The 109,687-nt window shown below is 56.1% G+C and overlaps 9 protein-coding genes across 26 annotated transcripts; 6 read left to right on the top strand and 3 right to left on the bottom strand.

Annotated features, from left to right (window-relative positions):
• Positions 1–4,011: 4,011 nt before the first annotated feature.
• Positions 4,012–19,676, bottom strand: Tmc6 (transmembrane channel like 6). Of its 7 annotated transcripts, none has more exons than XM_047544763.1 (22): positions 19,619–19,676; positions 18,539–18,718; positions 17,774–17,863; positions 16,067–16,205; positions 15,833–15,972; positions 15,629–15,724; positions 15,129–15,287; positions 13,727–13,832; positions 13,485–13,581; positions 13,084–13,341; positions 12,799–12,989; positions 11,628–11,772; positions 10,616–10,771; positions 10,182–10,333; positions 9,916–10,095; positions 8,970–9,065; positions 8,670–8,745; positions 7,901–8,034; positions 7,532–7,708; positions 7,342–7,420; positions 5,728–5,795; positions 4,013–4,574 (listed from the first exon to the last, which is right to left on the bottom strand). In XM_047544763.1, exons 4-22 carry the CDS (start codon positions 16,120–16,122, stop codon positions 4,427–4,429), a joined length of 2,514 nt encoding a protein of 837 aa, XP_047400719.1. In that variant the 5' UTR covers positions 16,123–16,205; positions 17,774–17,863; positions 18,539–18,718; positions 19,619–19,676; the 3' UTR covers positions 4,013–4,426. The 7 variants fall into 7 exon arrangements, with proteins under 7 accessions (XP_047400721.1, XP_047400719.1, XP_047400720.1 ...); XM_047544764.1 differs by having other exon boundaries at positions 17,819–17,863; XM_047544765.1 differs by lacking the exons at positions 17,774–17,863; positions 18,539–18,718; positions 19,619–19,676 and adding an exon at positions 16,406–16,427 and having other exon boundaries at positions 4,012–4,574.
• Positions 19,677–19,756: 80 nt separating this feature from the next.
• Tmc8 (transmembrane channel like 8) lies at positions 19,757–27,637 on the top strand. Of its 5 annotated transcripts, none has more exons than XM_047544748.1 (16): positions 19,757–19,834; positions 20,269–20,576; positions 20,727–20,875; positions 21,190–21,345; positions 21,544–21,626; positions 22,037–22,173; positions 22,448–22,595; positions 22,714–22,884; positions 23,139–23,278; positions 24,714–24,837; positions 25,185–25,282; positions 25,472–25,655; positions 25,766–25,896; positions 25,975–26,133; positions 26,442–26,492; positions 26,926–27,637. In XM_047544748.1, the coding sequence occupies exons 2-16, from the start codon at positions 20,416–20,418 to the stop codon at positions 27,125–27,127; spliced, it is 2,094 nt and encodes a 697-aa protein (XP_047400704.1). In that variant the 5' UTR covers positions 19,757–19,834; positions 20,269–20,415; the 3' UTR covers positions 27,128–27,637. The 5 variants fall into 5 exon arrangements, with proteins under 5 accessions (XP_047400704.1, XP_047400702.1, XP_047400707.1 ...); XM_047544746.1 differs by having other exon boundaries at positions 26,414–26,492; positions 26,926–27,633; XM_047544747.1 differs by having other exon boundaries at positions 19,775–19,834; positions 20,346–20,576; positions 26,414–26,492; positions 26,926–27,633.
• Positions 27,638–32,686: 5,049 nt separating this feature from the next.
• Positions 32,687–40,696, top strand: C3H17orf99 (chromosome 3 C17orf99 homolog). Its single transcript, XM_047542794.1, is given in 6 exon segments — positions 32,687–32,801; positions 37,578–37,853; positions 38,104–38,229; positions 39,344–39,529; positions 39,764–39,892; positions 40,062–40,696. Coding segments are annotated over 6 exon segments (885 nt in total). The 3' UTR covers positions 40,115–40,696.
• Positions 40,697–42,033: 1,337 nt separating this feature from the next.
• Syngr2 (synaptogyrin 2) lies at positions 42,034–46,465 on the top strand. Of its 2 annotated transcripts, XM_047544759.1 has the most exons (4): positions 42,354–42,696; positions 44,330–44,567; positions 45,096–45,235; positions 45,332–46,465. In XM_047544759.1, exons 1-4 carry the CDS (start codon positions 42,598–42,600, stop codon positions 45,527–45,529), a joined length of 675 nt encoding a protein of 224 aa, XP_047400715.1. In that variant the 5' UTR covers positions 42,354–42,597; the 3' UTR covers positions 45,530–46,465. The 2 variants fall into 2 exon arrangements, with proteins under 2 accessions (XP_047400716.1, XP_047400715.1); XM_047544760.1 differs by lacking the exon at positions 45,096–45,235 and having other exon boundaries at positions 42,034–42,696.
• Positions 46,466–47,420: 955 nt separating this feature from the next.
• Tk1 (thymidine kinase 1) lies at positions 47,421–56,686 on the bottom strand. Of its 2 annotated transcripts, XM_047544757.1 has the most exons (7): positions 56,435–56,686; positions 56,322–56,353; positions 55,348–55,458; positions 52,625–52,718; positions 48,686–48,775; positions 48,304–48,423; positions 47,421–48,216 (listed from the first exon to the last, which is right to left on the bottom strand). In XM_047544757.1, the coding sequence occupies exons 1-7, from the start codon at positions 56,498–56,500 to the stop codon at positions 48,025–48,027; spliced, it is 705 nt and encodes a 234-aa protein (XP_047400713.1). In that variant the 5' UTR covers positions 56,501–56,686; the 3' UTR covers positions 47,421–48,024. The 2 variants fall into 2 exon arrangements, with proteins under 2 accessions (XP_047400713.1, XP_047400712.1); XM_047544756.1 differs by having other exon boundaries at positions 47,421–48,423.
• Positions 56,687–56,795: 109 nt separating this feature from the next.
• Afmid (arylformamidase) lies at positions 56,796–67,409 on the top strand. 4 transcript variants are annotated; one of them, XM_047544753.1, is made up of 11 exons: positions 56,796–56,915; positions 58,458–58,548; positions 63,871–63,975; positions 64,079–64,097; positions 65,271–65,356; positions 65,451–65,523; positions 65,689–65,786; positions 65,995–66,073; positions 66,156–66,297; positions 66,474–66,578; positions 67,168–67,409. In XM_047544753.1, the coding sequence occupies exons 1-11, from the start codon at positions 56,856–56,858 to the stop codon at positions 67,198–67,200; spliced, it is 891 nt and encodes a 296-aa protein (XP_047400709.1). In that variant the 5' UTR covers positions 56,796–56,855; the 3' UTR covers positions 67,201–67,409. The 4 variants fall into 4 exon arrangements, with proteins under 4 accessions (XP_047400709.1, XP_047400708.1, XP_047400710.1 ...); XM_047544752.1 differs by having other exon boundaries at positions 64,049–64,097; XM_047544754.1 differs by lacking the exon at positions 63,871–63,975 and having other exon boundaries at positions 64,049–64,097.
• A 9,445-nt stretch (positions 67,410–76,854) lies between these two features.
• Positions 76,855–86,623, top strand: Birc5 (baculoviral IAP repeat containing 5). The gene is made up of 4 exons (XM_047546575.1): positions 76,855–77,006; positions 77,174–77,283; positions 79,588–79,705; positions 86,150–86,623. Exons 1-4 carry the CDS (start codon positions 76,896–76,898, stop codon positions 86,237–86,239), a joined length of 429 nt encoding a protein of 142 aa, XP_047402531.1. The 5' UTR covers positions 76,855–76,895; the 3' UTR covers positions 86,240–86,623.
• A 6,821-nt stretch (positions 86,624–93,444) lies between these two features.
• Positions 93,445–98,356, top strand: Tmem235 (transmembrane protein 235). The gene is made up of 4 exons (XM_047547276.1): positions 93,445–93,607; positions 94,937–95,017; positions 95,644–95,781; positions 97,393–98,356. The coding sequence occupies exons 1-4, from the start codon at positions 93,445–93,447 to the stop codon at positions 97,632–97,634; spliced, it is 624 nt and encodes a 207-aa protein (XP_047403232.1). The 3' UTR covers positions 97,635–98,356.
• A 3,278-nt stretch (positions 98,357–101,634) lies between these two features.
• On the bottom strand, positions 101,635–107,832 carry LOC124981276 (low-specificity L-threonine aldolase 1-like). 3 transcript variants are annotated; one of them, XM_047547551.1, is made up of 7 exons: positions 107,506–107,832; positions 105,716–105,799; positions 105,010–105,098; positions 104,337–104,522; positions 103,464–103,601; positions 103,101–103,293; positions 101,635–102,561 (listed from the first exon to the last, which is right to left on the bottom strand). In XM_047547551.1, the coding sequence occupies exons 1-7, from the start codon at positions 107,705–107,707 to the stop codon at positions 102,278–102,280; spliced, it is 1,176 nt and encodes a 391-aa protein (XP_047403507.1). In that variant the 5' UTR covers positions 107,708–107,832; the 3' UTR covers positions 101,635–102,277. The 3 variants fall into 3 exon arrangements, with proteins under 3 accessions (XP_047403507.1, XP_047403509.1, XP_047403510.1); XM_047547554.1 differs by having other exon boundaries at positions 102,420–102,905; XM_047547553.1 differs by lacking the exon at positions 104,337–104,522.
• Between the last annotated feature and the right edge of the window lie 1,855 nt (positions 107,833–109,687).

Genomic DNA, 109,687 nt, shown 5'->3' with positions numbered 1-109,687 from the left:
ATGTGTAGCAGTTACATATTTACCAAATAATGGACTCAAAAGAAATAGATGTTTGAAGAGTGCTTTATATATTAAAAATTGCTTTATGTTTTAAAAATGATCAATGTTTTGATTGTTTTGCAAGGAAGAAAGACAATGGAATAACATACCCTCAAGTATGTTTTAAAAAAAGTATATGAACATTGTGCTCCCTGCCTGCTCGATCAGGAAACTTGTGCATTACATTTTTTTTAATTAGCTTTTTAATGGTTTTATCAAAACAAAAACAAAAAAATAGAAAAATAAGTCCTGCAAGATTGCAGATCAACAAAAGCTGGTTTTACAGAGGATCATGAACTATGCACAACCTGGGTTCAGAACTTCCCTCAAGCTTAGTAGTGCATCTAGCTAAGGACCCCTCCTCAGAGTGAGCATCGCGTTGCCAGTACATGCATCCTACATATTTGATACGCATATCAAATATATGTGCGTGTGTGCGTGTGCGTGTGCGTGCGTGTGCACTGAGACACACAGCTCCCGTGCTGCCATTTAGCCCTGAGTCGTAGAGAAAACTCCCAATGTTTTAAATTTGGGGAATGGAAGAAAGAAGATTTGGGGGTTTCGTTGGGGATATTTTTTTCCTTTTTTTTTTTTTTTTCCCCCTTTTTTTTAATCTTTTTTTTTTTTTTTTTTTTTTACCTTTTATTTTGAATTTAAGATGTCTGTAACTCTGAGATTAAAAAACAAGTTTGTGGCTCTTAATGTTTTTCCTCATAGAATGTGATTGTTGAAGAACATGCACCGAAAGTTGCTTTCAACAGTACAACGCTTTGTTGAATCTTAATAAATTGCAATTTTTTTCTTGGCTGTTCAAATTAATGTGTCTTTTGTTTTTCAAAAACAGATACTATTAACTTTCCTTTTGTATGCTGAAACTGGGAGTCATCCTGCTGTGTAGGACAAATTCTGACTATGATATCTTCAGGGTTTATATATAGTTAAACTCAGAATTTTGTTTGTTCAACATTTAATCATTCGTTTTCTGGCTTTGATATTTAATGTTTAAATCTTAATAATTGTTGGGAGACACAACAGTTTTCAAGCTCTCCACGCCAGTGGCCTGTCAGCCTGGTGCATCTGAGAAACAGTGCTCTCTGGGACGATGGCCAGCTGGGCTGGGGTCTGTGGTGTGCCCTGAGGACCACTGCTGTCATAAGGACCCAGTGTGGGCATCAGACGTTACCAGAGAAGGCCAGGCACAGTAGTGCACACCTGTAACCCCAGCCTCAGCAATTTAGCAAGGCCCTGTCTCAAAATAAAACTGCCTGGGGATGTGGGCCAGGGGTAGAGCACCCCTGGGTACAAATCCACACCAAGAAATAAACCAGATGCAGTACTGCACACCCTTGGTCCCAGCTCCTCAGCAAAGATGGCTTCAGCCCCCAAGTTCAAGGCCAGCCTGGGCAACATGGCAAGGCCCTGTCTCACAAAGAAAAAAAAAAAAATCAGAAAAGAGAGCAATGAGGGTCTTTTGTGTTTCCTAGATATTTTGTTCATGTGTTTTTATAAAATTGTCTTGGCTACCTTCTACCAAGCTTTTTGTACCCGTGTGGTGGGACTTGCGGTGCTGGGTAAAGCAGCAGCATCCTTGCCACAGAATTCCAGGTGGCAGATTGGAAATGATTTTCTTAGTCCATTCCTGGAACACTTGCAGCCTGATCTTGACACGTTAGTGCTTCTGTTTGATCAGTACCAAGTGTCTGAGCAATGCGACAAATGCCATCGTGACCCCTCAGGGACTGGTGGAATGACCCCTGGCTCCTATGCCTCAGTTCCACCTCGTGTCCAGAGGCTGGCCCCCGGGAAGGTGCTCAGCCAATGGCTCTGACCTACCTCTTCTGAAAGTTGAGAAGAAAAGCCTTGTGGGGGCTGTGAGCAGAGGAAGAACGAGGTTCAGAAACGGGACCTGCACGGTGCACTTGGCCTACACGCTAATCCACCAGGAGCTGCAACCCAGCCTATGCAGACCTGCAGCAAGGGGTCACTTTGTGCCAGTGTGCCGAGCTGCAGGGAGCGAATGCACCTGCGCTGCTTGCCCAGGAGAAGTCCAGGGTCTTGTTGCCTAGAACGGGCAGCAGGCTTCATGCAGGAGCCGGCACCTGCCCCTGGCCTGCAGGTGCCATTGGATTTTGAAGGTCTGAGGAGGGTGAGGGACAGGAGCGGAGCAGAGTGGGGCCCTGTGTGATGGCCTCAGGGCTGGACAGGGATTCCTGGTACCAAGGGAAAGAAGCCCAAGTTCTGGAGTCAAGGAAACGGGGTTTGAAGCTGTTCCTGCACCAGCGTGGAAGGATGGTGGAGGTGGGATGCTCGTCAGAGGTAGCCTGCCAGAGAAGGCTGGAGAAGAGGTGCAAAGGGAGTCCAGAACACAGGTGGAAGACAAGATCAGAGGTGCCCAGCAGCTTGCCTGTGCTTGGTGGAGAGGGGGAAAACAGGCAGCGGGCATTTCAATAAGATTCTTTGCAGGAAGAGGACCTTTGGATGGACCGAGAGAAACAAGCAATGCAGGATCAAAAGGAGAGCACACAGTTGGTTTCCAGCTTTGCACAGCAGTGCTGCTTCACTGACTTGCTGCTGACAAGCCACCCTTATGTAGAATGTCCCCGGATGGAGCAAGTGCAGCACAACTGACTGGCCGCAGGGAGCTGGTCAGGGCCCAGAGCAGGGTTAGAACCACCTGGAGATACTTAGAATCCCAGTGCTAGACACACCTAAACCAGCAGGCCCAGCTCCATCTTAAAATCTCCCCATCATTCCCTTGTGTAGCCAAGGTGGAGAAGCGGAGGCAAAGTCTTGTCCTTAGCCTGAAGTTCCCCAGCCAAGCTCCCCTCTACTGGAACAGCAGTTTGCAGTTTCAAGTCTTAACTTGATCTCATTTGATATAGTGAACTTTCTTTTCCTTCCTTTTTTAAATTTTATTTAATTCTTTCTTTTCTTCTTCTTCCTCCTCCTTTGTGATTTTTTGGTTTTTGTTTTTCCTTTTAGTAAAACCTCAAGTGCAGGGGCTGAGGAGTCGCTCCCTGGGTTTGAACCGCAACACTCCCAGAACACTCGAGTGTGCCAGGCATGGTGCTAAGCACTTGCAGGAGCTGTGTCATTTGCTACAGTGGCCCCAAGAGATGAGGTCCCAGGCAGCCCACGGCCATCCAGCTAATCCAGAGGGTCTTAAGGCCACACCGAGTACAGACAACAGAACTAGTGGGAAGTGGAGAAGGGAAGAGAACTGGCCCACCCAGTCCCCAGTGCACAGGTGGGCAGCCGGCTGAAGACACAGGACGTAGGCACAGGATTCCTTCCTCTCCAGGAAACCTGAGTTTGGTTCTTCAAATAATTGGACGAGACCCACCCACATTATCAAAGCTGACTGTTAGCCACAGCTCCAACTCCCCTTACTGCAACACCTGGATTCAAATCCGATGGAGTCACTGGTGCTATGGGCTGGTCTGATCGACAGGTGATGACAGCACTAGGTAATTCTGCAACCACCAAGCTTCTTAAGCATCTGTCGGAGAAGCTTGTCCTGGTCTCACGGAGTTGTGAGGCAGGTGAAATGGCCTCAGCCAATCCAAACTGGTGGCAGTGCTATCCAACCAGCAGTGATCCATGCATGTCCCCCCACCCAACAGGGCTGTGAGGTAGAGGAAAGCACCTCCTGGATGGGGCCCAGAGACCCCGGGTCAGTCGTACACTTTCTGGACTCTCCACCCAGTTTCACGCAGCAGCACCATGTCCAAAGATGGAGCCAGAATTGCCACCTAAGATCAGTACCAACTACTTGCAGACGTTCCTCAGCACTATTTGACTCGGTTCAGCCACAGTGCAAGCCCACAGGAGTGATGTGCGCTATATCAACTTCACACACTTGAAGCACTTCACACATCAAGCCCCGTCCACTGCAGGGCCTGGGTGTTGGTGGCTCCTCTCCCCAAGGCTCCTGTCATCCTTCCTAAATTTGCTTCCCCCACTGGTCAACTTATGACCCTGGACACAGCCTATCTACCCTGCAGATACAAGTACTCTCCCAGACACAGGGTCAGACTGCTCCAGGGCAGGAGTTCAGCCAGCAGAGGAACCTTTCATTCAGCCACAAACCCCACTGCCCCTGGGCCCAGGTTTCCATGACACCCTGCCACGCAGGCACACACGCACACATGGACACATCTTGAGCACGGTGGGTCCCAGGAACCTACCTGCACATACCTGGCCAGGCCCAGGTTCCAAGCACAGCCTCCCAAGACAAGCCCATTTTGCAAAACCCATTTAATCTAAATAAATAAGAGTCCCAGAGAAGGAAGTTCCCCCTGGGGGCCCACTCCTCGGGCTATGTCTTCAACTCAGCCTACAGAAGGGGAAAGCAGGGTCATCCACCATCCTAGTGTCCCACGGGGTCTCAGGTCCTCGTCTCTGCCTGCCAGGCTGTGGTGACAGAGTGCAACTGGGGGTGCTGGGAGAACGTGCAAGGCCTCTCGCTGTCCCACCAGGTGTCCCTTCCGTCTGCATGCAGGGCAGGGGGCATCGTGGCCTCGTTTCTACCAGCCCTGCCAGAAAGGGAAGTCGGTGAGGGCCCAAAAGGCAGCAGCTGGGCAGAGCCCGACAGCATGGTGCATGCCAGAATTTGTCCCAGGGAATTCTTGAAGTCCCTAGCAGAACTGCCCAAGGCTGAAGGAGAATGGAGGTAGGTGGGCGGTGGGCTGGAGTGGAGATGGCCACCAGGTTCGCCTTCTGTGGATTTGCCTGGTGGGAGGGGTCTGAAATGTGTGAAAGTTCCACTTTTGCTGGTCAAATGCTGTCAAATACCAATTTTGTGTAATGCAAGCAACAGGCAGTGGCCCTCTGCTGTCGAATCCTTTCTGCACAGGCTACGGCAGTGGGGGGACTCGGGGAACAGCATGCCTTTGCCTGCAGTGCGACTGGGTGATGCCAATCCCTCCTCCCCGCCGGGAAACCGAAGCCCAGAGTGCAGGAGCTGCATGAGCCCAGCCCGAGGCTAGCTGGGGCCCAGCATGCTTGTGCAGTGAGTGGCAGAGGGGGGGTTTTATTCAGAGATGCTTCCAAACAGCCATTGTCAACACTGTAGGTTCTGCTGCTGGGGAGGAGTCCTGCTGGCCACAGCCACAGACCTGCAGACATGGCCTCTGGGGCCAGCTTCTCCACTGCCCCAGCAGGTGGGCAGTGAGGGAAGTGGGAGAGCCAGGGTCTGAGTGGGTGTCTCTGTACTTGCACACGTGTGCATGCATGTGCATGTGTGTACTGGTGTCTGCAGTCACCAGGAAGATGTCAGCCACCCTCCTGTTGTGAAGGTCTTGTACACGCGGGAGTTGCATTAGTGTGTCTGCATCTGGCCGCTTCCCTTCCCTGCTCTGACCACAGGGAACAATGAAGGCTCAAGGCAGTAGGAAAGACGGAGCAGTCTGGCTGTTGGGTTTTGAAGGAACTGATGTCTGCGCTTGGCCAGCCCAGCCTTGCTGCAGGGCAGCCACAGCAGAGGCTGACTCCATGGGGCCGTGCCCCAGCTGGGCTGGCACCTGTGGCTCACAGAGGCAGAGGGCAGTGGGGCAAGGGTGTGCAGGGCTTTGGCTCCTGCGTCCTCAGCCCAGCCCTCCTGGGGTCTGCAACCCAGAAAGATGCTGGCCGTCCAGCCCCAGCCCCTCCCTCCCGGCTCAGAGGCCTCCTCCCTCCCCAGCCCTTCACCTGCTCCGCTCCTTCCTCTCGTAGACGGAGTGAAGCCTGTTGATCAAGAAGATTTTGTCTTCCCCCTCCTAGGAAGGCCAGAACAAAGGGATGAGAGACAAAGTGTCTGTCCCTGGTCCACCCCAGCCGGCACCAGGAGAGCCAATAGCTCCAGCAGCAATTTTGTCAGTAGCCCAGCAGATTAGTTCTAGGTGCCGGGCGACGTGGCTCTGCTCAAGAGCACCCTTCCTATGTCTACAAGGAGGGACCACAGGCTCCTTCCAGCACCTTTTTCCTCTAGCGAGGTGTCAACAGGAGAGGATGGAGCTGGGCAGGGTGGCCAGGCCTGTCATCCCAGTCAGTCCAGAGGCTGAGGCAGGAGGAGGCAAGTTCCAGGCCAGCCTCAGCAACTTAGCAACGTGTAGTAAAATAAGAAATAAGAAGGGCTGGGTGGTAGTACAGCCCTGGGTTCCAGGAAAGGATGTGCACCTGCCAGGCCTGGACCCAGAAAGGCCCCTGGGAGCAGCCACGCCCGCCCTGCAGCCCGGGCGGCAGACCAGGAGCAGCCAGGGTTCACTGGAGAAAGGTCTAACCCCAGAGAAGTGGAAGGGAGCTGGGAGTCTCCTCGCAGCGCCACCCTGCCTCCCCACACAGCACCCGAGGCTGTGGAAGGTGCGTGGTAGGCGGGAACCATTTCACCAAAAGCCTGCTTCTGACGCGTGTGGCCAGACAAGACCTGCTCAGCCTCTGGTGCGAGGGGCAGGGAGCTGGGTCTGTGCAGCTGTTTACCAGCCCAGGCAACGCAGGAGCCATCCCCGAGAGCTTCCCACGCCCCCGCCACCGCCTCCCCTGCTCGAGACGCCAACTGCAGACACCAGCCCCTGACCTCCATCAAGGTAGTGCTGGAGACGGCCCCAGCCCCTCCTGGCCAGGCTCCTGGAAACAGGCACCGGCAGCCCAAAGTGGCCAAGTGCACAACACAATGGCCCTGATGAGGTCAGAGCTCGGGATGGCTCCTTAAGTCCTCCTGCAGGGGCCACAATCTAGCACCCTGAAGGACACGACCCCAGAGCATTCCTGAGAAGAAGCCAGAGGCCTGTGGCTCTCAGGAAGAGGCCAGCTGGAGTGACCAGCCAGGAAAGCGCCTGACGGGACGCAGGTGCGCGAGCAGCCCCCTCCCATTCTGCCACTCATTCCCATAAAAAGCCATCAGTGCTTCATAAAAATTTGACTTGGTCTCCTGATTTTAAAAAGTCTTTTCATAAAAAAAAAAAAAAAAAAGTCTTTTAGCCTCACTGCACTTCTTTATCCAACGAGGGCACTGACCAGGGCCCACGTATGAGTCCCTGGAGAAGTCCAAAAGCCATTTCCGGTATCTCAGAAATCCTCCCCAACATTGTGCCCACAGCGGGGCCACACACTCAAACACACCGTGTCTCCCGAACTGGAGTCCCCACAGGGCCCCTGCAAACCCAAAGCCCTGGCTGTCGCCTCTACACCTTTGCTTAACCAAATGACACCTGTGAATCCATGGACACTTCTAACTTCCGAGATGCTCAGGGGAGGTGGGGAGGGCCTGGGGAGCTGGCAGGTGACCAGGGCACCCCCCAGGGGGTGGTGAGGAGGGGAACTCACATTGCGGATCTGCTCCTTGAGGAGGGAGATGACCTTCCGCTGACCCTTCACCACCTGGATGTTGAGATAGATGATGGCCCTGCGGGAGACAGGGGTCAGGCTGGCAGCGAGCGACAGGGAGGGCCTGGAGCAGGAGTCCAGGGTGGGGCTCTCTATCCCGTCAGGAGGTCCCCAGAGGCCCTGCACTCACAGCAGCAGGGCAGACGCCAGGAAGAGGAAGAAGGTGCTCTCCACCAGGTACTGGTGCAGCCAGGGCACCCAGGAGGCCCCGGGGCCCGCCCTCTCCAGGTAGCGCACCCACACCCTGCCTGCCTCATACATAGTGTCCAGGGTCCGGAAGGGGCCGCAGGTGCTGGAGGGCTTCACCCTGGAGGGAAGAGGAAACTAGGAACCCTCTGGGCAATGGCCCCTCCACCCACTCTCCTCCCAGCCTCAGATGAAGGCAACCTTCGCATGGCCCCAAATCCTAGGCGGGCCCTCCAACCAGGCACCACCACCCCAACCCAGGAATGCAGAGCGTGGCCGGACCTCCTGCCCACCCTGTCCGCTGCCTACTCACTGCCACACAGCATAGCAGAGGAAGATGGCGGCACCCAGGAAGGAGGGGAAGCAGAGCAGTGTGAGGAAGACGGTGCTCATGTGCGAGGCCAGCCAGGGCCTGCGTGGAGCTTGGCAGTTGGCCATCAGGCTGGCCTGGGGAGAAACGCTGCAGTCTGCCACAGCCACAGCACGTACTGGACCCTTCCCCAGGCCCAGGGCCTCCAAGGGAGGAAGGGGAGCAGCCTGGCGGGCGGCCGAGCACCCCAGGACAGGACCTGGACCTCACTGTGCTCACTCTACAGGACTGTGGCCGTCGTGGGCAGAAAAGGCCAACACTCGGAATCTGAGCACAGGACTGGAAAGGGCCTGAGTTCCCTCCTTGCCCTGAGGGGAGACTGAGGCACACGGGACACACTGCCTGAGGTCAAGCCGGCCAAAGGGTTGAGCCAGCAGCACCTCCACTGCCTGAAGGTTGACACTGCCCAGCCCCTCAAGGACATGAGCCCAACCCTGCAGGTAAGCAGGTGGAGGACCAGGGAGAGCTCAGACCAGAGCTCGCCGGCCAAGGACAGCACCCCAGTACAGGCAGCACACGGCCCCAGCGAGACCTCTGCCCAGTGCCCAGGATGCCCAAGGCAGGGAAAGGCCAGCCCCAGGCCATGGCCCAAACAGGATAGGGAAGGGTCTGCCCAGTCCGGGGCACCCATGGACAACCAGGGCTATGTGCCCACCCAATGCCCCAGCCAGCCAGCGGCTGCCCCCAGCGCTCCGTGCACAGCCCACACTACCTTCTTGACCAGGAAGAGGAGCAGCAGCCTGAGGACCTGCACGGCCGGCAGCAGAGGTGAGAAGAGGACCCCCAGCCTAGAGAAGGGCGCAGTCCAGGAGTCAGCACCCACACCTGGACCTGGGTAGGACTGCGGCCAGCCACCCGCACGCTCTGCTGCTGCCCAGGACCAGCCCGCTACTGCAGGGAGGCTAGGGCCAGCTTGGCCAGGAGGGCAGGTGTGGGCCCCAGGGTAAAGGGCACGGACCACGGCGCTCTGCCCTCCCTAGGAACTGGGCAGCCAAGGTGGGCGGCACCTCACCAGGTCAGAGTCTGCCCGTAAATCAGGTCCAGAACATTCCTCGCAATGTCGAACTCAGGTTTCCGCCTCCTCTTGAGCTTCCTCTCTGAGATGAGCCTGGGCAGAGGAGGGGCCTGACTAGTATGGGCATGGGACCTTCATTCCGCCAGAGATGATACCCAGGCTGCTGACACCCGGCCCTCCCCACGCAGGCGCCCAGCAGGTAGCAGGAGAGACAGCAGCCATCCTGGACCACCCAAGGACTGAAGACTGCAACTGGCCCCTCTCACCCTTTCTCTAAGCCAGTGAAGAGACACCTGACCTAAGCACACAGAAACAGCAAAAGCTGTACAGTTTTCTAACCATCTTATTTTTTATTACCAAACTCATATATTAACAAAAAAGGGAAATAAAAATCATCTGATGTGCTAGATTCCACAATAGCCCGCCAGCGACATTTGAAGATGCCCTCCTCTCTATTCTCTTTTCCCTTGAACCAGGCTGATACTAGGACACATATCTCTTAGAAACCTCATTTTCATTTCCAAAAACAGGTCCCAAACCAGAAAAAGTGGCACATGCCTGTAATCCCAGCAACCTGGGAGGCTGAGGCAGGAGGACTGCAAGTTCAAAGCCAGCCTCAGCAACTTAGTGAGGCCTTAAGCAACTTAGTGATACCCTGTCTTTAAATTAAAAGTAAAAAGGGCTGAGATGTGGCTCAGTGGTTAAGTGCCTCTAGGTTCAATCCCTGGTACCAAAAATATCAAAAAAATAAGTAAATAAATAAATAAAACTACACCCCATCTGGTGCACTTTCTGGAACTTCAATGAGCTCTTGGCGTGATGCAGACGTGCCAAGGTGGGAGGCCCCACCAATCTGAGGCCCTGCCCCGCCCTGCCCAGGTGGGGTGTCCAGGTGAGGGACACAGGGTGGGTAGAGCCAGCCCAGCCACCCAGACCCCCTCACCTCCACACCAGCTCTCCAAAGAGCGTGTCGAGCAGTGCAAAGAGGAAGTCCATCACCATGAACCGGTAGAGCTCCTGGCCCACAAAGTCCTCCCAGCACTGGTCCTGCAGGGTAGCCACCCTGCGGCCCAGCCAGTGGTAGCAAAGAATGCCTAGGATGGCCATCTTGAGGATGAGGTTCCTGCACAGAACGGGGAGCGGGCCCAGAGGCTAAGGGGCTGCCGGCAGCAGGCGCGTCCCAGAGCCCATGCCCGGCCAGCCACACACCTGCAGATGGCCACGTACACCTCCAGCCCCGGGGACTCGTGCCCCTCCAGGGCGGCCAGGCCACGGAACAGGTACGGGGCCCCCAGGTTGAGGAGGGAGACCACCAGGGGCAGGGCCAGCAACCTCACCTCCTGGCCAGCGGACACCGGGCTCTGCAAGGCACAGGGGAGGGCTGGGGTCACCGAAGGCACCCCAGCTACAGGGTCACGTCCACTCTGACGGGGGCTGAGGTGGGAAGGGGCCCCAGGGCAGAAGGCCAGGCAGCACCCCATGCCCAGTACTAGCCCACCCCAGCCTCGGCTCACACACAGGGGAAGTGGAGGGTTCCAGAACAAGGGAACAGGGAAAGAAAGGGAGACTGCAGCCAGGCCTGGGGAGGGGCCAGTGGCCACCTGGCTAAGGGACAGGCTCCCTCCCCTGGCCCTGGCCCACACCTGGATCATGACCTCTGAGAAGACGAAGACGGCCACGGAGCAGCCCAACATGGTCCCCAGACACAGCAGCCACGCCAGCCCCAGCGTGACCACCCGCCGCAGCCTCCCGCACAGGCTCCGGGGGCTCCGGTGCAGCTGCCACTCAGCCAGCAGCTCCTGTGGGGGCAGCATGACCCGTCACCCACTCCACAGCAAAAACGTGCACGCGGCACACAGGTAGGACAGAGGGACAGGTGGCTGTCGGCCCGCCGCCTCCAGGTCTCCCCACTCCTCCTCCCGGCCCCTCTCGCCTGCCCCAGTCTTGCCTCCACGAAGCCTCCTGAGTGCCAGCTGGTTGCCCTGTTCCCTGTGGACACAGGTGGCCCTTAGGCAAGGAGGACACCTGACCCCACAGGAGCTGCAAGAACCTGGTCGCAACTGAGCTCTCCAGAGCACGAAAGCCCAGAACGGCAGAGAATTTCCACAAGGCCCAGAAAAGCCCTGCGACCCCGGGCAGGGCTTGACCTCTGTGCCTTCTTTCTCTCTTGTACTCCTGACCCACAAGGGCCACTGTGGCCATTCAGTGATTAAGGGAGGGTGGCATGCAGCTAGTGCCAAGGGCCTTAGGACAGGAGGGCACAGACCCCAGGAAGGGCCTGGGAGCAGACCGGACTCTTGCTGGGGGGCTTTGGGCCTGACCCTGCTCACCCACCAGAGCCTGCGGAGCCCATGTGAGCAGTGTGGGCAGCACTGACCCTGGTGGGCTTACTGGGTCGGGGTAGGGCAGGGACCACCACAGACCACACAGGAGCCGCACCTGAGGGACATGAACCGTAAGGACATGGAGGCCTGCCCGGCACCACCACCGAACCCGCTGCACCGCCCGCCCTGGCGCCTCGAGCCGGCTCACAGACTGCTCCCTCTAGGCCGCACGGGGCCACGGGCCCAGGCGGAGCCCAGGCGGGGTCTGCAGGGAGCTGGGCAGGCTGGCGTGCGGTTCTGGGACCCCAGGACAGGGCAGGCGGCCACTCACCTTCAGCTGGGTGCGGAGGTTGTCCTGCTGGAGGCGAGAGGCCCGCTTCTCAGTCACTTTGTAGTCCCAGGAGCAGAAAACGGTGATGGCGTGGACACCCTTGGTGCTGCCCACTCGGTAGCTCTCCCCAAAAGCATGCGACATGCTGGGAATAAGCAGAGACAGGCGGGAGTGAAGGGGGCTGAGGGGCACAGAGGCGAGGAGGAGGGCAGGATGGCCTCTGGGGCCCCCCACTCTCCCCTTGCCCTGAGCAGCCTGCCCTCAGCTTCCAGCCTGGTGTGGACTGCTGGCCACTCTAGACCAGCCCTGTCTGATGCACACCCACAGGAAGATGGCCAGGGCTTCACTCACCATTAACAGCTGGCTGCTCTCCCCAAGACACCCCATGGAAAACGCTGGACTCACCTCGGTCCTTTGCACTGCCCACCCAGTGACCACAGCGCTTCCCCTGCTTCTGCTCTGCCCGCTCTCACTGAACCTCCCGAGCTCAGTGCTTCCATAACGCCTAGGCCAACACCTCCAAGGCCCTGGATGGTCCCAGCCCATTCACTGCTCTCTCTCCTAGGGACAGCAAGCTTCTCTAGGATAGCCATCGTGCTTGGGTACCTCCTGCCCAAGCGGAGCACAGTGAACACTTGTGGGGTGAATGGGTAGATGGTCGAGTAGACGAAAGTAAGGGTGAGTAGATGGATAGATGGGTGGATGGATAGGAAGATGGGTGGGTGAGTGGAAGAATGGATGAGTGGATGGATGGGTGGGTGTGTGGGTGGTAGATGAATGAATGGGTAGAGGAATGAATAGATGAAGGATGGCGGGATAGATGGGTAAATGGAGGGAGAGAAAGATGGATGGGTGGATGGATGGATGGGTAGATGGATGCGTGGGTGGGTACATAGGTGGATCAATGAATAGAGGGATGGCTGGATGAAAGAAAGGAATAGATGGATGAGTGATAAACGGAGAAGCAAAGAGATGGATAAATGGGCAAATGGATGGTGGGTGGATAGGCGAATGAATAGGTAGAGGAATGGGGGAATGGAGGGAGGAAGGATGGACGGGTGGACGGGTGGATGGATGATAGGGATAGATGGGAAGATGGGTGGATGGAAGGAAGGACCAAGGGCACATAGGTGGTGCCCAGAGCGGGGCTCATGTGGTAGAAGGCCACTACCTGTACACCAAGGTGATGCAGGTGATGAAGAAGGCTGCTCCCATAGTGAAGAGGTAGGCCAGGGGCATACTGTAGGGAAGGCTGCTGGCCCTGGGGCTGCACTGGTCGCCATGCCGTGGGGGGACACACAGCTGGTTCAGCGTGGTGTTGCTGTAGTAGCCGTAGTACATGACGGTGTGGGTGAAGCAGCCCTGTAAGGAGGCCAGGCCAGGTAAGGGACCCCCTCCCTCCCCAGCCCGCCCACGCCAGGCCTCCAGAGGCAGAGGGGGCCCCGGGGCTCCTCACCCCGCCTGTGAGGAGCTCCAGGCCTGTGAAGGCAGGGGCAGGGCCCGGCGGCTCTGGCGGGAAGGCCGCCTGCACGCCCACGAGGAAGGCCAGAGGCAGCAGCAGCAGCAGCGCATTGAAGGCCAGCAGGGTCTTGAGGAACAGGAAGTAGGAGAGCACGCTGGAGCCAAACTGGCCTCCGATTTGCTTCAGTGCGTAGCGCCAGGGCCGGACGGCATGCAGGCCTGAGAGCAGGGCCAGCCCCAGGCTATGCAGGGCCTGTGGGGACAGGGCAGGAGGGCCTGAGGGCTGGGGCCACATGGGTCCCAAGGCAAGGCCAGGATCAGGAGACCCCCATGAGGGCAGCGGCAGAGAGGAGTGGCCCCCATGCTCCCGGGGCCTCACGGCTCACAGGCTCCTACCAGGATGCAGGCATATCTGAGCCGGCTGCAGCAGGAGAAGACACCCCCGCGGTCCTGCGGGCCCCTCCGCTTCCCCCTCTGGACCTGGCTCTTCTCTCTGGGGACAGAGGCCACCGTCAGTGCCTGTACCTCAGAGGCTCCTTCCTGGGGGCCGCCCACCCAGACTTGAGACCCTCCTATCTGGCCACTCGGCCTCGTTGAGAAAGCAAGCACCAGGCCACACAAGGCTGGTGGGCACTCACCGCAGGCAGCGTTTCTCAGCCAAGTTCAAGGGCATCCCCCGAAGCACGTGGTCCCGCTGGGCCACCGACAGGCCCTGAAGCTCCTTCACCAGGAGGCTTCTCTTCTCTGTGGCAAGGGAGGCCCGGGTGACGTCCAGCATCCCTCCCTTCTGCCCCTGGCCCGGGGCCTGGACAGGTTACCACCCCAACACAAGCTCGATACCCTGCTGCCCGGTCTGACTGGCTCCTCTCCAAGGGGCAGCCACAGCCAGACCCAGGCCAGCAGTCCAGGACCATCCTCCAGTTGCCATCCTGCCCAGCCCACATCCTGCTAGCCACCATCCCTCCCCTCCTCCACCCCTGGGGCCCAGAGCCCCTCCGCCCGTCCCCATCAGGTCCCCAGCATCCTCTTGGCCCAGCGAAACCCCGCCATCCCCAGCATGTCACAGAGCGGTCACAGCAGGGCCCCGAGGCATGCTCACCAGCCCTGAGGCTGACTGCCCACACGTGCCATTTCTGAGATGGCCTGGCCAGGGTGCGGTGGAACCTCAAGAGGAAGAGTTCTAGGACCCAGGGCTGGGTTGCGGCTTGGTGGGACAGCACCTGCCTAGCGTGTGCAAGGCCCCGGGTTCCATCCCCAGCACCAGCGACAAACAAGGATGACCGAAGAGAGCCAGGACCAGCAGAGTCCATCCAAGAGACCCGAAGCCCACCATGGCGGCAGGCCAGGAGCAGCAGACAGGCCACACGGGGTCAGGCCCATCAGTCACCACAGGTGGGCTCTGAAGCAAGGACTCCGCCTCCCTGCAGCCTGGCAGCAAGCCCGGAGGTGAGTGCTACTGTAAGCCCAGTTCCAAAGACAGAAACGAGCCTTGGGATGCGGAAACGTGGCCCAGGCCCCAGTGTAGACGGAAACTGGGGCACCTGCCCTGACCCCAGAGCCACACCACCCTGCCTGCTCCATCGCCTACCAGACCCTCCCCACAGCCTCAGCTACTCAGACAAGCTAGGGGGCTCCTGCCTCAGGGCCTTTGAACCTGTCCCCTCTGCTCTAGTCACTTTCAGGAAGCTTCCCTGGACCCTCCCGGCTGGGCTGGTTCCCAGGAGCTCCCCTGGGAGACTGATCTGAGCACTGACCATCTGCTCAGCACTCTGTTTATCTGGCTCATGTCTGTCTCACTGGGCAGAAGAGGGCTGCACAAGGGCTGCGATGGTCTACTGACCACCGTCACAGGCGTGTCAAAGCTGGGCCCACTGTCAGCCGCCCTCCAGTGCTCGAGGGCATGTGGCCAGTGCTCTTCAGTGCCTGCCGGGCATGGCATGAGCCCTTCCCAACCCGAAAACCCCCCTCGCAGCTGAGGGCCCTCCCCAGCCGGACCTCCTGCCCACATCCCCCAGGCTGGCGTGAGCCTGGCTCACTCACCGTCCTCCTCGAGGGTGGCGGGGTCCAGCTCCAGGTCGTACAGGCGGAGGCTGGGTCGGGCTGAGCGCACCATGTTTCCAAGCAGGGGCCGGCTGCCCCGGCGCCGCAGCTTCACTGTGCGGTTGTAGTACTGGGAGATGATGGCCCCCCGGCTGCGGCCTAGGAAGGCAGGGGGCAAAGTGGGGCAGGACGGGGCCAGGCCCAACCCTGCCAGCCTCCAGGACGGTTCTCAGCCCCAGGCCTCCCCACCCCTCAGCTCTCCCAGGGCCCAATAAGAGACTCCTTCATCGGAGACCCGAGGCTGCACTGCTTTCCCAGCTGCCTATTTTTACCCCTCTGATGACTCTGGAAGCATTTGTAGAACCCAGCAAGGCAGCGTGGGCAGTGCGGGGCCTCGGGGCAGCAGGCGGGGTGGGCCAGGAACTACAGGGCCTGCCGCTGAGTACGCAGATGCCCAGGGCTGGAGTGGAAGCCAGCCTAAGGCAGAGGTTCTCACTCACCAATGGTGCGACTGGGCATGCTGGCCAAGATGCGGAGTGTGGCCGTGCTATGGACGGGGGCACCCCCTGGCCCCACGAGGGTCTGGTGACCACTACCTACAGAAGAAAGCAATGTCCGTGCCCAGCTGCTTTGGCCACCTCACTGCCAGGAGAGTCGTCTCCAGCTGCTGTCCACCCTGTGCCAGCACCCATGCCTGGTCTCACCTGGGGGCCCCAGGGCTCCAGCCACCAGCTGCCTCTGCTGCAGCTCCAGCTCCTCCTCGGCCGCCAGCTGGCTCTGCTCTTGGATGAGCTGGTGAAAGGAGTCATGCACCTCACTCTCCTCATAGGGGCTGGGCTCCTGGCTGCCGGGCGGGAGAGCACATGGGAGTCCAGGACTCCAGGTCCAGCTCAGAAAGGGTGGCACCATCCACCACCTCCCAGCCCCACAGCACTTACTCCTGGTCCCCTGGAGTCTCAGGGACATCGAGGACCAAGACCCGTGGCTGGGCCATGCCTGCGGTCCACACCCAGCCCGTCTACAGACTTAGGGCAGCTCAAAGCCTGGACACCACCTCCGGAGCCTCTCACTGCCCATCTGATGAGACAGGGACAAAGTAAAGCCTCAATGCCTGGCACACATCCAAATGGTCTGCTCCCTGGAGGACCAAGCTGCCCGCCCCTTCTCCTGTCCCCGACCCACAGCTGAACACATGGTCAGGAGAGACCCAAGAAACCCTCATGCCAAAATGGACTGAGGAAGAGGAAAGAAGAGAGAAAGGAAGGGCGTGGACCCACAGTTCCCATCAGTTTCCTCGATGTCGTCAGTGGTCACTAGTGCCTGGAAAATGGGGAAGGGCTGGGTGCCTGGGGACACTGCCCTTTTCAGGCCCTCTGTTCCCAGGGTGCTGCCCCAGGGACACCTTCCTCTTGGACAAAGGTCAGGGCAGCTCAAAGGCCCTCCTCATGCCTGCCCTGTAACCCCAAAGCGCTTCCTCTAGCAGGAAATCCTGCCAGGCAGCGCCTGAACCCTGTCCCGCCCCCAGCGGAAGCTGCAGCACACAGAAGGGCTCCCTGCCCCCACACCCACTGAGCCACTCTGGGTGCTCCAAGCTCCTCCTGTCCTCAGGAGACTGACTCCCTACATTCCCTCACCACAGGGTGGCCATGGGGGAGGGCGCTGGACCCAAACAGGCCCCCTTTGTGTTGGCTCTGCCGTCACCCAGCGCAACTGGAACCAGAGTGGCCTTGTGTGGGGCTGGGCCTCCAGGCCTCCTGCCGTGGGAGTGGGTGCAGAAAACCGGCCAGCCAGCTGACTCTGCAGAACTCTGCCCAGCCCTGGCCTCGGCTCCCTGCCCTCCATCCTCCCTGCCCTCACCCCCAGGGAACTCAGGAAAGTTGGTTCCTTTCACGAGGTCTTCCTGGACCAGCAAGGGCACAGTCCCTCCACAATGGTGACCACAGTGCCCAGCCTAGTGTCAGGACGCCCTGGTCTGAACAAGCCAAGCCCTGCCCGGCCTCCAGCAGGAGCACAACCAGCGGAGGCCAGCGAGAGCCTTGCAGAGGTGGCTCCCACTGGTCCCCAGTGAAAAACAGCCAAGCAGGGCTGAGGGGTCCCCCATCCAGTCTCTAGAGTTGGAATCCTTCCGTGGGCCGGCAGTCCCTCCCCAGCTCAGATCCACCAGGGGTAGGAGGTGCCGGGGGCTGCGGGCCTGGGACCCCGGGCTCCCCCGGCGCCTGGGCTTCAGCGGGCGGGACCCAGCCCTCCCCAGCCCTCCCCAGCCCGGCCAGGTCCGCGGAGTTTTCCGGCGCCCCCTTCCGGAGCCCGAGCCAGGTGGGAGCGGCGGGCGCGGTTTTCAGGAACCCGCACCCTGCGGGCGGCGACACTGCCCGGCGAGGCCGCCCCGCCTGGAGCCCGCGCGCGGCGATCGAGACAGCGGCCGGCGGAGCCGCGCCCCCGCCCTCCCGCTCCCGGGCTGCTCGCGCTGCCCGCTCCGGTGCCAGCCAGAGTCGGCCCTGGGAGGCCGCCAGGGGACTCGCCGCCAAGTGGCCTCGAGGCCGCAAGGAGCGCGGGCCCGCCGAGCTGCCCGCCGCAGGCACAGGGTGCCGCCGCCCCCCACGCCACCCGGGGCCGCGGGGACCCCGCGCCGGGACCTGGCCGCTCACCTGGGAGGCGCCGGAGGCGGGGCTCCGCGCCCGCGAGTGGCTCACCTGTCCCGCAAGGGCCGCCGGGATCCGCGCTCCGGGCTCCACCACCTGAGGGAGGGTCAGTGGGAGCGAGTGACAGAGGGTCCCGGGGGTCGACCGGTGACTGTCGCAGGCCGGGCGGGCAGACGGAGCTGCAGCGCCAGTCCCACGTGGCGGCGGGCTTCCACGGTCACGTGACCAGCTCCCTCCAGGGGTGTGCCCAGCCCCCGATGGGGCGCCGGCGCCGACTGCGCCCTCTGCCCGCCGACTTCCGACCCTTGTCGCACCCCGCCCTGAGGTCCCAGCAGGGTGAGGGCGGCCGGGTCTGCCTCTGTGCCATCTCCGGCCCAAGTCCCCAGGTTTTGTGAGACTCGGTTTCCCCGTTTCATAAGGGGACTGTCATTCCGGACCCGCCCACTTCGCAGGGTCAGGGATTGTCAAAAAAACACGACAGTGCGGGCCCCACCGGTGCGGAGCCTTTCCACGCCGTATTGGGTAACCCCTTCCTCCCGCGAGCCTCCAGCGCGACTCCGCCACACCCCAGCTACGCCCAGGGGTTATCGCCCCCTCCTGCTCTGGGCGGGGTTTCTGCTGTTTATCTAGTAAACGTTCTGGCGCTCCCTGTGTGCCAGGTGGGGAGGAGGGGGCGCAGGGGAAGACAGATGGACACTGAACCTCCCCAAGGGTCGTGCCCGTAGCTGGGCTTTCTATTATTCCCTACAAGCCAGGAAGACAGGCACTGACCTTCCCATTTCACAGATAAGGAAACCGAGGCTGAAAAAGGATCGTCTCCAGGATGCCATCAACCAGCACGTGCGCCTTGGTCCAGCCGGGAGCTCTACCGAGGAGCCTGACTTTGAGACATCCCTCCCCCAAGCTCATGAGGCAGACAGGGCAGGAAGAAGAAAGGCGGGCTGGGCCCTCCTGGAGGGGAGAAAGCATGCAGGAATGCAGGGACTTCATGCAGGCTGTGGGAACAGGTTCAGGGGATTGAACTTGGACATGAAGGGAGAGGCCGGCAGGGGCTTTGCAGCTGTCAGCATGGTTCTCAGGTGGGGGCCACCTGGAGGTGGAGGCCTGATTCCGCCCAAGCCCTGTTCTCCACCCAATTCTTTCCATGCATGACCCCAGGTGAACCCTGTGGGAGCATGTGCACTTCCTAGGGATGGCAGCGCTTGTGAGTCTTCCCCTGCTCCCCAGCCCGCTGAGCCCACCAGCAGCCAGCTTGGGGCCTGGTTCAGAGGAGGGCTCTGGAAACCAAGGGAGGTGCTCAGGGAGGCAGAAAAGCTGTGTGAGAACTGAGCAGGGATGACGCGGCTCTGAAGCAGGGGGACAAGGACAGGGCTGTGGGATCCAGGCCTGGGCATGCCAAGACAACTCCTAAATGTCTAGCCCGGGAGGGGCGTGTAGGGGCTGCTTCCTGAAGGCCGATGGGCCAGAAGCCAGGCCAGTCCCTGGGCCTGGGCATGGGGTGGTGCCAACAGCGGAGGCGGGAAGTTCAGAAATAACGGCCAAAGACCTGAAAGATCCAGAGGCACAGTACGCTATGGCCCACCACGAAGTCACTATCGCGCCCTCCGGAGTGACCTGCAGCCGGCAGATAAGGGGCGGAACCTTCACCCTGCCGCCACAGCCCTGAGGGTCGGTCCAGGCTTGCTGCAGAAGGGCGGGAAGGGCACACGCGCTGCAGTTGTCTGGGTTAGGGGGATCCGCCCCACCAGTGCGGGCCCGACGGCAGCTGAGCCCCAGTCGCCTACGGGCAGCAGAAGCCGGACCCCAGCCCGGGCTTGCCCACCACGCCGGCGCCTCCACGCGGCCTCTCACCTGCGCCCCGGGGCCCACCGCGGGCAGGAAGTGCCTGCTGGGCCTCAATAGACGGCCGAGGAAACTGCGGGGAAGGCGGGGGCGGGCAGAGGGGGAAGAGAAGCTGGGGAGAGGGGAGGGCAGGGTTCCTGTCATGTGACCGCATCCTCACTCCCTCCCAGAGTCGCCTGGAGTGGCGGCAGCAGCCGGAGGAGGGGGCGCCTCCGTGGTCCCCAGGTGAGCTGGATGCAGAGCATGGAGGATAAGGGAAATAGGGTGAAAGAACTGCGGTCAAAATGTTGGGGTCGGGTGTCATCACCGCTGCAAAGTCGGCATTTGGGTCCCTTCTCCCCTTCCCACCAGGGGCTGTAGCCTTGCCTCCTCTTCTGGGTCCTGTGAGGGGTGCCTAGCAAACCTAGGCCCGGGAGGCTGGGTCTGAAGGAAGACAGGGGACCCCAAGACCTCCAGAGCTGCTGTGCTGCAGTTTGCCGCATCCTGGGAACTGTCAGGGTGTCTTCCTGAAGCAGGAATTGGGACACGGAGAAGGGAGGGAGTGTGGTTTTGCAAAGGGTGACCTGTAAGGCTTATGGCACAAGTGACAAGGGGATGGGAGCGCAGGCGTGTGCTGGGTGCCACCTCTCATGCTCTCTGGTCTTTCACCCCATTGACAGATGGGGAGAATGAGGCCCTATACCATGTGTCCCTTTGAGAGGTGGAGCTGGACTGAATCCACATCCTGACCCGGCAGGATTCTCCCAGGCCAAGACCCTGAGGCTCACCTCTGGCTCCCAGTCTTCCTGGGAGCAGAGACCGGCGGGATGTTGCGACAGTGGTCGGGGCAGTCGGGGCAGGGCCCCAGGGAGAAGGAACCCCAGCCCGCCGGCGAGGAGCTGTGGGAACAGGAGATGGAGCAGCTCTGCGCCTCCCGGGCGCCGCTGCGGACGCTGCCCTATGCCATGGTGGACAAGCGCTTCATCCGGTGGGTGGCCCGGGAGGGTGGTGGGAGCGGGCGGACCTCCAGGTAGCCCAGGCAGAGGATGGAAAACACCAGACGGGGAAGACCCTCCTGGCCCATGGCGCCATTGCCTGGCGAGTGCCTCAGGGGCGCCCCATCGCCACCCCACCCCAGGCAGTTGCGGGAGCCCAATGGAGTGAAGACCTCGCGCTGGCAGCGGTGGCAGCGCAGGCGGCAGATCGCCGGACGGCGCCTGGGGGAGGCGGCGCAGCGGCTGGCACAGGGCTTTGGGCTCTGGGAAGGGGCTCTCTACGAGATCGGGGGTAGGACGCCACGCGGTACCCCGCATCCCACCTCCCATCTCTGCAGTCCCAATGTCCGTTTCGAAAGGGAGGGGGCACCATCCCTCCAGTCACTGCCGGAGTCCACCCACGGGCAACGGTCAGCCCCTCAGTCCCCAAGGCAGGTGCAAACCACGATGGGTGACAGCACCCTCTGGTGGCTCTCCGAGGTATGCCCGGGGAGCCCCAGGCTGTGCACCCCCATGAGTGGGCTTTCCGGCACCCCAGCCCCACGCCCTCGGATCCCAGTCGAGGCACCCGTGTCTCCCTCGCCCGCCCTGCTTGTCTCCCTGCAGGTCTCTTCGGCACCGGGATCCAGTCCTACTTCACCTTCCTCCGTTTCCTGCTGCTGCTTAACCTGCTGACCCTGGGGCTGACTGCCAGTGTGGTGCTACTGCCCCTGGCCTGGCTCCGCCCCCCAGGCCCAGGCCCCGCCCCCGCCCAGAACTTGAGTGAGTACTGGAGGGGCTCCCTGATCTTCCGGGCACACCCAGGCATGCTACCTGTGCCCAGCCTGGACTACCCCTGCCCTGTCTTTGCATGGCACACCTCAGACGCCGGCAGTGCCAGGGTTGAGGCTAGACTAAGAAGGGCAGACTGTTGCCTTGTCATGAGACTCCTGCCAGTTAGTCCCTGTCCTTCCTCAACAGCCCTGCAGTGCCCTGGCAGCCACCAACCCCACACTGGCATTCCAAAATTCCACAATCAACTCTGGAATATTTTAACTGGCAGGGTAAGTGCAGTCAGTCTGGCCATGGGCCAGGGGTCCTGAGAGGCACCTGCCCCCATCCAAGGTCTCTTGGTTTCTAAAGAGAAGTCTTACACAGGCTGGTGGGGCCCAGATGGAGTCAGAGAGACTCAGTCACATGCACAGCACAGGCAGAACAGAGTTGGGTGGGGGTTCAAGGGACAAGAGGCCCCTAGGATAAAGTCATCGAGTGGCCCCCGGTGCAGACTCCTAGGTCTGAATCCTGGCTCTGTTCCCCAGAGCTGACCTTGAGCAAGCTGCCTTACCTCCAAGCCTCTGCAAGGTTGGAATATTCTCACCTGATGGGTTATGGTGGGGTCAGGGGTTCCCACTAGGAAGGGCTGGGAACAGAGCCTCAACTGACCCTGCTCAGGTGTCTCCATGACTGTCCCCAGGCTTTCAACAACACCTATCTCTTCTATGGCGGGTACCGGGCGGGGCCTGAGAGCAGCTCTGCATACAGCATCCGCCTGGCCTATCTCCTCAGCCCACTGGCCTGCCTGCTTCTCTGTTTCTGTGGGACCCTGCAGAGGTGAGAGTAGACCCGTGCCCCTGCCCAGGCTGTCTTCCCTGACACCCCTCCTGTGGCAGGGCCTGCAAGTTGGCAGATGGGCCCCTGTCTCCTATTTATTAAAGCTCCTGGTGGTTCCTCAGCCCAAATTCATGCATCCCCAGCTGCAGATCTTAGGAGCAGGGTCCATAATATCCCCAGCTTCACTCACCCAGGCCTCCCACACTGGGCCCAGAGGTGGGCCACCACTGAGGCCAAGCAGGGAACCCCCTGCCACGGCAATCTGTGCCCCCAGGATGGTGAAGGGGCTGCCACAGAGGCCTCTCCTGGGCCAGGCCTACAGGACGCCTCTGAGCGCCAAGCTCTTCTCCTCCTGGGACTTCTGCATCCGGGTGCGGGAAGCCGCCACCATCAAGAAGCATGAGATCAGCAATGAGTTCAAGGTGTGTGCACGAGAGAGCCCGAGGGCGAAGGAGTGCGTGCCTGCGTGTAACCGTGTGAGTGTGTGTGTGAACAGATCGCGGTGGCGTGAGGGCACGTGTGTGAGTGTGTGTTTCACAGGCAGAGCTGGAAGAGGGCCGTCGCCTCCAGCTGGCACAGCAGCGGTCCCCGACCCAGAGGGCCTGCCACCTGCTCACCTTCCTGGGGATTAACATCCTCATTGGGCTCCTGGTGGTCGGAGCCATCAGTGCCATCTTCTGGGCCACCAAGTACTCGCAGGACAACAAGGAGGTACCTGGCAATTGCCTTCCTTTGATTGCAGCGGTGACCGTGGGAGGGGACAGGGATCCCGTTGTGCAAACTGGAAACTGACCTCAGAGAGGTCAAAGAAGCAATCATGACCTTGTGGTCTAGCCTGTGCGTGTCCTATTGACTGTGAGATCTGGACCCCTGCCCTCACCCACATCAGGCCTAAGGGGACCAAAGAGGATGGGCCGTGGACAGGGCCCTGCTCTGCAAGCTTCCTGACCTGCTACTCCCCACAGGAGGCCCTGTTCGTGGTGCTACAGTATCTCCCCCCTGGGGTCATCGCCCTGGTCAACTTCCTGGGTCCTCTGCTGTTTGCGTTCCTTGTCCAGCTGGAGAACTACCCACCCAGTACTGAGGTCAACCTCACCCTCATCTGGTGAGCACACCCTTGGGGGCCTGTGGGTACATGGGAGGAGTTTGCATCCTGCTGCTGTTCTGGCTCTCATTTGGCACCAGGGGTCCTGACTAGGCAGGTCCCTGTGTTAACCACTGCACCAGAGGGAAGCCAGGTGGGCTTCCTCAGCCCCAAAGGAAGCCTCCATTCTGGACCAAGCACCAGCCATTTAGAGGGGCAGGGGCTATTTTTCCAGGGGATGTTGGAACCAGCTTTGCCCACTTAAAAAAACAGCAACCCGAGCACACAGCTCCCACGTGCCCTGAGGGCTTTACACCCCTGACCTTGACAGCTCTCACTTAGCTTGGTAAGCCCCTTCCACCCTGGTCCCATCCAGGCCTGATCTCAAGAGGCCATTAGGTACAGGTTGGAATGCAAGCCCTCCTTCAGCCAGGCTCTTTCCTGTCCCAGCACTTGGTCCTGTCTCTACTCCAAACCTCCCCAAGGACTCCTCATGTTTGGGCCCCTGAGATCCCGCAGCTTCTCCTGCTTCCGCAGCTTCACTGGGCCCTGCTTTCCCTCTGCTTTCCCCAGTGTCAACTGTGGTTGGCTTTGAAACTTTATATTTTTAACTTAGAAATGTACGCATGGGGCCTGGAGATGTAGCTCAGTGGTCAAGCATTTGCCTAGCATGCGTGAGGCCCTGGTTCAATCTCCAGCATCACCCCCCAAAAAAAAAAAAAAGAAAAAGAAAAAAAGGAAAATTTACACATGGTAAAAAATTCAAAATGCTCAAAAGGATAAAGGGTTTAAAAAAAAAAAAAAAAAAAACTTCCACCCACTCCTGCCTCCCAACCTCCCTTAACTGAAGAACCACAGTTCCCAGCCCTTCTGGTCAAACGTGGATATTGCAAATGTCCACCCTTGAAAATAACATGCAGGTGATGATTTTAGGTCATCAGACCTATATAGTCCAGTGAGGCATTACGTAGTAAGTATGTGCTACGTGTGCTTAGGATATATGCGCTCAGAGCAGTGGGCTGGGATGTTAATAGGCAGCAGAGCAGCAGAAGAAAGGAAGATCTTGGGGCCAGAGTATAGCTTGGTGGCAGAGCCTGTGCTTAGTAGGTGTGAATCCCTCAGCACTGCAAAAAAAACTAAATGAAGGGAGGCCTCACCTGTACTGCGGATCCTGAAAGGTCCAGGGTTTCTGTCCTGCAGGCCTGTCCCAAGTGAATCGCTACACTGCGGGGTCAGGTGGTGAGAGCCGGATTCTGCTGTTTCCCAGACTGATTTAAAAACAGACCTCCGTCCCATGCACGGATCATCTGGGGACTCGGATTCTGGGAACACACTTTGGGAAGCAGTGCCATGGGTGAAGCAGGCTGGAAGGAAGCTGGGCTCTGGATTTAGAGGGGGCAAGGTCTCTCGCAGACTTCACTCTGGGCCCAGCCCCTGACACGGTGCCTACCCCCAGGTGCGTGGTGCTGAAACTGGCCAGCCTGGGCATGTTCTCCTTCTCCCTGGGTCAGACCATCTTGTGCATCGGCAGAAACAAAACCAGCTGTGAGGCCTACGGCTACAACGCCTGTGACTACCAGGTGGCTGCTAGTCTGGGGCCTGTCTCTCCTGCTCTTCTCAGCAGGTCCCCCTCCAAAACCAGGCAGAGCCCTGTGCCTGCCCCTGGAGTCTCCTCGTCCCGCTCCAGGTCTCACGTTTGTGAGAAGCTGTGAGCAGAGGTGCCGTGCAGCCACACACACACCGGGGGTGCTCCTGTACCACACTCTGCCTGTGCCGTGCGGCCACCTGGCTGGGGTACCCTGCTCCAGTCTGATCCCAAAGCCATGTCAGACTGGAGGAAAGGCTCCTATACCCCCTCAAAGAGTGGGTGAGGGAAGGGAGGCCGGGGCCTGTGGATGGTGACAGGCCTCCTCCCTCTGCACCCCAGTGCTGGGAGAATTCGGTGGGTGAGGAGCTGTACAATCTGAGCATCTTCAACTTCCTCCTTACCGTGGCCTTCGCCTTCCTGGTCAGCCTGCCTCGGAGGTGAACCATGCGGGGCACCCCAGGGAGATGCCCAGGGGGTAGCGAGGGCATGGCTGGGGATGGCCAGTGGACACAGCCCAGGGTCAGCCAGGCTCTTCCGTGTGGGTGAGGGTGTAATGGTCCATGACCGTGACTGCTATGGCCCACACGTCCCTCTTGCCGGGTGGGTACCTGGACACCCACTTCCAGGCTGCTGGTTGAGCGGTTCTCAGGCCGATTCTGGACTTGGCTGGACCGAGAGGAGTTCCTGGTGCCCAAGAACGTGCTGGACATTGTGGCGGGGCAGACGGCCACCTGGATGGGGCTCTTCTTTTGCCCCCTGCTGCCCCTGCTCAACAGCATCTTCCTCTTCCTCACCTTCTACATCAAGAAGGTGAGGGCGCCCCGCTGGGTGGGTGCATGGGCAGCCCAGTCCTGGGGCCAGGAGCGCCGGCTGTGGCCTCCTCCCCTCCTCACTTCCCTGCCCTCGCCGCCCGCCCGCAGTACACCCTCCTGAGGAACTCCAGAGCTTCCTCGCGGCTCCTCCGCGCCTCCAGCTCCACCTTCTTCTTCCAGCTGGTGCTGCTCCTCGGCCTGCTCCTGGCTGCGGTGCCCCTGGGCTACGTGGTCAGCAGGTGAGAAGAGGGCTGGGAAGCTGGCAGAGGCGGCTCCTCCCCGGGCCCTGACAACTGCCTCTCCACCTCTCTCTCCAGCACCCACTCCTCCTGGGACTGTGGACTCTTCGCCAACTACTCAGCCCCCTGGCAGGTGGTCCCCGAGCTGGTGGCCCTCCGGCTCCCGCTGGCTGGCCAGCGTGTCCTCCACTACCTCAGTTCCCATGCCTTCAGCTTCCCGCTCCTCATCCTGCTCAGGTGCCTCTCAGGGCGGAGGACCCTGGGAGGGTGCCCTTTCCACAGAGGTGGGATAGGACTGGACAACCCCCGGCCAGCCTCGGGGGATCCAGAAACCAGACAAGGGGAGCCAAGGGACAGGTGGCCTGGGGGTTCTCATGTACCTCCCCTGTAAAGCAGGCGGCTCTGGGTCCAGCTTCCTGTGTCACGGGGACTGTAGGACCCCTCGGGAAGGGGAAGAGAAAGGGGGTGTCTCCCCTGTGGGAGGGGTGACTGACCTTGCATCCCTGTCCTCCCCAAGCCTGGTCCTGACTGTGTGCGTGTCCCAGTCCCAGGCCAACGCGAGAGCCATCCATGGACTCCGGAAGCAGTTGGTGTGGGTGAGTGTCCGCTGGGCTGGGGAGGGGACACGGACTTCAGAGTCCTCTTTCTCTGGAGTGCGGGGCCTGAGGTCTGAGACAGGCCTGAAGTTGTCGGGGGTCTTCTCCTGGTAGAGGGCGTGACCTCGGGTGGGGGTAGAGACAGGGAAACAGAGGGGGGAACCGGTTCCACAGGAGCGGCCTCAGGCCGAGGCTGAGGCAGGACTTGAAGCTGGTCCACCAGCCGGGTTGCGAGCCGGGGCGGGCCCTGGGCGTGGTCTGGGTCGGGGCTCGGGTGGGGAGGAGCCTGGGGCCCCGTGGGGGAAGGGCCTGGGCACGGCCTAGGGGCGGGGCTTGGCGGGTAACCTGGGGTGGGTGGGGCAGAGCCTCGGGCTGGGAACTTCTGGGCGTGGCCTTCGGCCCGGCTCGCAGCCCGCCTCTTGCTCCCCGGCAGCAAGTCCAGGAGAAGTGGCACCTGGTGGAGGACCTGTCGCGGCTGCTGCCAGAGCTGGCCCCAAGCGACTCTCTCGAGCCCGAGTCCCCTCTCTCCCGAGCTTCACGCCCACGGTCCTTCTGCCCCGGTTTCCCGTGCCCAGGCTCCCCGGGCCCCAGGACTCCCCGACCGGGATCTTCTCACGTTGTTCCCACCGGGCTGAGCCCCCCGTACACCGGACCGCGCGATGGCCCGGGCCCCTCCTCCAGATTTCGCTTCCCCAGCGGCTCGGCTCTGTAGCATGGGGCCCCACCTGCCCTTCCTGGTCCCACTTCCTTCCTAGGCCCCCCTGGTGACCACGGCCCCTCCCTGGCTCGGGGGCCTCAGGCAGGACTCCCCACAGAGGGCCAGCAGAAAGAACATATGGAAATGTCTGTCTGTGTTTTTATCTTATCCCTTCAAGTTTTTATTTTCTGTTGGAGTTTTATAGTGCACGTATGCATTAGCATAGTAACAGGTGCAGGCCAGCTACAAGCACACATCAACTGTACGTGCTCAGAAACTGCTTACCCAAGTGTGTGCCGTCATAAAAGTGTGGACACCCCTCCCTGTGCTGTGCCTCCTGCATGCCACCTACTCGGCCATCCACAAGTAGGGAGCCCACAAAGGTCAGGGCCGCCGTCAACAAGGGGCAGAGATGGGATGTGAACCCAGGATCCTGGGCTCCACGGCCACACTGTACCAGCACAGGCCTGAGTCCATCCTGACCCTGACCACCAGGGCTCACTGCAGGGAGTGAGGGAGAGGGTGTTGGTCAGCCCCTCCCTTGGAGACTCCTCACTGTCCCATACTCTCAAGGGCACCTCAGGAAACAGAACCGAGCCTGTGGCTTTGCCTTCTGCAGAGCTTTGTCCTCGCAGCCCGCTCACTGAGCCAACTCGGGCATCCATGGCTGAGATGAGCCATTACACTCTGCACTCTGTAGAGACCTTGAGGAAATCAGCAAATCACGGCCCCAGCTTGCTCATCCGCGGCCTCGGGAGGAGGTCCTTCTCTGAGTGACTGGAAGGACTTATAAAGTCCTGATGGGCTGTAGCTCAAAGGGCACTCAGGACTCCTCTGTGGCCACTGCCTGAAGGAGACAAATGGGAGGAGTGGGAAGGGGACCCAAGACCCCTGGCGATGAGGAAGACAATGAGGGGACCACAGGGGTTGGGCCACTTCCCGCAGGAAGGTTCATGAAGGCGGTGACAAGCAGAGCCTTGGAAAACAGAGGTTGGCAGGAGATGGGGACAGAGAGGAGGTCTGAGCAGTGTGGCGCTGAAGCCCTGCAGGGCGGGCTGGGACGGTAGAATCCGAGGCCGAGGGACAGGCAGAAGGAAGACAGAGCCACACACCTGCAACAGGTGTCACAGGCCTCAAGTGATGTGCTGTACATGACGGGAGCCAGGGGGCTGGGAGAGGACGGGCCCACCCTGCCAGTGGCCAGAAGGGAGAGGCTCAGGATGCTGCCTTAGGAGGTGCAGGCCCTCCAGGCGGAGCCACTGCAGGGGTAGGCCTGGAGTCGCAGCGCCCTCCACCTTGGCAGTTCCCGGACTCTCCCACCAGCACGGAGGCCTCTGCCCACCTCTGCAGATCCAGGCAGCCTGCTGGGACCCTTCCAGGAACAGCGGTAGGGCCTTCTGTAGGCAGACTGGCCCTCTGCGGGCAAGTCACAGAACGCCAGTGTGCAGCGGGGAACTGGAGAGCTTTAGGGTCGCCCAACCTCCACGGAGAGGTGACCCGCGGGTGACCCTGGGTGGCACCATAGTGCCTCCTCACCAGCCCTGTTCCCCTCTGCCAGCCGCAGAGAGGCTCATCCCGTGGACAGAGGGCCGGCCCTCAGGAAATGACACCCCATCAGAAGGGTGCACGGGTGATCCCCACAGAGACCTGGGGCGGGGCAGGAAAGGGGAAGATGTCCACCTCGGCCCAGGGAACATGTCCCTGGAGTTGCCCACGGCCCTGCTCGGGCTCAGACTCCCAGACACGGAGGAGATGCGGCAACCCCTCAGGGAGGCAGGAGCTGAGCCATCCCCCAAAGCAAGCACTGATCCTTCTGTCCCCCTGAGACCCCGAAGCCAGCTGGCCTCCCCGAGAGACTCTCCCTGGTCTCCCTGAAAGCCTCACTTCCTTCCCGCCTCCCACCCGGAGCAGAAGCAAGAACAGAAATGTGGAAGGGGATTCTGCTGGAAACGGAGATAAAATGCTCTTGCCCTCTCGGGAGAAACCCAAGCGCATAGGTGCAGGGTGGGCAGGCACAGGCGCCATCCCCAGGACCGTGTGTGGCACGCCACAGGTGGCTAGGAGAAAGGACGCCACCAAGGGCCAGCACAGCCGATCTGGGGACACCTGCACCGACTCTCCCCCTCGTCCTTCCGGCTACTCCCTGGACAGCAAGGCCACCCCTCAGACCAGCCCCTGAAGCCACCGGACCCCACAGCCCTCAGCAGATCCCCCTGAGAATGGTGAGAGGGGAAGCCAGGGACAGGGCAGTAATCAGCATTCCTGGGGTCAAGTGTCCATTCTTGGACAGATCAGCTGCAACCTGGGGCAGTGTGTAGTTGCCCAGTCAGACACAGCAGGAGAACATTGGAGACAAATGGTCACCTGGCAGCAGGGGACATCATCCATGAAGAAGCAACCAAAGTGAGCATTTCCTGCCTGAGTCACTGAACCTGGTCAGAAAGCCACTGGCTGAGCAGGGAGTCGGGGTGTGAGCAGGGAGTCGGGGTGCACGCCTGTAATCCCAGGGGCCCAGGAGGCTGAGGCAAGAGGATCACAAGTTTAAGGCCAGTCTCAGCAACCTAGCGAACTCAGTGAAAACAACTCAGTGAAACCCTGTCTCTAAATAAAATACAAACAGGGCTGGGGATGTGGCCCAGTGGTTAAGCACCCCTGGGTTCAATCTCCAGATCAAAAAAGAAAGAAGAAAAGAAAACCACTGGCTGCTCTGGCGGCCCAGACCCGGGCTCAGGTGAGATGCCCAGCTGCGTGGGCAGGGAGGAGCCAGCGGCCCCTGGACCCCATCGCACCTGCTCCCTCAGCAATCTGTGTCCCTCCAACCCTGGAGGTGCGGCCCTGGTCTGGCCTTGGGGTTCTGGAAGGCCCTACCCACCCCACCTATTCCTTTAGTTAGCCTGGCTAAGCCACCAACCAGGACACACCACTCTTGGGGACGTGGCTCGGTCTCCTCTTTGTCCATGTTAGCACTGGGCCCTGGTTCCTGGGTGATGACCACACATATGACCTCATATCATGGTCCACGGGCACCAGCAAGGGCCCTGCCCCCTGAGCTCCTTCAGGGTGGTGCTTGGGCACAGCACATCACACTGGGGGGACTGGGGCCTCGTCCAGTCTGAGGTTCAACACGGGGCTAGGCATAGCATCGGTCACCTAGCACATGCCCAGTGGGTGGTCAGATACAAACCCACATGATGTGGGCGGAGATTGCCTCTCCTCCCGCTTCTCCAGAGGAGGTGCAGCCCCCCGTTTCTCCGGGGTTGCCTCGGAGGTCCCTAGAGATCACAGTAGGCCACCCAGACGCTCCAGGACAATCGCCCCCTCTCCAGCTCAGCACTCTGGAGCCTCCATCCTACTTGCCAGGTAACGACCTATCCACAGGTTCGGGGGAGGGCGTGGGCATCTCCTGCCTGCCACACCAGCCCCAGGCCCCAGCTCAGCAGTGCTGGCTGAGTTCAAGCCTGGATTGGCTCCAGGGCCCGGGCTACCACTTCCCGGGGAGAAGCTTGCGCCGCCTTTGGGCCCAGCCCTGGCAGTGGGGGCCGGGGTAGCAGCTCTCCAGGTTATCTTTTCACTGCAGATGGCCACCCAGGGAGCATCCCAGGGGCCCCAGGGTGAAGGGGGTCAAGACTAGGAAGCTCTGGCAAGCCTGAGCAGGCCTGCGCCCACAGAGGCATGGGGCTCCTCCAGCAGCTTGGCCATGCTGGGCGAGCCCCCTGGGGGTGCTGGGAAGGGGCTGCTGCCAGGGCCTCGAGGAGGTGGGCTCAGGGCGTGGGGTGCTGGGGAGCACGGAGAGGTGGGACCTCTGGAGCACAGCCACCTCTGGAGGCTGGGGATGGAGCAGAGGGAGTGGGCTTGGTCTCAGACCAGCGCCTCCTCACGTGGCCTGTCATGGCCTCGTGGCTCTGGGCCTACTCCGTGCTCACCTGCAAAATTCCGAAGCTCCCAAATGTGGAGGCCGGGAGAGCCCACGAGTGAGGACACCGGCCGAGTCCCACGGCCTTACTGCCGGGAGCCAGCCACTCCTCCGTCCTCCCCAGGAGACGGTCTGCCATCTCTGTCCTCCCTCTCCTCTCTTATGGCCTCCAGTGGCTTCCCCAAGGAGCAGGCAGAAGGTGAGTGACTCCACACGCTGGAGGTACCAGGGGACCCAGCCAAGAGCCCTGGGCCAGAGCCGGCCACCGTGGAGGAGAGGCTAGCGGTGAGGAGGGGTGTGGGAGACATGTGGACAGTCCTAGCCTCCACCTCTGCGGGACTCGGGGGATGGAAGAAAGAAGAGCAGGCTGAGCAGGCAACATGGGGGACCCAGGGCAGGGAAAACAGCTGCCACCGGTGGGGCTGGGGGCCCCAAGCAACCGTGTCCCAGTCACTGGGCCCCAGGGCCCGAAGCAGGTCCAGATCCCCAGAAGCCCCAAAGCTCTGCCAGATGCATGTGACCAAGAGAGCTGGGGATTCTGGTGGCACCTTGGCCCAGGGGGACCCTGGGGTGGGGTGAAGGGTGGAGAGAGACGCTGAAGACCTGGGTGTGTTCAGAGAGCATCTGGTGGCTCCACAGACCACCCAGGGCAGTGCAGGGCCAGGCGGAGGGGACCCATGGCTGCTCCCCGGCTCTGCCTGTCCCTCCCTGCCTTCCCGCCCTCTCTCCCTCACCCTCATCTCTGGCCCTGTGTCCATCAGGGTGGCCATGTTCCATTTCCTGGGCCAGCACCGGGCGGTGATGACGCAGGTCTCACTTGAAAGAGGCACAGGCGGAGTTACCATTTCCTCATTTCTTATAAAAACAAACACGTCGTTGGTGCCGCCGCTAAAAAAAGAGCCGGTGGCTGGGTCTCAGGAAAGTACCTGGACGGGGCAGTCTGGCCTCCCCTGTCAGGCTCAGTCCCTGACTTCTGCTCAGATTTTTGGTGACCAAGCCCTGCTAACTAAATCCCTGAGAAACCAACTGACAGATGTCATTCATTCATTCAACCAGCACTTGTTGCTGGTGGCACACACTTGAAATCCAGCTACTTGGGAGACTGAGGCAGGAGGATCGCAAGTTTGAGTCCAGCCTCAGCTGTGAGACTCTGTCTCAAAATTTAAAAAAAGAAAAGAATAGAATTCCCTTGTATTCCCAGTACCAGAAAAAAAAAAAAAAAAAAAAGAGCCCCTGTTTGGTGACAGGCACTGTTTCCAGTGGGGCCCGGGGACCCCGGATAATAAGAAGCACATTCTGCAGTGTGTTGGAATTTGAAGAGCTCCCAGGGTCCCCATGCTGTCGCCCTCCAGACTCTCATTCTGGTGTTGGCAGCATTTGCTGGGGTGGGACCGGCCCCTGAAAGGTAGGCACAGGGTCGGGTCTCAGGCCTTAGAAGCTGAGGCGCCTGGGCACTGGAGAGAAGCCCGGCAATGAGACTGACCTTGGAGGAGCGGGTGGAGACAGCTGTCTGGCGCAGGGCAGGATGCAGTATATTCAAAGACAGGAGGCCCCAGGCTGGTGCTTAGCGGGGACAGAGGGAGAATGGTCCAGAAATATCAAGAGGATGCACACCTTCAACCCAGCGTCATGAAGGCTGCGGAGGACATGCCACCACCCAAGATGGCACCTGGGCAGGAGGGATCTGGTCCCGGAGGATGTAGACAATAGGAGGCTGGCTGAGGTGCCTGGGTTCTGGACAGGGTGGGGGGAGATGGGTAACAAACAGGAACTGTAAGGTGAACAGGGAGGACGAGGTGACTGGGGCTGATACAAACATGGTGGCAAAGTCCTGGTTTCCAGGGAGGACTATCTGGCTGAAGACAGATTTAAACTAGAGTTGCTGAGCACGGTGGTAGAAGCCACCAGCGATTTGTGAGACTGAGGCAGGAGATCACAAGTTTGAGGCCAGCCTCAGCAGCTTAGAGAGGCCCTATCTCAAAATAAAAAATAAGATGGCTGGGGATGTGGCTCAGTGGTGGAGTGCCCCTGGTTCAGTCCCAGGGGCCAATTAACAGAGTTTAAATCCCCTGAGCAACAGCGAAGCTCTGAAGCCAGTGTGTGTCCTCATAATGGGGGTCTAAGACTTCCAGAACGGCTCTGGTCAGGTGTGTAAGGTGCCCTGTGGCTCTCTTAGCAGACAGCAGCTGAAATGCCTGGCGTGTTCTCCCTGGGTGCTGGAGGCCACAAGTCCCGAGTCCAGCTGCAGGCAGCCCGGCTCCTGGAGGCTCCAGGGGAAGCCCGCTCCTTGCTCTGCTGGTTGTCCATCCATGTCTCTTGTCCTCTTCTTGTTAGGCCCCGCCCCAATCCAGGGTGGATTACTGAGGATAAGTAAATCACTTAACTTGATTGCCTCTGTAAAGACCCCATTTTCAAATGCAGTCCCATTCAGAAGTCCTGAACCCAGGGGTGCTTAACCACTGAGCCACATCCTCAGCTCTTTTTAATTTGTTTTTGAGACAGGGTCTCACTAGATTGCTCAGGGCCTTGCTGAATTGCTGGCGCTGGCTTTGAACTTGTGAGCCTCCTGCCTCAGTCTCACGCGTCCTCGGGTTTACAGGCATGCACCATTGCACCCGGCTTGGAATGTGATCTTTCTGGAGGACGTAATTTCACCCTGGACAGGTGATCTTCTTGCTCAAAACCAGACCCCTGGGTCTCAGGTGTGAGGGATTGTAATCCCCTGGGAGGGGACTCAAATTTCCAAGCTTCCAATCATCCTAGAGACAAGTCTGGCTGGGAGGTGGGGTCTTCCCGAGGGCCTCCGAGCCATGCTGGAAAGCAGACTGCTTGGCTGGGCCTGGATTAGGCCCCAGGCAGCTTCCTGTCTTCTCTTTCTTTTTTCTGCAGCTAGAGATCAAACCCAAGGCCTTGTATATGCTAAGCACATGCTCTACCACTGAGCTACACCCAGACCCCCGCGTCCCTCTTTCTTTAATCTCCCTTTGGTTTAGCCTCCAGTCCCCAGAGTAACCTTGACGTCACTTTATTATATTGAAAGTGTTCCATTTCACCATTCAAATGTCCTGATATAGAAGTTGCACTTTAAACTAAATGACAGACCAGGCTTTATTGGTGGGCTCGATGATACATAAAGAGCCACAAAAAAAGAGCACACACGTTAGACTAAAACGTGAATGCCCGCCAGGCGTGGTGGCACACGCCTGTAAAACCAGCAGCTCAGGAGACTGAGGCAGCGGAATAGCAAGTTCAAAGTCACCTCAGCGACTTAGGGAGACCCTGTCTCAAAATAAATAGTAAAAAGAACTGGGGCTGTGACTCGGTAGTAAGGTCTGGGGATGTGATTCGGTAGTAAGGTGCACCTGGGTTAAATTCCTAGTACCAAAAAAAAAAAAAGTGAAAGCTGTATTTTATAAATGGTCTGCTCTGAGGGCCTATGCAAATCAAGTTCTATTCATGGCCATTGAAATGGAAATGAGGGGGGCCAGTTTTTTCTTTCCACTTTATTTTAAAGTCAAGATCATTCCCCTTCAGGAAGTGAGCCAAAACCCAAAAGCCACACTTCAGTCCTGGACCCCCGTTTCACCACATGAAGTAGGCTCTGGCCCAAGACCATCTGTGGATGGATGCTGAGAAGGTCTCTTGACCCCAGAGGCCGAAATGACAAAAATATTAGTAGAGGTCTGTAAACCAGTGCCCAGAGAGTGACTTCCGCTCCCACTACAGATTTACTTTCTTCAAATAAGATTTTGCATGAAAACCTGTTTGGAAGAAAAGAAAAACATCCCCGCCCCTCCAAAATGGGGGTTGGTTTTTAGCAGGGCATGGTGGTGCACACCTGTAATCCCAGTCCCTTGGGAGGCTGAGGCAGGAGGATTGCAAGTTCAAGGCCAGCCTCAGTAATTTAGCAAGGCCGGAGGCAATTCAGTGAGACCCTGTTTCAATATAAAATATATAAAGGGTTGGGGGTGTAACTCAGTGGTTAAGCAGCCCTGGGTTCAATGCCCAGTACCTACCCACACCCCCCAAAAACCTGAAGTTTTGACAGAGACACAGATGAGGTCATATTTGTTGGACTCTGTGCTAGAGCTCAACAGGAGGCAGCTGCTGGCTCCCACTTCCGTCTCAACCTTACGCTGGCTCTTGACATGTGGGGCTGGATCATCCTCTGTCCTGGGGCCTATCCTGTGCATTGGAGGGTGTTTAGTGGCATCCCTGGCCTCCGCCCACTAGAGGCCAGGAGCACCCCATTTGTGACAGCCCAAAACCCCTGCAGGCATGGAAGTCCCACAGAGGTGCCCTGGAGGCACAGTCGACTGGCTGGGAACAGAGTTCTGGAGGGAACTGTGCCGAAGGCCAGAAGCCTCGGGCGTCCCAGGACAGCTCTGAAGAGCACCGCCCTCTGTGTTCCTCCAGCAGTTTGGCGGTTTCCAGGCAGCCCCGCAGAGCAAGGGTGATGTGTGCAGCGTGTGATCTTTAGATTCCCATTGGGATTTCGTGGGCTTGTCTCTCTCCTCCCCACCCAAGTACTGCATCCCTATTCTTTTCTTTTCTTTCTGGGTGATGCTTGGGGACAAACCCAGGACCAGAGTGCATGCAAGGCAAGCATCCCACCACTGAGCATCCCCAGCACCTCGGCTGCTCCTGAACGTGCCCTAGGGACCTGCCCTCACTGTTCTACCCCCACAGGGGTCTACAGAATCAGCAAGGGCCATGAGCCCCGCAGGAAGACCTTGGAGTTCGTTTGCATTGAGATTGGGAGAGTCCGGGAAGCTCACCACCAGTCTGAAAGGCAGGGGCCTGCTGGGCTAGGGGGCTGGGAGGACCCGGCCAGGGCAGGGGGTACTGTGGGTAGGGTGGGGAGCATTCTGGCCTCCCGTCCGTAGGAGCCCTGTTTCCATGAGGCTGCTGCTTCCTCCCTGGCCCAGCTCCCCTCCGAGTCTGCGATCCCTGCCCTCTGATGCCCCCCGTGGGTCTGGGTCACCCTCTGCCCCCGCCTTCTGACCATCCTTCCAAACCAGATGTGGATTCTCCAGGTGCACCTGCATCCCAGGTGCCTTGGTGGGTCTAGCATGACAAGGCAAGGGCGGACAGGGACGTGAGCTCCTCAGCCCACCGTCCAGACTCAGTCCTGAACTCAGGGCTGCTCCATCGGGTCCCTGTCCACCTTGTGCCTTACTTGTCCCCGTGCCTGTGAGGATAGCCACAGCTCAGTATCCTCAAGGAGCACCTGGACTGCATCACTCAAGGTCTACATCTTTATCACGGAAGGAGATCCTAGATCCATAGCCTAGGCCACACTTCAGGTGCCACATGAGAGCAGCTGCCTTTTAATTTGAGCCACTTGGTCAACAAATGGTACACGTCTGGTCTGCACAGCCGGCCAGGAGCGCAGTGTGGCTCGCACAGCTCTGAGTCTGGAGGTTGGCTCTGACGGTGGAGCCCTGCTCACCTGCACCCTCTCCACTGGTGCCTGCCAGCTGACCTGCTCACACTGGGAGTTCTCTCTGGTACCAGGGACTGAACCCAGGGGTGCACTACCACTGAGCCACATCCCGGCCCATTTTATTTTTTTGAGACGGGGGATCGCTGAGTTGCTCAGGGCCTTGCTCAGTTGCTGAGACTGACGTTGAATTTGTGATCCTCCTGCCTCGGCCTCCAGAGCCACTGGGATGATAGGCGGGCGCCACCGCACCTGGCTTTCCTGGAGCTCTTGTTGGAGAACATTCTGGGCAGGAAGAGTCTGTACCCAGGATGTACCCAACATGTTCTTTTCTTGTTTCAAGGTGAAATTTGCATAACAAAAATTAATCATTTTAAAGTGATAATTCAGTGCCATGTAGTGAGTGTATTCAGGGTGCGGTGGTTTATCTAGTTCCAAACTAGGTTTGTCACCCCAGAAGGAAACCCCAGACCTGCCAGGCAGTGACTCCCTGCCCCCTCCCCTGGACCATACTAACTATGGGTCTGCTTTCTCTCAGTGGATCCCGTTCTGGACATTTCCGGTGGACAGACTCATAAAATTTGTGACTGACAGACCCGTCCATGTTCCCCACGTATCCTGTTTTGTTTTTTTCTTTTGTGGTGCTGGGGACGGCACCCGGGCTCATGCCTCCTAAGCACGTGCTTTTCCGCTGAGCTACGCCCCAGCCTGCGCGCTGTTTAAGACAATAATGTTCTTTTACACGGATCAACCACGTTCTGTTTACCCACTCAACTGCTGATGGACATTCGGGCTGCCTCCTCCTTCCGGCCACTGTGAACGGCGAGTCTGGACGTGTGTGCGCGCGCATCTGCCGCAGGGCTTCAGAGCCCCGGTGCACGGAGGTGGAGTCGGAGTCAGAGGGTGATGCTTTGGCTTTCTTACGGTGCTTGGTTGGTCTTGCTTTCTTCCTCTCCTCCTCAAGCTGAGTCACCTCCCCGGTTTCACCCTGGAGATCTCCACTGCCTACAAAGCCCTGGAGGTGTCCCCCAGATGCGGAGTTCTCCTTGCCATGTGCCACACCCCGGGTGCCCCAGCTTGTCACCTACTTGCTCTTGGCCAGCGGGGACATCCAGGTGGCCAAGGTGGTGGTGGAGACCCCAAAGCTGGTCTTTTTCAACGTCAACATCTCGCTCAGGTCCAGTCTAGACCTGCTCACCGACTCCTGCCAGGCGGCCTCTGCCTGGGGCACCCACGGGCCCAGCACCACACTGGAACCTGAGCCCGGGCGGGGGGCATGTGGGGTGCAGATGAGCGGGGATCTGCTGAGTGGGCAGAGGGCCAGGGCAGGAAAGTGGGGACAGGCCCCGAGGCCACCCTTAGTTCCGTGGGACCTGGCCACAGGGCAGGCTGGGGGCCTCCGGGGCAGGATCTCCAGGCAGGGCCCTGAGGGCAGGTGTGGGAGCTCTGGAGGGTGGAGGCCGCCCAGGCCGACCTCCAGCTCAAAGGAGCCACTTCTCTCAGGTGACATCAGTAGATCTTCATGGCCACCAGAGCTGCAGACCGTCTGGGTCTGCAGAGGTGGAAGCTGAGCTCCTGAGGCTTGAAGAAGTTGCCTGGGGCCAAGGACCAGGTGCCAGGGCTGGTTTCAGACCTCTCTGTCGGGCTTCCAAACCTGCCTTCCTCCAGCTTGATCCTCACTCAGGTGAGGAACCAGGACCTGTTGCCTACCTCCCTGGGGTGGGACCAGGACCCCCACCCACTCTCTGCCCCACCCCTTAAAACCAACCACCCCTTTAATCCCAGCAGCTCAGGAGGCTGAGGCAAGAGGATTGCAAGTTCAAGGCCAGCCTCAGCAACTTGGCAAGACCCTATCTCAAAATAAAAAGTAAAAAAAAAAAGAAAAAAAAGGGCTGGGGATGTGACTCAGTGGTCAAGTTCCCTGGATTCAAAAGAAAAGAGAGACGGCCAGGAGAGACAGCCTAGGACAGGGCCTAGGACAGGGACACCCAGGGCCTGGAGCCCACTAGGTGGAGGTTTGGTTCCCGCGCCACTGGCTGCAGGGTCCGTGATGAGACGCTCAACCTCTGGGCCTCAGCTGCTTCATCTGAACCCTCCCAGGGGTCTCGAGGAAGGATTCGGTGAGAACTTTCTGTAGGCAGCAAGGATGAAACCAGGCCTGGGATCATTACTAACTGTAAGGATGTTTAGAGCCTTGGGCTGAAGATTCTAGAATCCAGAGTCCTCTAAGATAGTTCTTGTCCCCAAGGACCCTCATCTTCCAGTGAACGAGACAGGACTGTGTCAAAGGACAAAATCAGCACTATTTGGTATAACAATCCTCTTTTTTTTTTTTTTTTTTTGGTACCAGGGACTGAACCTAGGGGTGCTTCACCACTGAGCCACACCCTCAGACCTTTATAGTTTTTATTTTGAGACAGGGTCTTGCCAAGTTGCTGAGGCTGGCTTTGAACTTGCAAACCTCCTGCCTCAGCCTCCCAAATTGCTGGGATTACTGGCGAGTGCCACTGAACCCAGTTGAAATTCAAATTTAACTGGGTACTTTGTATTTTCATTTGTTAAGTCTGGCAACTGAAATTCACACGACACCAGAATAAAACCAGAAGTCCAATTGTGTGCTAGACATTGCAAGTAGACTAGAAGCCCAGCTGAGTAACGGAGTGGGTACTCTGGTGGGCTCCCTGGAGGCGGCGGCTAAGCCTCCATGCTGGTTAGGCATTTTGTAAGGAGGAGACTAATTGGGGAGGGGCTTTAAAACCTCCCAGTTATCACTATGCCACCCTCTCCCACCCTGCCAGAACCGATGTCCCAGCTACACCTTGCAGGTCCTCGGGCAGCCATGACCTGCCAGGCATCCTGGGGCAGCCCACCCATCACCTGCAGCCTGGCTGGGGAGACGGGCACGTCCACATGGAGCGGACGCTGCTCAGGGCAGCCTGCCAATTTCTCCTTCCTGTCATCCCGGATGTCAGACTAGTTCCAGTGCCAGGCGTAAACAGTGCCAGTGCCCACAGCAGCACCTGTGTGCTGTGCCCCAGGTAGGAAGGCCTTCTGGTTTCCAGAGGGGAGGGTGGCACTTCTGGGTGGGGGTCAGGATCCTGCTAGACGGTCCAGGCGGAGGGGTCAGGGAGGCAGAGCAGCAAGGACCGAGGATGCGGCCGTGCGTGCCCCAGCTCCTGCCTAAGGAAGCCCAGTCTGGCCACCTCTACTGCCCACAGGTAAGCTGCCCCTGGGACCCACCTTCAGGTTGGCCGGCAGCCTCACCTCCATCGCAGCTATGGCCTCTGGGATGTTGGGCTGGAAACACACAATGGGTGTCCAATGCAGGGAGGAGGAGAGCTGCCAAGGTAAGAAAGGGCCGGGTCAGTGGGCACAACTCCATGGTAGGCGTTAGGAGCCACCGTGCCGAGGTTCTGCTGAGCCTGACGCCTGACCCCGACCAGCTCACCCAGCCACCCTGCAAGGGAGGCAGCTGACCTCTGGCTGGGGCACTTTCTTCTGTTCCTCGTGACTCAGATGATGCCTCCCGGGGACCAGGGCCAGCCAGGAGCTTCTGCCCTCCATGGTAATCACATGGGTCAGTCTCTCCAGGTGGAGACAGGAGGCAGGGGCCCGGCCTCCTGGGGTCCCCTCTCCAGGACCATCACTTCATGGACAGGTAAAGTGACGCGGCCTTTGTGCTGTCTGCCCTCAGCACTGCAGACCTCTGCATGCTCCATGGTGGGCCTTCTGCCTTCTCAACTTCTCTCCTTGGCTGCTGGGGCCTCTTCCTGGCAAGTCTATCCTTTCCAGAGGCCAGACCAAGCGGAGCCAGGCCACCTCCCCAAGTTTCAGTGTTTCCTTCTGCATGGGATACAGACTGGTTCCACTGACCACGCAAGGGCCAGCCTCACCCTCTTGGTGATTCAGCCCCCGTGTTCAGTGGGGTGAGTAAGCTGCCCGCCTCTCCTCCTGCCCAGGGTCTCGAAGCGCCAGGCACCATAAAACTCGAGAGGCCTCTGGCGGGGGCGGCTGACAGGTGTGCTCTTCCAACCTGGACCGTCAGCTCCTTTGTCACGAAGGTGGTGACCAGAGACCCCAGCCCTGCCACCATGCAGGAGGACCCATCATCAGAATGAAGAAAAGCCCTGGGTGGGAAGAATGGACACAAAGCAACGGACACGTGAGACCAGCAAGTCCAGAGACCTGAAGGACGAAACGTGGACCTGACTGCAGGCAATGCAATTGTACTGCACTGGGGCTCCTGGGAGCAGAGGCACTTTGCTGCTCTGGCCTGGACCACATCACAAAGAGGGAGGGAGGGAGGGAGGAAGGAAGGAAGGAAGGAAGGGAGAGAAGGAAGAGAAGGAGGAAGGGAGAGAGGGAGGGAGAGAGGGAGGGAGAAAGGGAGGGAGGGAGGAGGGAAGGAGGAAAGGAGGGAGGGAGGGAGGGAGGGAGGGAGGGAGGGAGGGAGGGAGGAGGGAGGGAACACAGGGTAACCAAGAAGATGGATGTGTGCATTTGCTTCCCTATAGGAAATTTTGTTTGCTTGTTTATTTTTGTGGTTCTGGGGAATGAACCCAGGGGCACTCTACAACTAAGCCACATCCCCAGCCCTTTTCATTTTTATTTCAAGACAGGGCCTTGCTAAGTTACCCAGACTGTCCTTGAACTTGAAATAGTCCTGCTTCAATCTCCGGAGCTACTGGGATTACAGGCATGTGCCTCTGCGCCCGGTTAGGAAACTTTCTGCTATCTAGGCAAATGCTATGCCACTGAGTTACATCCCCAGCCCACTTTTAACTATCGACATGGATCCCACAACAGTGTGTTAAATATAAACAATAAAATTTTTTTAAAGAAAAAGAAAAAAAGGCTGGGCATGGTGGTGCACCTTGTAATCCCAGCCACTTGGGAGGCTGAGGTACTAGGAAAAAAAAAGCGGGGAGAGGAGAAGGAAAGAGGAGGAGGAGAAGAGAGGAGAAGAAAGGAGGAGAAGGGAGGAGGAGAAAGAAAATGAAAGGCCCTTGGGGGTACTGGGGCCTTCAGCATTTAAAGGGTCCACGGGAAGAAGGATATCTGTGTGGGCCCCTGTGTCCACCTCCCAGCAGCTGGTCACCATCCATCCGAGTGTCCACCCAGGTGTGGGGAGGAGGCGGAGAGCAACTGGCGAAAAGGTTCCTCCCCCAAACCTGCTTCCCTCTGCTCTGGTGGCTCAGTCCCCTGGCGCACCTCCCATTGGCCTACGCCCTCACCCTCCTTACCTGCCACTAGCAAAGGCTGTACTTCCTCCCTGGGAGGCAGCACATGGCCTCCGGGGACACCCCTGTTCCCACGGGCCCCAGTTCCTGCGAGCGCCAGCTCTCCCTGCAACTTGTTTCAGAGGCTCTGAGCCTTTTTTGGTGTGGGTCGGAGGGCGCCGGGAAGAGGGCAGAACTGAGTTAATCCCGGTCCTCTGCCTCCCTCCCTGGGAACCTGGGCTCTGTGTGCACACCGTGTCGGGCCCTGGACGTGTGCAGCCAGCGGGCCCAGCCCAGGAAGAACGAGGAAGAGGGGGTCCTCGACCCCACCCCAGGCTGCGCTCCAGAGAGGAGGGAGGAGCGCCGGGGAGGCCCCAGGCTGGGACCGCCTTTTGTTTTTCTTCGTTTGCGGGGCTGGGCATCGAACCCACCACTGCGCACCTAGGCGCGCCGCCCTTGCGCTACGCCGCAGCCCGGGACTTGGGGGCGCCAGGCGGGGCGGGCGGGCGCTCGCGAGCCCGGGTCCCGGGAGGCGGGACCTCAGCGGCGTCCGGCGGGCTTCCTGGAGGAGGGCCCGGGAGGGCGGGCCCCTCTTCCTCGGGCACTCGGCCGCCTCTAGCGCCGCGGGCCAGCGTCACCGGCTACCAGCCCCCGGGGGCGCGCCTTGCCGGAAGACTCCGCGGCCAGGCCGGCGCGCCGCCACCTGCCGCCGCCGCTCGCCGGGGCGGCACTTTGTCCTCGGTCCCCGGCGGCCGCCGGCCACGCCCCTCGGCCGGGCGGGGCGGGGCTCCGACTGGTTCCTGGCGTTCCGCGGCAGCGGCGGCGGCGGCGACATGGAGAGCGGGGCCTACGGCGCGGCCAAGGCGGGCGGCTCCTTCGACCTGCGGCGCTTCCTGGCGCAGCCGCAGGTGGTGGCGCGCGCCCTGAGCATGGTGAGCCGCGGAGCGGGCGGGCGCCGCGCGACCCCCGCCCGAGAGCGACAGGTGGCGGCGCCCGGCGTCCCGGGCCTGCGGCGCGCGCGGGGCTGGCGTCCAGGGGCCCGCCTGCCCTCCAGGGCCCGGCCCGCCGCCCCCTCGGGACCCAGGCCCGCCGCCCCGCACCCCCTGCCCCGCCGCCCCGGCGCGGGGTGCCCGGAGGCGCCGCGGGGAGCAGGCCGGTCGCCGTGCTGGCAGTGGGAGGGTCTTGGGGCAGCTCCAGAACAGGTGGCCCGCACGCGCGACTCCCCGCCGGGAGCTCACCGGGAGGGGACTTTCTGGAGCCACGCGGGGGCAGGGAGGGGGCAGCCTGGTGCCCCGAAACAAGTTCCTCCCGACGCAGGAGCAGGCCACAAGTCTGCTGCCCTCCCCAAGATCTGGGGACTCAAGTGTGCACCCTCCCCAAGGGCCCGCCAGACCCTCCGGTTCCAGGTTAAGGAGGTCCTTACCTATGGACAACCGAAACTGGAAACTGAAGGTGGGGGTGGCCCGCTGTGCACGGTGGGGATGGGATCCTTCCGAGGTGGCCCCTTCCGCCTGACTGGGGTCTGACTGGTTTTACCCTGGGCAGTGCCCAAGGAGCAGATGCTGTGTGAGTCGCGACGGCAGTGCCAGGAGTCCTGTGGGCACTCTGCTCCCAGCACCCAGGGATCCGCCTCCTTCTCCAGCTGGGGATAGGGCTGTGACTACTAACTCCAGAGGCCTATTGAGAGTTCCCTGGGAGGACCTGCAGGGCAGGGCAGGGCTGGGCAGGGTCCTGGGGGGTTTCAGGAAGCCAGTGTCCACTGACTGGTCCACATCCTGCTGAGGTGGGTGAACATGGGCAGTGGCCTTGAAGTCAGAAGGTGAGGTGATGTGGGGCCATTCCCACTGGGCTGGGTCCCTCTGGCGGTTCCAGTTGGTGGTTCCCCACACTGCCCAATGTCTCCAGGGGCCTGAGCACAGGGCTGTGTCCCTTTCTCCCTCCTGGTCCCACATCTGGTGCAGGCAGGGCCCACTGTGAGGCGGGATACCAGAGCGCCCTGGGAGGGGAGAGACCAGGATGCTGTAAAGGACACAAGGCCTTGTAGGGAGAAAGCTGGCTGAGGGGGAGTTGTCTGGGCCAGGGAAGTTAGAGGGGTCAGGACTACTGCTGGAGGGGCGTTCAGGGAGGCGGACCCCAGGAACATTGGCATGGTTTTCCAGAGGTGGGGAGCCCTTTCACTGGGGTGTCCAGGCAGAGGTTGGCACAGTGAAGATGCAAGATGATGGGAAGCGGGGACTCCAAGTTCAGGTGCTGGACTTTGTGGCTGTCTTGTTCAGGACTCATCCTCCGTGGGGTGGGTGGACTGCCTTTCATCATCGTTTCACTGATGGAGGTGACCCTTGCAGGCCGGCAGCGGGCCAGGGCACTCTCCTCCAGGAGATCCCTGCCTGGTCCCCCTTGTTCCCTAGTCCAGGAGTCCCCCTGCAGGGCCGGGATGCTAGCCTCAGGGTCAGCTGTAGTGGGAGCGTCCCTGGTCTCTGGGTCTCAGAATGGTCCCCCCTGGATGTGTCCCCACAGGGGCTCATGGGTGCCACCCCACCCAGCGGCCTTCTCTCCTCCCCTTAGGTCTTCGCCTTGATCGTGTTCTCTTGCATCTTCGGTGAGGGCTACAGCAACACCCCCGAGTCTTCCCAGCTGTACTGTGTGTTCAATCACAACGAGGACGCCTGCCGCTACGGCTCCGCCATTGGCGTGCTAGCCTTCCTGGCCTCGGCCTTCTTCTTCGTGGTCGATATCTATTTTCCCCAGATCAGCAATGCCACTGACCGCAAATACCTGGTCATTGGCGACCTGCTCTTCTCAGGTATGTCTGTAGGAGTGAGACGCCTTGGCCCTAGGGCTCTAAGATGAAGGGACTTGGGAGGGCTGGGCACCAGGGCCTGGAACCCCAGCCACCAGAGGCTGAGGCAGGATGGCACGTTGGAGGCCCTCCTCTGCAGTTTAAGGAGATCGTGTCTCCAAATAAAAAAACCAAAGGACTGGAGGTACAGCTCAGTGGGAGAGCACCCCTGGGTCCAATCCCCAGTGCCAAGAAGAGAGACTTGGGTGGGAGAGGGCGCAGGGTCCCTAACCCCACCTGAGCAAACAGGCTTTTCCTATTTCCTGTGTACCCTGGCCTGCGAGGGAAGGCTTTCAGATGGTCTGCTGAATCCTAAGGGTGCTGGGGTTGAGGTGGGGCTCTGGCCCTGGACCTCCGTCCCCTCAGCCTCGTCTCCAGCTCTGGGCTCACACATCCTGAGGCTTTGGGAGATTCCTGCCTCAGCCGCTGCTTCCCCTTCCCAGCTCCCTGGAAAGCCCCTGCCGCTCAGCCCCTTTTCTGTCCTTTCCCTAGCTCTCTGGACTTTCCTGTGGTTTGTTGGTTTCTGCTTCCTCACCAACCAGTGGGCAGCCACCAAGATGGAAGATGTGTTGGTGGGAGCTGACTCAGCTCGGGCGGCCATCACCTTCAGCTTCTTCTCCATCTTCTCCTGGGTAGGTAGCCGGGCGGCAGGCAGGTCTTGGCCCTCGGTGAGGACTGAGTGGGAGTTAGAGGTCCCTGTCCTACCTCAACTTCGGGTCTCCCTGCAGGGCACACTGGCTTCCCTGGCCTACCAGCGCTACAAGGCCGGAGTGGACGCTTTCATCCAGAACTACGTGGACCCCACCCCAGACCCCAACACAGGCTACGCCTCCTACCCCAGCGCATCCGTGGATAACTACCAGCAGCCGCCCTTCACTCAGAGCGCGGAGACCACGGAGGGCTACCAGCCGCCTGCTGTGTACTGAGGGGGCAGGGGAGGCGCCCAGGGCCACGCCTCTGCCCTGGACTTTCCCCCAGGCCTGCCTCCTGGCGCTGCAGCCCCTCCCCTGGCTCCCACCTGCTGCAGCTGACAGCCGAGGGGGCCGGCCTCCGCAGCCTGCCTGTCCCTGGCAGAGCACACCCAAGTGCCTGTGCCCACAGGGGCTTTGCAGTCATCACCCACTTGGGCATTTTTTAGGAAAGGGTTTTTAGTTAGACGTTTTCTCATTGCCTTTTTTTTTTTTTTTTTTTTTTTTTTGCAGTGCTGGGGCTTGAACCCAGGGCCTTGCATATGCTAGGCAAGCGCTCTACCACTGAGCTACACCCCCAACCCTCCATGCTTCTGATGGCTTGCTAACCCCGCTGGAGTGGCCAGAAGCAGGACGGTGTGGCTGATGTGCCGCTTTGCCAAGGGCCCCGGCATCCCCATCCTGAAGGAGCCCAGCCCCGCCTCGGGCTGCAGTAGCCAGTTATTTGGATTTTCTGCCAAAGACAGAGGTTGGGAGCCCTCACATCCGTGTCTGGTGCTGGCTCAGGCTCCCTCCTCTTCACTCAGGTCTGCCACCCTTGTCCCTTGCCTGGCCTCAGGCTGGGCCAAGCTCACTGCTGAACCCTCTGGGGTCACCACTGTGCCACCCACCTCTGGGCTGGCTCCCTCCCTGACAGCCACAGGGGTGGGGCTGCTGCCACCCCAGGCAGGGCTGGACAGCACTTCCTTCTTGCTCCTCTCAGGGCAGCAGGGAGGGATTTTGCCTGATGATAACACCCAGCTTTATGTAAATATTCTGCAACTTTAGTTAGGGGGCATGGGGAGGGCATGGGCACCCGCACTATTCGAATGTACTCAAAAGCCTTGGGAGAAGATGCCCTTGCCCTTTGGTTGAGACTGGATTGGAGATGGAATAAATGGTTTTCTTTCAGTTTCCACCGTTTCAGCCTCGGGGAGAATCCGTGTGGCACCTGCCCTTGGGGCCTGGGCTCCTGGGCTCGCATTCTGAGTGTGGCCTGGCAGTGCCTCCTGCACGCCTAGCAACCCACCCCCATCCTCACGCTGCTCCCCAGCACCCAAAATAGCACCTGTGCTCAGCTTGTAAACAAGACAGGTTTTTCTGGACTGCCCCGCCAGAGCTGGGGGTTACCTGGGAGCTGCCCCTTGCCTTTCACCTCCTCCGCTGCTGAGTGAGGGCTGCCACGGAAGGGTGGCAGTCTGGGCCTCTGGACCCTGCTGGGACATGGCCAGGAGCAGACCCACGTCTGGCAGGAGACACACAACTCCTTCCCCTTTTGAGCCGTTACAGAAGTCAGCAGTCGGCCCTGATAGTTTCAAAATCCCAAGCTTGTGAGCTGCAGGCTTCTTGAGCACCCTCAAGGCTGGGACAGAGCAAAGCCCCCTGCCACACTGGGGACCCGTGTGTGGCCCAGACCTAGCAAGAACACCCCAGCCCCATTGGACCTGACCTCCAACGGTGCTGCCCAGAGCCCACTCTCTGGGGCAGCTGAACCATCTCCTCGGCTCCTGAACGATCAAGTGTCTGTCTCAACCAAAACCTGACCTCCTGGCCCCAGCTGGCAGCCCGGCACATCACACCCTCCAACCAAGACCCAGGCTCCTTCACCCATTTTTGTCTGGAAACCAGCCAGCCAGCCAAGCAGGCAGCGTGTGAGGACGTACTCCCTGGTCAGAGATGAGTGGCAGCCGCGGGGAGAGCCCCCTCCCTGTCATGTGGGTGCTGTCTCTACAACCCTGGGGGCCCAGGCCGGAGATGTCCCCAGTCACCGGTGCTTTTTCTCTTTTTTTTTTTTTCCTGCTGCAATGGGTAAAACGCCCAGGGCCTTGTGCAAGCTGGACAGGTGCTCTACCACTGAGCCACACCCAGCCCCAGCTCGTGGATTTTAATATTAGTTATTAATTTCATACAATAGTGAAAAAATGCATGGCCTTCTCCCTACCTTCCCTCCTCCTGTAAGAAACAAGCCCCTGGGGTCAAGCCCCAGCAGGCTCGTGCCACCCACGTGAAAGATGACGTCATCTGCAGAGCACAGGAAGGGCTTTCAGCCCAAAGTGCAGCAAGGGGTCAGGAGCACAGGCGATCCTCGGAGGGGGCCGCCGGAGTCTGTGGGGCTGCAGCTGACGTGCAGTGCAGACTTTCTAGGGAGAACAGAAACCCAGCAGTGACAGCCACCAAAGGGGAAGAAGCCGGCCAGCAGCCCATGTCACAACTGCATGCTGCTCTGCCCTCAGCTGCAACCAGACCCCAAACCACCAGACACACAGGCTCCAGCCCAGGCGGCCTTCCCAGCAGCTGGGAGGAGAACTGAGAAAGGGCCCAGGAGTCGAGGAGGGAGCCGTGACCGACACCAGGCAGGAGACGGCAAGTCCCACGCAAGTCCCACAGGCACGGGCCCTCCTGCCCACGCCCAGGCTCCTCAGGTCACGTAGCGTGCAGGCCAGCAGCGGGGTCTGCAGAGGGTCCTGGGCCCCTCAGTTGGTGGGGCTGCACTGCAGGATCTGCTGTGGGGCAAAGAGCTTCCGGACGGCAGCCGTCTCCCCTGCCACCCCCAGCGCCGGGCAGTTCTCCTTGTTGTCCAGCCCGGCAGGCTGGACAGAGGACTTCTTGAAGTAACACAGGCGACACACGGAGTGGTACTTGTCAGCTCCACCAATCACCTCAACCTGGCAGCAGGGACATGAAAGGGATGAGGAAGGGCTGGGGCTGGAGGGAGCCGCCGCCCGGCCCGCCCTGCAGCAGAGGCCGCCTACCTCCTTCTCCAGGCCCAGCCTCTTGGTGTAGGCAGCTTCCCGGAAGCACTCCATGCACACAGCGGTCAGCTTCACCACGCTCTCGGCCAGGGGCACCAGGTTCAGGATGGTGCCGAAGGCCTGCGACACCGAGGGCGGGAAGCGCTCAGTCACCTGCCAGGTGTGCTTCGCGGCGACACCTTCTACCCGGAACACTGGGTCCGGGAACGTTCGCCCTGCCCTCGCTTTCCCCAGGTGCCACCCCCTGCTGGCCCTCTGCCAACTCAGCGCCTGCAGCAGCGGATGGCACCCACTCCTGGGCAGACCATCTCTACATAGCCCCGTGCCCACTGAGGCCCCTTTCTCCTCCTGGTCCCACCCCGAGACCTGGGCCAGGATTCACCTTCCTCTGGAAAGTCCCGTCCAGCGCGGCCACGATCACTGTCTTGCCGGAGTTGGCCATGGCCTCGCAGAACTCCACAATGTCGGGGAACTGGAGGGACATGGTGAGCGAGCTGGTGCCAAGCAGGGGGCCAGTACATCCACACAGCCCCCAGCTGTGGACAACGGGCACACCCACCACTGCCCAGCAGTACCCAGGTACCAGGACCTGGCACTGGACTGCTGCACCTGGCAGGAGCATCTCCACAGGAAGGAGAGCCGCATCCTTCCCTCACCCCGCAGAAGGATCCAGCCAGACAACACCTTGCTCTTGGACTTCTGGCCTCCAGAAGCATCAGAGAATCAAGCTGCTGCCCTGCTTAAGGTCCTGAGGGTGCCCCAGGAACCGAATGCAGGTCACCCTTAAAATGGACCTTCAAGGAAGTCAGTGAGTCAGGCAGCAGGAGCCCGACAGTGCCAAGTCTCCCACCTGGGTTGTGCTTCTGCATCTCTGGGGAACCTGCAGGCAGCCATTCCTTTATTTTTGACACCAGGGACTGAACCCAGAAGGGCTTAACCACTGAGCCACATCCCCAGCCCTTCCTGTTAAGAGCTGGCTGCCCACAGCAGGGTTGGAGTGAACCCTAGCACAGATGTGCACTGGCATTCAAGGTTCAAGGGCAAAGGCCACCAAGGACGTGACAGCAGTGGTGGATGTGACAAGTGAGACAAGAACAACAAAGTCCCAATGGCAAAAGACTAAACAAAATGCCACAGACAACATCCAAGCAGGGACACAGGAGATGTGCAGATGATCAGGGGATCAGTCAGCTGTTTCACCTCCACCAAAAAAAAAAAGAGAGGAATGGGCGGAACCCTAAAGAGGCAATTCACCAGAGAAATAAACACAAACAGCCGACACACAGGGGGAAAGGTGCTGGCCCGTTAGCACTCGGCCATGAGAAACAGCCAGGTGGCCTGTGCACACCCGGAAAAGGCCCAGCAGGTCTCACCTGCCCTCGGGCCTCTGCCATCTGCTCTCCAGGTCACCCTTCAACACTTCTGATTCTTCCCAGGTTTAAGGCCCAGCTGGCCTGCAGCCCCTGGCTGCCTCTCCACCCCAATGTCTCGTCACACCTCACTCCTGAGACAACCGCAGGCAGGGCCTTCCCGGCTGCTCGGAGAGCCACGGATTCCTTCAGGCCCTCTGGCCACCCCCACAAGCATGTCCCCGCCTTAACCCTCCAAGCCGCTTGCAGGTCCTTTAGTTCCAAACAGTGGTCACCATCTGACCTATGTAAGCTCAGGCAGAGGCTCCGGCTTGTGTCCCCAGCACCTAATGCTGCTGCCCCGCAAGACAAGCTTAACTTACTGAGTGAGACTGGATGGCGCCTGGGCGAGCGGCTCACAGAACTGTCACAGCATGAGATGAACTCACTAAAAATACCCACGCCTAGAGATCAGAAGGACCTAGGTCACATGTTTCTTTTTCTGGGTGGTGAGAAAGAGAAAAGCAGCCCCCAGCAGCCAGAAGCTGGCCTGGCACTTAGAGGGCTCTGCTGGTGGCTACAGTCAGTTTTGTTTTGTTTTTGTACCGGGGATTGAACCTTGCGTGCTCTACCGCTGAGCTACACCTCAGCCCTTTTTATTCTGAGGCCTGTTGAGATGGGATCTAGCTAAATTGCCCAGCCTGACCTTGAATTAGCGACCTGTCAGGCTCAGCTTCCCCAGTTCTGGGATTATAGGCGTGACCACCAGCCTAGCTAAATGGTTGATTCTGTGAGCCAAAACTAGGCAAGGCCACTCTGACCGGGACGAATCAAGACAGGGACAAGACCCTCTCCAACCACGTCTGAGCAGACAAGACACGGCCACTATCTAAGCCAGAAAGCAGCCAACGCCCTCCTGCTGGCTACTGGGAGCAACCTATTTATACAGTGGTGGCCTCCTTCCCGCCCACCCTCACCTTGGCGGGGGGGGGTGAAGGGATCTAGAATCACCTTCTAGATCCCAGAGGGCATCTGCTCAACATCAAAGCCATCCTCCAGATCAACCCCACATTCTCCGAGCCCCTCACCGAGGGCCAGTCCCTGTCTACCCTGCAGCAGGCAAGAAAGCCAAGCTGTCAACCTGAGGGGTATTCCTGGTGGTCTTCAGCTTGAAGTCACTGACACAGCAAATGCTGAACCCTTATGTATGTGCCTAACCTTTCCTGGATTAAGCCTGTGATGTGTGTAGCAAAATAGAAATAAAACACAAAAAGTTAAAAAACAAAAAATTGCCAAGCAGCTGCTGCCTGTACTGTGAACACAGCACCCTGGCTGGGGGCTTCAGCAGACCCCCCTGCCCGCCACTGCAGGGAGGAAGGAAGGGCCTTTTTGGTTCCGTTTTACAATAGGAAGACCCTGGACTTCTGTAAAGAAAAAGGGCCCGGAGGCTGGGCAGAATGGAAATGTTTTTCTTTGCTTGTGTGTTTATTTTTGTGGTGCTGGGAATTGAACCAGGGCCCTGTGCAGGCCAGGAGTGCTCTCCCACCGAGCCACGTCTCCAGCCCGGGTGACGTTTTCACACTGGGTGTGAGAGTCACTCCAGGGCTGAAACACGGGGCTCTCGAGTGAACACCAGAGTTTCCCCAAGGCTGACTCTGGGTCCTCAGGTCCATACCCCAGCCCAGCCCAGCTCACCTTCTTGCCTGGAATCACTGTACTCAAAAGCATATCAGGGATCTAAAATGTGCCGGGCATGCCCAAGGCAGGTGGGCAGATGCCAGCTTCCAGGGGCAGAGCGGGCACTGGCAGCTCTGAGTCCATTTCACAGGGGGAGGCCCCACCTGTGTGGGTCGGGAATCTGTGACTTATCAACAAGCCAAGCTTCTCCCTGCAGGGAGCAGAGCCAGGTTGCGTCTGGTTAAGGGGCTGTGTTCAAGCTGTGGCTTCGGGTCAGCAGAGGTGATGTGACATCTAGACGCCCATGAAAACCCTCACCTGGGGTGTCCTCCTTTCCTTTGGATGGGACCCCCCAGTGACAGTGGCGAGCCTCAGGGGTGGGTTCCCATCAGTCGAGTTGGAGCCATGTAGGACCATGCAAGTGAGAAATAAGTTCCTATTGTGTGTCACACTTTTCTCAAACCACCATGTGGCATACCTTGAATAGATTCCATCTTTCCTGGACAATTAAAAAAAAAAGTCCATCCCTCCCAGTCTCTGGAATGTGGGGTGCATTTGTGGTAGCAGCGTTTACTGCCCTCTCTCATGGACTGGAGTTGAACTTAAAGCCGCCGCCGAGGGGATTAATTAAGCTAAGCCCCATTGAGAGCAGGCTTGAGTTTCATTCATCCAAGACCTGCAACAACAAAAACCCCGAAGCACAGGAAGGGAGCCCGCAAACTCCACCAGAGAACGTGCTTCTGAAGAAACGCAGTCAGCTGGAGAAGCCGAAAACAAGACTTTTTAGACAAACCAGGGAAGAACAAGAGATTGAGGGCAAAACCAAAAGAGTAAACTGCTAAGCTTCCCCTGGACACCTTGTCCTCAGAGACTGGACAGATTGCCAGCAGTGCCCACACCGTGCAGAGCAGCAAGGCCAACCGACTGGGCGTTCGCCACCCAGCTTAAACCAGGAGGTGAAGGAACACGTTCTCACCCCCCCACCAACACCTCCTGGCTGTGAGAACTGCAGAAGGACACACTTCAGCAAGGAGGAGAGGAACCCGCCAGGGACCAGCAGAAGCAACAGGGATCCACGCAAAACGCCCCACACACCAGTGTTGAGAAATCTGGTTTCTTTGTCCACTAAAGTTTTTTTTAAAGATTAAGATTTTTAAAGATTAAAAAAAAAAATCCTACGTGACTACTACAGGACAGTAAGGTGCGCTGACACTAGGTGAAGCTTGTGACCTTGTCAGTGAAGAGGAGGAGACCTCCGAGTCAGCAGGGGACAGGGGCCAGGACAAGCCACTTACAAACTGCCCCTCGTCGATGCCGATGACAGCCACGCCTAGGGCCTCCTGGGCTGTGTCCCGGAGCAGGCAGGCGGGCAGCGCGTCCATGGTGTTCCTGATGAGAGAAAGCCAGAGTGTGGGCAGGGCAGGGGAGGAGCCCCAGGACCAGAATGCGGGGAGGTACTGCCCTTGTCGGGCACCCCATCTGCAGAGCGGCCCTGCTGCCTGGCCTGGCAGAGCTCCAAGAAGTAAGTAACAGGGAGACGGCTCTGGGAGAACACAGGACCGTGTTCAGAAGGGCATCTGTCTAAACAAGTCGTTTTCCCTGGATGCTTCACCCAAGAAATCAGCAAAGTCCAAGATGAAGCGCAACGGAGCTTCAAAGCTCTTCTGTTCTCTGGTGCATCGGGGAGCAGACAAGGCCAACCTTGGTTTTTGTCCTTTGGTGGTGCTGGCATGGAATCCAGGGCCTCGTGCATGGCAGCCCGAGGGAGACTTCTCCATCAGGGATAGACACATGACACCTTTGGGGCCAAGAGAATTGCTTTCATTTCTTTTACAATCCAGACTAAGTTGGCCTGGGGATATAACTCAGATGGTAGAGTGCTTGCCTCGCATGTATAAGGCCCTGGGTTCAACCACCAGCATCACCAAAAAAAAAAAAAAAAAAAAAAAAAAATCAGAATAAGTAAGTAAATATAACCTGGCTTGGATTTTATTTGCCTGTTTTTTTGGTACCGGGGTTTGAACTCAGGGGTACCTGACCACTGAGCCATATCCCAGCCCTATTTTGTATTTTATTTACAGACAGAGTCTCACTGAGTTGCTTGGCACCTCGCTTTTGCTGAGGCTGGCCTTGAACTCGGGATTCTCCTGCCTCAGCCTCCTGAGCCTCTGGATTATAGATGTGCACCACTGTGCTGGCTTTATATCCCTGCTATACTAAAATACAATTCAAAATTTTACACAGGAGCTAGGGGTATAGCTCAGCACCAAAAAACAAAAAAATGTATTTTCTTTTAGAGGAAAGGGCCCACAAACTCAAGTGTCCAGGGCCCAGGAAAGCCAGGTGGCCTTAGGCAGCCCATGAGCACCAACTCAGGTTAGGAGGTAAGCTCCAAACCCAGCCAGCAGGGCAGGGACCCACAATTCTCTCCCTGTGATACCTCCAGAAGATTAGGCTCTTTCTAGGATAACACGGCTCCTTGCTGGCAGAGCCAAGACGCAAATAGCCCGGGGCCAGGCCTGGAGTGTGGACCTGCTGTCACCCGGCTGGGAGGATCCCACCCAGCCGTGTATGTATGAGAGGCATGTTTGGGAATGTTCCAGTGCCATTAAACACTGTGCACCCACCCTGTCCCCAGAGCCAGGCCTTTTCTGGAAAGGAATGTGGTGCCCTGTCCTCTGCCTCTCTAAATAGTTTCTATGTTTTTCTACAATGTTGTTTTCTTCTGTTCCCATTTCTGCCTAATCTTCTGAACTAGACTTCAGAGAGGGTAGTTTCCTGAAGGCTCAGCAGTTTTTAGCTTTATTTGTAAAAAATAAAGCACTTCACAACTACTACTTAGTTATTATCTTTCAATAATAACCTTCACGATCTGGGAAGAACATGCAACGATATTTTGTGCATTTTAAATTCCATCTTCCCTCCCCAAGCAGACAAGACCAGAGGGAGGACAGGCAGCAAGCCAGCTGTGGCTTCGGCCAGGGTGGTATCTCTGGAGCTTTGTCAATGCCAACAGCCTGTGAGAGAGTGACACGTGACCCCCAGCAGGGCTCTGTGATCTGACCTGTCTGGAAGGCACACATGGTAACTGCCCATCATCTCTACTGCTTTCACTGTCCTCTTGGGTGCTCATCCCAGCCTGGCAGTGGACACCATGGTTAGGGACCAGCAGGAAGAAAACATGAGGTAAATGACCTGCATCAGCCAGCCTGGCCTGGTCGGAAGGGTTGCTTGCACCCCGGCACTCACTCTAGGCCGGGCCTTCTCCACTTCAGAACCCCACACGCCCACCCCAGGCCATGCACTGGGCAGCTCTCTTCTTCAGACAGCCAAGAGCAACCCTGGGATGTAGCCCCAGGACATGTGGTTCAGCGCAGTTCTGTCACTGGGTCACGTCCAGAGGACTGGGGAAAGGGTGCCTCTGGCTCACAACACCAGCCCCGCTCTGCTGCCAAGGAACTAAATTTAACTTCTGCCCCAAGGTTGCAGGCGGAAATGTTCACAGGATTTAGGCAGATAAACATAAAACCCGGAAGCATGAAGGCCACAGGTGATAGGGAGCCCGCTAAGGACAGATGACCAAAACATAAAACAAGAATCAATGCGCATGCCAGACAAAATCTATTTTCAGCCTCCGCACAGGTGCAAACTCTAGAGCAGGGTTTCCCAATATTGTTGGGGAACCACTGGGCACAATGGTCATTTGGGGCCTGGTCTTTCTGAGTGGCAGGGACTGTCCTGGGCAACACAGAATATGTAGCAGTATTCTTGACCTCTACCCATCACAAGCTAGAAGCATCCTACCCCTCTTCAGCAGTGACAACTAAAGATGTCTCTAGATGTTGTCAAATGCCCTGGCGGGTGGTGTGGGAACCTCCACCACGGCTGAAAACCACTGGCCCCAGGCCTAGGCCACCTTGCTGGGCACCTGGAGGGAATCAGAATTACTAACAAAGCTGTCAGTGTGTTCTGTGCCTTGGGATTTTCCAGAACAGGATCAGAGGGAGCAGTGACTGACCGGTCATGAGTGGAGAAGCTGTTGCTGTAGCGAGTATCTTTGGCATACTTGATGACAAGGCACTTGTACTGGGCGATCTGGAAGCGACGCACCCGCCTCATCAGCTCAGTGCTGCAAGAGTAGGTCAGGAAAGGTCAGCGTGCAAGGCAGCTCCCCATCGCCCTCTCGTGGTGCACAGCCTGAACCCCACCACCAACCAAGAGCTGAGCGTGGGAAGAAAGGGCAGGGAGTCTACTGTTTGGTTGAGACAGACCCACATGAGGGCTACTGGACATCACTTGGGAGGCCTGGCAGTAACACCTGCAAGGGGCTGGAGGCCAGAGAGCTCTATGGGTAGGGTGGCCAGGAACAGCGCTCAGCCGGATGGTCCCGGGAAGGGCTGGAGGTGCAAAGTTCTTAGGGATACAGTGGGGACTGTGCAGAGGCCAGCTGCATTCTAGGGTCATCTCATCCCAGAGCTATTCAGAGTGAACACAGTTCTTCTGAGTTAACTTCACAAAGCCTTTTTGGGCAACTTGGAAAACGCCTGCTTCTGGATCCAAGAATTCCGACTCCGGGCTTCACCATGCGGCCAGAAGCTTGGGAATGGTCCCTTGCCTGGGGGAGCAAGGCTCCCTGGCTTCAGGTCATGCGGAGTGGGTAGTAACGAAGTTTCCTCGGCCACATAAGGAAAACAGCTACGGAGAAGGGGCGTCCAGACACTGCCTGGACACAACTGGACGCCCTTCTGAGGACGTGGCAGGGTGTGGGGGGTAGTGCTAGGCTGTAGCCAGCTGTGGCCGGCTGCAGGAAGCCTTGACCTGGAGGGCGGGCGCAGGCTTCCTCTGGGACCAGATTCCAAGGAGGACAGGAATGCGTGCGGGAAGGCGCGGGCCAGGCGGTGCAAGCCATCTTGGAGGGGACCTCCCAGAGGGGCGGCCGGCCGGGATCGCGGGGGTCCCGGAGAGAAGGTCCGCCGCCCGAAGGACCATTACCTTTTTCCTGAGAACATGGGCCCGAGAATCACCTAGGAGGGAAGGAGAAGTCACTGTGGGCCCGCTCTGCGCGGGCACCACCACCCCGACCCCCGCATCCCCGGGCCCCGCACCTGGATCTGCCCCCGGATCTTGCTGGGGGAGCCGGGCAGCACGGTGGGTAGATTGACACAGCTCATGGCGTCTCGGAGACCACCTCACCACTCCCAGCGTCCGAGATCTCCTTGCACTACACGCCCGCAGGTTCCCGCCGATTTGGCGCTCCTACCTTTAAACCCAGCGCACTGGCCAATCCGGAGCCGGCGCCGCCGCCCCGAAGCCAATCAGCGCCCGGCGGAGCCGGCGGGAGAGAGCACGCACTCGGTGTGGCAGGACTGGGACTGAGCGGGGCGGGAACCGGACTGGGAACCAGGCGGGAAGGGGCGTGGCGGGACGGGGCGGGGAACAGGGTGGGACGGGGCGGGGCCCGGTCCGAGCCACGCCCCGTCGCCGGGTGCAGACCCAGGGCGGTCGTCCTGCTGCACCAGTAGGTGCATGGACGTCCCGGGCGCGAGTCGCGCCGGCCAGGCTCCCTGGAAGAAGATGTCTGCAGAGGTAGGCGGTGGAGGGACCGGCGCGGGCCCGGAGTTCCGCCCAGAGACTGGACTGCAAGTCCAGGGAGGAGCTTTGGAAGCCTTCTGGACCACTGCTGCGGGCGCTCACCCGCCAGGTCCCCGAAGTATTTTACCTCTCGCCGTAGGCAGGTTTTGTTGGCTCAGTCTTGAGGTTAGGTGGAGGCTCCGCCAGCCTCCATAGGCCCGCAGAGATCAGGAACGGGCTTTAATCTGAGAATGCGCAAGGTGTTTGAATCTGCGTTTATGAGCCAGAGACAGAAAGATGCGGAAAAGCTGGTGTTTACTGCGGGGTTGGCGTGAGCATTAAAAAAGACCCACGCAAGCACGGTACCTGGCACTTGCTGATTATCTTCTGCTTGTAATTTCCTAACTGGTTTTCCTGCATTTTAGGCAGTGTTTCTTTTTCTGGTCATAGACACCTCTGAGACTCTGGTGGAAGTTATGGATCCTGACCTGGAATCCCCATCTCCTCTCCTCTCCTCTTCCCTCTCCTTCTCTCTGTTTCACTGCCTCTGTCTCACATGCACCACCTGCCTAACATATCTAGGTGCTCTTAGAACCTGTTGCATTATCGTAAAAAGTAGTGGTAAAGGTGATGGCAGCAGCGGGGTGGGGGGAGGGGGAGCTGGGTGGGGCCAGGAGCATCCTACAGGTGATGATCTTTATGGGTACAGGTTATTCAGCTCTGGGGACCCCTGGCCAAGAGCCTCATTTGATGGGAGGAGGGGTTGGCTGCCGATGGATTAGCAGTTTGCTTTACTTCACTTACATGCCTCCTCTCTTTGGACCTTGTAAGACAGCTAGTATGCTCCTTATACCAGAGACGTAGCTGAGGCCAGAGACTAACCTGCCCAGGGTAAAATAGCCAGAGAGTGATGAAGCTCAGATGGTGTTTGATGCCAGGCCTTTCTGTGAGGACAGTCTTCAGGCTTCCCAGGCGATGACTTTGAGCCCTTTCTCCAAAACCTGGTTCCTGGTTACCTTCAGCAAGTCTGAACATCTTGGCCCTATTTCAAGACCCTCTGACTTCGAGCCCCACTTGCCAGCCTCCCCTGCGCTCTAGTCTTCTGGCCAGGCAATGTACAAACTGACCTTTTGTTCCCTCCTCACCTCTGTCTCTTTGACTGCTGGGTGTGCAATCAGCATTGCACTGCAGTGGACACCCTGCTGCCTGGCCTCTGTGGTCTCAGCTGCTGGAGGTGTGGACCCACAGTGCCATTAACTGGCACCTTTACAGGACCTCTTCTCCGCATCAGGCTGTCAGCTGGTTAAAGGCACAGCTGTCTCCAGTGGGTCCTGACCACAGGTCCTAGGGTGGCTTCGTTGTTTGTCTGAAGCACTGAGGGGGCAGCAGTGGAGGGGTGAGCAGCGCTTGGCCAGGCTGGAGGTTGGAGGGACCTGAGGGGAGTTGAAGCATCCGAGAACCAGGGGGCTTCTTGAGGAGAGAGGAGCATGAGGAGGGGGGGGGGGGGCACACTCATTTGAGAACAAGGGTATCATGGAGCTTGTCTGTGTCCTGCAGGAGCTGGAGAATCAGTATTCGCCCAGCAGATGGGTCGTCCGACTGGGAGCAGAGGAAGCCCTGAGGACCTACAAGCAGATAGGAAGCGAGGGTACCGTGTTGTCTCTCCATGGCTGCCTTGGGAGGCCATTTGCATATGGGCAGTGGTTTGGTGTACTGGGGGGAGGGAGGGGCCGAACCCAGTCTTGAGGGGCATTTCCCAAACACCAGGCACTGGACAGGGGGCAGATGCCCAGACCCCTCACTGCAGGGTGGGTGGAGGCAGGAGGAGCCCAGGTGAGGCCCATGGCTCTGTTGAGCACGCTCAGCCATCTGTCCTAAAGGCCACATGCCATGGTTTGCATGGGAGGTGAAGTTAAAAAAGGAAAACGCCTACCCCACTGCTGGGGGTGGGGAGGTGTTTATTTATAAAAAGCAAAAATCCTTTTTCTTCTTTAAAGAAATAGGGTGTGTCAAAATGAAAAATAAAAAGGGCTGGAAATGTGGCTCAGTGACAGAACAGCCCCAGGTTCCATCCGCAGTACTGCAAAAAATAAAAATCAGTCAATAAACTTGTACACACCAAGTGCTCAGGTGGGTCCCCCGCCCTGTGCCTGCCTGCACAGTGCTGTGCCAGGGTGCTAATGTGGCGCAGCATTCACGCCAGGCCAGGGAGCAGCCCAAGAGGAAGCGGGCGAGGGGGCGTGACTGATCAGTGGGCTAAACTGGACTTTAAACCTGCCTGTTCCTGCATGTTGACTGGAAACTTTCCGGGACTCTCTGCCTTATGGAGGCAGCTGTCTGGCTCCCAGGGTGGGTGGCTTTCCAGACTGCAGTAACCAGGAGAAGAATGGGGCTTTGGGGGGTTTGCTGCACACACCCCATCCTCCTTGTCCTCAGTGTCTAGGTGTAACTATTTCCTGGGTGTGTCAGGGTCCTTCTCTGTACCCAGCTCTGTGCTGTGTGTATCTCAGTTTGCTCAGTAGATCTGGGGGTGGGGGGCTTGAGAAGACCTGTTTGCCTGCCTTGATGGCCTGCAGGGATAAGAGCTGGCCCTGCTGAGAAAGGGGGCTGGATGTCAAAAGCCAGGGCTCAGAAACTGCAGGTCTCTCCACAAGCCTTGGGGAGGGCTGCCGGGACCAGCTCTTGCTCCCCTCCCTCTTTCCAGGCCTCAGTAGGCCGGGCAGAGTTGCAGGCATGACCGACCCACTTCGCAGATGCAGAGCCGAGCCTGTGAACAGGTGGCGAGTTACAGCAGGGTAGTGCACATGCTGGGTTGAAACCTCGCTCTTTTTTTTTTTTTTTTTTTAATATTTTTTAGATGTTGATGGAGCTTTATTTTATTATTTACATGTGGTGCTGAGAATCGAACCCAGTGCCTCTCACATGCTAGGTGAGCGTTCTTCCAGTGAGCCACAACCCCGGCTCCCCTGTCTCTCTTTTTAAGAAAGCAACAAGATCTTGCTATGTTGAACTCCTGGGCCCAAGGATCCTCCTGCCTCAGTGTCCTGAGTAGCTGGGACTGCAGGTTGTGCTAATGTGGAGGGCTGTGCAATGTCAGGGATTGAATTTAGGGCCTTGCACGTGCTAGGGAAGTGACCCCTAAAATTTTTTTTAAGATTTTCAGTCTTTTTTAAAATTTTCAGTTGTGGATGGTTACAATACCTTTATTTTATTTATTTATATGAGGTGCTGAGGATTGAACCCAGTGCCTCATGCCTGCTAGGTAAGCACTCTACCACTGAGCTAGAACCCCAGGCCCCCTAATATTTTGATAGCTTATTCACCATGGATAGGGGGGCATTCCTGTTGCTAGGGATTGAACTCAGGGGCACTCTCCCACTGAGATACATCTCCAGTCCTCTTTATTTTTTATTTTGAGACAGGACCTCACTAAATTGCTAAGGCTGGAATCCTCTGGTCTCCACCTCCCCAGTTGCTGGGATTACAGCAACTGTGTGCCACTGTGCCTGACAAGGGACTTTTGATTTTTAAAAAAAGTATTTTATTAAGCCCATAATCTTAGCTATGCTGAAGGCTAAGACAGGAGGATCACAAGTTCAGGGCCAGCCTGGACAACTTAGTGAGACCCTGTCTCAAAAAAAATTTAAAAGGGTCTGAGAATGTTGCTCAGTCTCCAGAACTGCACACACACACACACACACACACACACACGTATTATATTAGAATAGTGACCTTAATTACTGAGTTTTTGGTAGTCTCCCCAAGCCCCTGCTTACATTTGGTGTCTGAGATGACTTGCTGCTGGATGAGATTGGCTGACTTACCCAAGCTGATGCAGCTGGTGATGGGGGCCACTTCCCTGACAAGCTTCCAGATCAGAGTGGGGCAGGCGGATACGGGGTGATGTCAGTCAGGAGGGTCAGCCGAGTGCCCAGCCCTCCCCTGGTTCCCAGATTCCAGTGCCCTCTGTGGGCCTCAGAGGCTGCCTCGCGGGAATCAAACTTCTGGGAGGCAGAGGGAGGATGTAAAGCATGCGATGTTGGGGAAATGGTGAAAAATAACATCCGACCCAGAAAAACCTCTCCACAAACACTGAGGAAAAGAAGAAGGTTTATTATTGAGTACGGTTTCAGCCGTGCTTCCCTAGGACGCCCCGCAGGCAATCCACCAAAGAGGCTGCAGATCCAGGATGGAGTCCCACCCTTCCGCAGCCAGGCAGGGGCACCTCACTGCTCTGCTCGAGAGCCGTGACAACACCATTTGCCGCACCCTAAATCCACCTGGAAATCAGAGTGGCCATTGTGGTGTTTGCTTGTTGCTTTTGTCCAAAGCGCGGGGAGGGAGGGGGGATTCCATATTCCATTCATGGAGGAGGGCTGGCACTTGGAGCCAGGCACCTGCAGAGGGGGCCTCCTCCTGCCCTCCCCTGGAGGCTGAGGGATAGAGGCTTCATCTTCTTTGATGATTACAGCCCCAAGAGATGGCTGCCAGGTCCTTGAGACAATAAAACCGCATGAGGCAAGACTCATATTTAACTTTCAAAAATATTTGCATACATCTCAAAGGCGTAGAGAAAAGATTTACAATAGTAGGTTTCCTAAAATAAATGCTCTAGGAAAAGAGAGGGTTAAACTCCATTTTTTGCACAGGAGAGGATTAACTTTCCTCCCTTGCTTTTCACTTGTATCTGCCCCCACAGCGATGACCTAATAACTCGCAGCGGGCGTGTTCTTGTCTAATTAGTCAGTTGCCTTCATCCCACTCCAAGGCCTGGCCTTCCTGGGGCTGGACACCCGGAGGACAGAGTCAGCTGCCCTGTGACCCGCTAAGACCCATCATGAGCAGAGAACAGGAGGCTGGCAGATGGGGGTTTAATAACTATTTCCTCACCAATGATTTTTGAATTTGTTTTACCAGGACCTTCAGTAAAAACACATTTTACATTAAACAAAAGACAGTGTGTGTATTTTGTCTAGCTGCTACAGGATAATTACTATACGGTTCCTCTTAAATGACTCTAGGTTCTAGAATAGCAGGAAGGGATTCGGAGTTAATGTTTTTTTTTTAATATTTTGTTTTAGTCAAAGGTGGACACAATACCTTTTTTTTTTTTTTTTTTTTTTAATTGTTATGTGGTGCTAAGGACTGAACCCAGGGCCTCAGGCATGCTAGGCAAATGCTGTACCACGGAGTCACAACCCCAGCCCTAGGAGTTAATGTTTAATGGGAACAGTGTCAATTTGGGGAGATTGAAAGATTCCAGAAAAGCACAATGTGAATGAACTTAATGTCCCTGAACTCTGCACTTAAAAATGATTGAAGAGGTGGGGCTGGGGGCTGGGGCATAGCTCAGTTGGTATAGTGCTTGCCTCACAAGCACAAGGCTGTGGGTTCAACCCCCAGCACTGACTGCAAAAAAAAAAAAAAAAGCTTTGAATCCTTGAAAAGAGCTGGGGCTGGGGCCGGGGCCGGGGCCGGGGCTGGGGCTGAGTGGTAGAGCGCTAAAGCATGAGGCCCTGGGTTCCATGCTCAGCACCACATACAAATAACAAATAAAAAAGGTATTGTGTCCATCTACTACCAAAACTTTTTTTAAATGATTGAAGTAATGAATTTTATGAATATTTCACAATTTAAAAATATTTACATCATTTTAACACACACGTGTAAAAAAATGTGCCCAAAACACTTTTTTTTTTTTTGTGGTTCTGGGGATTGAACCCAGGGCTGCTGTACCGCTGAGCCACAACCCCAGCCCTTTTATTTTTTATTTTTTAATTTTTTGGTACCAGGGACTGAACCCAGGGGCACTTAACCATTGAGCCACATCCCCAACCCTTTTTATTTTTTACTTTGAGACAGGGTCTTGCGAAGTTGCTTAGGCCTCGCTGAGTTGCTAACTGCTGGCTTTGAACTTGCAATCCTCCTGCCTCAGCCTCCCAAGACACTGGGATTACAGGTGTGCGCCACCACACCTGGCCCTTTTATTTTTTATTTTGAGACAGGGTCTTGCTATGTTGCCCAGGCTGGCCTCTAATTTACAATCCTGCCTCAGCCTCCCCAGTAGCTGAAATTACAGGCCTGTCCACCACACCTGATATGAAACACTAATTGATGCAGGATACACTATTCCAAAACTCTGAATCCAAAATGCTCCCAAACCTGAGGCTTTTTGAGCACCAACATGATGCCAGGAGGGGAGAGTTCCACACCGGACCTCATGGGAAGTGTCAGTCAAAATGTAGTCACACTAAAAATGCTCTATGAAACTACCTTCAGACTACCTGTGTAAAACGCCTATGAAACAGCAGTGAATTTCGTGTTTACACCTGGGTCTCATCATTAAGAAATCTCATTACATCCATGCAATGTTCCGGAATGAGAAATGGGCAAAACTTCTGGTCCCCACCATTCCAAATAGGAGATACTCAACCTGTATGTTCATTTTTTTCATTATCCATTTCAAGTGAGTTTGTCTTGTTTCTCTAGAGGCTTCTTTTCCCAAATATTTGGGACAGTTTGCCCCTCCTAGGGTGTGTAGCAAAGTGCAGTGCCCGAGATCAGCATGCAGGAGAGCAGAGGAAGAACACTGCCCATCAGAAACACGGGTCACGGCCAAGACTGGGGAGACCTCTTTCATGAGAGGGACTCTCAGCTGACACTCGCTTGTCAATCCAAGCTGACACAGAAATAGCTGCTGCCTGCCCAGTGACACACCTTTGTAATCCCAGCAACTTTGGAGGCCGAGGCAAAAGGATCACAAGTTCAAGGCCAGTCTGGGCAATTTAGCAAGACCTGGCTCAAAATAAAAATAAAGAAGGGGCTGGGATAGAGCCCCAGGTAGAGCACTTGCCTCGCATATGCAAGGCCCTGGGCTTGAGCCCCAGTACCACAAAACATTCTTAAAGAGAGAGAGAAGGTACTGCTGTGATCTGAACTTTACTGGCAACTCGTCTGTTTCCTGAGGCAGCCACCAGGAAAGCCCGTGACACCTGCAGGAACCAGCTGAACGTCCCCTATGGAGAGGGCGAGGGGGAGAGAGTGGACATCTACTTTCCTGACCAGGCATCTGAAAGTGAGCCAGGCGGGCTGGCGGTCCTCAGCGGGCTGCAGTGCCCGGCCCTACCCTGCGCTCTCTTGTGTTACAGCCTTGCCTTTCTTCATGTTTTTCCATGGAGGGTACTGGCAGAGTGGAAGGTGAGTCGGGGAGTTGGATAAATGGTGCAAAGGGGAGACTCGTCTCTCTCTGGTGTCCCAGGGTTGCTTCAATTAACTGCCTCCAGCTTGCAGCTTCCAGCAACGGAAACCTGTTCTCCCTCTGCTGGACGCCGATGTCAGCATTCAAGGGGCCTCTGGAGCTGGGCCCTCTGAGGTTCTAGGGAGGGGAGGAGGATCCTTCCTAGCCTCTTCCTGGTGACTCCAGGTGTCCCTTGGCTTGTGGCTGCATTGTCATGGCCTCTGCCTCAAGCTTCACTTGATTGTTGGTGTCCGTGTCTCAAATCTCCTTCTGCTTGTTCTTAGAAGGACACTGGTCATTGGATCTAAGGCCCTTCCTAATCCAGGATGATCTTGAGATTTTCAGTTGTCTGCAAAGACCCTATTTCCAAATAAGGTCATATCTGCGAGTTTCGCGGGTTAGGATTGGCACGTCTTTCTAGGAAACAGTTCAACCTCTTATGCCCAGTGAGAAGTGTGTTTGGACAGCTCTCTCATCAAGGGAAAAGCCAGGGTGACTAATTGTCCCAATCTGTGGACAGAGAGATCTCCCAGGATGTGGGGCTTTCAGTGCTCAAAAAAAAAAAAAAAAAAGGGAAGGTCCCAGGCCAACTGGGATGTTGATCACTGAGTCAAGAAGGAATCTGGGACTTGGAGGGCACTGCTTTGCCTGGCACCCTATTACAGTTCCTGCCAGGATCCACTGCCCTTTGAGCACTGATGGCATGCAAAGCTGCCTACACTTCTGACCTTCAGCTCTCAGAAGCAGCTTGCCAGTGAGGTGCAGTGGTGCACACTGTAATCCCAGCTGCTCTGGAGACTGAGGCAGAAGGAGCTCAAGTTCAAGGCCAGCCTCAGCAATTTAGCCAGAGCCTGTCTCAAAATAAAAAAGGGCTGAGGGTGCAGCTCAGCGGTAGAGCAGCCCTAGGCTGGATCCCCAGTACAAAAAAAAAAAAAAAGGCAGCAAGCTTCTAAGAGGGAACATAGGTGAGGGGACCAGGCTCAGAGGCTGAAGTCCCCAGGTTCCCTCTTCCCTCTGCCACGCAGTGCTCTGCTTGGATGGGACATCTGGCATGCATGTGATGTGTCCAGGGCACAGGGGAAGCAGTGTGGGGGATGAGTGGCCTCCAGCTGTCATCTCGTCTCTTTCTGCAGTAAAGACGAATCTGCCTTCATGGTCATCCCCCTGACAGCACAGGGAGTGGCTGTGGTGATGGTGGCATATGACATTGCCCCCAAAGGTAATAAGGGTGGTCACTGCAGGCTCCAAGGCCAGTGGGCTGTGTGGGAGGACAGCCCCTGATGGATCCTGACCCAGCCTGTGCTCCCATTCAGGCACCCTGGACCAGATGGTAGACCAGGTGACCCGCAGCGTTGTGTTTGTCCAGAAGCGGTATCCACATAATAAGTGGGTGTCACTGTTCTTGTTGGGCCACATTGGGTGGGAGGACAGTGGCTCCCGGCCCACTGGGTACAGCCGTGCTGCCGCTTTGGCCTGTGGAGTGAAGGCAAATTGGGATCCTGATGCTTTGAAGAAAGCGAATGAGACTCCGCTCTATTTGACCCACCCCAGGGGAATCTACCTGTGTGGACACTCTGCTGGGGCCCACCTAGCTGCCATGATGCTGCTGGCCAACTGGACCAAGCATGGAGTAACGCCCAACCTCAGAGGTTTCTGGGGGGACTGCAGCCTAACTGGGCAGCCTTCACCTTCCCCCATGGGGCTGAGGGTTTGGGCCAGCTGCTCAAAATCCCAGTGGCCAGGAGTGGCTTGACCTGGAGGGCTCTGTCCCCCCGGAGCAGGGTGTTCTCGGCCTCCTGTCCACCTCAACCCTGGCCTCCCCCTCCCTGGCCCCTGGCCTGAGTTCCTCCCTTGCAGGCTTCTTCCTAGTGAGTGGGGTCTACAACCTGCAGCCCATTGTGTTCACCTCACAGAATGCCCCTCTCCTCATGACCCTGTGAGTAGCTTGCCCTCCCGCTGCCCTGCCACCCTAGGGCCTGGCTGACCTCTGTCCTGACCCCTGCCCCACCCTGCGCCAGGGAAGATGCTCAGAGGAACAGCCCTCAGTGGCACCTGGAGGTGGCCCGAGCACAGCCTGTGGACCCATCCTGCCCCGTGCTGGTGGCTGTGGGTCAGCATGACTCCCCCGAATTCCACCGACAGTCCAGGGAGCTCCATCAGGTATCCCGCACCCAATCTGTGTCTGGAGTCACGTGTCACATGACCCACTCTTCATTTTGCCCAAACGGACCCCAATGCCGGGCATGTACCGACATGTGGTTCCTGAGTGCCCTGTGCCAGGTGCCCGCGCACCCCGCCCCTCCTGCAGCCTCAGACCTGCTCCCCTCCCTGCCTAGGCACTGTGCAGAGATGGCTGGAAAGCCTCATTTGAAGAGCTGCGCGACGTGGACCATTTTGAAATCATCGAGAACCTAACGCAGAAGGACGATGCACTCACCCAGGTGGGCCACACGGGTGCCTTGAGGGGGCAGGCGGGGCTGCATGGAGAAGCCACCTTGCCTGGTCTCTGGTATCCAGAGGGTTGGCACCCTGGGCCCTGATGATGGAACTCGAGTGCTGCTGGCTTCCTGTACATCACCTCCCTCTGAACCAGAGAGGGCCAGGCACCAGGGGAGGGCTGCTGTGCTAGTGAGGCTGCAGAGGGGCAGACGGGAGAAACACTGGCCTGCGTCTAGGCAGGAAAGCAAAAGCCAACTCCATAAATGTGCTTTACGACTTCAGTGCAGAGAACACACAAACAGTTAAAAGTCAAAGGACAAATTGAGAAAAATAGTTGTCACAGACATGACAGATATAAAGTAAACCTCCACCCCACGAGGGCACTTGATTAGTCTAGCTGTTTCTTTTTTTAGCCTTCTGGTGCTAGGGATGGAACCAGGCGTCTAGCATGCTAGGCAAGCATCCCCAGCTGTTAGCTGCAGATCAAACACCCACACGACCTAAGGTCCTAAGAAAGACCACCTGTGCCTTTGGTGGAATCCTGCAGTAGCCACAGCAGTCCTGAGGCTTTGTCTTCTCCTCCTGCTGTAGATCATTCTGAAAACAATCTTCCAGGAGCTCTGACCACACCCGGCCCCCACCCAACAGACCGCCTGCCCAGCCTGGTTCCTTCTCACTGCTGCTAACAAACACCTGCGCGTCCTCCAGCTACCCAGCCTGGATAAGCTCCAGGGAACGTCCCCCGGTCAGTGCCGAGATACCCGCAGCCACCTGTTGGCCAAGTCTGAACCCTCTACTTTCTGACAGGGTGTGATAAAAACAACTTACCTCTGGCTCACTGTTTTGTGCGACTTGAGACAGTCATAAGTATCAAAGTTGGGTCACCAGGGCCAGGTATGTGGCTCAGCTGTAGAGCACCTGCCCAGCATGGGTGAGACCCTGGGCCCCATCTTTAGCACCTCACAAACAACAGAAACTGGAGTCACTTGGAAGGAGCCCTAGTGCACAGGAGCCTGAAGAACCACTAAGGAATCCCTGGAAGTGCACATCCCACACAAGCCACCTGCTCAAGGACACTCACTGACATGTGCCCACCACTGGGCAACCCAGCTCCTGCAATGAGCCCTTGGCGGGTGTCCCTTTCAGAACAGCCTATGCAGACTTGTCCTTTATCACTTCTCAGTGCCCCCCTGCTCCTCTTCAGATGCACCTAGGGCCTGCCACAGCATGAATCTGGGATGGTAACCCCTGGCTGTGCCCAAATAAACTTGACAAAATAGTCTCCCTGGGCCCCATGCCAGGCCTGTCATCTCAACGACCAGAGGCCGAAGCAGGACTATCACAAGTTTGAGGCCAGCCTCAGCAATTTAGTGAGATCTAGTCTCAAAAAAAGAAATTTAAAAAGGGCTGGGGTGTAGCTCAGTGGTAGAACACCCTAGGTTTAATCCAGATACCACGCACACACACACACACACACACACACACACACACACACAAATGTTGGTCTGTCATTCATTTCAAGTTGACAGACCCACAAACTGAGAATGGCTTTACATTTTTAGATGACTGAAAAAGAAAAAATGAATATGCCATGAAATGTAAAAATCACATAAAACTGAAGTCCCAGTGTCCATAAATAAGTTTGTGTTGGGACACAACCCTGCCCATTCCTTTTCCCATTGTCTATGACAGCTTTCCAGTTGCATGGCAGTGACAAGGGACGGCCTGCCTGGCCCTGCACGTAAGTGTGGAACCCTGTACAAGAGCTTCCCAAACTGACTTTGCTTCAGGCTTCCCTTCACTCTTCCCTGACTCTGGATCTTAGCCTGGGGGCTCACACTGCGACTTTGACCCGACCATGCCATCCACAGGAAGGACAAGCGCTCTCTGCAGCCCAGGGGCCTGTGCAAGGGCCGGCTGACTCCACACGCCACTCACTGCACCCTGTCCCACTCCCTCTCTCCTCTCTGAATATATAGCAGTTCAAGAATGGCCACGGTGACGACTTGCAAAAAGAGAGAAGCTGAAAAAGGCTTGCCACAAGGGGGAAGCAGACAGTCGCGGTGGATGGCTCGACGCAGGCCTGTCTACCGCCCGGTGGTGCCAGGTGTGCCCACACAGCCATGTCCCATGTACTCAATACATCACACGAGACAGCGATGCTGTTACAAACAGGCTTTGCCTGACTCCCAGCCCCGCTGCAGGCTACTGCCAGTGTGCCGAGCACCTGTAAGGCAGGCTGGGCTGGGCGAGGAGGCTTGGTAGTGTAGGTCTGTGGAGCTTATTTTCAGCTGTGGGCATTTTCAATTTACATTGGGCTTCTTGGGATGGCGCCCACCCCAAGGCAGGCAGCATCCACAGGTAGTCCTGTGAAGATCTGCTTAGGACACGGAAAATCTCCAAGATGTGTGTTATAGCGGGATGCTCAGCAGATGACCAGCACAGCCTTGCTCATGCTGTCACACACACACCCTCCCCAGACAAATGTGTTTCTGGCAGGTGTGGCAGCACACACCTATAATCCTAAGCCACCTGGGAGGCTGAGGCAGGAGGATGGCATGTTGAGGCTGGGGATGTGGTTCCGTGGTAGAGCGCCCCGGATTTAACCCCTAGTATGGGGTTTGGGAGGTTGGGTGAGGACTTCAGTGTACTTCATCATCAGAAGCAGTACTCAAAAAGCTGTCAGCATGGAGGCAAATGAGAATATGGGTGTAACTTGAATCCATCCTACAGTTCTTTTTAACCATTTAAAATTTTGTTCTAATTAGTTTTAAAGGAAATGACTCAAACTGTAGGATCTCATTTAATGTTTGTCACAGATTCCTGCAAAATGCCTCATAGTTGGAGCTGAAATCCATGCTGTCCCCGTGCCTGGGTTAAGAACTGCTCCCTTAGGCTGAGCCTTAAGGCAGGCAAGTGACAGAAGATAAAGAAATGCACAGACACATGGATGCATGTGACATACTATACGAAAAAATCCACAGGAACAGAAAAAAGACTGGGGGATACACAAGTCAGCAGTGGCAAGCCTGCTCGCGAAGTGGTGAGCAAACTTTATTTTACAACTGGGATGGAACCAAGGGTGCTCTTCCACTGAGCCACATCCCTAGCCCTTTTAATTTTAAGACAGGGTCTTGCTAAGTTGTCCAGGCTGGCCTCAAATTTGTGGTCCTCTAGCCTCAGTCTCCCAAGTCACTGGAATTATAGACACACCCAGCTATGGTGGGCAAATTTTCTTCCTTTTATTTAACATAAATTTCCACATTTATATAAAAGTTATATTAAATAGAATGGACGGGGCATAGCTCAGTGGTAGAGCACCTGCCTAGTGTCTGTGAGGCCCTGGGTTCGACTGCCAGCACCTAAGGGAAAAAAAAAAGACTGGATCTGACTACCATGTCACTGTTACGTTTCTTTATTTTGATCAAGTTCAGAGGTGAAATGATTAGATTATGAGAGCTGTAGCCTAATCGGTTCACCCTAGTTTGAATGAACTAACTGGGTGGTAACTGGGCAGCAGGGGCGTGGCAGGGGAGGGGGTCACTAGGTCGTGCCCTGCAAGGGTGCATCTGCCCCGGGCCCCTTCGCTCTCTCTGCTTCCTGACCTGCCGTGAGCTGAGCGGCTTTCCTCTGCTGGGCCCTCCCCTGTGATGTGCTGCCTCACTGGGCCCAGAGCAGGGAGTTGGCTGGCTGTGAACTGAGGCCTCTGAAACCCGAGCCCCAAATAAACCTTCCCTCCTCCAAAGTGTTCTTGTCAGGTATTTTGGTCACAATGCAAAAGCTGACTAAAGCAATAACCCTATGGTTACATAAGAGAATGAAGTATTTAGGGGTAAAGTGTCATAATACCTTCAACTTCCTCATAAATAGTTCAGGTAAAAAACCCACTTACAAGCTGGCTGTGGTGCTGCACCCCTATAATGCCAGTAACTCTGGAGGCTGACAAAGAAGGATTGCAAGTTCAAGGCCAGCATGCACAATTTAGCAAGACCCTGTCTCAAAATTAAAACTAAAGCCAGTTGAGGGGGTGCACACTTGTAATCCCAGCAACTCAGGAGGCTGAGGAAGGAGGACTGCACGTTCAAGGCCAGCCTCAAAATTTAGTGAGGTCCTAAGCAATTTAGCAAGGCCCTGTTTCAAAATAAAAACCAGAAAGGCCTGGGGATGTGGCTCAGTGGTTAAGTACCCCTGGGTTTACTCCCTGGTACCAAAAATAAATAGATAGATAGATAGATAGGGCTGAGGGTGTAGCTCAGTGGTAGAGTGCTCCTGGATCCAATCCCCAGTACCAAAAACATAAAAACCCACATATATATATACACATACATGAATATATGTGAACGTGTATGTATAAAGAACAACAGAGCAAATGGGCAAATGTAAACAGAAGGCCTGGTGAAGGGCAGAGGAGTAGTCCTTGTACTAGTCTCGCAGCCTTCTTTCCTCTTTTTTGGTGGGAACTGAACCCAGGGAAGCTCTACCACTGAGCCACATCCCAGCACCACCACTCTCCCCTTTTTTTGAGACACAATCTCACTAAGTTATCCAGGATGGCCTTGAACTTGCAACCCTCCTGTCTCACTTCCCCAAAAGCTGGGACTGCAGGTGTGCAGCACTGTGCCCAGCTAGTCTTACAACTTTTCTTTAAAGTGGGGTTGGTGGTGCATGCCTATAATCCCAGAGATTTGGGAGACTGAGGCAGAAGGATTGCAAGTTCAGCAGCTTTGTGAGACCCTAAGCAACTTACTGAGATACTGTCTCAAAGTATAAGATAAAAAGAGCTGGGGGGCTGGGGAGATAGCTCAGTTGGTAGAGTGCCTGCCTCACAAGCACAAGGCCCTGGGTTCAATCCTCAGCACCGCAAAAAAAAAAAAAAAGCTGGGGATGGAGCTCAGTGGTCGAGCTCTCCTGGGTTTAATCCCCAGTACTTAAGTGAAGTGATACTGGAATTGGCTGGGGTGTACCTCAGTGGTAGAGTATGTCTTAGCATGTTCAAGGCCCTGTGTTCAAACTCCAGCACCAAAATAATGATAAAATGAATAAATAAACAAACAAAAAGTTCCAAAGAGGTTATTATCCTCAAAGAAGAGAAGTCAGCACCCAGTGTGGGTCTGGAGGGCTAGAAGGCAAGGCCTCTTATCTTTGGCCGGAACTAACAAGTGAGAGACACTGTCCTCTGCCCTTGCTTGGGAAATGACTCCCAGACCCCTTGTTCCAACACAGATGACACGACTGATTTCTTTTTACAGCAGTTAAAAACTAAGTCGCAGGACTTAGCACTGCTTTGAGTAGGGAAGAGGGGAGCTGGCCCTGTGGATGGGCCCCCACTCTGGCCTGGTCTTTCCCTGGTGTTCCACTCAGCTTATCAGAGCAGTGGCCCAGCTCCCATCCCGGGGCCCCAGAAGGTGGCCCTCCTGAAAATCCAGGCCTTGGCAGGCAGGTGTGTCTGCTGGGACTCAGGCTGACATGCATCTGGAGTTTCGTTGCAGAGGTGGCCCTATTACTCCAAATCTGCTGCCAAGAGCTGGTCTGGAGGTGACACCTCACCGTTTCCACTGACACACTTCCCAGAGGCATCAAGACTTCAACACAAAAACCAAACTGGAAGAAACCTTAAGGGGGGATCTTATAAATCATCTTGGAGTGGAAAAAGTCTTTTCAAGCATGACTAGAACAAACAGCAAAACAAATCAGCTCGGAATAGAAAACAAAGATCGGAAACAAAGTGATATATAGGAAAGCCAACATTTTACATTTTTATGGAATAAAACATACTACCAAGTCAAAGACAAACAACCAACAGGGACGGGGGTGGCTGTGCCAGATCAAGTGAAACCCAGTCCCTTTCCAGATAAGAAAAGTATCAGGAATCCAGCAGAAAGGAGGGTAAAGGACAGAAAGGACTGCAGAGTCCCAGAGAGAAACTAGAGAAGAGGTCATCAGCCTCCCTCCTAGAGATACAAATCAAAACAAGTAAAAGCTGTTCTGTGCTCTAGGAGGGCAAAGATCAGGATGCTGGATGCTATGCTGAGCTATCTCAGGACCTCAAAATGGTCTTGACCTTTTCATGCTGACCAAGATCACTGATCTGAGAACCCAGCCGCCAACCAAAACAACACAACCTCATCCTTCCTTCGCAGCCGTCTGCATCTCTCTCTCTCTCTCTCTTTTTTTAAAATATATTTAGTTGTTGATGGACCTTTATTTTACTTATTTATATGCGGTGCTGAGAATGGAACCCAGTGCCTCACCCATGCTAGGCAAGTGCTCCACCACTGAGCCACAACCCCAGCCCCTGCATCTCTTAATGTTTTTTCTCCAACTCTGTTTCACAAGATTGCTCATAATTTTCTTGTGCATTAAGCTAAGAGAGAAATCCAACCTATCAGTTTCTTACCTAATTCATGATTGTTACTGGCAGAAATAAAAAAAATTTCTTTGCTAATTAAAACTGCACATGGTAAATGTTTTTACTAAAACTGATTTTACTAAAACTTCAAGATTTTTTAGCTACTAAATTTTTATGTTAAAAGAGTTTTGAGTCAGGCACAGTGGCTTATACCAAGTGGGTGTAACCCCAGCAGCTCCTGAGGCTGAGGAAGGAAGATCCCGAGTTCAAAGCCAGCCTCTGCAACTTAGCAAGGCCTTAAGCAACTCAGACCCTGTCTCTAAATTAAGAAAAAAAAAAAAAAAAAAGTGTGGGGGTGGTGGTCTGGGGATGTTGCTCAGTGGTTAAGTGCCCCTGGGTTCTGGGTTCAATTCCAGTAACAAAAAAAAAAATTTGTTTTTGAGCCCAGGCAATTGGAGCTAGGTAGAAATAATGTAGAAGGCTAGAAATAGCAGAAGGTATTATTGGTCAAACTGGATATAGTCAAAAGCTGGTCTATGATTTAAATACTGGTTATAAAATCTTATGGAAAATGAGGAGTTGTTTAATGGATAGTTTCAGTGGGAAATTTTTAAATTTCTGGAGATGGACTATAGGGATGGTTGCCTAACAATATGTGCTTAACTCACTGAACTGTGCACCTTTTTTTTTTTTTTTTTTTTTTTTGGTATTGAACCCAGGGGTGCATTAACCACTGAGCCACATCCCCAGTCCTTTTTTTTTTTTGCAGTGCTGGGGATTGAACCCAGGGCCTGTGCATTCAAGGCAAGCACTCTACCAACTGAGCTACATCCCCAGCCCTCCTTTTTAATCTTTGAGACAGGGTCTTGCTGAGTTGCTGAGGCTGACCTTGAGCTTGTGAACATCCTGTCTCAGTCTCTGATGGTGGATTACAAGTACCATCCCACGCAGCAATAACAATACAGTATTTTTGAAATCTTAGGGAAAGGATATAAGCATCTGAAGTTTTCAGTAAAATGAAAATTTACATTGAAAAAAAAAAGTTGGAGGGGTCAGGGCTGTGGCTCAGTGGTAGAGCGCTTGCCTAGCATGTGCGAGGCACTGGGCTTGATCCTCAGCACCCCATAGAAATAAATAAAATAAAGGACAATTGACAACTACAACTAAAAAAAAAATTTTTTTTTTTTGGGTGCTGGAATCGAACCCAGGGCCTTGTGCTTACAAGGTAAGCACTCTACCGACTGAGCTACCTCCCCAGCCCCTAAAAAATATTTTTTAAAAAAGAAAAAAAGTTGAAAAGTTGGAACTTGTTTATGCTAAATAGAAAATGAATCACAGAAACATGATGGCTTGATGGAGATGACACCCAAAGATAATGTTTTCTTTCTTTCTTCCTTTTTTTTTTTTTGGGGGGGGTCGGTACTGGGGGTTAAACCCAGGGCCTTATGCCTGCTATACAAATGCTTGCCCACTGAGCAGCTCTTCTTTTTCCTCTGAGATGGAGTCAGGATTTTACAGCTTGAATCTGAACTTGGTCCCCAATGCAGCAATGTCCAGAGGTGGGGCTTTTGTAGAATGGGTTAGATCAATAGACCTCTGATCTCAATGATGGGCTCATAACTGAATGGACTGCTAGGTGACGGAAACTTCAGGAGGTGGAACCTCACTAGAGGAAGTAGGTCCCCAGCCCAAGAAGTGAGCTGCTTTGCTCTGCCACACCCTTCCACCATGATGTGCTGCTTGGTCACAGGCCCAGAAGCAATGGAGCCAGATGATAACAGACTGAAACCATAAGTAAAAAAACAAACAAACAAACCAAAACCCCCCCCCCCAACTTCCCTTTTGAGTTTTTCTCAGGTATTCTGCCACAACAAAAAGCTTACTAACACACAGGCTGGTCTTGATCCCCTGGGCTCAAGTGATCCTCCTTTCAGCCTCCTGAACAGCTGGGACTATAGGTGCATGCCATCATAGCTAGCTGCCAGAAAAAAATTTTTCAATGAATATGATCAATATTGGTGGAAATCAGATCCTAGGGATATCCTAGGCAGGGTCAGTACCCACAGAGACAAAACCACAGATCAAACCATGTTCCCCCCAATAACTGAGATGTTTGAGGTAGGGTAGGTTGGCGATGTACATATGCTATCCCAGGGATCTCACTAGTAGGCACATATCCTAAGGACACAGCTTCACAGGAGCATGCGCCTATTCGTTACTGTACAATTCACAATAGCAAAAACAATTGGAGCCACCCATAGGCAAGTGGTTACTAAGATCAGGGTATACATACAGAGTACCATGCAGACACGACAGAAGTGTAAGGTCTCTGTGATATACTGCCACTTGAGAAGGAAGGACGCCAAACAGGGTGTGGGGTATGGTCCCACTTGTCTGCTTTTTAAAAAAAGGTTTATAGACACACACATACATCTGGAAGGACATATAAGAAATTAATAAAAAGCTTCCCTCTGAAAAGTACAGCTAGAAGACTTTTCACTGGGTCATTTTTTGCTTTTACAATGTTGATGTGTAAACTTTGTAATACAGGAGAAAAGTGTTCATAATATGTTTGGATGGACATGATGGGTAAGTAAGGTGATGTCTAGCACAACCTCAAGACTGGTTTGATCAGAACTTGAATGTGCAGTCAACTACTTGAAAACCCAGAGAGTTCACATGGACATGCAAATTTTTTCTTGAAATTCCATAGCCCACAGGGCTGGGGCTGGGTGGTGTACACGTCGGAAGGCTGGCACTCTGCCTCTGCCACAAAGAACTCTTCACTTGTATAGTCCCACTCCTGCGGGTGTTTAAGATCCCATCAAACGCTGACAGGCCGTTACAGCCAGAACAAAGTGGGGGTCTTCAGCTTCTTTCAAACATGGTGTTGGGGAAGCAAGAAATGCAAGACCAAGTCGCCACCTGTGACACTGGCCAGAGGACTCTCAGGAAACTCAGTCAAGTCCAAACCAAAATAACTTGGGTTAGTTCTCCCAGGCCACACGGCTGTTGCCTTATCAAACTGGTTGGTAAATAGCACTGCCCTGTGCCCCTTAAAAAGCCCCCGTCCCAGCTGTCTGATCGGAGCCCTGCGCTTACCCACAATCTATGACACAGGCTTGCGCATGGGACTGACCTAGGGGAGTTGTCGCCCAACACAAGACGCCAGTGCATTTGCCTATAATGCCAACCTGGACTGTGCCCTGACGTGAGGCTGAATGCTCGCTCGGCGGGCTGCTGGGAAGTCACAGAAGGTGGCCTGGTATGAGCAGAGCCGTGGCAACGGGGGTCGGCGGGAAGCCCGGGAAGCCCGCAGCCACATCAGGGGGCTGTGCCCTGCTCGGGGCCTAGGCTCGCCGACCACTGGCGGGTGCCTGCGACCCTGGCCTTTTCTGAGCCACTCACTAACTTCTGGGGTCACCTTACGGCCCTGCCTCCGAGATGGTGCCCTGGTCTACCGGTGTCTCCACAGGGTCCTCCCCCACCACAGTCACCCGCCTGCATTTCAGGAAGGGCTCTGGAGGCAGCCTGGTCCCCACGTTTGGGAGGCACTCAGGACGCCGAGCTCGGCCGCGGACTCCTGCAGTCCGCCTCTCCCCCGGCCGAGGCCGGGCCTCCGGGTGTGCGCCCGACGGCACCGGCGGGGACCAACGGCGAGCTGGCAGGGTGGAAGGCTCAAATGGAGACGCCGGGAACCACCTGCTCCCACCGCCCGGCCTCCGCCCAACCTCAGCCCCGGCAATGCGATCCCCAGTAAGGCCGCGGGCGGGAGCCGGGGCCGGCGTTCCCAGCATGCCCCGCGCCGCCCACTCCCACAAGGCCGCGGGCGGGGATTCGGGGCCGGCGCTCCCGGCATGCCCCGCGCCGCCCACTCCCACAAGGCCGCGGGCGGGGATTCGGGGCGGGGCGTTCCCGGCATGCCCCGCGTTGCGCCGCTACCCGCGGGATTTGAATCGGCGGCAGCGTCATGGGGGCTCAGTCGTTGCCACCAGCCTGGCAGCTCTATCTCAAGGACCACCGCGCCTCAACGTTCAAGAACTGGCCCTTCCTGGAGGGCTGCGCCTGCACTCCGGAGCGAGTAAGACTCCGGGCCTCTCGGCCCCCAACCCACCCCGCCCCGTCGCGTCCCTTGCCAGGCCTGTCGGTCCCGGGGCCCCGGAACGACCCCTCCCATGGGCTGCCGGCCCTTATCTGGACCTGGGTCCGACCTCTCATCCGCTCATGAGCTGTCCTTGTCCCTTGCAGATGGCCGAGGCTGGCTTCATCCATTGCCCCACTGAAAACGAGCCCGACTTGGCCCAGTGTTTCTTCTGCTTCAAGGAGCTGGAAGGCTGGGAGCCAAGTGACAACCCCATGTAAGTCCCTCTTGACGAACCTCTGTGGGCTTCTGAGATGCCCAGTTCCGTCAGAACTGGGATCCTCACAAACTGTTCGTAAATGTAAGATTGTAGTGCAGGAGCGATGGCCTTCCCAGCCTCATTTTGACTTTAAACAGCTCTGTGAATGGGGGCGTAACCCTACACCCTAACCCTACCCGTACACCCTAACCAAATCTTGTTTGACCAAAACGTCCTTAAAGGCGAATGTTGAAGGAAGACTCATGGGTGTAGGTTGCACCGTGCCTTCCAGGTTCAACAGAATACAGGGTCTGTTTCTACCCTGTGTACTCCCAGGAATCTCCAAATGCTTTTAGTACTAGGAATTTTTTAAAAATAGTTTTATGGAGATATGATCCACATATCACAAAAAACACCCTTTTTTTAAAAAAAAATTATTAGTCCATTGTAGTTATACATAACAGTAGGGTTCCTATTGACATAATCATACATGCATGATTTGCTCCATTTTAGGTCCCAGTACTTCTGTTTTTTCTCTATCCCCCTGTTCACCTTCCCCTTCCTCTATTAGTCTTTTTAAAAAAAATTTTTTATTTGTTCTAATTAATTATACATGACAGTAGAATGCATTTATGCATTTTAATAAATCATACATAAATGGAGTATAATTTTTCATTTTTCTGATTGTACATATTGTAGGATCACATCAGTCATGCAGTCATATATGTACATGAGGTAATGATGTCTGTTTCACTCTGCTATCCTGCCTACCCCCATACCCCTTCCCCTCCTTTGCTTCCTTCTACCTAAAGTAACTATTCTTCCCTAGTGCCCCTCCATCCCTTATTGTGAATTAGCATCTGCATATCAGAAAACATCCAACCTTTGGTTTTTTGGGTTTGGTTTATTTCGCTTAGCATGATATTCTCCAGTTGCATCCATTTACCAGCAAATGCCATAATTTCATTCTTCTTTAAAACTGAGTAATATTCCATCATATATACATATATATATGTAGTATTTATATATATATGTATATATATACACACACACACACACACACACACATAAATGCCTTTTTAATTTATTCTTCAAGGCACTGTTATTTTTTAAAATTTGTGTAAATATATGTGCTGTAGATCTTTCAGGGTTGTTTGTTTGCCATGCTGGGCATCAAACCCTGGGCGTTGCGTATGCTAGGCACAGGGTTTACTGCTGAGCTCTATCCCCAGCCCTGGATAATGTCTTTCCATGTTCTTTTCTCACCTCTTCTTGTCAGAATCGATTGTTTCCACAACCTTAATTTTCTTCCCCAGAGAATTACTTGAGTTGTTTCTCTTCTTGACCAGAAGGGTGTTTCTGTTTTTTCCTAATTCACTCAATATTGTGACCAAGCATTAACAAAACGGGCTAGTGGTCACACTAGGGATCAGTGGGGAAACATTTGTGGCATTATTCTTTTTGTTTTTCTATATATTTTTTTAGTTGTTGATGGGCCTTTATTTTTATTTACTTATATGCAGCACTGAGAATTGAACCCAGTGCCTCACACATGCCAGGCGAGTGCTCTACCTCTGAGCCCCAGCCCCAGCCCTCCCGCCTTTTTTTTTTTCCTCCTCTTTTTTGCAGTGCTGGAGATTAAACCCAGGGTCTTGGGTCTTGGCCATGCTAGGCAAAGCACTCTACCAGTGAGCTGCACCCCCCCGACCCAAATAACTAACTGTAGTCCCCCATCCCTGAATAGTGTTGTTCTTGAGAGGGGATTTCTAAGTGTTATGATATTTTTACATTATGGTTATCCTTGGCTGTCCTTTTGGACTCTGGCTGTGTTCTCCTAATCCTGGGCTGGTTACATGATTTCCACTGTCTAGATATTCCCATTGCAGAGAGTTAGGGTGTGAGGAGAGGAGTGCCCCTGGGAAGCCTGGCTAATGGAGCCCTTATCCTGAACCAGTGGACTGTGTAAACATTCCTGTGAAATGAATTTACTTCCAAAAGTGCCTTGAGGATTTCAGAGGGTTTTGACATGTGATTCCTATGGACATGAACCATACAACACTTTTCCTACTAATTGTAAAGGATTTCAGATGAAATCCTCTAGCCACAGGGACATGGGGCAGACATCTATGGCAAGAGAAAAGGTGGTGAACGTGCTGTGTGGGATGCGCCTGGGACAGCACTGGGTCCTTCAGCTGTGGGCCCCGCTCCTTGCTCTTGAAGCCAAGCAGGGCACATCCTGAGGATGGCTCACGGTGATGGGACATGGTGCTGGTCGTGAACCACCGCTACTTGACTGACATGCTCATGTGTTGATTTTTCTAGAGAGGAACATAAAAAGCATTCATCTGGGTGTGCGTTCCTTTCTGTCAAGAAGCGTCTTGAAGAATTAACCCTCAGTGAATTTTTGAAACTGGACAAAGAAAGAACCAAGAACAAAATTGTATGTATTTTTTGGGAAAGAACTGAGAGCAAACCCTGTTCAGCATTTGTAGGACTAAAACAGCCAGGCCCTCAGAAGCACTGGAGGAACTGTGTTCCTCAGGAGGCACCCAAAACCCTAGGGTGTGTTGGTGGGGCAGAGGGACAGAAGCGGCTGTCCTGGAGTATGACTCTGGGGTTGTGGGGAAGGTGTTCAGTGTGCGCTCCTGAGTTGGTAGGGCCGGTGATAGTTAAGATTGTCTCCCTGCCGTGGTAACAGCCAGTGTGGGGAGTCCTTAATGTGGCTGTGTGCCCTTGTGGTAGCAGTGGTATAAACAGAGGGTTCTGGTACTTGTGGTGAATGTATAGGAGGAGGCGACAGTTCAGCTGGACTGAGGGCATTTCTGTAGCTCAGCTTTGCCACCGGTCCACTAACATGGGGACACCCTGAGTCCACAAAGAGGTGACTTCCAGGAGCCGAAGATGTAGAGAATTTGAATTGTCAGAAACCAGGATTCCTAGTTAAATCTGATTTTCAAATAAACAAGGAATTATTTTTGAGTATAAGTATATTCTACATTTGGGTTGGCATTTACTAAATATTTTTATCTGAAGCTCAAATCTAACCAGGCAGCCTGTTTTCTTATGCTGATTTTTGTTACAATAAGCGGAGCCCCCTTGTCTTATAGGGAATAAATTTGGGGGAGATTTAATATCCTTGCAGTAAAGTGCTGGGTGTGGTTTGAGAGTGTTCCTGCTGTTTCTACTGCCCAGAGACTTTGAATTTCAGCCAGCCCTGTTCCCATGCCTTGCTGCGGGACAAAGGTGAGGACCCTTCAGGGTTACTGTGCTACCTTTTCACCTTGAAAATCATCTGGTTGTGTGTGTGTGCGTTGCAGGGGATGAGTCCAAGGCTGTGCACACGCAGAGACCAGGATGAAGTAATTCTTTGACATGCTGAGGGTGGCGACAGTCCCCATGCCAGGACAGGCAGGATCCAGCAGTCGGCAGCTTGCTGCAGGAGAGCACACTGAGGCACCAGGCCTGGGGACCTGCAGGCTGGCGGGAGGTGGGTGTAAGAGGCCTTCCTGCAAAGTGACTAGGTAGTGAGTGCCAGCCTTCATGGCCACACAGTCCCTTGGCATATCGTGCTTCATAATTGCTTTTGGTTTTTTACCAACCATTTAAAAACATAAAATAATATTTTAGCTCACGATGAGTTGGCCAGGCCGACCTGCAGGCCCTGCAATGCTGACCGCCATGGGTGGAAGACCAGCTTGTGTTTAGGGGACCGCTGGGGAGAGCCCAGGTCAGGGAGCGCTGGGTAAGACAAGGGGGCTCCGCTTGTTGTAAGAAAAAAATTCTCAAGCTACTCATACTTTCCTGTGTTGGTTTATAAAACTTACAGAATAGAAATTTTGTTTTGTGTAAGCAAGTGGCACACAACTCTATTGCTGCGATGTTTTGGAACTGTGCTGTCCAATACTGTACCTATTAGCCACCTGTGGCTATTATAAAGTGCAGTTCCTCACTTGCACTCGCTACTTGTTGTTCAGTAGACTGGGGCTGTGGCTCAATGCCAGTGTGTTTGGCAAGAGCAAGACCCTGAGTTCAGTCCCCAATGCCACAAAAAAAAAAAAAAAAATAGTGGTAGAGGACTCAGCTGTTACATGGGCCCAGTGGACGGTGTGGGTAATAGAACATTATTTTTTTTTTAATTTAATCTTATTTTTATTTTATGATTTATATGTGGTGTCGAGATTAAATCCAAGACTTTGTACATGCTAGGCAAACACCCTACCACTAAGCTAAAACCCTAGTCCTCAAAATGTTTTTTTTTATTTTTTTATTTTTATTGTAAACAAATGGGATACATCTTGTTTCTCTGTACATGAAGTAGAGGCGTACCATTTGTGTGATCATACATTTACCTAGGGTAATAGTTTTTGATTCATTCTGTTATTTTTTTTCTTCCCCTGCACCCTAGAACATTTTTGTCACTGCAGAAAGTTCTGTTTGATGGGGCTGCTGTAGTGCCAATCAGTTGTGAGATTTGTTGCAAATGGTTTATAAATAGCACGAAACCCTCTGTGCCTGCACACTCTGTGGAAGGGAAGGCGGGGGCTGGGTGGGAGCTACAGTACAGGGAATGGGCGTACCTGGGTGGTCTGCTTCCTGCAGAGCCCCTGGCCTCTCCCTTTGGGTCCTGTCACTTGTGGAGGTGTACTGGCGTGAGAGCCACTGCGAAGAAAGAGGGTTGGGGCACAGTCCTGAACTTACAGCTCATCACGTGACTGCAGTTCACCACTGAAGACAGCAGGGGTTTATCAGGCCTCCTTTAAAAGAACCAGAAGGGCCTGGGGGTGCAGCTGAACCACAGAGCACTTGCCTAGCATGTGCACAGCCTTGGTCATCCCCAGCACCACACATGCACAACCAGGTGATGTGGGTACGGGGTGTGGTAATAAAACACAGGAGACAGGAGGTGCTGGGCATTTCTGAGATCCCAGACTCAGGGTGAGGTTGCTGTTCTGGGTTCCCAGGGTGCCAGCAGGTGCTCTGGAGGCAGAACCAAGCCTGCCCTGCCTGGGATGTTCCAGCAGATGTATTGGTCCATAGGGATAGACAGAGATAGACAGAGACTTTCTTCTTTGTGAGATCTTGAGTGTGTAAAAACCTGTGCTGAGGATAAAGTGAAGCACTAGAAGAATGGCACAGAGTTGTAGCCCAGAGAGGTTCTATTTTTCAATAGCAAGTTTCTTGTTTTATTTAAAAAAAAAAAAAAAAAAAGGTATAGAGTGGGCATGGAGGTGCATGCCTATAATCCCAACTACTTGGGAGGCTGGACAACTTGAAGAGACCCTGTCTCAAAAGTTTAATGAATGTTAGAAAGGCCTGTAATTCCAGGAGACTGAGGCAGGAGGATTGCTAGTTCAAAGTCAGTCTCAGCAAAAGCAAGGCACTAAGCAACTCAGTGAGACCCTGTCTCTAAATAAAATACAAGATAGGGCTGGGGATGTGTCTTAGTGGTCAAGTGCCCCTGAGCTCAATCCCCAGTACCAAAAAAATATGAATGAATGAGTGAATGAATGAATGAATGTATGAATGTATGAATGTATGTTAGAAAGGTCTGGGAATGTGGCCCGATGGTAGAACACTCTCCTACCATGTGGGAGGCCCCGGGTTCCATCCCCAGTACAGCAAAAGCATAAAATGCAGATAATGACCTCCCCCTTGTTATGGTTAAGTTGCAGCTTATACAAAAGGGCTTGATCAGATTTAGGATGGGGGGCTGAGGAGATAAGCAAATGGAACTCTGTTTTTAAGGCTCCAGTCACACTGTGTATCAGTAAAGGCTCTAGAGCTGTTTGTCGGGTGCTTTGGTTTTTCTTGTCAGTTTGTGTTGTGGTACCAGGGATTGAACCCAGGGCTTGTGTGTGCTAGGCAAGCCGCACCACTGATCTGCATTCCCAGCTCTTTTAATTTTGTTTTTATCATTTTATTTATTTATAATACTGGGAATTAAACGAGGGAGCATTCTATCTTTGAGCTACATTCTCAACCCTTTTAAATTTTTATTTTATTTATTTGTTTGTTTATTTTTTGGTACTGGCCCACAGAACCTGAGGGCACATTATTACTGGGCTACATGTCCAACTCTTTTTATTTTTTACCTTGAGACAGGGTCTCGCTGATCTGCTTAGGGCCTTGCTGAGTTGCCCAGGTTGGCCTCCAGCTTGTTAGCCTCCAGCCTCAGCCACTCGGTAGCTGGGATTACAAGTGTGTGTCACTGAGCCTAGCTCAAAATTTTTAAATTTTTCTTTTAATTAATAATTTTATACTAAGATAGCCAAAGCAATCCTGGACAGGAAAAGCGATGCAGGAGGTATCATAATACCAGGCCTTAAATCCTACTATAGAGCAATAGTAACAAAAACAGCATGGTATTGGCACCAAAATAGACAGGTAGACCAGTGGTACAGGATAGAAGACACAGAGACAAACCCACATAAGTACAGTTATCTCATACTAGACAAAGGTGCCAAAAACTTATAATGGAGAAAAGATAGTTTCTTCAACAAATGGTGCTGGGAAAACTGGAAATCCATATGCAGTAAAATGAAATTAAACCCCTATCTCTCATCCTGTACAAAACTCAGTTCAAAATGGATCAAGGATCTAGGAATTAGACCTGAGACCCTTCACCAAATAGAAGAAAAAGTAGGCCCGAATCTCCATCATTTTGGCTTAGGACCGGACTTCCTTAACAAGACCCCCCATAGCGTAAGAAATAAAAGCAAGAATCAATAAATGGGATAGATTCAAACTAAAAAGCTTTTTCTCAGCAAAGGAAACAATCAATAATGTGAAAAGAGAACTTATAGAGTAGAAGAAAATCTTTTCCACACACACTTCAGACAGAGCACTAATCTCCAAAGTTTATAAAGAACTTAAAAAACTTTATACCCAAAATACAAAGAACCCAATCAATAAATGGTCTAAGGAAGTGGGCAACACTTCACAGAAGAAGATATACAGGTGATCAACAAATATATGGAAAAGTACTCATCATCCCTAGTACTTAGAGAAATGCAAATTAAAACCACCCTAAGATTTCATCTAACTCCAATTAGAATGGTTATTATCAAGAACACAAGGAATAATAAGTGTCAGCGTGAACGTGGGGAAAAAGGTACACTCATACATTGCTGGTGGAGCTGCAAATTGGTACAGCCACTCTGGAAAACAGTATGGAGATTCCTCAGAAAGTTTGGAATGGACCCACCATTTGACCCAGCTATCCCACTCCTCGGTTTATACCCAAAGGACTTAAAATCAGCATACTATAGTGATGCAGCCACATCAATGTTCATAGCTGCTCAATTCATAATAGCTAATTGTGGAACCAACCAAGATGCCCTTCAATTGATGAATGAATTAAAAAACTGGTATATATACACAATGGAATATTACTCAGTCGTAAAGAAGAATAAATTTATGGCATTTGCTGGTAAATGGATGAAGTTGGAAAATACACTAAGTGAAATAGGCCAAGCCCAAAAAACCAAAGGCCGAATGTTTTTTCTGATAAGTGGATAATGAGGGGGGGGGGAGAAGAATGAAGGAACTTTGGGTGGTGTAGAGGAAAATGGGGTGGGAGGGGGTGAGGGACAGAAAGAGTAGAATGAAACAATGTATATTTATGACATATATTTATCATGTATATTTATGTATATTATAAATGTATGTGTGAGATTACATGAATGGTGCAAATCTACATTGTGACAACCTGGAAATGAAAAGGTGCACCCCATTTGTGTACAATGAGTCAAAACGCAGTCTGTAAGGATAAAAAAAATTAATAAAAAGATCTAAAAATAATTTCATACTAAGACATTCATGGGCAAAGTTTAATATATACAGAAAGTACATATAAAAAAGTAACTTGGGCTGGGCTGTAGCTGAGTCCTTGGGCGCTTGTCTAGCATGTGCAGGGCCCTGGTTTCCATCCCCAGCACTGGAGAAAAGAGTCACCTTTTAAGTCAGCCTCTCACCACTTTTCTTATTCGAAAACAAATTTAATCCAAAAAGGTCTTTTGTTTGTGATATAGCAGAGAAGTTAAGGAGAATGTAAGACAGGAGAGGGAAAGGGGTCCCTGAACCTGCTAGTGTGGCTGCCATTTGCCCCTAAGAGAGAGCAGTGTAGGCAGACAAAGAGGCTGGAAGCCAGATTCAAGGAGGGACTGCCAGTGAAAAGCATTCTTTCTTCGGAAAAACTGGTTTCCACAGGGTTGTTGAAGGGGCAGGGAGGCTCTGGACTCTGCCTGGAGGCATTAGGAAGCTGGGTGGAGGGCTGGGGTTGTGCTCAGTGGTAGAGCCTCACCTAGCATGTGTGAGGCCCTGGGTTCCATCCTCGGCTTCCATATAAACAAATAAATAAAAATGAAGGTTCATCCACAACTAAATATATGTATATATTTTGAAAAAAGAAGTAGTAGTTGGGTGGATGGTGCTTGAGGCCAGAGCTCTGCCCAGACTGGTGGTGACCTCGATCTGCTTCCTTTGCACAACAGATTCCGTAGCACCTAGCGCATAGGAGGATAGGAGGCAAGCGGTCAGTTCCGTGTGAAGCCCCGTGCCTGCTGGTACCGAGTTCCTAGAAGTGGCCTGAATTAGAGGCAGCGAGCTGAATCTGGACACTTGCCCCAATGGCTGGGGTTTCTCCAGCTCAGCCTCCCTGGGTCTGCCCTAGCACGGCGGGTGTCTGCAGGTGCTCGGGAGGTGCTCCCTGTGCGGCCTTCCCACAGAGTGGCTGGGAGTGTTGGTCATGTGAATGCCTCCGTTCTCCCGCCTCCCCTTTCTTCTCTGGGGGTCCTGGGATAAATCCAGGGACTTGCACTTGGCAGGCAAGTGCTTTACTGCTGAGCCCAGTCCCTGCTTCAGTGTATTTGTTTTTTATTTCTAGGCAAAGGAAACCAACAGCAAGCAGAAAGAATTCGAAGAAACTGCCAAGAAAGTCCGGCGTGCTATGGAGCAGCTGGCTACCTTGGAGTGAACCGGCCGCGGCCCCTGGCCCACAGCGACGTGCCTTTCCCACGTGCTCCCTGCGTTGCTGCCTTTCCGTGGGGCCCTCAGCAGGACCTAGGAAGGAGAACGCCAACGTTTAGCCTGAGTCTTGTTTTCTCCCCAAGCGGTGTCAGCGCCCCTCCGCCTGCACAGTGGTGCTGTGCCCCTCTCCCTCGTAGGGGCCTGGGCTCTGTGGAGCCCCGGCCTGGAGCTGAGAGCAGGGAGGGCCGTCCCTGTGACTCGGCTGACGGCGGTGAGGAGGCACCTGCCGCGGAAGGAGCGGCTGGTCTTGGTGTTTCCCCTGGGCTTCTCCCAACTCGCCTGCCTTCCAGCGTGACGCCTCCTACAGGGTGATGGAATAAATTAATTTTAAAAACGGACTGAAAAACCTTTCTCAAGGAAGCTGGCTATGTTTGTTTTTTAAGTAAGTAGCTTGTTTATATTGTTTATAATCTTACAAGGTCATAAATTCAGTGATGCTGGAGCCTCGACCCCAGCATGGACTAGGCGGAGCTTAGCCAGGAGTGACAGGAGGGTTCCGGGGACCCTCCTGTCTGGCTGGCAGCGGGCGCTCAGCCAAGCTCCTCAGCCCTTGCGCTGTGCTGCTCCCACCCTTCGATCTTTCTTTCTTTCTTTCTTTAGATACATAGTTTTTGTGTGGTGAAGGGAATTGAGACAAGACCTTCACCCTTCCTAATGTTTCACTGTGTAGTTTTTAGATTTTTATTTGAATTATTGTTTCACAGATCATAACCTGCAATTAAAAGGAAGCCCAGGAGGGTACAGTGGCTGGGATCTGTAATCCCAGCCACTCAGGAGGCTGAAGCCAGAGGACTACAAGTTCAAGGCCAGCCTGGGCAACTTAGTGAACCTCTGTCTCAAAATAAAAAGTTTTAAAAGGGGCTGGGGATGTAGCTCCGTGGCAGAACATTTGCCTAGCATGTTCAAGGCCCTGGGTCTGATTCTTAGTGTCATTAAAAAAAAAAAAAAAAAGGAAGCCCAAAGCCATCCTAAGGCCTTGGGGAGACCAGTTATGTCATTAAAGGAAAGTGAGACAGCCAGGCATGATGGGGCTCACCTATAGTCCCAGCTACTCCGGAGGCTGAGGCAGGAGGATCCCAAGTTCAAGGCCACTCTAGGCAACTTATAAGACCGTGTCTCAAAATAACTAAAAGGCTAGACTACAGCTTAGTGATAAAGTGCCCGGAGGTTCAGTCACCAGTACCAAAGAGAAAGGCAAGAAGGTAAGAAAAGGGGGACAGTAAAACATGTCCCTGAACGCCCCTTTCCTGTCCTAAAACCAAGCTAGGTTAAGGGAAGATCAGGAGGCATTCTGGGCTGCGTTGTGCGGACACATGTTATCTTGAAGGACACAGGCCTTCTCCAGGTGTGCTGAGACCAGGCGAGTGGGTGTTATCTGTAGAAAGCTGCTTTCTCGCTCACGCCAGGACAGCTGCTCCTTGGGATGCTGGTCACACAAGGAACAAAGGAGACTGAGCTCATTAATGATGCCACTGCTTCTGCAGATTGACTTCACCTCCTCCCTCTGGCACTGGGAGTTTAACCCAGGGGCCTCCACCGCTGAACTACATCCCCAGCCCTTTCTTATTTTTATTTTGAGACAGGGTCTTGCTAAACTGCAGAGACCGGCCATAAACTTGGGATCCTCCTGCCTCAGCCTCCTAAGTCGCTGGGATTACAGGCATGGCCACTGTGCCCTGGCCTCCCTGTGGTAGCTGGTGTGGATGTGGAGCGGAAAGTGCTCATTTGGGCAGCTGTCCCAGAACAGCGTTGTAAGGGGTAGGAGGTGTGACCTGGAGGGGCACCAGACTGCCTGGGAAGTGTCTGTCCAGCCGCCGCCACCTGCCTGCCCCTTAAGCACTTCCAGTAAACCTTGTATCTCGTCCCATCTCCGAGTGTCCCCCTGGTCTCTCGGCAACCTATCCCACTGCCCTCACATAGCCAGCAGCGAATGTTACACAGGCGGAGCCTCTTTAGGTGGGCCTGGAGACTCCAGGGAAGCTTATTCTGAAAGGGTTGCCCCAGGAGACACTGTGAGCCCGAGGGACGTGCCTCACCACCAGGGAGACAGGCAGTGGCCCGAGTCGTCTTTCAGCTGTTGGGCTGAGTGCTGTGCCTGCTGGCCGCTGCGTCCCGCAGCCTGGTAGTGAGAGGCTGGCTGGTCTTGCCCTCGGGAAGCGAGGCTGCCGGGTGGGCAGTGACAGCCCCCTGGAGACCTCTGGAGGTCGTCTCGGTTGTCATTTCTCACTGCTGCAGACCCTGCTGGGCTTTTAAAGTGCTCTGGTTTTGTGTTTTTTTGAGGTGATCCCTTCTTTGCTAGCCCCAGCACGGCTGGTGAGGGATAAGGGTCCTGGCAGAGAAACGGGCAGCCCTGTGCTCTGTAAGGCCCATTGGCATGGTCCGGACTCACTCTGAGTGCACACATACAGCTATGAGGAAAGGTCCCTGAGATTTAGTTATTTCTGTCCATTTCAATGAGAGAGAGAGAGTGAGGTGCTTTTCCCTGTAAACGTGGAGAATATTGAAGTGGTTTTTGTTAAGAGAAAAAGTCTCCCGCCTCGTTCACCTGAGCTGCCTGTTTGTGATATTTGTGCTCATCTCTAAGAGGATACTTCGATAACCTGTCCTTTCAGATGGCTTTGTAGAACGAGAACGAGTGTTTTCTCCTGTTCCTGTGCCGCAGGTCTCCACTTTGGTCAGTCTTGACAAGCTGTGGCTGGTCCCCTGCCGGCTCACCCCTCTGCAGAGGTTCCCTCTGCTGGAAGATTGTTTTCTTTTTATTATTTTTTTAATTTCTGTTTTATTTTGTTTATTTTAGTCGTAGGTGGACACAATACCTTTATTTTATTTATTTATTTTACGTGGTGCTGAGGATCGAACACAGTGCTCACACGTGCTAGGCAAGTGCTCCACCACGGAGCCCCAGCCCAGCCCCTGGGAGCTTATTTTCTAAAGCACATTTATTACCAGACCTTAATGACCACCAATATCTGAAGCTTAATCAACATCTATTAATAAAGCCTCAGCCCTTAACTGATGGCAGCCGCCTCAACTTCCAGTTGGGTGTTCACTTCTTGGTTTGGAGTCGGATCGTGTCTGGGAAGATGTAGGTGGGAAGCCACGGGCTGATTCTTAGGCTGCCTGGCTGTAGGCCCACTGGGCCCCAGAACCCTCTCCTGTCTCCAGGGAGTGGCAGCTGCAAGGCTGGAAAAATAAAGTGCCTGCCCTCCTGCTGTGGGAGACGGACATGTCAAACGCAGAACTGTGGGACACCACTGCCTGCAGAGTGGCCACGCTGCAGTGGGACTCACCGAGAAAGGAGTAGCAGTGGGGTGCAGGTGCAGCTCAGTGGTGAGCACTTGGCATCAGGCGAGGCCCCAGGTTCCATCCCCAGCACTGGGGAAACGGTGGGCAGGAAGCACAAACAATCCAAAAAACTTGGCCAGGAGTCTGCAGCTTGTATGCACTAGGGCTGGGGCTCAAACCCGGGCAGTCCGGCCCCAGAGGTGGGCCCTTAAGGCCAGATGACACTGCCTGGCTCCAGGTATGGCTGAGGTCAAATGCCTGACCCCAGGCGAAGAGAACTGGCTGAAAAGTGTCCCTGTCCACTTTCAGATGGCTTCAGTTGTCAGAGTACTGGGGTTATAGGGAACTGAGACCTGCCTCCCCAAGACTTCCACTGAGCTTCGCAGAACGAACCTTGTTTTGAAATGAAGGTCTGCAGGAAGTTGTAAAGATGGTACGGAGCACCCTGGTGTTGTTTCCCTACTTCCCCCGCTGTAATGACGGACGACATCTATACATGGGATGTCTGAGCTGGGAAGAGGGTGGGTTGGGCAGCAAGCTTGTTCCAAGTGTCCTTCCCCACGAAGGGCTTCCTGTCTGACTCGTGAATCTCGCTCTGAACAGCAGAGGACCAACTGAGCTGTGGGTTTTCTTCCCACTAGGCTTAGTCCAGGCATCTGCATGTTTTCCACTGGATGGGACCAAACTTGGGCCTTGGCCTTTGGAGCTGGTTCCACCTAATCCCTGAGTGGTGACATTCATTCATTGTCACACAAATACCGAGTGCCAGGCACCTCACCCAGGAGTTGAAGCCCAGAGACCTTTCTCCTGCACGGGGTCCACAGGGTTCTTCCTTGTTTCCTGAAGGTGGGAAAGAAGGCCAACAAAGCCCTGAGTGGGGATGTGAGCCGGGACTCCAGGCAAAGGCATCGCTGAGCATTCTGTTGTCCAAGCCCAGTGGGCAGCTGCCAAAGGGACTAGGCGGGGACAGCTGCTGGGGGAAGAAATGGCAAGGACACTGGGGCCCTGCAGGTGTGGGGAAAGGGCCCCTCCTCAGCTCTGGTGGCAGCCTCCTGGAGCTGGAGCCTCCCAGACTGGAGTATTGCAAGGGGAGGAGACCACCCTGCTGTTCCCAGACCTGGTCACATCTCAAAGGATCCTGGCCATCCACATAAGACACAAAGGCAAGTGTTCCAACCTACTCCCCACCATGTAAGAGCCCTTTAGAATGTTCCATGTGGACTAGAACAGAGCCTTCAGTCTGCCAGGGTAAATGGGCTCCATTTTGCCCTGGGCGGGTGAAATGACCTGTTGGGAGGTAATTTAGGGAGGTTTGTTTTCTGCTGCAGGATGCCTGCCAACTGCAGTGAAATTAGTTTCAGTGGTGCTGATGCCGAGCGGCTCAGGGTAATCTAGCCCACGGTTTCAGCTGCTTCCTCAGTCCCGTGTTGGGGACAGTAGTTGGTCATTCTGGAGCAGGAGGCTCGCCTGCCAGATGGCTGTGGATGGGGCCAGCCATCCTGCTCCTCCCACCAATGGGCAATGGGGCCAGGTAATTAAACTGGCCTAAAAGAACAGAAGCTTAGATGTGGCCTTATTTTTTGTCATCGAAAATTGGAATGTCCCCATCATGAGCCTGCTCCTGCCTCTGATTTCAACAGTGATAGTCTGATGTGGCTTTGAAGAGCTGGGAGAGGCTTGGCGACTGCCAGAGTGGGGTCCTAGCTGATGGAGGGAAGAGGAAAAGGCAGGGGTCAGGGTCGTTCTAAAGCAGCTCCTCTTCAGCAGGGGCTGGGCCTAACTGGGTCCACTTCAAGGGAAGTACATCGGCAGGATTCATCAGGTGGCCCTCAAGGATGGGCGCCTGCTGAGGGGCAGTCTAATCCAGCTGTTCATCTGGGTTTAAACCCAGAACCCAGAGGTCTGGAAGAGCAGTTGTGGACCGCCGGCTGGCCATCTTCCAGCCCTGTCGCATGAAGGCAATAGATGTGTGGCCTTGGAGCTCAAGAGCTCCTCTTGGAGAGCGCTCGCCTAGCATGTGCGAGGACCACGGTTCGAATCCCCAGACCCACAGATGTGTGGCCTGGATTCCTCTTGCTGAAACCTCCCTCTGAGTACCACTGTCCTGGCCCTGACAGCTGTGTCCCTTCCTGCCCGAGCTGCAGTGGGTGCAAGAACAGAGATCCTTTTGAACCTCCTCAGCTCAAGGTCAGGGGGCTTCCTGAGGAGGCATGAAAAGACAGACCATTTCCTGTAGTTCTCCCCAAATAGTCAGTTCACATCTTGTACGCGCAGGTGCACATGCACACACGTGCAGGTTTCGACTCAGCCAAAGCCACGTCGACGGCTGTATTGTTTTACTGTAGCTGCTGGGGAACCTCGAGTTTTCATTCTTCACTATTCTTTCCCCCTGTAATCAGGGTGCAGGGCTGGAGGGAGGCCCTGGCAGCAGGAGAGGCTGCCCACTCCTCTCCCCTGCCCACTCCTGCTTTTGGAGGCTGCAGCTCTCTGAGCACCTGTTACATTCTCTCACCTTCTGGGTCCACCTGGCTTCTACAGAGAGGCATGGGCAGGGCAGCTCCAGCCCAAGGGTCAGTTGGCATGGGGGCCCCTCAGCTGATGCAGTGGGGTATCAGTCTTTGGTGGGGTGTGTGGAAGGATGAAGAGTCTACACAATACCAGAATAATTTGATGCCACTCTGTTTCAATAACTTTGCTGGAATTGCTCTTACTTCTTGTCCATGTTCCATAAAGGATCATGAGCCTAGTCAGAGAAAAAAATGGCCCCACACTTGGAGCTGAGAGGATTGGGCTGACCCTAAGTCATGCAGCTGCTGCATTCAGGGAGGGACACAGTGAAGGGACCAACCTCAACCTCTCCCTTCTCTGCATGCCCTGTCCAGCCCAGGGGCAGCCACCCAGGGAAAGCCACTCAATCTGGCCTGCCCTCTCAACAGTGCCGCTGCCCTGCCTGGGTCCCACAAGAGCTTGCTCCTGGGTTGGGGGACGCTGTGGCTCCTCTGCCTCCTGTGCCCACTACCACCTGACACCTGTTCTAGAAGGTTCTTTATGCATGCTTAGTAAGTGACTGAGTGGAGTCTGGCTTGCCAGATGTGGTGTTTGCAAACAGGAGCCAATCTGGAGCAAGGTTTTAATTCTGTAGGCCCCGCCCCGACCGCACTCGCTGATCCCATTTGGTTAGTCCTCAGGACTGATTAAGACCAGGATTCCTGGGCCAACCGGGGCCAGTGCTCAGCTGAGGCATCTTCCTTCCCAGGCTCAGGGGCTTCCAGGAGTTCCGGGTGCGTGGTCCAGCTGCCAAGAAGCTTCCTGGGCCAGGTCTCGGGCTGACCCTCCATCCCTCAATCGCGGGCAGCGGGGTCAAGCAGGCCTATGCCCACTTTGCTGCGAAAGAACCTGGGGTTTAGAGACTCGGAAATATGCCGAGCACCTGTGGCCGCTCCTGGGACGCTGGGATTTGGACCTGGGTGTGCGGCTCCGCTGCTACCTCAGGCTTTGCGACGTCCTCCTTTCCTTAAGGACAAACTTGGCGACCACAGAGATGTAGCATCAATTTCCCTGCAAAACTGAGGGCACCGCGTGGCCAGCAGCGCGTGCAAAAAGCGGTTCCGAGCAGAAGCGCCTTGGGCGGCGCGGGTGGACCCTCCTGCGCCCCCGCGACGCCCCCACACCCCCACACCCTCCGCCCCTGCTCCGCCCCTCCACGCCCACCCGCGGCTCGGACGCCCCCTCCTCCCGGCCCTGCTCCGCCTCCGCTTCCCGCACTCTCCCGGCCGCCGCCCGCAGCCCTCTCCGCGCCGCGGCCCTCCAGACCCGCGGCCCCTTCCCCTGCGCTCCCCGCGCGCGCCGCTGTCCCGTCCCCTCGCCATGGCCCGGCTGGGCGCGCTGCTGCTGGCCGCCGCCCTGGGCGCGCTGCTCAGCTTCGCGCTGCTGGCCGCCGCGGTCGCCAGCGACTACTGGTACGTCCTGGAGGTGGCGGACGCCCGCGAGCAGCTCTCCTCGCACTCGGGGCTCTGGCGCACCTGCGAAGGTGAGCAGCCCCTCCGAAGGCCCTGCGCGCCGCGCAGTCTGCAGGCAGGGTCTCCCGGCTCCCTCCCCGTCGCCCTCGCCCCCCCAAAAAAAAACTTCTGGTGACAGTTAGGCTGTGGAGGGGAAGGGACTCCTCAGGGCCATGCCAGGGGCAGCAGGGCCAGAGGTGGGAAGTGGGGCTGGCACTGTGCGGCCCCACAGGGACCTCAAGCACCTTCCTCTGGAACCTGCCTTGGGTAGAGTTGGGGTGGCTCATCAGGTGGGAGATGGCACGTCACCCCAAGGCGCCCATGGCCCTGCCACAAGTCTCTGGGTAATTCTGCACCTTATCCCTCTTCAATCTCCAAGTCTTGGAACCTCGGGAGGAATCGGAGGCCTCATGGAGGAGATAGAAGGTCAGAGGGAGAGCAGGGGAGTCCACTGCTCTGTGGCCTTCCTGCAGGGGAGGGTGGGGCTGGGAGGGGGCTGGTGTGGGAAGCCCAGGTGTGGGTTGCTGGGGGCCTCTGGAAAGGCCACCACCTTCCCCCCAGTGACCAGGAATTGTTTTGGTTGATTAACTGTGCACACCGGCCCTCAGCCCCCACCTCACCACTCTGGGGCTAGCCTGGGCTGGCTGGGCCATGTGAGGACGGGAGGAGTGTGTGAATGAGTGTGTGAATGCGTGAGCCTAGTGTAGCAGGCACACGCGCAGGAATAGAGAATAGACAGCGTGTGTGCTGTGTGCACATGCATGTGGCTGAGTGAGCACCCGTGTGTAAGTGGTGTGTGATGGGGAGGAAGGACGGAGCTGTGCTCATCCACTTGACCATGGAGTGTGTGCCCACACATGTGCACTATGGCCGTGTGCGTGTGTGAGTCAGAGCCCACAGGACCTGAGCCGCGAAGGTGCTGAGCGTGGGGCTCCAGTGAGCCATTCTGAGCGCGTCATTTTCCTTGTGGGCAGTCTGGCCTTCCTACTGCCTTGTATCACAGGGACCTTGCACTGCGCAGCCGGGAGGGAGCCTGTCCGGAGCATTAGAGATTTTAAACACACTTCCACACAACTGTGACCTGGCCATTAAAAGAAACCAAAGGAGGCTGGGATGTGGCTCAGAGGGACAGCGCTCGCCTAGCACACCTGGGGCCCTGGGTTCCATCCCCAGTACTCCACTGAAAATAATAAAATAAAATAAACCAAATGAGGTTTTGGGCTTCTGAGCCCATTCAGAGTCCCAGCCCCGAGTTCCAGGGGAGAGAGTCCAACAGAGTCCCATGGCCACAGTGTGTCTGTGTGACTCTGGGTGCTGCTGGGTGCCATTGTCCCCAGCTGCTTTGCACTTGGGCTTTCCAGGGCAGAGCGGCTGCGTTCCCCTGATGGACCCCTTCACCAGCCAGGGCCCGGACGTCTCCGCCTCAGTGCTGCACCTCCTCTGTGAGTCCTGGCAGTGCCACCCCTGCCGTCTCCCTGATTCTTCGGGCAGGGCTGGGACAGAAGCCACCCCACCTAGCCCACACAGAACTGCTTCCCGTGGCCTGCGGTTCCCAGGGGACCTTGCCTCTGCTCTCCAGTTGGCTCCTCACACAGGCACCACTTCCAGCCTGCCCTGACCGACCTGTGCCCAGTCCCCTTTAGTGCAATGGTCCACCCCTCTTTGTTGGGGAAGTGGGCAGCTCTGAGCCTGACTGGAGCTGGTGGGGCTCACGAGCTCCCCTTTTTGGACTCTCCTTTACCTTCCCAGATGGACAGCTGGTCAGCCAGGCACACCGTCTCCCACCTGGTGGGTTGGAGGGCACGTGTCTGCTGCCCCAGAGAGACCTGAGAGTGGGGGTGGGGAGGGTACTCGGGAACCTCCCTCCCTGGCCTCAGGAAGTCTGCACAGGATGAGAGGTGACCTTTGGGAGGGTCCTGTGGTTGCCATGGAGACAGGCATCAGCTCCCCCCACCCCCAGCCTGGCCGGAGCATGTGAAGCAGCACATCACTGTCCTGCAGGCAGGCGGGCCTCCACCTTCCTGGGGCAGGCTCCGCGTCACCCACACCTGAGCCCCCTCTCCCACAGCGCTGCACCGTGCCGTCATGGTGGTCCTTCCGTTGAGCCTAATCCTCATTGCCTGCGGCTGGGTCTGCGGCCTTCTCAGCTCCCTGGCCCGGAGTGTCCCTCTGCTGCTACTCACTGGCTGCTACTTCTTGCTGGGGGGTGAGTCCAGGGTCCCTGGGGAGCCAGCTGGGACTGCAGATCCTGGGAGTGGGGCTCCGCCTCCCTGTGCCCCTGCCCATCCTCTGTTCCCCTCTGGGCTGCACTGAGCCTGGGCACCCCAGGAGACAGAAGTGGCAGCAGAGCTTCTGACTGGGACCTGCATGCCATGGAGGGCGGCTCCAGAGTCGAGGGGGAGGCCAGCCGGAGCATCCCCTAGTGACCGTTCTGCTGGGACAGATGGTGCTGGGCTATGGTCTGCCCCCTGCTGCTTGCCTCTGGGACCTGCGTCCTGGTGGGAGGAGCAGGGGAGGAGGCAGGGTTCTGGCACAGATGAGGCAGCGCCAGGCACTAGGAGGGGTGAGCAAGGGCACCAGGGTCCTTGGCATCGACCCCAGCCTAGGCCCAGATTAGAATTAGCAGCAGTAGAGCAGCCGACTGCGTGCTGGGCACTGGACCCAGTACTGGCCCAGGGGCCCCTCAGTGCCACCTTAACAGCCAAGAGACCCAAGGCTCTCAGAGGCCCAGGATTCTCTAAGGTCAGAAGGAAACTGGTCCTAGGTCTTCACTGCTTTTAGTGTTGTCTGCCTCAGCTACCAAACCCCCCTCCTGCCTAGGCTGGTTGTCACTGAAGGTGGGACGGGTGGCTTCTTGGGGTCAGTCCTCAATGGCCTTTGTCATTTGGGGTCAGGCGTGTGTTGGGCCTTGTGTCTTAGGCCAGCTCTACTGTCATGGTCACAAAGACCAGACCATATAGGGCTGGGTTCCTCTCCTGGGCAGGCCTGCTTCCCTCCCCAGGGGACACTAGATTCTGGTAGACCTTTGTCAGGAGCAGGTGGTAGACCTCACTGGAAGCTGAGTTTGGGGGAACCAGCAGCCTTGGTCTTGGCCACAGGCCAAGAAGACCAATGAAAGTCAAGTTCTCCTTCACTTCAAAATGGAATTGGGAATAATCAAAATGTCAGCTATGATCTTGACCAGGGTCAGAGTCTGCAAGGGTCCAAGATCCATTAAGAGGACCTTGGGAAGCACCAGAGAGGAGGAATTGGGTTGGATTTACCTCGGCAGCCTTGTGCAGACAGGAACCTCTGTGCTGTACTTGAAACAAAGGTGCACGTGCAGGCTGGGGGTCTGGAGGCAGCTCCTGGGAGGCCCAGAGCACTCCAGCCTCCTGGGGCAGAGGGTGCACCACTCCGAGGGAGCAAGGGTGAGGCTCGAATGGCTTGAAGGACATCCCACAGCCCCCTTGCTCAGGGCCACTCCAGACTCGCTGCATGGCACTTCCAGGAGCACCCAGAGTGGCCCTGCTGGAGCTAGTATTGGCACCAGCTCCTGGTCTGCAGGGCTGAGGGTCAGCTACGGACAGCAGTGCTGAGGCTCTGAGATGGCAGTGTCACACCCAGGGGACCTAGCTGAGGCCAGCTCGCCCCATGCTCCCCCATTAGCACTGTAGGAAGGAGAGGGCAGGGTGGTGTCAGGGAGAGAGGGCCCTGCTGAGTGTCCTCAGTGCTGACCAGCCGGGGGCTGTGGTGGTGAGCTGCCTGCTGAGCTCTGGCTGCCAGGGGCTGTCCCTAGGGACACACTGAGCAGCCACCCTGCCCCTTCTCTCCCCAGGTGCCCTGACTCTGGCAGGGGTCAGCGTCTATATCAGCTACTCGCACCTGGCCTTTGTGGAGACGGCCCGCCAGTACGGCCTGCAGCATGTGCAGGGTGTCCGCATCAGCTTCGGCTGGTCGGTGGCCCTGGCCTGGGGCTCCTGCGTCTTGGAGGCGCTCAGTGGCACCCTCCTGCTGGCAGCCGCCCGAGCCCTCAGCCTGAGCAGGCTCCCGGGTGCTCCCCACTCTGTGGTCATCTGAGTCCTGGCGGGTGGTGGGAGGGGACAGTGCTTGGCTTCCCGTGGCATCTCCTGGGAGTCCCAGTCCACAGGCCTGGCTAGAGTCCTGGCCTGGAAGCCGCCCTGGTGGCCCACTGGGGAAGCTCCCCTGCCCAGTCATCTCTTCAGGTACTAATAGGGTTACCCCTCTTAGAGACAAGGACAGAGGCCAGGGCCCCACGGCCACACGGGTTCTTGTGGCAGTTGGGTGGGGCGCCTTGGGCTCCTGGGCTCTCTGGGGGGTCTTGCCTCTCAGGTATGGCGGGCACTCCCCCTCACTCCTGCTGTGCTGCCCTCAGCCGCCCACATTCCTAGGGACCTGGGACGGTCCTGATGAGGGTTGGTGGCAGAGGGCACAGGTGTGTGTTAAATATGGCTGGCTAGCCCTGCTCCCCAGCCCTCCAGCCCTGTGCAGTGGTTAGCTTTCACCCTGGGTTGCCGCGGGAGACTGAGGCCCAGACCACTCAGGAGCCAAGGGCAGAACCCCATGGTCTGGTAGGTTGGTGGGACCTCCCAGGCCTCTGTTCTGTCCTCGTGCTCCAGAGCAGAGTTGGTGGGGAGGACAAGGCTGAGGTCCCTTTAGTTTGTAGGCACAGAGGGACCCTCTCCTTCCCCATGTGCCTATGCCCCTCTTTTCTTCCCACCAGGTGGGTGACTCTGGATGCATCCAGGCGGGGCGTATACTGTGGGCCATTGCTCCTGCTCGGTCCTGACCCTTCCCTTCTGCTGAAACCTGGGAATGCCTGTAACTGCCAGGGCCCTGGAGGCAGCCTGACTGACAGATGTGGAGGTCCCAGAAGGGCAGAGTGGGTGGGAAATGCTGTGCCAGGGCGGGGGCATCTCACCGTGGTGGGATGGGGTGGGGTGAGCTGGAGCCGAGCTGGACTGGACGAAGGGGCTTCTCAGTCAGAGGGGCTGGGGCCGCCCAGGGTGGCACAGGTCAGGCCTGGAGTTTGGGCTGCAGACTTGCTGAACGGCAGGCAGAGGCTCAGCTGCGAGGGGCTTGCTCGCAGGCCTAGGCTGGTCCAAGGAGGAGACCTGTGAGAACTGGCTCGGACAGTCCCCAGCTGAGTCATCTTGAGCCCCAGGCAGGGGCAGACACATTTTTATGTAGGTGGACAGTCGGGCAGATGCAGGAAAGGGGCCCCAGGGGAAGGCCCTGGAAGCCCCATTTCAGGTGCAGGGCCTTCCTGAGTTTGGGGCTGGGCACTAGGGAAGAGGACACCTTCAGAGGTTTGGTCTCCCACCCCTATTCGTCCTTTATTGCTCCTGGGGACATGGAGCCGGCACGGATTTGGCAGGACCCACCGAGGACAAGGGACTGGGAGTTTGAGTGGGGCTTCCCTTCTGCCACGTTTTAACACAGGCCACTCCCTGTGGGAACACCCTGCCGATTGGACCTTGAATAAACCAGCCTGTGCTCTCTGCAGAATGAGCTCTGTATTTTTTTCCTAGAATTTTTCAAAATAGGTCACACTCACCCATGTCTCACAGACGGTAGGAAGGTGAACAAGCACCGTTACCAGGGTGTGTGCGTCTGTCCATCCAGTGATGCCCTGTGTGTCTGCTGGCATGGTTGTCCCTGTCCAGCCAGAGATGCCCTGAGTACGTGTGTGTGTACACACCCTGCGGTGTCCCTGGCAGACAAGGACCTCCCTCTCCCCAGGTCAGCATGGGCTGGGAGGAGCTGGGCCTGCAGCTGGCTCTGGGCAGCTCTCTTACTTAGCAGGAAAGCCTTCGGGCCTCCCCTTAGCCCCTGTGTGTGCCGGGGAGCTGGGGTGTGAGTTTAGCTCCAGGCCCCTCTGGTTGCAGATGGGCTTGGGCTCTGGGGCTAGGACACTAGGAATACCCCCACTAGTGGCTGCAGGGACCCCAGAATTGCTTAAGGATGTGTATGTGGCCTGCAGTGCGTGGGGGTGGGCATGGGGCTTAGCCAGGACACTTGAGTCCCCTGCGGTGGTGGGCCAGTCCCTGTGGTGATTGGGTTTCACCTGTTTCATGGTTCACTGGGTGGCCAGGCTGTGGCCAAGGTGAGAAGGCAGGTAAGTGCCCCCGGGAAGGGTCAGTGCTGCTTCAGTGTTGTTGAGGACAGGCTTACGTGGTGCCACATGACCTAGGGCAAGAGGCGGGGAGGGCAGGAGAGCTTGGCACTCCTCTGTTCCCAAAGCCGAGTCCCAGGCCTGCAAGGAATCCCTGCCTCCAGCATGGATCTCCCCTCCTCACACCCTGTGTCAGCCGTGCCCAGCGCTGCCTGCCTCCCTGCCCCCCGAGACGCACGCGCCCACTCCATCCCGTAGCGGCTCCCTTCCTCCGATGCCACTTATGCCCTGACCACAGCCTGGGCTGAGTCTGGAGGCTCAGACCCCACCCCACCCAGCATCCACAGGTGTGGGAGCCGGCCTGATGCTGGCCCAATGAAGTCAGCGTGCATTGCAGCTCCGGCCCTGCGTTAGCCAGCTTTACGTCACTGCGATCCAATACCCGGCAGGAACCACTTAGAGGAGGAACTTTATTGTGGCTCACAGTTGCAGAGGTTCAGTCCCCGGTCGGCTGACTCCATTGCTCTGGGCCTGAGATGAGGCAGAACAAGGCAGAAGGGCTGCAGCAGGGGACGCGCCTCCCCTGACAGCCAGCAAGCAGAGAGAGGGGAATGGGGTGCAGGGAAGATGCCCCCTGCCAGGGACCCATCTCCTCCAGCTATGCCCCAGCTGCCTGTAGGTACCACCAGTTAGTCCACTTAAACTAAGATGGGGCGACTGGATCACAGCTCTCATCATCTAATCGCGTCACCTCTGAATATTCCTGCATTAACCCGGGAGGTTTGGGGTGACACCTCATATCCAAACCGTAACACTCTATCTCTTAGTTGCTGGTGCTGGGGGGCAGCTGTTGTGCGGGTGCCCCAGTATCCCTGAGCAGATGCTACACAGACAGGCACCCGGCACCAGAGCCGCTGCAATGTGCTAGCCACGTGGGTGAACCACCAGGGAAGCAGATTTGTCCAACGGTGTGGTCCAGCCAATGTCCTACCTGCCACCTCAGGAAAATATCCAAGACAGGACCTCTCAGCTCAGCCACTTCCTGATTCCCAACGCACAGAAACCATGAGAAGTAGTGAATTATCGTCACTTGAAGGTGCTCCTGTTTTTGGGGATTTGTTGTACACCAACAGCGAGCTGACACTGGCCCCAGAGCAGTGCAGATGTGGGATGGCAGGCGTGGGTGCTGGCTTTCTGTGATTCTCTGAGTTACTTCCTCCTCAAACACTAAGGAGCAGTCCTGGGGCCCTGGGGAGCCCCGGATGCTGGATCTCCTGGCCGCAGATCTGGATTTGTCTAGGGGGTGGTGGCCCTGCTCTTTTCCCATTGACCTGCTCACTGCAAGCCAAGATGTCCACCGTGCTGCTGTCTCCCCAGTGTGGCCACCTCCTGAGCACTGTGCCTGTGTGTCTGGGAACTTCCTGGCCACCTCCTGAGCACTGTCCCTGTGTGTCTGGGAGCTTCCTGGCCACCTCCTCCACTTGGGGTCTCAACTGAGCACTCTTAAGCCGATGTCACTAGTCTCTCTAAACTCCAAGGTGACTACATAATGCTATGGTTTGGGTCTTAGGTGTCCCTCAAAGATCCAGGTGGTAAAGGCTGTGCTACAACGGGCTGCCGTGCCATAGGTCCAAACAGTGAACTGGAGCCTGCAAAACTGGGAGCCCAGATAAACCTCTTGGCCTTATAAACTGATGAGCTCAGATAGTTGTTAGTGATGGAAAGCCAACACACAGATCTCCCTTCTCTGCTTATACACATTCACATACATACACACATATGGACCCAGAATGAAGTAGACACAAACATTAATGGGGGTCATTCTTGGGTATAATATGGGCGATTTCAATTTTATTCTTTTTACATTATCAAAAGCTATCTGTACTTCCTCTCTTGTTCTTGGCCAGTCTCACCAGGGTTTTTTTCAATTTGGTTATGCTTCACAGAATGACTTTTGGGTCTGTTCGTGCAGATATATTTTTTCCTGTGTTTTTTTTTTTCCCTTCCTCTTCCATGGTTCTCTCTTGAGCTATGTCTTATCTGTTATCAAACCTATACACTGAATTTTTTTGGGGGGGAGGAGTTATTGAACCCAGGGGTGCTTAACCACTGAGCTACATCCCCAGGCCTTTTTATTTTTTTGAGACAGGGTCTTGCTAATTTGCTGAGGCTGGCCTTGAACTTGTGATCCTCCAGCCTCAGTCTCCCAAGTTGCTGGGATTACCGGCATGTACCACCATGCCTGGTTGAGTTCTTAATTTATTACATTTCTCAGTTTTAGAATTTCCATGTAGTCTTATAATTTCTTAAATATTTTATTTTAAAGCCTGTGCATAACAACTCCATTATCATGATCATATAAGAGTCTATTTCTTTTATCTGTTTCTTCCTCTTGATTTTCAGTCACATCTTGTCACAACCATCCCTTGCCTGGTTGTTTCTGATTGAGTGGGACGTCACACATGCAAGACTGTCGGCTCTGGAAGGGGTCCTCTTCCCCCAGAGAGGGCTGGCCTGTACTTCCAGCCCAGAGACGTGGGGCACCTGCACTCCCCGCTTCAGTCCCAGCCAGGGCCTGGGCCCACCCTCAGGGCCCCAGTTGCCTCAGCACAAACTCCCACTTCCTCAGCGCCAGTTCAGTGTCCTGGGCGGAGATGTCACGGTGCCACACGGCACGCACAGACTGCTCTGTCCAGGGGAACAGCAGCACGCTGACAGCACGGCCAGTCCGGGCCACCTCGTCGGAGCTCACGGACTGCAGGCGCTGGCACAGCTCCGCAGGGGGCAGCCCCTCCACCTTCACCAGCACCATGTTGGTCTCCACAGCAGCAGGATCCACAGAGCAGATGGGCGATGCCAGGGCCTGGAGTCCTGGCCGGGTCCTGCTGTGAGTAGAGGCCCACCCAGGACCCCACCATGGCCCCACCACCCTGGGTTGTCACCTGGGGAAGGGAGAGGGGCCAGCAGCTGCACGGGAGAAAAGGACTGCGTCCTGACATGGCCCTTGGGATCACAGGGACTAGACTACGTTAGCCACGTGAACGTAGACAAATCAGGTGACCCCTCTGGACCTGTTTCCTTATTGCTGAAGAGGGTCATCATGGGACTGTTGTGAGACTCAGTTCATGGATGAAAGACCCAGGAGAGGTGTCACCCTCTGACTCTGCAGAGAACCGTGATTCCTGACTGCACTGAGCGCTTCCAAGCACCAGGCACTGCACGGAGCAGGGTTGGAGAGGCCAGTTGACCAGGGTTTCACCCTAGAGACTCCGTGGCTAAACCTCGGTCTCCTAAAGGCTAGGAGGACGCAGGCCTGCTGGGGGCTTGGGCCCTGATGCAGGAGATCCACCCCCGCCCTTACCCAGGATGGAAGGAGCAGAGGAAAGGAAGGGTGGGAGCAGTCCGAGCACCTTTGGCAAATCTCCGGGCGTTCTCATGGTCCCTTGGCAGCACTTCCTCTGCCTCAGCGAGTCCCACCAGGGCGGCTGCGGCTAGCACCCCAGCTTGGCGCATGCCCCCACCCAGGGCTTTACGGAGGCGCCAGGCTTCTTCGATGAAGTCCTTGGGTCCCCCAACCAGGGCCCCCACTGGTGCACCCAGGCCCTGGGGGAAGAGAGGAGGCTCCAGCTGACCCATCAGCATGGGAGGGGCAGACGCTGCAGCAACTGGAATCCAGGACCAGCTGCCAGGACAGAAGCTCAGGGACTCAGCTCCTTTTGCACTGCACCCCCGCCCCATTTATCTCTGGAAGACCAGCCCAGGGGCTTTCCCACCTTGGAGAGACAGAAAGACACAGAGTCACAGTGCTCCACGATGCGGGCGGGGGGGACACGCAGAGCCACTGCGGCATTCATCAGTCGGGCTCCGTCCAGGTGGACACGGGCCCCATGGGACTGGGCCAGGAGGTGTACCTGGGGGCGAAGTGCAGGTGGAGGTCAATGGACAGGAGCTAGGGCAGGTCTCTAGGAGACGGCTGGGTGTGGCTCTTAAAGAATTGAGGGGTCTGGAGTCACCCGAGTGGTTCCATTGTGCTGCCTGAGCCTCAGTGGTACCTTAACTCGAGTGTCACGGTGCCCGGGATGGATCCCAGGGCTGCGCCCGTGCCAGCTTCTTGCAGTGCTGGGCCTGAACCCACACAACTCTTCTTTATGGAGCACTTGCCACCAAGGACGCCAACGTCCCACTTTGTTTACACACATGATGGCAGCAGGAGGGGCCCGTGGGGCAGAGGGCTTGGAGGAAGGTGGTGTGCCCAGCACTCACGGGGCAGCAGCCTCCCTTTGCTAGTGCTAAGGACCAGGGGAAGTGGGAGCGCAGTGCGCTCAACACCTGCTGACCCCACAGCCTCAGCAGCACGTTCCCAGGCCAGGAGCCGTCCTCGGTGCTGCCCTGGAACGGGCGCTCAGCAGGGTGAGAGTGCACAGGTGCATATGCCCACACGAGCGAGCCATCTCTGTTCCTCGGCAGGTTCGGGGACCAGGGCCCCTACACTGGGACAATGATCCCTTTGCCTCTTTAGCCTAGCTGACACATGCCCCGCATCGTCTGCCCACTAACAGGAGCCCACAACGGTCAGATGAGGGCTCAGAAGACACCGGAAGCCAGCAGCAGGCCGGGGGTGGGGGCAGCAGTGGGGCTGAGCCTACCTGGCGGAGGTAGTCCATAGGGAGGACCCGGCCTCCTGAGCTGCTATGTGTGTTCTCTAGGCACACAAGCTCACACACCGGGTGATAGGGGCTCCCAAGGCCCCGAGTGATCACCCTCTCCAGCTCAGCCAGGTCCAGGGTCCCATAGGGCAGGTCTGGGAGCAAGTGAGAGTGTACCCCAGCAATCTGCAGGTGAGGAAGGGGAAGGATCAAGCAGGTCTGGGGGCCAGCCGTACCTCCTGGGGGAAGGGAGGGATCTTCAGAAATAGGGAGCCAGACCCCGATCCGGTGCCTGCTCATCCCCAGTTCTGGGCTTCAAGGACTTTCCCTTGCTCTGTGCATCTAACACAGCATCCCAGGTGAAGCGGGAACTAGGCCCTTGGCCAGTATTCATTTGAGATGTTTCCCTGTTGCCTCTGGCTCGTTCCCGGAGTGCCAGTGTTCCAAGGGCCCACTAGGGGGCAGCAGAGCACCAAGCACCAGGCAGGAAGCTGCTTCCGCCCCCACGTGGCAAAGCGAGGACCTGGCTCTCCCTCCCACCCTCCCTGCCAGCTTCTCTGTGGCTCTCCCCTTTGATCTGCAGGTCCTAGCCAGTGCCTAGGAAGCAGGGCCTGAGCCACCTCTGCTGGCTAGAGGATGCCCGGGGCTGAGGGGAACGGTGCCTGGCTCCTACCTGAGCCACTCCGCCCTGCTCATAGACGTGGAGGTGGCACTCCTGACCAAGGAGGAGCTGGGAGCCCCGGCGCCGGCAGTGACCCATCACTGAGACAAACGAAGGAAGGCAGGACTTGGCACTGAGTCCTGGGGACCTGCGTACCCCTTCTAAGCTTTATCCAGGTTGAGCCTCAGGTCACAGCAAGCTCACGAGCACCTTATGCCAATTAGGAAACAGCACCCCTTCAGGACACCTTAGTTCTGGGATGGCACACTGTGCATGCTGGGCCACACACCCATGCCCTGTGACCCCACCTGCAGACCCTCTCCTGCAGGGAGAAGCTGGCCATTATGCTGTTCCTTGAGCACTGGCAGCTCAGGGCACTAGCAGCCACCTGGCCCTGGCAGGAAACTGGGGGCACATGCACACCAGGAATCTGGAGGGGTGTTTAATGACTGATAGCTTACAAGGTGAGGCGGATGGAGGGACATCACAGGATGGCCTAAAGGGGTGAGGATAGTGTAAGTACAACCCTCTGGGGCCCGGGCACCCCTGGAATGAGAAGCTGGGGAGGAGCAGGGATCAGCCGGCCTCACTCTCCTTGCCTCCCTCTCCTGCCAGGACACCTCAGTGGCTGCACCCAGCAGAAATCCAGGAATGTTGTCCATGAATGTCACAGCCCTGCACAGAGAGGGGCAGTGGAGGACCTGGGAGTCAAACTCACCACAGATGAGGTTGGCCATGGTATTGGTGGGCACAAACAGAGTCTGCTCCACCCCGAGCAGCTGGGCAGCCTTTTCCTGCAGCTCTGAGGAGGAAGGGGGGCGGGGCAGGGAAACTCTATCAACAGTCACCCACAGAGCAGCTGTGCGCTGGCGAACAGGCACAGTTCAAAGTCCATTCATTCCAATGTGAGCCCCCTGCCTGAGGCTGAGGTGCGTGGTCAAGTGGGCGGCGCTGGAGCCCACTGCACAGTCGGCCAGCTGCACAGTCTGTGGCCTGGGTAACCGCACAGCGGCTCTGGAGGCTCCTCAGTCCCAGGCCATGGTTCCCTCCCAGGCCACCGAAACTCTCTTGTGGTTTGAACCTCTGTCCCACCCCGACCTCACACCTGTCTTGCTTCCTTTCCCATCAGCCCCAGCAGATGGGGCCCTGTGGTTTCTCTGTTGACTTCCTCTGCCCCTAGGAGGGAGCCTCTGGGGAGCTTCTGAGGAACTGGAGGGGCAACCAAGGGTACACCTGGAGCACAGGTAGGGTTCCTGCTTTAAAGCCCATGCTGCCTCTCTGACTGTGGCATCAGGTCCAAAGCGTTTGGCATGACACTCAAGGCCAGAATGGTCTTGCCTCTGCCCCATCCCAAGAAAAAAGTGCCCCTGGCACCCCACACCCCAGCCACATCCCACCTTTCTCAACAGCGGGCTCCTGCTTCTGAAGCCCTGCTGCCCGGGAGTCAGTTTCCCTTCCCTGCCTGGGGCACAGCCGTCACCCTTAAGGGACGCTCCTCTGGAAAGTCCCCTTTCCCTGTGAACCACACACCTCCCCCTAACCCCCTGCTCCCAAGGAACCCTTCACAGGCAGCTGTCAACACAAGCACCTGCCCCTCCCTGGCCCTGATATGTAAACCTGTCCCTCACACAGCAGGCTGCCTGCTGAGCAGTGCCTCAGCATCTTTGAAATTCCTGCCAAAAACCAGGAGTCTACTGGATGCGTGACCAGTCCCAATCACCCCTCGACCCTGCAGACAGGCCCTGGGAGTCTAACTGGCAACTTGTTCCTGGCCCAGTGAAGGGCTGCACCCAGCCCAGCAGAACCAATGCAGTGGTTCACTGTGAAAGCAACTCAGCCCAGGATGGGCTGTGGGCCCCTGTATCCTGAAAACAGTCCTTAGATTATTAGATCCCAATCCTAGGAAGTGTAGACGATGGAAAACCCCCTTTTCCAGATTGGTTTTGCTTGTCACCAAGGAGCCAGGCAGAGGTGCAAGAGGATAGTTATAGATTTTAGAGTCAGAAGAACTGTGTTCAAGCCAGGCACAGTGGCGCGTGCCTGTAATCGTAGCGACTTGGGAGGTTGAGGCAGGAGGATTGCAAGTTTGAGGCCAGCCTGGGGAACTTGGACCTGTCTTAAAATAAGAAAGAAAAAGGGCTGGGGACGTAGGTCAGTGGTAGAGACCCCGGGTTCAATCCCCAGTACTGCAACAAGAAAAGAAAAAGAACTGAGTTCAAACCCTGGTTCAACCATTGACTAGATATGGCAGCTGGGTGACAATGCACCGTGCATACAAGTCACCGGATTAGCCTATTAAAATGCAGATTGTGGCTCAGCAGGCCCAGTGTGGGACCTGTCCTGGGTGATGGACCAGCAAACTCTCGGAGCGCAATGCTCGACCTGCGGCCGGTGCTCCCTGAAAGTCAACTGAGCGCCAGTCCTGGCCGCCCTCCCCGCCAGCACCATGGACAGCGCCCTGGGGGTCACCTAGACGACCCCCGCCCCGGGCCTGCATGCCCGGCTCACCGCGGACGGTGGGGTCCTCGCCGAAGTCGTCGTCCCCCACGACCGCCTCGGCCATGGCGCGCCTCATGGCCGGTCCAGGCCTGGTCACCGTGTCGCTGCGCAGGTCCACCACGTGGGCTGGGACCCCCGCCCGGCTCCCAGACCATCGTGCGCAGGGCGCCCTGAATCTCAGGGCCGCGGCCCGGGCCAGTCCGCAGAGCATGGCGGGGCAGCGCCTGCTTCCCACCCCGGCAGGAGCGGTGGCTTCTCTCCTCCCGGGGAGGGCGGCTAGGAGCCACGGGCCGGCGCGGCCGGACTTCCCTGACTTCCGAGGCTGCGGACCGGGGCCTGACGGGCCGCTGGCCACGCTGGGAGTTGTAGTCCTCGCTGCATTGCGGCGAGTATTGCGTGAGCCCGGACGGGCCCCGTTGCATCCTGGGAGTTGTAGTTCGAGGTCCGTGGCGGAGGTCAAATGAACTGGGAATGCTGGAGCAGGGGGTCTGCTTATAGGGCAGATGTTCATGCGGCTCTCACCGTGTACCAGTACTGCTCCAGACTCGGCGAATTTAACTCAGTTAAGCCTTCCAACAACTCTGGGAAAACTGTCATTGTCCCTGTTTTACAGATGTGGAAACAGATTCCAGAAACTAATGAACATGCCTAAGGTCACCTGGGCAGGAACTGGTGGAACCAGGGGTCAACGGTCTTCAGAGGATAACTTTGATGCACAATGTTATGTTGCCCCTAAAGAGTGGTTTTCTGTGGCATATGGTTTTCCATATGGTTTTACTGAGCACCTACTGTGTACCAAGCACTATCTAGGTAGGTGCCAAGCAGGGGACACAGGCTGGTACTGGGTCCGAGCACACAGTCTCACCAGGCACAGTGGATGATAGCCAATGCAATGTCTAGAAAAGACACCTCCTCCATACACCTCTGCCCTTGGGGGACAGGTACCTCCACAGAGGCAGGCTAGTGGTAAAGGATGCCACTGACTGTCTGCGTGTGGGGTTCAGAACACCCATTCAGATCTGGGGAGCTGCTCAGAGGTAGAGCAGTTGCCTAGCACACATGAGGCTCTGGGGTTCCTCCCCAGCACTGCAACAAGCAAATATCTAAAATAACAACTCCTACCAGCTGTGTGACCTTGAACAAATCATGCTTCAGTTTTCTCAGTTGAAACATGGGCTGCTGTGGGTATCAGTGGCTGCATGTGTCTCGTGATTGCCCAGGTGCATGGCTCATGGGAAGCTTTGGTCAGGAGTGTTCATTCTAGTGATGCTGTGACTCTATGACTATCATTCTTGATAGTGGTCACAGTCCAGAGGTCCAAGAGTGCCGGGGGTGCACTCTGACTCAGCCCAGACCTTGGGTGACCGTCCCTCACAGGGAGGACAGGGCCCAGCCTGCGCAGCTCCCCTTCCTGGAGCACAGGCCTCAGGGGTTGTCTGTCTCCAATGGGAGAAGTTGGTCTGAGAGAAGCCCCATCTGAGCAGAGGCCACACCAGCCGGGGAGACACCCTGCCATGAAGACCAGGCTCCTCTGCCAGCCACCCACCAGGCCTCCTCCAGGCTCTGGGAACTTAAGGAGCGCAGTCACAACCTGCCCTGCTCCGGCCGCCCTCGGGGTGGAGGACTGCTGGGAGGGAGAAGCTGAGGAGGCTGGGTCTTGGCCCCAGGGTAGGCTTCCTGGAGGGGGCAGCGACTTGGTCCAGTTTCGAAAACAGAGCAGGGCATTTGCCAGGAGAAGGTGGAGGGAGGGCTTTGGGTAGGGAACAGCGTGGGCAAAGCCTTGGGCAGGCTGGTGCTGGCAAGCCCAAGGCCCCAGAGGAAGTCCAGTGTGGCTGGAGAAGTAGAAGGACCTGAGACGGAGCCCAAACACCACGTCCAGGTTTAGGACCAACTCTCGGGGCTCTTGCCTGGCAGGGCCATCCTTGAAAGGGTGGCAAGTCCCTGTAGGTCTGGAGCCCCAAGGACCCCCATAAGAAGGAAAGGGATCATTGCCCTCCCCACAGTGGAGGCCCCCTGGCCTGACCCACACTCTCCACTGAATTCCTGGCCCTTAGAAAACAAGCTCCTTATCTCATTGTCTGGCTCCAGCCCTTCTGCTGGGAAGTAGGGGGTGGGGAGCGGGGCCTCCGTGGGAAGGAAGGGAGGTGGATGGGCTGGGACAGCCATGGCAGCTCTCAGGGGAGCCGGGAGA

Source organism: Sciurus carolinensis, chromosome 3 (genome assembly GCF_902686445.1).
Source record: "Sciurus carolinensis chromosome 3, mSciCar1.2, whole genome shotgun sequence".
NCBI classification, from domain to species: Eukaryota; Metazoa; Chordata; class Mammalia; order Rodentia; family Sciuridae; genus Sciurus; species Sciurus carolinensis.
Note: the sequence above shows the minus strand (reverse complement) of the source record. Positions and strands in the feature narration are given on the sequence as shown.

Coding starts and splice junctions, on each gene's coding strand:
- Birc5 (XM_047546575.1), top strand. CDS start 76,896: ATGGGGGCTCAGTCGTTGCCACCAGCCTGGCAGCTCTATCTCAAGGAC. Junction 77,284..79,587: donor GAGCCAAGTGACAACCCCAT/GTAAGTCCCTCT, acceptor TGATTTTTCTAG/AGAGGAACATAAAAAGCATT. Junction 79,706..86,149: donor AAAGAACCAAGAACAAAATT/GTATGTATTTTT, acceptor TTTTATTTCTAG/GCAAAGGAAACCAACAGCAA.
- Tmc8 (XM_047544746.1), top strand. CDS start 20,416: ATGTTGCGACAGTGGTCGGGGCAGTCGGGGCAGGGCCCCAGGGAGAAG. Junction 20,577..20,726: donor GTGGACAAGCGCTTCATCCG/GTGGGTGGCCCG, acceptor ACCCCACCCCAG/GCAGTTGCGGGAGCCCAATG. Junction 26,493..26,925: donor TCCGGAAGCAGTTGGTGTGG/GTGAGTGTCCGC, acceptor GCTCCCCGGCAG/CAAGTCCAGGAGAAGTGGCA.
- Syngr2 (XM_047544759.1), top strand. CDS start 42,598: ATGGAGAGCGGGGCCTACGGCGCGGCCAAGGCGGGCGGCTCCTTCGAC. Junction 42,697..44,329: donor TGGCGCGCGCCCTGAGCATG/GTGAGCCGCGGA, acceptor TCCTCCCCTTAG/GTCTTCGCCTTGATCGTGTT. Junction 45,236..45,331: donor TCTTCTCCATCTTCTCCTGG/GTAGGTAGCCGG, acceptor GTCTCCCTGCAG/GGCACACTGGCTTCCCTGGC.
- Tmc6 (XM_047544763.1), bottom strand. CDS start 16,122: ATGGCCCAGCCACGGGTCTTGGTCCTCGATGTCCCTGAGACTCCAGGG. Junction 13,342..13,484: donor TCAGATATGCCTGCATCCTG/GTAGGAGCCTGT, acceptor CTGTCCCCACAG/GCCCTGCATAGCCTGGGGCT. Junction 10,772..11,627: donor ACCTCCGCACCCAGCTGAAG/GTGAGTGGCCGC, acceptor CTGCCCCCACAG/GAGCTGCTGGCTGAGTGGCA.
- Afmid (XM_047544752.1), top strand. CDS start 56,856: ATGGACGTCCCGGGCGCGAGTCGCGCCGGCCAGGCTCCCTGGAAGAAG. Junction 65,787..65,994: donor AGTAACGCCCAACCTCAGAG/GTTTCTGGGGGG, acceptor CCTCCCTTGCAG/GCTTCTTCCTAGTGAGTGGG. Junction 66,074..66,155: donor GCCCCTCTCCTCATGACCCT/GTGAGTAGCTTG, acceptor ACCCTGCGCCAG/GGAAGATGCTCAGAGGAACA.
- Tmem235 (XM_047547276.1), top strand. CDS start 93,445: ATGGCCCGGCTGGGCGCGCTGCTGCTGGCCGCCGCCCTGGGCGCGCTG. Junction 93,608..94,936: donor GCTCTGGCGCACCTGCGAAG/GTGAGCAGCCCC, acceptor TGGGCTTTCCAG/GGCAGAGCGGCTGCGTTCCC. Junction 95,782..97,392: donor CTGCTACTTCTTGCTGGGGG/GTGAGTCCAGGG, acceptor TTCTCTCCCCAG/GTGCCCTGACTCTGGCAGGG.
- LOC124981276 (XM_047547551.1), bottom strand. CDS start 107,707: ATGCTCTGCGGACTGGCCCGGGCCGCGGCCCTGAGATTCAGGGCGCCC. Junction 104,523..105,009: donor AGCAGGGCGGAGTGGCTCAG/GTAGGAGCCAGG, acceptor CCTCACCTGCAG/ATTGCTGGGGTACACTCTCA. Junction 102,562..103,100: donor CGCCCGGAGATTTGCCAAAG/GTGCTCGGACTG, acceptor GGACCCGGCCAG/GACTCCAGGCCCTGGCATCG.
- Tk1 (XM_047544756.1), bottom strand. CDS start 56,500: ATGAGCTGTGTCAATCTACCCACCGTGCTGCCCGGCTCCCCCAGCAAG. Junction 56,354..56,434: donor AGATCCGGGGGCAGATCCAG/GTGCGGGGCCCG, acceptor CTTCCCTCCTAG/GTGATTCTCGGGCCCATGTT. Junction 52,719..55,347: donor AGCTTCTCCACTCATGACCG/GTCAGTCACTGC, acceptor TTCTCTCATCAG/GAACACCATGGACGCGCTGC.